This window comes from Schistocerca piceifrons, chromosome 2 (genome assembly GCF_021461385.2).
Source record: "Schistocerca piceifrons isolate TAMUIC-IGC-003096 chromosome 2, iqSchPice1.1, whole genome shotgun sequence".
Taxonomy (NCBI): domain Eukaryota; kingdom Metazoa; phylum Arthropoda; class Insecta; order Orthoptera; family Acrididae; genus Schistocerca; species Schistocerca piceifrons.
The window spans coordinates 576,352,675-576,496,853 of record NC_060139.1 but is presented as its reverse complement, the minus strand read 5'-3'; the positions used below and the strand labels follow the sequence as shown (position 1 = coordinate 576,496,853).

At 39.6% G+C, this 144,179-nt stretch overlaps 1 protein-coding gene across 4 annotated transcripts; it reads left to right on the top strand.

The window, feature by feature from the left end:
* The first annotated feature begins 48,975 nt into the window (after positions 1-48,975).
* On the top strand, positions 48,976-112,896 carry LOC124776569 (zinc finger protein 3-like). Of its 4 annotated transcripts, XM_047251613.1 has the most exons (6): positions 48,977-49,295; positions 76,158-76,379; positions 81,862-82,097; positions 85,576-86,221; positions 95,695-96,387; positions 111,878-112,896. In XM_047251613.1, the coding sequence occupies exons 4-6, from the start codon at positions 85,595-85,597 to the stop codon at positions 112,124-112,126; spliced, it is 1,569 nt and encodes a 522-aa protein (XP_047107569.1). In that variant the 5' UTR covers positions 48,977-49,295; positions 76,158-76,379; positions 81,862-82,097; positions 85,576-85,594; the 3' UTR covers positions 112,127-112,896. The 4 variants fall into 4 exon arrangements, with proteins under 4 accessions (XP_047107571.1, XP_047107570.1, XP_047107569.1 ...); XM_047251615.1 differs by lacking the exon at positions 81,862-82,097 and having other exon boundaries at positions 48,976-49,295; XM_047251612.1 differs by lacking the exon at positions 76,158-76,379.
* Positions 112,897-144,179: the final 31,283 nt, after the last annotated feature.

Genomic DNA, 144,179 nt, shown 5'->3' with positions numbered 1-144,179 from the left:
AAATAAATAGTCCGACACATAGTGGAAGAATACCCGGTTCGAGCCTACAAGGGAACCTTCAACGATTTCCTCGCTGCAACAGAGGAGGCAACTGATTATATTAAATGTCTTGATGTCAATCTGTAATTAACCTATGCATAAAATATGTAAGGATTGTGATGTATGACATACTATAAATAAAAATAAATGGTCCCGTTAGATTCAATAATAATTATTAAAAATTAACGCTATTTCACACATTATGACTTCATCATGGGCTATACTGTAATTTATTTAAAGGTTCTCTGTGCTTTTCTTTCGAGCATAAATTACGATGATTTATCTCAGACATGTATAATTCTCTTTTGCTGTACTTATTTATTTTCGTTGCCTTCAGTGTTGTTTTCGATGTAATTTACTACTAAGTAATTAATCACGTGAACATTGATTCTAATTTCATTGTATGCTACATTCGTTTGTTTACGAATCTGTTACTTTCAAAGACTGCCTCTACGTAGCGTCTCTGCCTTCAGTATGACGTCATTTCCCAAAGCCGACGAGTGGAATCGGACACAAGAATTGAACCAAAATATCAATGTAGCAGGGCACAGCTGCTTGTGACCACTAGGATATACGCAAGTGGTTGGTTAGTTATATTGCGCTATATACATGAATGTTATTATTGTTATTCTGCGTGGCAATTATTGAATTGTCAGTTTATTTATTACAACGGTGGATATTTCAAAATTAATTATCTTAGTCCATAAAAAGAGGTCAAGTGTACAAAGTATATTTTGAAAACGAGTACATATTTTCGTATTTTTCTTGCTTCTGGAATCAATAAAAAGTAATATAAGAGCATTACAGCACAAAGAAAACTTTTCCTTCCCCAGAAAACAAAATTTCAGTTCTGTAAGGGAATACTGATGATGATGATAATAATAATAATAGAACACCAACAGATATTTAAATATATTATATTCCATACATTCTGAACGAAATCTTAAAATAAAAAGAACTGAATAAAACGAATGGTCAAATGTTCAGTGAAATGACTGATCAATATGAAGGAAATAAAACAGATCAGAGAAACATTTGACGAGCATCATTTGCTGTAAATGATTTCGACCATTATACGAGGTGCGTCAAATCTTTCAATTGATCTGTTTTACTTCTTTTATAAAAATTTGACCGTATCTTTGCGAAACTTTTTTTTTTACATTGGAAAGACACGGAGGACTCATATTCGTGCTGCTCTTCTACGAATGCTGACCCCAAGTTAATAGCTTCGTTCTTAGAGAACAGAAATAACATTCTTAGCTTAGGTCGAAGTGTAGAGTCACGAACATCAAAGGAAGGGTTCTTCTGGGCTCTGTACTTGGGATTATCCTTTACAACATTTGCATGAATGACATCCCAAATGATGATAATACTCCGTTGGTACTTTCTCTGGATGATTCAGCTATTTGTTCTAGTCAGCCTAACGTTAATTATGTAGTGTGTCCTAAATCTTTACAGCAGGAGTCTCCAAACATTTTAGCCTAAAGTCCGCAGTGGCTTTTCCAATAAGTCCCAAGGGCCAAGACTTAGCTATAGTCTGTGTATGTTTTCTTGAGGCCTGCTACCCTAGAAATGCTCTGAACTCATCGCTACAAATCCGAAGTTTTCATGACGGCTACCACAATTGCCAGTCTTGACGAGCTGACACTGAATGGCACTGCAACAATAACCACCCAATGATCGCATTATTGTTTGACCTTGAGCTACGGCCTTAATTTCTTTTCATACACATTGCTGCAAGTAAATATCACTCGTGAAGGTCATTGTAGCGTGCTTTCACGAAACCTTGCTGTTTCGGTGCATCATTAGCATCACAGCAAGTGGTCGTAATATAGCGCGAGCTGCATGTGGTATAAGAGCTGCGGGATCTTCCCACCGCAACATTCCTCGCCTGCGGCGGCAACAGTGGTTACCTCTTCGTCCCTGCGGTCACAGCTGGCATGACGCAAGAAAAGTTGGATACGCCATAGCTCATCATACTAACATGCTGTAGTGTTCAATTAGGTGCAAATTTTCGTCTCAGGACTAGGCGGTGATTGAGATACCTATGGCGCAGGGTGCGTGGGTGGACTCCACTCCTCAATTTCTGTTGGTACTTACGAGCTAGTTTCCAGGTCATTTCATTGCCGCTGTGAAAAGCTTTACGTATTGGTACGACTACTTCCGACAATGATAAATGTATAGCAGTGACGTCTTCCAGAGAGTAGAGAAGATAAGTGACGTAGTACACAACAATTTTGTGGGAATTGGCAACATGTGCGATCTGACAAGCAAAATATAGTGGGAATACAGTGTTTGATGACTATAGTTTGTCAGTGAAGATACAGTGTGTTCAACAGTGAGTATTTAATTTAATTAAAAATGCCCTAAAGATAAACCCATTGCGATTCTTTACCCGCAACGCACATTTTTAATAATATTCATTGGCATCTCTTGATTTGCAGTTACATCCGTTTTTTGTGATTTTTTGTAAATATACAAAAGAAACTGATGGTAGATACTGAGTGTGGAAATTTTAAAGAGCAGTTATTCCAAATTTACAGGAAGCCAACGGTTAGAAACATATGCGTGTTTGAAACGAGGTCTGAAATCTCAGCAAATACTGTTTAAAAAGGTAAACTCTGAACGAGAAGCAGCAACTCGTGGCTCATTCAACGGCAAAACACGGAAAACCATTTACTGACTGCGAATTAATAAAGAATTGCATGATTGCGGCAATTGAAGGAACATGTCCAGGAAAAGCTAATTTATGTAAAAACATCAGTTTGTCAGCAAAGACTGTGGCTCGAAGAGCAGATGATACTCCTCAAAATGTAACTCAATCGTCTGAGAAAACTCGACACATAGAATAGTTCTCTTTGGCTCTGCATGAGTCAACAGATGTTTCAGATGTAGCATAGGCGTTAATTTTTAATCGAGGGATAAGCAAAAATGATGGAGTGCATGTAGAGCTTTTTGACGTTCTTAGCATTCACGACGCGGTCACAAGAAAAGAAATTTTTAAAGGAGTAGGAAATACTGCCCAGAAAAACAATCTTCAATGGAAAAACTATAATAATTGATGGTGGCAAAAACCTGTGTGGAAAAAATAAAGGTGTTGTTGCCCTCGTGTCAAGGCCGGTAGAAAATGATGGTGGATCAGAATAATTAATCGTACTTTGCGTCATTCATCACCAGTCATTGCTCGGAAAGTGTTTGGATCTGTCAGAAACTTTAAAGCAGTCATGCCAGCTGTTAATTACATAAAATCATATGCTCTCAATCATCGTCAGTTCCGTAAGTTTACTGGAGAGACTGAAGAAAACGGCATACTGTATTATACAGCAGTACGCTGGCTAAGATCCAGAAGAACTCTGACGCTATTTTTTGAGCTCCGAAGATAAATCGAAATTTTCTTGACTGAACGGATTCGCCGTCTGACAGGGTTACAAAACAATTGGTGGTTATAGAAGTTATCATTTTATACAGACTTAACTAAAGATGTAAACGACCTTAATTTAAAATAACAAGGAGAAAAACCAGTTACTGCCAGATTTGTACACCCATATTAAATCCTTTCGACAAGAAATTGCTTTGTTCCCAGAGCAAAAAATGTTTCAAGCATTTCACTACATGCAAAACATTCAGTCAGAGACTCCATTTCCGGCACATTTAGGTACTGAAACTTCGATTACTTTAAGAACAAATTTCAAGAAAAAACTCTCAATCGTACAAATTAGTCTTTATTGTTGATAAGTGGTGTCGACAGTTGTCTTATCTTCCGGTCTTTAAAAAAAAATTTTATAGAACATGTTCCATTGTGAGTTAGTACCTCATGCTATGTTGCTATTCTTTCTTCTTTTAGTGTTCAAATCTGAGGTTCGTTTGCAGCAGATCGCCACTCCTCTCTTCTGTCTGCCTTCCTCTTCATTTACACGTATGTGTGTATCCTACATCATTCTTGATCTGTTGCATGTATGATATCCTTGGTCGCCCCCGCCGATTCCTTCCCTCAATACCTCCTTCTGCTATTGTTTCAATAATGTTGTTGTGTCGTAGGATGTGCCCAACAAGTTTGTCTCTTCTTGTTTGGATGTGCCTCCACAGAGATCTGGTTTCTTGTACTCCTCTAAGCACCTCTTCATTTGTTACTTTGTCTCTCCAGCTGATCATCATCCTTCTATAGCACCACATCTCCAGGGCCTCTAGCCGTCTTCTCTCTTCTCTTCCAATTGTCCAAGTTTCACATCCGTATAGGGTCACACTCCAAACGAAACCTTTCATGTTACGTTTCCTTATTTTCAGACTGTTGATGTTGCTGGTGAGTGAGTTCCTACTCTGATTAAATGCAATTTTGGCCTTTTGTATTCTGGTCCAAGTTTCTTTCCGGCTTTACCATCTCTTGTGATTTTTCTTCCCAGGTAAGTAAATTCCTCTATCACTTCCAGCTTCTCTCTTCCAATTCTCATTCTCAGAGGTTCATATTCTGCTCCTGTACTGCATAACATCACTTTAGTTCTTTTCTTGTTTATTCTCAATCCATACTGATTGCATAGAGTTTTTTCCATTGTTCTGAGGACTTCCTCTAGGTCTTCTATTGTCTTCGTGACTATAGCAGTATCATCTGCATAATGTAGTATGTCTATCTTCTGCTCATTAATTTTGATCCCCACCTCAGTAGTTTGTTCCTATTATGATGTATAAAATACAGCACATGACATTCTTGTCGACAGTGAAACCATTTGCACTGTATTTGAACAGTATACGTCGTTGAAGTGAATCCACGATGTATGTAACTTGTCACTCAAACAGAAAGAGATTTACGAGGGTTGCATGAAAAGTAATGCCACCACTTTCGTTAATTGGGTTTGGATGGGAATATCTTAATAAATCAAACGTAGAAATAATCCTTAGAATGTGATCTTTAATTACCAATATTCTTTTTCCCACATCATCACCAGCCAATTGGATACATGCTGCCAACGATGAACAAGTTTTCTGAAGCCGTCACGGAAGAAGTCGACACTATTTTCCGCAACCACAGTCTCACGGGTCGTTTTTTCAGGAGTCAGCATCCGGGATATCCAATGTGCACAGATGATCCGATAGCCAAGCAAAACAATAATGTGACCCATACGTTTTTGTGAAATGCCGATTGTGCTTGCAATTTCTCTCTGAGTGACATGACGATGGTCCTGAATCAATCTGTCAACATTTTGCTTGTGAAACTCGGTGGTTGCTGTCACAGGACGTCCAACTCTTTGTCACGCAGGTCAGATGTTCCCGCCTAAACATCTTTAAACTTACTCGCCCAACAGCGCACTGCTTTCATTCTGTGATGAAACTCCAACAACACAACCGTTCAATGCTAAGACTTCCCGCCAACTGGAGCTGTAGAGAATAGGCTACGGAACAAGCCAGTACCTGCCACAGACCAATTCTGCGAACTGTTAAAGAGTTACGAAGGTGGAGACATTGCTTTTTAGTCGACCCTCGTACAAATGTGCAGTTTACTATGAAAGAGTAATTGTAAAGAGTAACAAGCGTCTTAAGTGCTACATGTGCGAACATGTCCATGTGCTGTGTAGGTACATGGCGAAAGACCCTCCGGATACGGTAAAGTAAAAATTTAGTTAGAAAAAATGAAACAGCTATCGACCATAAGCGTCAGCAAAGACATTAATTATAAATGCGCGGTAAGGCGCAGACAAATGAACAAAAAATATCATTCAATTTTCTTTGTACATGATTTTGTTTCTCTCTCTCGTATGTAAGGATGGTTAAGATGTATTGCTCGAACTATGACGTGCTACGAGTGTTATGTATTGTATGTGATTCCGAGTGAGAGAAGACTTAACAAGAGTATCAAGTACTTAATTTTTTGACACGCTCTGGTGTTCATCGAGTCGGCTGCCTGCATCTTCAATTGAAATGTAAGAGACGAAGTCCGAATAGCACAATTTCGTACACACCGAATATTTATAATAATACTAATAATTTAATAATAATACTTCACTCTAATACAACTGGTGACCTAAGTGCCAGGACTTCAGGGCACGGATTGTAAGTAGGGTTTGTTAACTATTGCTATACACACAGAAAAAAAAAATTGCGTCGCCTCGGTTCCGAGAGTTCCGGAACCTGTACCCTGTACAGAAAATTGGAATTGAGATCAACATAAACTTCATTTTCGCCCTTTTTATTGCTCATGAAAACCACACACTGCATGTTGTACCGCCATACAGCGGGACCTTCAGAGGTGGTGGTCCAGATTGCTGTACACGCTGGTACCTCTAATACCCAGTAGCACGTCCTCTTGCATTGATGGATGCCTGTATTCGTCGTGGCATACTATCCACAAGTTCATCAAGGCACTATTGGTCCAGATTGTCTCACTCCTCGACCGTGATAGGGTGTAGATCCCTCGGAGTTGTTGGTGGGTCACGTCGTCCACAAATAGCCCTTTTCAATCTATCCCAGGCATGTTCGATAGGGTTCATGACTGAAGAACATGTTGGATACTCGAGTCGAGCGATGTCGTTACCTTGAAGAAAGTCATTCACAAGGTGTGCACGATGTGGGCGCGAATTGTCGTCCAGGGAGACGAATGCCTTGCCAATATGCTGCCGATATGGTTGTACTATCGGTTGGAGGACGGCATTCACGTATCACACAGCCGTTAAGGCGCCTTCCATGACCACCATCGGCGTACGTAGGCCCCACATAATGTCACCCCAAAACAGCAGGGAACCTCCACCCTGCTGCACACGCTGGACAGTGTGTCTAAGGCTTTCAGCCTGATCGGGTTCCCTCTGAACACGTCTCCAATGATTGTCTGGTTGAAGGCATATGCGACACCCATCGGTGAAGAGAACGTGATGCCAAACCTGAGCGGCCCATTCGGCATGTTGTTGGGCCCATCTGTACCGCGCTGCATGGTGTAGTGGTTGCAGAGATGGACCTCGCCATGGACGTCGGGATGAAGTTGCGCATCAAACGGCCTAGTGCGCACAGTTTGAGACGTAACACGACGTCCTGTGGCTGCACAAAAAGCATTATTCAACATGGTGGCATTGCTGTCAGGATTCCTCCGAGCCATAATCCGTAGGTAGCGGTAATACACTGCAGTAGTAGCCATGGGCGGCCTGAGCGAGGCATATCATCGACAGTTCCCGTCTCTCTGTATCTCCTCCATATCCGAACAACATCGCTTTGGTTCACTCCGAGACGCCTGGACTCTTCCCTTGTTGAGAGCCCTTCCTGACAAAGTAACAATGCGGACGCGATCGAACGGTGGTATTAACCGTCTAGGCATGGTTGAACTACAGACAACACGAGCCGTGTACCTCCTTCCTGGTGGAATGACTGGATCCGTGTAATAGGCTCATGCATGGTTGTTTACATATTTGGGCGGGTTTAGTGACATCTCTGAACAGTCAAAGGGACTGTGTCTGTGATATAATATCCACAGTCAACGTCTATCTTCAGGAGTTCTGGGACCCGGGATGGAAAACTTTTTTGATGTGTTGTAGTAAGAAGTGACATGTTATTAGTCATAAAAACTATCTCTTTCCCGTTTGTGTGAATCACAATTGGGAGCAAGTACAGCAACAGGGCAAAAACCGAGAAGAAAATTTTAGAAAGAAATAATAACTGTACCCAGGTTGCGTAAAATTTTCCAGAGTAAGCTGTTTTGTTCGGCGCAGCAAAGGTGAAACGGCTACGCAAGTTGCTTGCATGGTTACGCTTGGTAGCGTCTCTTTTGATTTAGATAGAAACTTTTTCCTCATTATTCCCTTCCTTGAATTTTATGGTGGAAAATTTGCAAGAATTTTTCAGTGTGATACGCGGTCAGTAAAACATAAAGAATTGCGACACAATAGTTTGCGTGTCATAATAGACGTAAAACAGGCTTTGACATCGCGTAAATTACAATTAACAAGTGCAATAATAAGCATATGAAATTTTAACATTTTTTGAAATTTTTAATTTTTTGCATATGTATACAACATGGCAGAAAAATATATGCCCATTGTTGATAGTAATAGCGAAAACGCAATCAGCCAAGATAGCGCAGAACTGCGCGATGGAACTATTGAAGTTCAGGCGCCATACATGCCTACTGTAGAAAGTGTAAGTATGTCAGATATGAGTGTCGCAGTGTGAGACAAATGATAGCGACGCTCCACAGCAGAATAACCTTGACGGCACAATGTTTACAATTGACGAGACTCATGCATGACCCATAGTGATATACTACTCATGAATGAAACATTGGAGAGCGATACAAATACGAATCTTGACAACACGTTACAAACACCGCTTCTTCACAACACAAACATTAATATGGAAAGTTCAGCTGACAGCAACCACTGTAGTACAACTGACGCACTGCTATGGCACGAAATTAGTATCAACTCAAATTTTAGTGATATGAAACCAGATATGAATACCAAAATTGATAATTTGACACAAGATTTGAACAAAGTAAAACGGCAAAAAACCCTGTTACACAAGATCTAAACAGTATTATGAAATAAGAATAAAAACAAGTATTCAAGGATTTGCAAGACACCATCTCACGGAAATTCGATGACTTAGCCAAAAATGTTCACACTGAAATCGACGAAAAATTGAATGATATGGAAAAACAAGTAAAGCATGAAGTACTTCCTGAAGTTAACAGTACCATTCCGGAGTTAAAACAAAAGGTAGATTCTTTTAACGACCATCATGATCTAGTTGACCAACAGATAAAGAAAAGACTATGAAGGTGTACCTCTAGCTGTAAAGGAGCTTACTTTAAGGGTAGCAACATTAGAAGTTGACTCAGAGTGTGCTAAGAAGGAGAGAGAGAGAGGATCAACGAAACTCTAAGTGATATCATTAGTCAAGCTGAAGCTGGTACATTAGATAAGAGTAATACCATTGCAGAGTACTTAGTAACCGATTGTGTTATACACAGATGTAGTAGGAAAGGCTATTCAGAAAAAAATGTGAAATAGTAAACAAGGTAAACACTGATCTACAAGCTGCTTGAGATAGGGTCCGCAATCTTATAGAAGAAAGTTTTACCTGATCTCGAAATATGCATGTAAATAATACACAGGTTACAGTGAAAAAGACCACAACTTGCCGGTATTCATCCACAAATTGTTATGAGTCCTACAGCAAGTACCAGTGACAGTTGTAGAGTGCAAAATGTAATAACTCCAACACCTGAGCAATTGCCAACCGGAATTACAGGTAACTACAATAACAACATAAATGCGGCCGAAAATAACCACGTGTCTCAACTATTTTTGAAGACGAAGGTTTGCTGAAACTTCGACAATTTCTTACATTCACTACTGAAGAGAAAAGAATGAACTCAGTATTTATCAGTGCTTTTTGTCATGTATTTCACTGGACGGAAGCACAGAAAATCAGGTTTGTCGTGAGATATACGCAAGCTGACGTTCCTTTATTGGCAACTAAAGTGGCCAAACGCTGCAGCACTTATACACAATTTGAACGAACTTTCCTCGACAAATACTGTTCTGAGGCAGTACAAGAGAGACTCAGACGCGAGGTTTTTAACCATGCAGCATTCATTGGCAAATGCGGCAGTCTACGCGGATACTTTGGAAAATACCTGAACAAGAAACGCTACTGGACGAACCCAATACCACAGGTAGACGTGTTAAAAATTTTGAGAAGTCGTTTACCATCGTACATTAGAGAAAGATTAGTCACAACGCCAGAGCACGACACTGAATATTTTGTCAGTGCTTGATTCTGTCGACTTAATCGATGAGGAAAGACCTGTACCACTTAATCTATGAGGAAAGACCTGTACCGAATAGAGAAACAGAAAATCAGGCACAACAACAACATAGTTATGTAAATCAGTCAGTGAAACGTGATCTTAACACACAGCAAGGCTGGTACACACAACAGAAAAGTTACACACGGGAACGAGTACGCTAACGGGAACGGAAAAAACTAACGATTTAAAAGGAATCTTCAAAACAACAGGAGTAATTTCAATACACGATCGAATTACAATCCACCGTCACAAGGCCATATGCTGAATATAAACAGAAACAGTCAGCCGCAGCAGTGGGAAAACGCAACAATGCCGTGCCTTATGGTGTACCGCAGCCGACCTTCGGGCAGGAAAATAACGGCATAGCAGCCAACAACACAAACTGGCGAAGTGTGCAACTAACTGAAATTACTTGAGGTAATGAATTAAGTCACAATACGCTGTAGGAAAACACCAACCGGTCGTTGTTAACCCTCAGGCTATTGACCTAAATGCCAGAGGTATCGATAAGATATTAGTACCAGTAAGCACAAGACCAGACAACTTGGACGAACAGCTTTTAAAGCTGGGAGTGTGGGCAAAGCAAAAAAACAGACATGTTTCGTAAGATTTGACAAACAAGGTGACATCAAGCATGATCTGTATCAGCGTGAGATAGATACAACGAATAATATCCAGGAAGAACAAGTACAAGCAGTCATTAAGGGGAAAATAATTGACACACAGTTAATTTTAGATACAGATCGACTACCAACCTAATGTCAAATGTCAACTGCATTTTCCTGTGAATTGAAGATGAGAGTCAAATTTCCTCCCCAAAATTTGCAACAAGCAAACTGCTACTGGCAGAAAGACTAAATTGCAGAATGAGATTTTCACTCTGCAGCGGAGTGTGCGCTGATATGAATCTTCCTGGCAGATTTTTTTTTTTTTTTTTTTTTTTTTTTTACCAATACGTAGAACTTTATTCAATTCAAAGATATATAGTAGATATAAGTTAAGTTTTAGAATTCATTACATTTCGTTTTCAGTTTACATTTTCATAGCTATTGTTTTTATTGCGTTACTGTGTTGAGTTCGTTTATTTCATTTCTAGCCGGCCGCGGTGGTCTAGCGGTTCTAGGCGCGCAGTCCGGAACCGCGCGACTGCTACGGTCGCAGGTTCGAATCCTGCCTCGGGCATGGATGTGTGTGATGTCCTTAGGTTAGTTAGGTTTAAGTAGTTCTAAGTTCTAGGGGACTGATGACCACAGATGTTAAGTCCCATAGTGCTCAGAGCCATTTGAACCATTTTCTTTCATTTCTAAAATCTTTTCCGTTTGTATTGAAATTTTGTCGAATTTGTGTCTTTCTGTGTCATAATAATGGACTTGATCGTTTCTAATTATGAGTTTTTTGGCAGCGATAAATATGGACAATAATTTTCTAATGTATTAGAAAAACACGAGGACATAGAATTGACAATTGATTATTTGCTTATTATTGCTTTGGTGTAAGAAGGGTGATTTTGCCTTTGCTTTTGATTTCGCTTAAACTATTCCCAGCGAGGGCATTGGTGTAACACTGAACACAAAACAAACACTGCACTCGGCACCGAAAGAAAACTTCACAGAAGCACTTTGATTGTTTTTTTGGGATGGCTGTATAGCGTCCCCAGCGAAATAATAAGAAAAGACTTAAAAGACAGTATTTATAAAGAAGAGATGTTTAAAAATTGAATAATATGCATTTTTCTTATGTATCCGTATTATAATAATTTCTCTGTGTAAGTTTCGAGGGCAAAGAAATATAACAAAATGATCTAAAGAGACGACAAGATACGCTCTTCTGTTAATTTATAGTCGCCTTCACTTCTTCTCTTGTCTTGGTTGTGTGTAGACGGACATCTTGCGAGTGCTGGTAAATGTAAGCATATTTGTACTAATTAAGCAGATAATTTATTGATTTAATATTATTGTTCACTTTTCATCTGTAAGCGGTGATCCCGATTTCATGTCTGCCTTCCTTTAATTAACCTGCATTCGAGTAATTTACAGTGCAGCAATCGCAGCGGCCGATGCAGCCAACGACGCCATAACGTGGCGATATTAACTTATAAAAAATTAGCGGAAGCGAAAAACTCGCCCGCTATTAACATATACATTTTTCTTCACAGCCGCCCGACGTTGCAGAAAATACGTAGCTTTAAGATTCTTATTTTCAGTACCACGGCCAGGACTCCGACTACAATGCAATGGTTAACGGAGGTAAGTAGAAATACTCTCTCTCGTGTGTGTGGGAGGGGGGGGGGGGGCGCAATTGTAATTAACAGCTATAGATTTTTTGCTTTAAAGTGAAGTGACTAGCCGAGGAGCCGGCCGGTGTGGCCGTGCGGTTGTAAGCGCGTCAGTTTGGAACCGCGTGACCGCTACGGTCGCAGGTTCGAATCCTGCCTCGGGCATGGATGTGTGTGATGTCCTTAGGTTAGTTAGGTTTAAGTAGTTGTAAGTTCTAGGGGACTGATGACCGCAGTAGTTAAGTCCCATAGTGCTTAGAGCCATTTGAACCATTTTGAACTAGCCGAGGAAATTAATATGAAAAGTTTATTCCATTGTTCAACTTATATGCTCATGTTTTAAGATTCAGCGAGTCTAACGTTCATTAACGTAACAAATAATTTATACTGAAGATTAATATTGTTAAAAAAAAGAACTTCACAAAAGCATTTAACTGTCAGTCAAAATTAAATGAAATATCAGTTTCATTAAGGCCCACCACGTAAGTCGGCAACAATAAGCATTACCAATAAATAACATATTAAATTACGACGGCCGACGGACGCGAGAGCTGGTAGGCGTGGCGCGGGCTGCAGCAGCGGTGGCGTTGCCGTGGGCCGCTGCCCACCCTCAGATTTATTGTTTTCGTCCCATAGGTACGAGAGGTATTCCATGACATCTTCCTGGTTTTGTTCTATTATAGCATACACTGTTTGACCTAGGATCCAAGTGGTACTTTGTTTCTTTGGTCTGGGAAAAAGTTTTATGTCCGGGGCGGTTAATAGTTTGATTTTTATCCTTTCAGGTGTACTTCTGTTTATCAGTGCCAGCATCGCTTTGCATGTCTCCCATATTTGTTTCTTTTCTCCGCATTGGAAGCGATGTTCCAGGGTATCGTTTTCATTACAGGTCTGACATTTTCATGATGGTCTGAGGTGAATTGCTGTCCTTTGGCGGGTAGGACACTTGTGCTAGGAACCATACTTTGGACAGGAGTTGCTCGTTAATGAGCCTCGCCTTCTCGAATAGGTCCAGCTCTATTGCCATTCGTTCTGGCGAGTCTTATCGTGTGTAACACTTCCCTCCAATTTTGTGCCACCATTTTCATCGGGCACGAGTGTAGTTTCAGCCCCAGCCACTTTGTTCAAAAATGGTTCAAATGGCTCTGAGCACTATGGGACTTAACAGCTGTGGTCATCAGTCCCCTAGAACTTAGAACTACTTAAACCTAACTAACCTAAGGACATCACACACATCCATGCCCGAGGCAGGATTCTAACCTGCGACCGTAGCAGTCGCGCGGTTCCGGACTGCGCGCATAGAACCGCGAGACCACCGCGGCCGGCCCAGCCACTTTGTGTTTCGGCAGCCTTGTACCAGGTACTTTCGTCTTGCATCTTTTTTTGCCAATCGGTAGTAGGGCAGTTTTGTTATTGTTTATTTTGGCTCCTGCTGCTTGCGCGAAAGTCTGAAGGACTTGGCTTATTTTGTTGAGGTCTTCTCTGTCTCCCACGAAGAGACCAACATCGCCAGCTACGCTTTGCATTTCGGTGTGGTGCCAAGCGACGCGATTCCTGTTATGGTGTGTTCTATTTTTCTTAGCAGCGGGCGAACAAACCCATCGAGAGGGGTCATCATTGTCTTACTGATCTCTGTATTTGGATGACTTTCGTATTTCGGCAGTTTACCGACGCCTTTGATGTGGCACTCCTAAGGATGTTCTTAATGATTTTAATGAATGGTTAGCCGAGGCCGTATTTTTCCATCATTTTGAATAGGAATTTGTGGTCCACGCGGTCGAACGCTTTGTGGAAGTCTATCGATATTACCGCAGCTTCCGATTTATTTACTGTTGTAATGCCGATTCAGTCTCGAATATTGTCCTCCCTGGTACGGCACATGTCTGGTGGGGCTTATTATTTTTGCCATACCTTTTTAGTTTGTCCGCCACGCATTGCGCAGCTATTTTGTAATCTGCGTTTAGCAGCGTGATGGGGCAGTAATCTTCCAAAAAAATGGTTCAAATGGCTCTGAGCACTATGGGACTTAACATCTATGGTCATCAGTAACCTAGAAGTGAGAAACACTTAAACCTAACTAACCTAAGGAGAGCATACAACAACCAGTCATCACGAGGCAGAGAAAATCCCTGACCCCGCCGGGAATCGAACCCGGGAACCCGCGCGTGGGAAGCGAGAACGCTACCGCACGACCACGAGGTGCGGACAGTAATCTTCCACCTTCCGGGACCCATCTTTCTTCGGGATTAGTATTATGTTTCCCATTGTGAAGTCTTCTGGCAGTTTCTCTCCCTGTATTATATCGTTGACGACTTCGGTGATCGTGTCGCCGATTATGTCCCAGTACTGGATGTAGAATTCCGTCCATTCCTGGGGCTTTACCAACCGCACTGGATTTGACAATGTTGTGTACGTCGTCTTTTTCCATGTTTGCCACCAGCTCCGCCTTTTCTGTCTGTCAGGATGTCCGGCAAGTCGTGGAGTAGGGTGTCTGTTGCTGCTTCGCTCGCTTCTTCTCGCTTGAAGAGTTGGCTGAAATACTCGTGTTCAAGCTTCAGGATCTCTGTGGCGCTTCTTTGGTGGTTCCGTCTTCTTTTTGCAGGTGTTTGATCTGTTGTTGTTGTGTCCTTCGGATTATTTTGTGTATATGGTGAAATGTGACCGGTTCTTCTTCCACTGTCCATAACGGCTGGCTTCTTTTTATTGCTTCAGTTTGTTCTTTCTGCATATTTACTAGTTTTGTTTTTATGCGCCTTAATTTTGTCAGGAGGGTTGGACCGAGCGAGGTGGCGCAGTGGTTAGCACACTGGACTCGCATTCGGGAGGACGACGGTTCAATCCCGTCTCCGGCCATCCTGATTTAGGTTTCCCATGATTTCCCTAAATCGCTTCAGGCAATTGCCGGGATGGTTCCTTTGAAAGGGCACGGCCGATTTCCTTCCCCATCCTTCCCTCACCCGAGCTTGCGCTCCGTCTCTAATGACCTCGTTCTCGACGGGACGTTAAACACTAATATCCTCCTCCTCTTCAGGAGGGTTGGGTGATCGTTTGTCTGGGCGTTTATTACGTCTTTCATGCACTGTGTAGAAGTCAGCGGTCCATTTCTTCCATATTGCTTTTTCCGCACTGTACTTTATGATCGTTTTTCGTAGCGACGGTTTTGCATGTTTTACCCACCATTCTATGGGTGATTGTGTGTTTAATTTTTTCCTTAAACATTCTATCCACATGTCGATGATTTCTTTGCGTAATGTTGTGTCTTAAATCGTTGGTGGACATTTTCCAGAAGCTTTAGCGATGATCTATCTTCCGTTCTGGGAGAAGTATTTTTGTAATTTGGTAGTTATGGTCCGAAAACACTATGGGCTTAATTTCTACTGTTTCTATACCTTTTTCTAAATTTTTGGAAACGACTATCCTGTCGAGCCTACTCTTTCCCTTTCTGTAGAAAAAGATAAACTCAGTTGCGTCTGGATATTTCAGTCTCCACACGTCTCCGAGTTTCGTTTTTCTGATTATTTCGTCTAATTCTACGCACATATTGGCTGTTGGTATCTGATCTTCCTTCGCCACGACGCAATTGAAGTCACTTCCGAGTACTAGGTTGTCGAAGTTTTCGTTAATTAGCGTATAAACGTCTTATTTGAAAAATCTCGCTCTAGTTTTATTTTCCGATCCTGGAGGGGCGTATATGTTCGTGAACAGCGTGCCTTGTATTTTGATAGTTATGCCTCGACCGTTTGGTGTCTTACAAAACGGTGTGCTGGACCGAGACTCGAACCCGGGACCTTTGCCTTTCGCGGGCAAGTGCTCTACCAACTGAGCTACCCAAGCACGACTCCCGCCCCCCCCCCCCCCCCCTTTAGTCTTGAAACTTCCTGGCAGATTAAAACTGTGTGCCGGACTGAGACTCGAATTCGGGAACCTTTCGCGGGCAAGTGCTCTACCAACTGAGCTACGCAAGCGCGACTCACAGCCCGTCCTCACAGCTTCACTTCCGCCAGTACCGCGTCTCTTACCTTCCAAACTTTAAAGAAGTTCTCCTGCAAACCATGCAGGACTTGCACTCCTGAAAGGAAGGGTATTGCGGAGACATGGCTTAGCCACAGCGTAGGAGATGTTTCCAGAATGAGATTTTCACTCTGCAGCGGAGTGTGCGCTGATATGAAACTTCCTGGCAGATTAAAACTGTGTGCCGGACCCAGACTTGCAGGAGAGCTTCTGTAAAGTTTGAAAAGTAGGAGACGAGGAACTGGCGGAAGTAAAGCTGTGAGGACGGGCTGTGAGTCGCGCTTGCGTAGCTCAGTTGGTAGAGCACTTGCCCGCGAAAGGTTCCCGAATTCGAGTCTCAGTCCGGCACACAGTTTTAATCTGCCAGGAAGTTTCAAGACTAAATTGGTTAGGTACCAGGCATTTGTTCCATTACAAACTGAACATTTAACAGTGAATTGCAAGTTTCTTATAATTGACACTCATAGTTGATTATCTTATTGGCATGTACACGTTAAGCTGGCCACGGTGGCCGAGCGGTTCTAGGCGCTTCAGTCCGGAACCGCGCGACCACTACGGTCGCAGGTTCGAATCCTGCCTCGGGCATGGATGTGTGTGATGTCCTTAGGTTTAAGTAGTTCTAAGTCTAGGGGACTGATGACCACAGATGTTAAGTCCCATAGTGCTCAGAACCATTTGAATCATTTTTTTTGTACACGTTTAGAACATAAAATCAAACAGATTATACAGGTAATGGTAAATGCCACTTTCATGTAAAGGGTCAGATTTTTTCTATTGATTTTGTCAAAACACCTGATGAAAGTAACAGAAACGGACCAGAGTCAAAAGTAATAGTAAAATATTCCTTTCTAACTGTGTATTTCACAAACAAATTTGACCCTGAACAAGAAGCAAACACTGATGCCAGTCACGAAATGATAGAGCAGAAACTAAGTGAATCACAGGCACTAAATGATGTGCAAGCACAAGAACTTTCTAACTTGTTATTTAAGTTATTTAAGGAGTCATAAGTAATCAGAGACTATGAATATAAATCCGAAGTTTATCCACATGGGCAAAACGAGAGGCAGTAATGGAAGAGATCAATCATATGATTAAATGAGGAATTATAAAACTTTTCATTTTCACCCTACTGTAGCCATACATTACCAGTAAGTAAAACAGATGGGTCAGTAAGATTAGTTCTCGATTCTAGAGATACCAATAAGATATTAGTACCAGTACGCACAACACCAGACAACTTGGACGAACAGCTTTTAAAGTTTTCCAATACAAAATACTTCAGTATACTCGATCTTAAGTTGTCCTACTGACAAATGAAGCTCCATGAAGAAAGTCGAAAATATACAGCATTTGTTTGTGGTGGCAGAAGTTACAAATTCCGTGTTCTACCATTTGGACTGAACATTAGTGCAAGTGTGTTTATATCTACACTGGACAAGGTCTTGGGACCAGAATTGCTTAGCAAAGTCACTGTTTATGTAGACAATATGCTAATAGCCACACCCACATGGTTAGAACGTATAAGGCCCATTGAACAGGTGTTTCAACGATTTGCAGATTACGGAGAAACAGCCGATTTAAAAAAAGTCTAGTTTTGGGAAGGAGCAAGTCAAATTTTTATGAGATATGTCAGAACAAGGTATATTACCTGATCTGAAAAAACTTGATGCCATACGCTATTGTCCAGCTCCAAGGAATAAAAAATTAAAAGCTTTTTTAAGGCTAGCGTCCATTTTTCCTAAGTTCGTACCACAGCAACTGATGCACAGTGATGCATTACTCAACTTGTTACGAAAAAATAGGCCTTGGTTATGGGACGATAAGTGTCAAGAGCACTTTAATAACATTTTATAGCGTTTTATTGGTAAAATATTTAGAAGATTTAACAGATCTACTAAAGAGACTCTACACTACGCTTGCCCGTCCTTTTTTGGAGTAATGCTGCGTGGTCTGGGAGCCTTACCAGATAGGATTAACAGAGTACATCGAGAAAGTTCAAAGAAGAGCAGCACGTTTTGTATTATCGCGAAATAGGGGAGAGAGTGTCACTCAAATGATGTGGGCTTTGGGATGGACACCATTAAACCAAAGACACTTTTCGTTGCGACGGAATTTTCTCACGAAATTTCATTCACCAACTTTCTCCTACGAATGCAAAAATATTTTGTTGACGCCGACCTACATAGGGAGAAACGATCGTTATAATGAAATATGGAAAATCGGAGTTCGCATGGAAAGATACAGGTGCTCGTTTTTTCCGCGCGCTGTTTGAGAGTGGAGTAACAGAATTATTGTTAAGGTGGTTTGAGTAACTCTCTGCCATGCACTTAAGTGTGATTTGCAGAGTATCCATAAAGATGCAGATGTAGATCTATACATTTTGGTGACATTCCTTATATTCTTGTTGTGCAAGACGGAAGACCGGATGTAGATAGTGCCCGTTTGAGGTCAACGGTGCGTAGTAGCTTGAAATTCCGGACAAGTTAGTTTTGCGAACATTTTTTTAATTATTATTAATTTTTTTAAAAATAAGCTGTCGCAGCAAGTCGGTCAGTATATGTGTGCCACTCATTTGTATTTTTCAATGGCGTCGGTTTGAAACGGTCCCTCAGGTCGGCGTCTGGTAGCGCAGCTCCACTGGAGGAAGCAATGTATAGCAATGAGGACATTGTGAGCTATCCATGCAGTTGTTCATATTGCTAGTGCAGATAAGACTTGACAGTGCTGCTGACGACGTTCGATACCTCGTGATTGTTCGCTCACCTTCGGGATTGGTGCTCAATGATTCTGATAAATTCCCTTTTCATACTGATGAAGTAATCTGAATAGTCATCTCGTAATTTTTCCGCTCTAGAGAGGCCATTCCATGATTAGCCTTCAAACGATTTTATATTTCATGTTGTGAACTGTCTGCATTAACTACCGCCAGAGCAATGACAGAGCTAAACGAAGCAGTGTCATGTTTGCTCCGAGGCGCCATGCTCGTCTCGTGGTATAAGACGAGGGCAGTTGCTGGTTCAGATCGCGTGGGACTATCGAGTTATATCGCATCCGTATTTTTGTTCTTTCGCCGCAAATAACCAGAACGGAATTTAGCAACAAAATGATGAGAAAACCTTTGCATCGCACCAACTGAACGATCAGCCTATTTTAATTTTCAATCGTCAACCTTCTTCCGTAATGCAATAAACTGTATCCGTTATTAGTTTGTTATTTTTACTATTATTAGTGTTGCGTGTTCACCCCAAAGAGCTATCCTTACCCTATTTGGTAACGAAGCACATGAGTGAATCTATAAGAATAGGATGTGGCCTGTTTGCCTCGGCTTATTGTGTTCAGGGGAATAGGAAAAGCCAAATACGAAAAGACGAGAACGGGTGGCCGACGTCGCAGGCAGAATTCCGCAAGAATTGCTGTTGGTTTTACACTGTGCCGACAGATAAATTCGTGCGGCAGTGTTACTCAACAATCGAATATGTAATCACGATCATGTTTTACCATTGCCTCAGCTGCTGATTATATTACAACTGTAGATGGAAGACTGTTTGATAATTTTGTTTTGCTGCTGTTCGAATTAGTTATGCCACAGGATAATTGAGGTTCCTTCTTGTTTTTATTTACACTGCTACGTAAACTAACATGGAAGTTTTGGGTACTCAAGTGCGTGTTTCACTTGTGACATTCGATTTCGAATACAATTCGTGAGCCTTCTGGCAATCTCAATCGAATACCTCGTAGGAGTAGACACAATGGTTAGCTTCACGAATATCAAGCAAGTACACGCACGAAGACACTTGGAAGGATTCCAAGAACCATCAGTGACGGATTCAGATTGTTTCCATCGTTTACGGACCAAACAAGTGGGGAACATTACCAAAGCAATGAACAGGCAAGTTAGTACGCCTGATATGTACAGATCTCAAGGTGAAAACCGTATGATGCCGCAGAATTGCACATTACCCACATTTAGAATTTAGTTGAACTGTGTTAATGAACATAATTTTCAGTTTCTCGTCTTCTGAAACCTCGAATGAAGTGATTACTGTACTGTACTGTACGAAGACTTAGTTAACAGCCTCTATTCTTGCTTCCACCGAAAACAACGCACTTCCACATTCTCGTGGCAGTCAGGAAATTATATTTGTATCTGGCACAGGTCTGCACACAGACACAGTCGATTTCCAGGTGCAAAGTGTTTAATATCTTACTGTTTCGTTCGTGTGGGGCAGGATTGATTTCAATTACTTTTTATTCCATTTAAAAAAGCTTTTGTTGCAAACCATCGGAGTAAGTGTTTCATTCGTTAGTATTTTAGGAAAACTGTAATTGTGATGGAAGATTATACACATCAATATTTCTCATGCCATATGCTGCACGAGTGGAATCTAATATCACTAGCGTTGCTATCCCTGCTCTGAAATTATGCAGGGTGTATCATAATTAATGGCGTAAACGCATAAAGTTGAAAGTACACGAACTAGAAGCAAAAAAGTTTCAGTAAACCTAGAGTCGAAAATGCATACCTTGAAACGTCCCCTTAGAAAAATTTATGAATGACTGTGCTGATAAACCTCTTACATTATTTGCTTTTCAAACAGCTGAGCAGAACTGAACGTGCACGACATTTAGCTCTTTTCCTATTCTGATCAACACTAAACTGACGCAATATTTTTAGCGCAACGCAATCTAACTTTCAAAATGCCTAAAAAAGAATGGCCCTGACTAACAATAACCTATACCTTTCATGAATCACTTACCTCACAAAAATCTTCGTTACTCTAACTACTGCAATAGAGCGCCAATACTGCCAGCTAAATAAAAGATTTTAACTACTGAAGGCACTAGCTACTGATAGGCATAGTTAGCAAATGAGAGATTTTGATAGAGAACAAACAATGTATTTACCTTAATAGTGTTCAAAAGTTCATGACATCCAGTCTTACAAATTTACTGTCTCTGATGGACACACGTGCAGATCATCCGCTCTCAAAACTCCATCTCAAGCCCCACATCCACCACTGCTGACGGCTCACCTCCAACTTCGCAACGCTACGCGCTGTTACCAGCCAACTGCCCAACACTACAATAGCAAATTCCAACAATGCAAACCAGCCACAGACTGCACACAGCACAGTCAGTGATTTTCATACAGAGCGCTATATGACGTTACCAACATAAAAACTTAAACAGCCTACTTACAACCTTGAGAGCGAGCAATATTTCATCTTCGATACTGTGAAACAAATCTCTTCTACTGCAAGTACTTTGCTTTCCATATTTTGGGAACTGGTAGTATGGACCAAAATAAGAAAACAATGTCCAGCAATCATGTGCTCTAAAATGCATACCTTAAAAGTTAGGAGCACTTGATCATTAGATGAGTTGTGTTTCAAAGTAGCAAAGATGAGCAAGTTGTCATAGCTCTCAAGGAATGCATTTCAGAGCACATGTTTACAGGACTTTTTTTCTTGTTTTAGTCTACACTACCAGTTCCCAAAACAAATGATCGAATGGGCTGAAACTGGAGCTGAGCTCGTAGAGCTCTCCCGCTCCGTCTAGTGCGCGCTGTCGTCGGTGACTCGTAGTACCAACTTACGAACCTATGCCGTGGCATCGTTGCTATCGATACCACATTGTTCCCCCCTGAAACGACGCACTGTCGTTGAGTATGGCTTCTGACGGCGGGTGGAGGGACCCAGGGGCGGCGCAGCTGAGGGGGCGGACAGCGGAACTGCCAGGGCACGCTGTCCACCTGACCCCGAATTGCTCGCGAGGGGGCGAGGAAAACGCCCCGTGGAAAACCTGCCCAGGCCGCGCACCGCCACTGGGTATGCTCAGATGAGGAGGCGGAGCAACGACCTCCGTGGGCGGCGGCGGCGTGACGACAGCCTCAGCGTCCATCTGTTCCGGCTCCGCGGAGGAACACAGCGGCGGCGGCGGCGGCGGCGGCCGAAGGAGGGACCGCGGCGGCGGCGAGAGGCGTCCATCCGGTGCAGGTGACCGGACCGGCAGCAGCGACGACGGCAGGCGCGCACGGGGAGGCGCCGTCGGTGGAGTCGTGGGCTGAGGCAGCGGAAGCTGCGAAGCCTCCAATTCTGACGGAAAACAACCAGCGGCAGAAAGCCGAGGATGGCACAAACTAATCTGGTTCCGGTGTCGCTTGATAGTGCGGGAGGGATCAGAAATGAGAAATAAGTCACGGCTAAGCTGGCGAAGAATGCGCCCCTGCTCCCAGCGTTGCCTGCCAGAGAAAACACGATAGAACACCAAATCATGCGGCGCCAAACCAGAACGAGGCGATGCAGCGGGAGCGTGCAGCGGCGCGTGCAATAGCAGCAGGAGCGACAGCTGGGCGCGGGCGTGTAGCAGTTCCGCTGGGGAACGGGTGCCACGCGGCTGAGAGCGATAGGAAGCAAGGAAAGTCCAGAGTGCGTGCTCGCGAGAGTGCGTGGCGCGCAACTTCCTCATCTGCGACTTAAACGTACGCACGAAGCGTTCAGCGTCACGGTTCGACTGGGATTGGAACGGGGCTGAGGTCAGATGGCGAATGCCATTAGCAGCACAGAACGCTTCAAACTCTGGGGACACGAATTAGGGGACATTGTCGGAGACAACTTCAGGAAGGCCCTCAAAGCAAAAGATAGACATCAAAGCCAGAATAGTACTGACAGACGTAGTAGAAGACATAGGTACAACAAAAGTTGCTGTACGTATCAATAATTATCAACCAGCGGGTGTCCCAGAAAGAACCGCAAAATCAATATGAATGCGCTGCCAAGGTGCAGTAGGTGTCAGCCACGCAAAGAAGCGCTGGCTGGGAGCAGATTGATGCTCTGCACAACAGCCACAGTTAGCAAGCAAATTCTCAATTTGTTTATCAATGCCGACCCAAGTGCAGTGACGACGCGCTAATTGCTCCGTCCGCACTATACACCGTGACTAGGGTACCAGATGCAATTGTTTAAAAGGGAGGACAAAGGAAGAGAAAAGAGGACACATCAAACGGGTCAACTGCAGATGAGGATACCACCCGTCAGCTTTGGACAAGTCACGTGACTGCCGGTAATTACTGGTAAAACTAGTAGTTAGGTGGTGGTGGTTAAATGAGCAATATAAAAATAATTAAAAACATTTATTGTGGCGACAGTGTGGCGTCAATTGTTTTGTTATGTCAACAACACGGAATTGTTTACAAAGCGAAGAACGTAAGACCATTCACCTCCCTTCATTCGATGCACTGCTACCAACTTCTACAATTCAAGCAGCAGCTAACGACATGTAAACTGCACTTTAACCTTCTGAATACAAATAAATCGAATGACTATGAAACAATGAAATAAAACCATGACAGTTAATCTGTCGAGTTATTTCTTACGTTTATTGGCCACTGAGACGTACGTTCCAGATCCACATACCATACATTCCGCTTCAAATTCATTTCTCCCTTTCTTATAGCCGGATATTTGCAGGAAAGGACATCAGAAAATGTACACTTTCGTTTAGGCATAGCCAAATATTTTACGTAACTCACTCGGTTAAAAATTACTCACAAATCACACGTGCACTACAGGAAGTCAAGCCAATACAAAGCGAAGATAGGAAACGAAAATTTTAAATAATCGATATTTGCATTTGCTTATAGATAGATCAACGATAACATCGACAATCCTGGTGCCACCTACTAACACCGCCTTCGTGCGTGTTTATCACAAAGGCTGTGCCAGTAGTTAAACTATTTAAGAAAAGAGCAATAGAACGGGACGAATTGAAAATTTAACTGTATAACGCTCAACTTTGCGAAAAAGCCGGACACTGTAAATATCCGCCCGGACCCCGTACAAAGGGCTAAAATCGGAGGACGTGTCCGGATTAGTCCGGACGTCTGGTCACCCTACCAATGACCAGCGTGCAGCAATCTGAAGATTTCCGACTGCAACGAACGAGGTACAACCACATGAGACTGATCATTGTCAGTTCGTAACAAGATAACACCGTGGTGTACAGACAAGTTGTGACGTTGCGCAAAGTAAAGCCGAGCAAGTGGATCTCGAATCTGCGTAGCAGATGGAGACCGTTGAGTACAAATATACTGCAAAAGAATCCGCAAAGAAGCATCGGCGGCTGTCGCGGAAGCAATGCGACGAAAATCCACCGGGAAACCATCAGCTAATTCCTTATCTTGCGAATCAATAAACATGCAGGACAGGTCGGAAGAATCAAACACTTCGTCAGGACCGATAGCTAGATGAGACAAAGCGTCAGCATTGCCATGCTGGGCCGTAGGCCGTAACAAAATTTCGTAATTGTAGTTAGACAAAAACAAAGACCAACCTTGCAACTTTTGGGAAGTACAGGCCGGAACTGGCTTTGACGGGTGGAACAACGCCGTCAAAGGCTTATGGTGGGTAACCAAATAGAACTTGCGGCCATACAAAAAAAAAAAAAAAAAAAAAAAAAAAAAAAAAAAATCATGAAACTTAGTTAATCCATAGACAATAGCTAAAGCTTCTTTCTCGATTTGAGAATAGTTTTGCTGGGCAGAATTGAGCAACTTAGACGCAAAAGCGATCGGGCAATCGACAGAATTAATGCGGTCCGAGAGAACCGCTCCGATGCTGTGAGAAGATGCATCGACAGCCAAAACAACCACTTTGAAGGGATCGAAAGGAATCAAACAGCAATCACTCAACAAAGCAGATTTGAGCTTGTGGAAAGCAGCGTCACATTCCGAAGACTAAGCAAAAGGAAGGTTCTTACGCCGAACGCGATGCAAAGGCGCTGCAATCTGCGCTGCATTTTGTATAAACCGAATATAATATGAAATTTTGCCCAACACAGACTGAAGTTCTTTCAAGTTCCTGGGTGCTGGCAAGTCTCTAATGGCACTGAGATGTGACGGCGAGGGGTGGATACCCTGTCCGTTAATCATATGTCCTAAATACTGAATCTTAATTTGAAAAAAATTGCATTTGGCCCTGTTCCACTTTAGTCCTGCCTGCAAAAGTACAGTAAACAAGGCAAGCAAATTCTGCAAATGTTCGTCCAGATAATTTGAGCAACCAGGGACAGTGACAGCTGCTGCAAGACTGAAAAATAGCAGGAGCCGAAGCATAACTTAACGGAAGGCGGCAAAACTTGAACAAGCCAAGGTGGGTGTTGATCACAAAATAGCGCCGCGACTGTTCGTCGAGTGGAATCTGAAAGTATGCGTCCCGCAAGTCAATCATGGAAAAGAATTTTCCCGCACCAAGCTTATCAAAAATGTCTTCAGGACGCGGTAAGGGAAACGTAGGTAACACTGTCAGGGGATTTACTGTAGACTTAAAGTCAGCACAAATACGGAGACGACCGTTTGGTCTCTTCACACACACACACACACACACACACACACACACACACACACACACACACTATAGGCGAAGCCCATGGCGAAGCAGAAACAGGTTCAATGACACCAATGTCTTGCAAATGCTTAAGTTCAGAAGCTACGGCGTCGCGCAGTGCATGCGGTACCGGGCGTGCCCGCCGGAAAACAGGCATGGCATTGTCTTTAACTACAACATGCGCTGCAAAGTCTGTGGCACAACCAAGGCCATCAGAAAAGAGTTCAGTAAAATCATCGCATAGTGCTGCAACACTAGCGTTGATGCAAAGTACATTGTCCTGAATTGCGAGGCCAAAAAGTTCAAATGCGTCCATGCCAAAAATGTTCGTAGCATCACTAGAGCGGAGCACATGGAAAGACACTGTGCGGGACGTTGCACCATACGTGGCTTGCAAACTACACACGCCGAGCACTGAGATTTCCTGTCCAGTAAATGCAGTCAACGTGGAATGCGAACGACGAAGCGGGGGCGAACCAACCAAGTCATACGTTGATTTGTTCAGTAAAGAAACTGACGCACCAGTGTCCAGCTGCAAGCGAACAAAAAATGGTTCAAATGGCTCTGAGCACTATGGGACTTAACATCTATGGTCATCAGTCCCCTAGAACTTAGAACTACTTAAACCTAACTAACCTAAGGACAGCACACAACACCCAGCCATCACGAGGCAGAGAAAATCCCTGACCCCGCCGGGAATCGAACCCGGGAACCCGGGCGTGGGAAGCGAGAACGCTACCGCACGACCACGAGATGCGGGCGCAAGCGAACAGAACGACCACAAATGTGCAAAGTGACAAAAAGTTTCCTCACATCACGCTGATTGCGAGAGGAAGTGTCTGGCAAAACTAGATTCACACGACCGAGCCGTTGACGTACGTGACGCAGAAGGCTTTGAATAAATGGCATTAACGTCCATAGGCAGATGTGAATCATGACCATGGCGGTCGCCATTGCAGTGACGCCCACGCGAGTCACGCGAACGGAAGACAAGTTGTGAATTAGTTCCTCTTACTGCACACGGCTTGTACATGTCCCTTTTTATTACAAAAAGAACACTGTGTTTGACGGGATGGGCAACTGTCCCGTGGGTGGGCACGAGAACAGTTCGGACATGATTTCAGTTTCTTAGAGGGTGCCTGGTTTAAACCATGTTTACGTGCGCACGAGCGGCGCGACGTGGCTGGGCGGAAGGGCAAGTGTTGTGCCGCGCTAACAGTACACACGCCAGAGGTCACGTCGAACGCGGATATAGCAGTGTCTAGTGTCTCTTGTCTGTCTAGCAAGTCCACTACTTCCTGAAAATACGGGTTTTGAAATCTGAGGATTTGCTCGCGGATGCGGTGATCCGCCACATTCTGCGCAATAGCGTCTCGAACCATTATATCCGCATATGAGCGTCCACAAGAGCAATTAAAGTCACAATCAGAAGTTAGTCCCTGAAGGTCCGCTAACCAAGATTTATTGGACTGAGTAGGGCCACGCCGGAGACGAAAGAATTTGTAGCGTGCAGCTACCACATTTACACTGTCACGGAAGTGGGAGTTCAAAGCGACAATCACTTCGTCGTAAGTTTTAGTTTCTGGGCGGCTGGTGGGAAACAATTTCACGAGCACACGGTACAACACAACACCCGCGTTGGCAATGAAAAAGGCAAGCCGCTCTGTACTTGTTATGTTGTATGCTGCGAAGTGTGCCTCGAGCTGGGCGATGTATTCTGGCCAGCGTTCAACGCCAGGACTGAAGGCACGAAATGGCGGCGCCGTCGGAGGCGCCAAAGTAGCTGCACTTTATAGTGTGACCAGTCCATTTATGGCAGCAAGCAGCTGCGTCATTTGCTGAGACTGAAAACGTACAAGATCGGACAGCGAAGCCTGTTCCTGTGGCGAAGCCATGGTTTACACAATTGAAAGTCTTATACTGAGGCTAGCACGAAAAGAAAGCAGTACCGAGCAAAAAAGGAAATGAAAGGGAAACCTCGTCGCCAACTTTTGTATGCCGCCTGGGGAGGAGCAGGAACAGGAAAAATACGTCGGTACTGCAATTAAGTAAAATTGGTTTACTGGAGCCTGAATATGTATACAGAGGCATACATAACTTGTACAGATGAGCACAGTCTTAAGCTGAAGCTAAGTGTCCCGGCCGTCTGCTCTTGATCAAACGGGCTGAAACTGGAGCTAGAGTGCGCTGTTGTCGGTGACTCGTAGTGCCAACTTATGAACCTATGCCGTGGCATCGTTGCTATCGATACCACATCTTTAACGTTGCGTTATGGGGCTCAGCGACCAAGGCCATGAGAGAGAAGTTCTGTCAATAGGGTCTCGTTAGCTCAGTGGGGTCGCCCATGTATTTCGATGCAAGGGCAGTGTGAGATGTCATTTCTAATCGTGGTGTAGAACAGTGCCCTCCAGGTTTTCTTGTTTTCATTTTATTTAACGGTGCTGCACATTTCTAGGTGAAATTCTGTAACAAAATCTGATGAAAACCTTTACACATTAAGTCGTCTCGCAAGCCCGACCCAGTAAGCTGTGTTATTGGTCATAGATGTCTAATTTGCGAATCTCAAGCTGTTTCACTACACAAACGTCTCTGAAGAGGTTGGACTCTGCCCTCAACGATACTAATCCGAGTTTTGTTCGTCACGTAGAAACCATACGCCAGGGGAATAGTTACAAAGTGAACATACAGATTAATACAGATTCTTTTGAAATAAGTCTCTGTAACAGCAATTCGACACCCCTGTAGCCGTTCGCTGACACTGGTGTTAACAACTTTCTTCCACTCTGGGTAGCTTTAAAGCTGGGCAATTTTGTTGGTTTAAATTTAATTGAACACGTTAAAAATCACTTTCGATCAGCCTTAAGTTTTCCATGAATCCATATGTGCATACGTGCAGTGTGCCTGCATTGCTATAGAACATACACTGCAAAGTATTCACACAGTTTATTGCGTACATTTACCGTAAGAAATCAAACAACAGCCGCGCGGAATTAGCCGAGCGGTGTAAGGCGCTGCAGTCATGGACTGTGCGGCTGGTCCCGGCGGAGGTTCGAGTCCTCCCTCGGGCATGGGTGTGTGTCTATGTCCTTAGGGTGTAAGCTTAGGGACTGATGACTTTAGCAGTTAAGTCCCATAAGATTTCACACACATTTGAACAAATCAAACAACGAAAGTGAAACACATTTGATCGTAGTTACTCATTATAGCTTGGCTGAAACATATGGATTCCTTACCACAAAACTGCATGAATAATCGCTTCTAAAGAAAGAAACGAGATATAAAGCACTAATAAAATTAAGCAAAGTATTAAGGTATTTTGATTTGATCACAAAATATAAAATTAATTTCGAATTAATTTGAATATTAGTGTAATGCAGTATTCATCAGATTAGAAGTAGTGATCTGCCTTCCTTGCTATCGACAGTGAAATGCAAATCGTAGTCCTTTTCTGTGGAGCATCACTCAACATCATAAAGCATTTTATACTATCCAGAGCGATGATCGGTAGCTTACGCTTTCGACAAGGTGAGAGTTAGCGTAGCGTAGACGCGCGCAGTCGCTGCGTTTCCAGTAAATGGGTCCCAAAGAGCTCTGGTACATGTCGTGTTAAAAGGCACACAGTCTGCCCAGAAATCTGTCGCAAAAATATTCTTGGGTGGCACTGCTATTACCAATGTGACAGAAAGTCAAATACACACATCAAAAAAGGTTTTGCATCACCTCGGTTGCGAGAGTTCCGGAACCTGTAGAGAAAAACTGGAATAGAGATCAACATAAACATCATTTCCGACCTTTTTATTGCTCATGAAAACCACACATTGCATGTTGTACCACCATACAGCGAGACCTTCAGAGGTGATGGTCCATATTGCTGTGCACACTGGTACCTCTAATACCCATCAGCACGTCCCATGCATTGAAGCATGCCTGTATTCGCCGTGGCATACTATCCACAAGTTCGTCAAGGCATTGTTGGTCCAGATTGTCCCACTCCTCAACGGCAATACGGCGTAGATCCCTAAGAGAGGTTGGTGGGTCACGTCGTCCATAAACAGCCCTTTTCAATCTATTCCAGGCATGTTCGTTAGGGTTCATGACTGGAGAACATGCTGGACACTATAGTCGAGAAATGTCGTTATCCTGAAGGAAGTCATTCACAAGATGTGCACGATGGGGGCGTGAATTGTCGTCCATGAAGACGAATGCCTCTCCAATATGCTGCCAATATGGTTGCACCATTGGTCGGAGAATGGCATTCACGTATCGTACAGCTGCTACAGCGCCTTCCATGGCCAACAGCGGCGTACGTCGGCCCCACATAATGCCACTCCAAAACATCAGGGAACCTCCACCTTGCTGCACACGCTGGATAGTGTGTCTAAGGCGTTCAGCCTGACCGGGTTGCCTCCAAACACGTGTCCTACCATTATCTGATTGAAGGTATATGCAACACTCATCGGTGGAGAGAACGTGATGCCAATCCTGAGCGGTCCATTCGGCATGTTGTTGGGATCTGCACCGCGCTGCATGGTGTAGTGCTTGCAAAGATGGACCTCGCCATGGACGTCAGGAGTGAAGATGCGCATCATGCAGCCTATTCCGCACAGTTTGAGTCGTAACACGACGTCCTGTGGCTGCACGAAAGGCATTATTCAACAAGGTGGCGTTGCTGTCAGGGTTCCTCCGAGCCATAAACCGTAGGCAGCGGTCACCCACTGCAGTAGTAGCCCTGGGCGGCCTGAGCGAGGCATGTCATCGACTATTCCTGTCTCTCTGTATGTCCTCCATGTCCGAATACAATATCCACAGTCAACGTCTATCTTCAGGAGTTCTGGGAGCCAGGATTATGCAAAACTTTTTTTGATGTGTGTACATCGTAACTGTGCTACTATGACAAACAGGACTTAAGCATTCAGATGAAAGGTGCTATACAAAATTAGGCAGCGAGTGGTTTCAAGTACCAGACTTTGCTTTGAGACGACGCTCGGCTTACTGCTAGACTACCCTTGTTCGTAGATGTAGCATTAGAACTCGAACAGAAAAGAAAGCTTCTTCCAGGAACTGCCACCACGTACTCTGCTGCCAGTTTGTGCAGATAGTCAGACTTAAGTCGATTGTCAGCGTAGCCATGTTATTTGTCACATGTCGCAATCTGTGGGAACTTAGGAGCGGCCGGCTGTCAAAGAATGTACATATTTATGTACTTGATGTTCCTCACTTACTCTCACAGCCATATTCTGATGTACATATAGTGAGTACACCTGTCATAATACTATGGTCTACAATAGGTGGTCTGGCCGCGTGGGGTAGCCATGTGGTCTGGGCGTCTTGTCATGGTTCGTGCGGCTCCCCGCTCGGAGGTTCGAGTCCTTCCTCGGGCATGGGGGTATGTGTTAGCCGTAACACAAAATTAGTTTAAGTTATAATAAGTAGTGCATAAACCTAGGGACCAATAACCTCAGCAGTTTGGTCCCATAGTCCTTACAACAAATTTCCAAAAGGTGGTCTACAAGTCTGTCTGGGTAGAATTTTTGCTATACAGCCACTGCTCTTTTCTGTATTTTAAATGTTCTTTTTAAGTAGTGAGCTTGTACACTTCCCCATGTACACTGAACAGCCAACGAAACTGGTACATCTGACTAATATCGTGTAGAGCACTCAAAAGTGCCGCAGCACGACATGGCATGGGCTCAACTAGTGTCTGCAGTAGTGCTGGAGGGAACTGATACCATGAATCCTGCAGGACTGTCCATGAATCTATAAGAGTACGAGGGGGTGGAACGAGAGGGAGGTTTACATTTACATTTACATTTATACTCCGCAAGCCACCCAACGGTGTGTGGCGGAGGGCACTTTAGGTGCCACTGTCATTACCTCCCTTTCCTGTTCCAGTCGCGTATGGTTCGCGGGAAGAACGACTGTCTGAAAGCCTCCGTGCGCGCTCTAATCTCTCTAATTTTACATTCGTGATCTCCTCGGGAGGTATAAGTAGGGGGAAGCAATATATTCGATACCTCATCCAGAAACGCACCCTCTCGAAACCTGGCGAGCAAGCTACACCGCGATGCAGAGCGCCTCTCTTGCAGAGTCTGCCACTTGAGTTTATTAAACATCTCCGTAACGCAATCACGGTTACCAAATAACCCTGTGACGAAACGCGCCGCTCTTCTTTGGATCTTCTCTATCTCCTCCGTCAGACCGATCTGGTACGGATCCCACACTGATGAGCAATACTCAAGTATAGGTCGAACGAGTGTTTTGTAAGCCACCTCCTTTGTTGATGGACTACATTTTCTAAGCACTCTCCCAATGAATCTCAACCTGGTACCCGCCTTACCAACAATTAATTTTATATGATCACTCCACTTCAAATCGTTCCGCACGCATACTCCCAGATATTTTACAGAAGTAACTGCTACCAGTGTTTGTTCCGCTATCATATAATCATACAATAAAGGATCCTTCTTTTTATGTATTCGCAATACATTACATTTGTCTATGTTAACGGACAGTTGCCACTCCCTGCACCAAGTGCCTATCCGCTGCAGATCTTCCTGCATTTCGCTACAATTTTCTAATGCTGCAACTTCTCTGTATACTACAGCATCATCCGCGAAAAGCCGCATGGAACTTCCGACACTATCTACTAGGTTCTGAACAGCACGTTGCAAGGCATCCCAGATATAATGTCTAGGGAGTTTTATGACCAGCGGAATTGTTTAAAATCAGAAGAGTGTTCCTGGGGCCCTTCTGTAGAAATTCCTTTAGTGTGGGGGGTCGCATTGTCCTTCTAGAATTGCCCAAATCTGTCGGAATTCAGAATGGATATGAATGGATGCAGGTGATCAGATAGGATGCTTAGATACATGTCACACGTCAGAGTCGTATCTAGACGTATCAGAGATCTCATATCACTCCAACTGCACACGTCCCACACCATTCCAGAGCCTCCACCAGCTTGAATAGCCCCCTGCTGACATGCAGGGTCCATGGATTCTGAATAGTGTCAGAATAGGTGGGTGACTAAATATTTGAAACTGATAAATAATTGCTGCTTGAATAATTAAAAAGAAACTAAATGTAAAGAATAATTGAAAGAAGTTGGAAGGTAGTTTATAAATCCCTACACATATCCTGCGTTACCTTTAACTGGTACTAATATCAAGAGACCTTCAATGTCAATATATCGGATTATAACAATGCCGATGCAGGATAGTTCCTCCGCTGCTTGCGCAAATTCCTGTTGTCTGCTCCGAACCTCCTGATGCAGGATACTCGGTGCAGGTGAAATGGTGTTCAGACAGGTGTGATCGATGTGAATATATGAATGAAACTATACTTTCCTAATAACTTTTTATAGCATTTTTATGTATACTTGAAATACACATTTTAAACAATACTGGTATGACGGAGCTTTTCATACGTCCATCCACTACCACTTGTAGAAACAAAGAGGTGTAGAGGCAGAAATTAATCAACTGAAGGGCGTATCTCTTCTCTTTTTTTATCAAAACATTATCTCTGCCATAAGGCAAGTCATTATATATATATATATATATATATATATATATATATATATATATATATATATAATGACTTGCCTTATGGCAGAGATAATGTTTTGATAAAAAAAGAGAAGAGATACGCCCTTCAGTTGATTAATTTCTGCCTCTATATATATATATATATATAACTTACATGTATAAAAGGAAAAGAACGAAGAAAGAAAAAATAATATGATCCGTTGTAATTGCCCCCCACTGTGCACTGCCGTCATATGGAGGTGCCCAGTGTCCGAGCTTATTTTCCTTTCTGAGGGTTGATAACTCTCACCGATATGGGCGTAGCCTATATTTTCGATCATTGGAGCTATCCTGTATGATTACCAATTCATATGGGCATGTCAGCTCCTTTTAACACATACATAAATAAGTTTTCTCTCCTAACAAAGTGCTTGCTGTGACCGCATAGTCCCATTGTTGTTAGTCAGTGTCTTCACAGTGTTTAGCTTGCGAAGCATGCATGCGCAGCTCAACGTCTGTTATTGTCCCATTTTGCGCTCACATGTTCAATACGAGGCCAGTGTGTCCGTGTCATTCGTTTACAGCAACTTTCACTGTACAAATTTGTGAAGCTCGTGTTCAGTGGCGTGATCCTTGTGAAACCCTCGATATAGTGCAGCCCGAGGAATTTATTTCACCTCGTTGTTCTCACTTATTCAGTGGGGACACCAGCCGTACATCCGACATCTGCCAACAAGGTAGGTTTCTAGCCGCTTTTACGACGTTTATGGGCACAGAAAATTCATGTTACACGAACTATTGCCATCTTTAGTTTAACATGCGCACACCCACGTACATCACATGCACACTTAACACTTTGCAGCCAGGTTTCATGTTTTCGCACTTTATTTTTGAGTGTCTTTCATACAGTTACATTACATAAGGTTTCTGTAGTGTCCTTTCCACATACTATACACATAACAAAAAATGCAAATACAATTGCATTATTCATTTGCTGACATGCCATTATGATCGCTTATATACATTATAGTCTGTAACACATTCTCCTCCCCCTTCTATATATATTTTCATTGCTCATCGTTTTGTTTTAGTACATTTGGTTAAATTACAATTTCCTTACATTATTCGATTCCAATTATATGAGTACACATATTACACTCATTTGGTTATACATGCTTCGTATGACATTCATTCTGTTTTCCTTTATGGCCTAAATTGACATACTTTTCATTTCAATTTACAATGACTTCTTGTCAGAGCATATATACCAATTCCAAAGAATTAAAGAAGTAAACAACAGGTACTACGCGCCACTCAGATAACTATGCATTGCCTCGCCTCTCTAGCATTCACCAGATAGGTTCTACACACTAGAGGAAATTTCACGGAAAGGTATTTATGTGCTCAGTCCCACCTCTTTAACAGACTTTACTGTGTTCCCAAGAACAAAATAGGTTGTTGTTCATAAACACAACTCAAACCTGACGATATAAATCATATAAAATACTTATTCAGTGTTTAAAAGTGCAGCTCCGTATTTACTTGTTATTTTCATTGTATGAAGGATTACAATTTCATATGCTAAGGTATACAGAGTTGTATCATCAGTATGAATGTTACATACAATGAGTGTAAAACAGTGTTTACATATGTAACAAACGTACATAAAAATTTCAATGTAAACCAGGTGTTCGACGCTTTCATGAGCAGTTAGATTTCGACCCCTTGATTATTTGGTAGCGCTCAACCTTACTTCAGCATTGTGATACGTGACGTACTACAACTGTTTTCTTCTTCAAATACTTTCACACTATCACATACATACATATCTATAACTTATAAGTAGATTTATTTTGCGGTGTGGTCTTGTCTTATGTTTATATGGTATCTAACACTCTAAAAGCATTTATCTTTCTTCACTTTAGGACGTGTCGATGCATCGTTCCTTGGAAGAGAAAATCTTAATACTAAATTAAAACTAAATCTTCATAGATAAGTGTATAGTGGCTCGATGGCTACAAATACCTTTTTCATATGTTCAAGCATATATTCACTTCAGTCGTGCTATCACAAAACTTATTTAATGTCATGTGTGCATCACTCGCTTGTTTACCTGCTGCAAGGCCTTTCTGGTCCATCAAGTATAATCAGTGCATGCACTTCCAATATTTAAATTTATATATGCTGTACATATATAGATATAATGTATATAGTAGCATAGCTTAAGTAAATATTTTGTAGTCCAGCGACCCTTTCCTATGTATGTAATCCGTTAACTTATCTTGTTATGTATGTACAGTGTAGGTAGTTGTAGTATAGACTCTCTCTCTTAATTCTCTATGTTCCTGTTTATGCAATAGGCTTTACTAATGCTAGTGCAGGCTGTATCTCGTCGGGTTTGTTTGTTCTTGGCGCTCCAACACTCCCAGCTGTGCCTCTCTGGGGCGCACACACTTGTTTGTTGACTAGCTTGCTCCCCAATTCGCATGTGCTGTGTCGCTCTTATACCACTTGGAATGTAGATGTAGAGTTGTGTATTGAATTGTATGCTACTGTGTGTTTCACAAGTTCGTTTATTTGTTTACAACTGGGCTACGCACAAGATGAAGCATTGTATTTAGAGTATCGTCCATAGACACATAAAAGTAAAATTATTCCGTGTTACAACCAATCATCCAAACGCTTGCACATTTGATATGTAAAAAAAAAAAAACACAAACAAAAATCTTCCTTATCGACTAACAACATAAATTGTGAAATGTGACTTTCCAGCATCCTAAATCTATTATTATTACACATATATACAACTTAGAGGATATACAGCCTTGTAATGTACCTGCAGCACGTACGTAACGTGCCTACAACAGATGTGGCCTATGTTCGTTTGCGAAAATGGACTCAATAAGAAATCTGAGCTATCAGTAATCGGAACCTAACGTGCATAACACCTTGTGAGTGTTGTATGAGTGTCAATTTCACTGTCATTTCAGCGCTCAACATCGTTACATGAAAAACTTAAAATTAACGTTTAAATAAGCTATCTGACTGCGTATTTGAATATGAAAAACTACAGGAACAGATGAATCTGCAGCAATGAATAGCTAAGCTATCTGACTGCGTTTTTGAATGAGAATTTTCATGTGATACAGAATCTGGCTTGTACTACGGAATTTACTGGATTAGACTACATGACATGTGGCGTGTCAGTGTCTCTGTTTTGGTCCTAAGGTTTGCACTCACCTCTTTAGACGACTGCCCCTTTCCAAGTGGTTTACAGCCATTCGCAGCAGCAGCGACTGAAGATTATTGTTGCTAAGAATGAATTTAATAATATGGAGTTTGCTTGGGTCCTGTTAACCACTAAATAACTTGTGCGAAGGGATTTCATAAATTAAGTCTGTTTAAAAACTTCATAAATCATCATGACAAGTATTAATAATGGCGAAGGCCTTACAATGAGTTTTATAATTATCAATAGTGGCTGAGTACCAGATTAAAAAATTATTTCAATTTCGAAGTTACCTTAACATTTAATAACCACAGCATATTTATTTGGAGGATAAGGAGGCTTCTTTAATTGGCAAGCAAAACATGGCATTATTGCAAACTCGGACTAACAATCACGAGCTCCCATGTTTCGCCATCATATCGTTACTATCGATATATGAGTGCTTCCAGAATGAGATTTTCACTCTGCAGCGGAGTGTGCGCTGATATGAAACTTACTGGAAGATTAAAACTGTGTGCCGGACCGAGACTCGAACTCGGGACCTTTGCCTTTCGCGGGCAAGTGCTCTATCAACTGAGCTACCCAAGCAAGACTCATGCCCCGTCCTCACAGCTCCACTTCTGCCAGTACCTCGTCTCCTACCTTCCAAACTTTACAGAAGCTCTCCTGCGAACCATGGAGAACTAGCACTCCTGAAAGAAAGGATATCGCGGAGACATAGCTTAGCCACAGCCTGGGGGATGTTTCCAGAATGAGATTTTCACTCTGCAGCGGAGTGTGCGCTGATATGAAACTTCCTGGCAGATTAAAACTGTGTGCCGGACCGAGACTCGAACTCGGTCCGGCACACAGTTTTAATCTGCCAGGAAGTTTCAACTGAGTGCTTATTTATTTCCAATCTTGCACAACGCGACGAATAGCCTTAAGTTGGCTATATCGTTTTCGATACTCATTGTAGTATTTAATCAATGTAATGGACTGTTATAACACACTCCTTACACGCTTCCTCAATATATAAACGTTCTCAGGTCTTTGTGTGGGTAAAAGCGCTTGTCTTTACCCATGTTCATGAGTGCAATCTGTATGCCTCTGGGTAGGTGATTTTTGTAATTATGTATGATCCGGTGTATAATAATTGCGACTTACGGTTCAGTTTTCTAACTTTTGTGGATTTGGGATGTGTTCCAAGTAACACCTTTTTGTCCTATATAAAAATGTGTTGTCGTTTCAGATTTCTGTCATAAATTCCTTTCCTAGATTTAGCCCAGATTTCAAGGCTTGTCGCATTTTATCATTCAGTGGTAATTCTGGTATGGGTATCTTGGGCAAAAGTTTTTCCCACTCGTCTACTTGCTTACAATTGAACATCAGCTCACTTGCTGTAAATCGAGTTGATGTATTGGGAAGGCTATTAATAACTTGTAAGAAGGGAGTGACATATTCGATCCACTTGGAATGTTTACAAGGTATGTATGTCCTTACAAACATGTTGAATTCCTTAAACACCCTTTCTATGGGAGATGCTTTGGGATGAAATTATGAAGCTAAAATGTGTTTGATTTGGTTGGAATCTACAAACTCTTTCCATTTACATCCAACAAAATATGAGGCATTATCTGTTAACATGACTTCTGGTTCTCCTAATCTTGCAAAATAATCCTCTCTGATCAGTCTTATAACTGAACTGGCTGTAATGTTCTGTACCACATACAGTTTTATGTATTTGGTGAAAGTGTCATACAGGCCTACTATATATTTTACTCCCTCCTTACCTCTGGGATAGGGTTCAGCCACGTCTAACGATACATTTTCTAGATGTCTTTTAGCCACAATAGGATGTAGTTCTATCTGTTTGGAGATGATAGAATGTTTTGCTTTCTGGCAAATAACACACTTTCTTACCACCTGCAGTACTCTTCATCTAAGGTTGGGGAAATAACAATATTTACCCATTTTGTCAGCTCATTTTGCAGTGCCATAATGGCCGCTAGTATTGTGTTTGTATGAGATAAAATCATCTACATATTCCTCTGGCAAGCACATGCGCCATTGTTCTTGTTCGGGATGGTTCCTATGGAACAGAACAACTTTGTGAATAGTGATAAACCTTTTTAACTTTTCATCACCATTTCGCGTACGTTTCCCTCTTACCTAACTCCAGCGTTTGTCTTCCTGCTGTACTTGCTCCATGTGTTTACACATGTGGATATAGCATAGTGTGTAGTGTTTTGTCCTCCATCAACATAGCTCTTATTTCATCTTCCTGCTCTAAAGGATCGTTGAATTCCTCTATGCCTTGTGGTAGTCGTGAAAGAGCATCAGATATTATCTTTTGATTTCCTTCTGTGTATACTATTTCAAAATCGAATTCTTGAAGACACGTACACCACATGGGTATCCATCGGTGTAGGAATTTACAAGTTAACAAAAACAATATGGCCGGCCGCGGTGGCCGAGCGTTTCTAGGCGCTTCAGTCCGGAACCGCGCGACCACTACGGTCGCAGGTTCGAATCGTGCCTCGGGTGTGGATGTGTGTGATGTCCTTAGATTTAAGTAGTTCTAAGTCTAGGGGACTGATGACCATAGATGTTAAAGGGACTGTTGCTTACAGTATACTTTTGTGTGTTTACCCCAAAGGAAATATTCATACTTATTAAAGGACCAAATTAGAGCAAACCTTCATCTACATCTACATTTATACTCCGCAAGCCACCCAACGGTGTGTGGCGGAGGGCACTTTACATGCCACTGTCATTACCTCCCTTTCCTGTTCCAGTCGCGTATGGTACGCGGGAAGAACGACTGTCTGAAAGCCTCTGTGCGCGCTCTAATCTCTCTAATTTTACATTCGTGATCTCCTCGGGAGGTATAAGTAGGGGGAAGCAATATATTCGATACCTCATCCAGAAACGCACCCTCTCGAAACCTGGCGAGCAAGCTACACCGCGATGCAGAGCGCCTCTCTTGCAGAGTCTGCCACTTGAGTTTATTAAACATCTCCGTAATGCTATCACGGTTACCAAATAAACCTGTGACGAAACGCGCCGCTCGTCTTTGGATCTTCTCTATCTCCTCTGTCAAACCGATCTGGTACGGATCCCACACTGATGAGCAATACTCAAGTATAGGTCGAACGAGTGTTTTGTAAGCCACCTCCTTTGTTGATGGACTACATTTTCTAAGGACTCTCCCAATGAATCTCAACCTGGTACCCGCCTTACCAACAATTAATTTTATATGATCATTCCACTTCAAATTGTTCCGCACGCATACTCTCAGATATTTTACAGAAGTAACTGCTACCAGTGTTTGTTCCGCTATCGTATAATCATACAATAAAGGATCCTTCTTTCTATGTAATCGCAATACATTACATTTGTCTATGTTAAGGGTCAGTTGCCACTCCCTGCACCAAGTGCCTATCCGCTGCAGATCTTCCTGCATTTCGCTACAATTTTCTAATGCTGCAACTTCTCTGTATACTACAGCATCATCCGCGAAAAGCCGCATGGAACTTCCGACACTATCTACTGGGTCATTTATATATATTGTGAAAAGCAATGGTCCCATAACACTCCCCTGTGGCACGCCAGAGGTTACTTTAACGTCTGTAGACGTCTCTCCATTGATAACAACATGCTGTGTTCTGTTTGCTAAAAACTCTTCAATCCAGCCACACAGCTGGTCTGATATTCCGTAGGCTCTTACTTTGTTTATCAGGCGACAGTGCGGAACTGTATCGAACGCCTTCCGGAAGTCAAGAAAAATAGCATCTACTTGGGAGCCTGTATCTAATATTTTCTGGGTCTCATGAACAAATAAAGCGAGTTTGGTCTCACACGATCGCTGTTTCCGGAATCCATGTTGATTCCTACATAGTAGATTCTGGGTTTCCAAAAACGACATGATACTCGAGCAAACACCATAACTAAATATGACCATTTAGCTTCGCATAACATGCAGCTGGCGAAGCTAATTACTTTCAGGACGAGATTTCCCTCTTCTTTTACCATTTGAAAAAGGCATGCACCCAGACCCTGAAAAGATGCATCGGTGCATAAACAAAAATTCTTATTCAAGTCTGGTTGATATAAAATATTAGCATTTAATAAGGCTTGCTTGATGTTCTCAAAATCCGTTTCACATTGCTCATCCCATAACCAAGGTCTGTTTTTCCGGGTAAGATGGAGTAAAGCATCACTGTTCATAAGTTGATTAGGGATGAATTTCCTGAAAAATAAGACTAGGCCTAAGTATGCTTTTAATTGTCTCTTGTTTTGAGGAATAGGACAATTCCTAATGGCATCAAGTTTTTTAGGATGTGGCAGTATGCCTTCCGAAGAGATTTTGTGTGTGCTAAACATTTTATCTTTTCTTATCTGAAATTGGATTTCTTGAGATTTGCTGTCACTCCATACTCGGAAAAACGGCTCAATACTTGATCAATTAATCTGAAATGTTCTACCCAAGCAAGTGTAACGACTGCAAGGTCATCCATGTATACTGTTACCTTACTCAAAATCGAATCCTAGCACTCTGTCAAGTGCAGAGATAAATATACCTCCATTTACGTTAAATACAAACGGTAATACTTGAAATTCGAAGCTCCTGCCTCCATGTACGAAGGTGGTATACTTCCCACTTTCTTCATGTAGTATTATTTGCCAATATGAAGACCGGAGGTCGATTATAGTAAGAAATTTAACATTATGGAATTTCGTAAGCTGTTCCTCTAAATTGTTTGGACGTGTTCGGACTGGCATAATAATCTTATTAATGTTATGTTATGTGTGTCGAGTACCAAGTGCACCTTGCCATCGGGCTTACTTACAGCTATGAAAGGACTACAATAAGGGGAAAGTGATGGTTGAAGTATGTCCCATTCATTCATGTCCCATTCAAATATCTTTTCTTACTACTTCCCTCTTTGTCCATGGTACAGTGTATGAGGTAGAACAAAAAGTTTTGTGAGGATACACTTTCATTTGTACACGAAATCCTTAGTAGGACCTGGTCTTTTTTTCAGATATGTGTATACAGGGTGTTACAAAAAGGTACGGCCAAACTTTCAGGAAACATTCCTCACACACAAAGAAAGAAAATATGTTATGTGGACATGTGTCCGGAAACGCTTACTTTCCATGTTAGAGCTCATTTTATTACTTCTCTTGAAATCACATTAATCATGGAATGGAAACACACAGCAACAGAACGTACCAGCGTCACTTCAAACACTTTGTTACAGGAAATGTTCAAAATGTCCTCCGTTAGCGAGGATACATGCATCCACCCTCCATTGCATGGAATCCCTGATGCGCTGATGTAGCCCTGGAGAATGGCGTATTGTATCACAGCCGTCCACAATACGAGCACGAAGAGTCTCTACATTTGGTATCGGGGTTGCGTAGACAAGAGCTTTCAAATGCCCCCATAAATGAAAGTCAAGAGGGTTGAGGTCAGGAGAGCGTGGAGGTCATGGAATTGGTCCGCCTCTACCAATCCATCGGTCACCGAATCTGTTGTTGAGAAGCATACGAACACTTCGACTGAAATATGCGGGAGCTTGATGCTAGTACTGTAGAGCAATGAGTCGCATGTCAACACAAGCACCGAAGTCAATATTACCTTCCTTCAATTGGGCCAACTGGCGGTGAATCGAGGAAGTACAGTACATACTGACGAAACTAAAATGAACTCTAACATAGAAATTAAACGTTTCCGGACACATGTCCACGTAACATTTTTTCTTTATTTGTGTGTGAGGAATGTTTCCTGAAAGTTTGGCCGTACCTTTTTGTAACACCCTGTATAAGCAAGTATTAGTTCCTAAAGTTCCGCTTGCTGTTCTTTAGACAAGCACTTAGATTCACTTACCTTTGTGCTTATTGTGTCGGCGATTATTTCTTCTGCTGACGACTGTTCCTTATTGTATGTGTTGACAAACGTAACTATGGGATTTATCAATTAGACTTCAAGGTCGTGGGTAACTTCAGTTTTACATCTATTAGTACTTCCCCTGATTAGGTCTGTTACAAATAATTGGTTATTTACCGTGAAATATCAATTTGTACTTGATATGTCCTAAATGTATCCATACTCATTAAACAATCAACTATTAATTTCTCTACTATCAAAAAATTACAACGTACATAAAACTGTCCTAATTGTACAGGAATTAAGGTTTGTATCTTGACTCCTTTCGATTTCTGACCAGTGGTAGAATGTACCTTGCAATTTTGCACTGGCAGTGTGGGTGTACATCCATGTTTCTTCAATTCTTGAAAGAATCCCTGTGACATCAAATTAGTTGTAGCACCTGTGTCAACCACAATTGGTACATCAAGGTCAAATATTTTGGCTTTAATAGTAGTTTGTACTTTGCTCTCTGTCAAGTTTTTCTGCGTACCCTCATTATCTTGATACAGATCATCTCTCACATCATTATCATGATCGTATCTGATAAAGCAAGTCTCAATCAAGCTCATGCCCCCGCTCCACTCCAAGGCCACATAACGGGGGCCTACCATGATCAGTTCAAGTTTTCCAGCGTCGTGGTGGTATCGATTCTAGGTTAGGTGTAACTTCCACTATGTTGACTCCTGAGAGTCTCTCGACTGAAATTCTCTTTGCCTCTGTGTGTTATTCGGTATATGTGTGTTACTTTGTTGGCCGAATTCCGCTGTCTGTGGGTTATTCGGTTGTCTGTTATTGTTTTGCGTTTGCCAAGTGATCGGCTGGTTATTGCTGGTAACTTGTGTCTGCACATATTGAACAGGCTGGCCATACGCTACTCGCCCATTGTAATTGTTTTTGCTAAATTTTTGCCCATTTCTTTCATATCCACCTTTGTATTTACAGCTTTCTCCATTGCCATTGGGATTACCGTTACCATTGCCATACGTCTGTATGGGGTAAGGTTGCCATCCATTTTGTACTACGAATCTGTTGTTTACTTGTTGGTCTGTAAATCTCTGTGTCGCTATCGGCGTATTAACAGGTTTCGTTTGCACTGGTCTCTCTTCTTATAATAAATATATTGAGTCCAGTACAGATAGGAAGTATTCGGTGTCGTGTTCCAGGATGGTGATGAGTTTTTCCCTAATGTGGGCAGGAAGACAGCTCTTTAAAATTTTCAGCACGTCTACTTGAGATACCAGGTTCGTCCAGTACCTGGTTTTAGCCATGTAGGATTTAGCCATGAAATTTTTTACATGAAATTTTTTTGTATTGCTACTTTTCAATTAAAGCAGATTTGTATGCATATTCATTAATGAACCTGATATTCTCTGACACAGTCTTTCAGAATTTGAATGAATTATATTGTACTCTAATGTTGACTTTACACAAGTTTTCGTCTTCCCTGTAGAAATGCATTTTCCGTTAAAGATATTAATTGGAAGAAAAAGAGATTACCTACCGTGAGAGAGATGGCGCCAAGTGTGGGCATATAAGCATACAGCATAGCAACTTCCTACCTTAACCGCTGAAATCCACGTTCCCAGCGTATCTCGTTTGTAGGCAGAATTTAATTTTAATTTGCTCCTTCAAGTTTTTAATAGTTCCGATCTCACGGACATGTAACAAATGCAACAAAGGCCTCGTTCGTTTCTTGTAACGATAAAATGGATCATTTGTCTCAAAACATTTTTATCTCAACAATTGAGAGGTCTGTTCATATTCTGCCTGGCGCCGTCCTGTCGCGGTCGCCATTGAATAGTGGTGGGGGGGAATAAAATGAATATATAATGGGAACTGATTAATAATTCCTGTTTGAATAATTAAAAAAAGAAATTTTGAAAGAATAATTGAAAGAAATTGGAAGGTACACATATCCTGAGGGAACTTTAACTGGCATTAATGTCAACAGACCCTCAATATGTAAGAAATATATTCAGCATTTAAATTTAAGTTCTTCTTTTTCTTGTTACTGCCATTGTACATAGAGCTTGGTATGACAATACTGGTTCCAGATCACCCCTCTTCTGCTCAGAAAAGACAAAACACAAATAATAGTAATACTAATAATATGTTACATTACAAAAGTCTTCTAATATTGGTACATGGTAGCAGTCTATTGTAGTCCAAGTGTTAAGGTGCCAATAATCGCCACACAATCGCCATTATCCTTTTTGAGGATGGGCTTGATAGCATAAGCCCAGGGACTGATGGATGGCTGAACAGTACTAGCACACAAGAGTTTGTCCAAGATGGCTTTTGCCACTTGAGTTTGTGTGGAGGCAGGCAGAGGGAACAGTGCAATGGCAAACCGATGGGTCAGGAGTGGTGTTGATGCGATAAATTGTCCCACATCCCAGATGGTACAAACCCCTTGCAGCCAGATGGGCTGGCATGGAGACCAAGGGAATAGCGAGAGTCGTTATTGTAACACCATCGTCAATGAACAACTCTGTTGCAGAGGCACTGTCAATAACACTGGGTGCGGTCAGGTGGGCACAGTTAGGAAATGGCACTTGACTGACCTCTTTTGAAGTTGTCAGGCAGTGGGTGTAGCTGTTGCAAAGTGGTGAGCTGCTGTTGAGCAATGCGAAGCTTGTTAGATATCTCAGCCATGTGTGAGCCAAGGTCATTGGTTGCTTGCATATCCAAGCTGGAACACTACAGTTTGGAGTGTTATCATATGTCATGCAGAGCTCATCTGGAATCGTCTACATTTTAAGATAAGATCAAGAGGCGTCTCTGGCTGCAAAGTAGGCATGACGGTATATCACTGGCAGGAAGGGAATCACAGATCTTGCTCCTGATAAGCTTTGGACCATTGTGGTGCAGGAGCAGAGCGCAGTTCAGGTCTGGCAGTAAATGATTGAGCCTGAGGAAGTCAGCTCCCAAGACAGGTTCCACCATTTCAGCTACCAAAAACGTCCTGGACATAGGTGTGTGGTTGCCAAGATCGAGAGTGATGAGGTTTGTGCGAACGACTGGTATCACAGAGTCATTAACTGTTTGCAGTTGCATGGATGAAGGTGAATGTGTAGTGAGAGCGAGAGACAGTGGAATTGTGCTAACATTGGCACTAGTGTCAACAAGAAGGTAAGAATTCAGTTGTGCATCGTAAATGAAGAGGCGAGAGCCATCCAGTCGTAAGTTAGACTTGCAGATGCTATCTTGAAGTGGCGATTTGCCGCAACTTGCAGAGCATGAGCCACCTTGTGCACCAGTATCAGGCCACGAGATAAGTTTGGGTATGACCAAGGCAGCCTGCAACGTAGCATGTCAGAGTCAAAGCAAATGGGGAACCAGCAGAAGCGGTGCACGTGGATGGATGTAGTGCCCAGCTGATTCACAGTGTTTTGACTGGCAAGCACAGGTTGGTGAACGGGCAGAGGTGCATTAGTGCCAGTGTGCACTGAAGGTGTTTGTTTATGTTTGTCACCTGGGAGACCACACAGAGCAGTAGCGGGTAATGGCTCCACAAGGTTCAGTGAATCCCGGTAGAAATCAGATAGCTGGCATCTGCATGATAGAAGGTAAACAGAAGTGGCTGGGAACGTAGGTGGGGCATTGGCTAGGTTCAGCTGGAGTTGTGTGTTGTCAGCAATGTAGGTGGACATGCTGTCAGCTGTAGTGCAGTCACGATGAGAGTCAAACAACAAGCTGTGCTGTGAGTGACGTAGCCTTCGGTCACCAGACATAGTTTGAGATCTAGTGGAGTGTCTTCATATGCGAGCGTCACTGTTTAAATGCTCTCCAGCAGTTTTGATAGTCATGAAGTCTACAGGGCATGATCGAGGAGAAGGCTCATGCCAATTTGCAGGCGAGGCTTGCACCACATTGCAAAAGGCTTACTGTGACTGAGAAGGTTTCTCTTATCACTACATAAAGCTGTTCCTCTGGCAAGCAGGATAGAGGTTGAAGCAGAAGTGCCTTGACAGTCTCATACTCGTTAGTTTGCATGTGCACATCAAGCAGAAAATCGCTAATCACTGAGGTGATCGAAAAGTACCAGTAATTTGTCATTGTTCTCTGTGATGCCTGCAGATAGCATTATGCACTCACTAACTGCGAACTACAGCGTATGCATATCCACAATTAACGGAGGGAGTTTAGGTTGAGGACATGCGGAATTGTAAGGGCCATGGTTATGTGAGGCTGCCACGATCAAGAAGTGGGCATTGCTCGGAGTGGTAGAAGAAGCAGAAACGGAGACGTTGTGGAGTGGCATTTATGTAAAACAGCGAAGGGCTGCGCCTTATGGTAGGCATTCAGGTGTGGGAGTTTCGGGATGGAGTGTGCTCTGATCAGACAAAGGTATGTGCAGTGCATTAGACGTGGGCCAAGTATGAAGGTGGGCATGACCGGCTGGTCCATGGGAGCTGTCAGATGCTGTGATTACATGGTATGCTCATGATGTAATGAATCTTGTAAGGCAGTTGTGCTGAATCCCAGTGCTACACATCCATGGAGGAGTTGCAGTGTGTGCACACCGAGCATAGCAGTGGCGGTTACAAGTGAATGCGGGGCAGATGGTGGAGATGTGAAATAACTTAGGTGATGTGGCAGTGGTCGCAACATGATGACAGGGGCGAATGCAGCATGATGACATAGTTTGTGTTGGGTAGTTCACTTTTATGTCATGTTCTTTTGTATGGGAGGGGGTAAATAGTCGGAAACTGTTTGAGGATATTTAGCAGGGGCTATTGTTGGCCAACTATCATGGCACTCTTGGTGGGCGGAGATAGTTTTGCAGAACGCTGGGAATGTTAATGCATGTAGATTCACTGTCACTAAAGGAGTGTCCAAAGAAGTAAGTGTCATTATTTCCTGTGTGGAAGCTTGGAGCATTATATGTATGATGACTGGGGCAGCAGGAAGCCAGTGTTTGCCTGGAATCATATTTGTTGTCACATCAGAATTGCTAGGCAAATAGTCACTCGCCATCATTACAGTGCTGTCAGCGGTAGAATTCAACACGTCATTGGCCGGTTTGGTGTGAAGCGATGCGACTCTGGTGTCGTAGATGCAGATGTAATCATTGTCGTTGGTTAACTACACACTGAGTTTGCAGCTCATGGTCTGGTGGCTAGTATTACTACCTCTAGATCACAGGGTCCTGGATTCGATTCCCGGCCGGGTTGGGGATTTCCTCTGCCTGGGAGATGGGTGACTGTGTTGCCCCCATCATTTCGTCATCCTCATTCGTGATAGTGGACTGCGTAAAAAATTGGAGTGTAAAAAAAATTGGGACTTTGAATGGGTGCTAATGACCGTGCAGTTGAGTGACCCACAAACCAAATATCATCACCAACTACACACTGCTGGATTGGACACTCCGTCCAGGTTTTGGCGAAATTGTACCAAACTGAGGCCTGGAAAGATCGTGGAATTCACAGACATTGACGAAGAGGTGAGGCTGCCATCCCTCCGAGCAGGAAATGGTTGACTTGGAGGTAGCTGTGGCATTGTAGGGCATTGGACCAGTGTGGGAAATTTTACCTTTCAAATGCGGCGCGGCTGAAATTTCCAGGTCACCACTGTAGGAAGTACGGTACTTGGGATAGTAGTTACATATAACAACAACTAACAGTTTATAGGATTCCATTCAAATATATTTATGCCCTACAAGGTAAAAAAAACATGTTGTCACAAACATTGATTAGAGCGAACTAACTGTAGGTCCAGAGAGGTTAGTTGAGCTACCTCAGGGCAGCAATATTGTTCCTGGAGAGTCTATGCAGCTACATCCCCACACTTTTTTTTTACCCTTCTGCTTTTTATAGACAAGTTTCTACAACATTTTTTGCCATCACATCAGAAAAGTAAAACCATACACTAAGCACAAAAACTAAAAAATACAAGATCAATGCTGGAATTTTGGAGTAATAAAAGAAGTTGACAACCAAAGATACTTTTTGTAGGTTTTCTATTGCACTGATTCATATTGTTGAATCTGTTCTAATTAATTAAGTTACAATGACGCTGTATAAAAATATGTCTCATGCAGAAATACTTAGATACATGTGTGAGTTTGAGAACCTGCATAAAGTGAAGGAAATTAATGACACTTGTCTCCATATGAACATAGTACAGCCTACCGATGTGTATACACTGACTGACAATTTACTTAAACACACTTGGAAATTTATCTAGCACTTGTCTCAAAAACACACTGTCACAAAATTGCAGAAATTATCTTTACATTAAAAGGCTATATAATACCATATCTCTATATTTTTCGACATATAGGCCTAAAGTGGCTCATATCGATATGACATTTACAATTATACATTTGTTGTATGTACCTATGAAAAGTTACTGGTCCTCCTTTCACGTACTTCTCTTTACATCCGTAGCGATGACAATACTGCAACATAGCTGTTACTAAAACTCAAATATGAAGAAACAGTATAAAAAACAGGGCGAGTAGTATAATATTCAAGTTTCGCTATTACCACAAGTTGCAGACACAAGCAGCGTCGTCCCAAAATCTCGAGATGAACCCGCTTTGATATTGAGAAGATGCGCATAGATTTTGCTTACTCCATAGCTTTACATACTCTATGGACGTCACAGGCATAGATGTCTGTGATGTACGTGGCTCGTTTATGGCATGAGCACAGACGTGAAGTACATACACCACAGATAACAGAGCATTTCCAACTTACAGACATGTATGTCTATGGTCAATTATGTCTTTTATGGAGCCCTCTATGACATTATTAATATTAGCCAATCAGCAACCGCGATGCCTGCCTGCCCCGAAATCCATCTAATGAGATCACTGGATTTTTTACATCGTTGGCTCGTCACAAAAAAATTGTTTCTGATCAATAATCTCGTCGTAAACAGTTAAGAAACACAAGTCGTGTATGTGTTGTTATAGATGTTTAAAGAATTGTGTGTGACGAAAATAAAACATACGTCCAATGAAACGTTAATTTTCGTGTAGTAATTGAAGTAGTAAATATTAAACAACTCGCATCCATAAAATGTATTATTAGACCAACATGTGGAATATGTTGGCCAACACTCGAAATTAAAGTAGCGGAGACAGTGTGCAGCACGATGTAGTTCTTTTCTAGCAGAAAGGTACCAAAATATTGATCACTAACGCATTATTTTGTATTGTCTAGGCCCGAGACTTCCCCAAAGCGAGGGGACTGCAAGTAATTCTGCTGATGCTAAGCTGTTTGCGGGGAAATTCTAGTGTCCGATTCCAGTTTGTATATATTTGTTACGCAAATATTTTTTTTTATAAAATATTATCCTTCGTATAATGACCAAATGAATGCGGTTTGGGAACTAGCTATAGTGTGGTTTTGTAAATACACAACTATCAGTAACGTAGCATTTCAGCGCAAACCATTACCAATGTTGCGACGTTGAAGTTACTTATGAAAACATATTTTAGCCTATGTTTCCCTTGTGATATTCAAATGCAAGATGCAGCTTTTGAACGTGATACAAGAAAACGCTGTTTGAGAAAACAGCACAGACCATAACTTTGGCTGGGATACAAAACCCCTGACTGTGTTTTCTCATCACTAACATTTTCAGGTGCAGCACATGGCAGAATACCTACTTTACCCAAATTCATAAATTTATTATATAGATTTTATTTTTCGTATATAATCCCAGCAATTTTTTGTGAATCTGTGGTACCTGGCGGCACAGTTTATATGTATGCTTCTTTTTACATATTTATTAATCTATTCCTTGTTGCCAATCATGTATTTCGTAGCGTGGAAGAAAATATCCATGACTAAACTGTGTAATATTTTAGGTGACAGACCATGCTATTAAATTCTCTGAACATGGTTTTCCATACTCTGCACTTTGTGTGGCCCATTGCTTCATGCAAGTCTTCCAAGTGAATGCCATTCCAGTTCTTTTCATACCAAGTATGTTTGGTGTGCAACTGGTGATGGTAGAGAAGAGAGAAGGTTGTATCCAGTACTGGTATTTAGCCCCTCTCCAGTCAAACACCATCTGGTGGGCTACAAATGTCTATTTCATGGCCAAGCTCTCAGATGGATGGGCAATGACAGTGAGTGTCACATGCCTGCTCTCTTATAATATACAACATAAAGAGATGTTATTGAATCCAGGACATTGTTGTGATGTTTCATGATCATGAATTTTATGCAGCTACTTCTTGTTTCCTTGCCACGTAAATACTGGTAATTCCAATTCCTTCCTTCACTAAGAACCAAACCTCTGAGTTGAACAGCACTGTTGATTTGTACACCAGTTAGCTATACAATGGAGGTTTGTCATTATGTCAACTACTACAATTACTGATATTCTTTTTATGTGATATCAGTCAACGGTGTTCATTTTACTCAGTTTATGCTTCAAATCTGTGGAAATGAAAGTGTCTGCATAATTAATTGTATGCTTCGGTACTTAGTCTAACAAAAACAGGTTTTTATGTCTCAAGGAATAGACTTTTGTGTGGTATTAGCACTACCTTTTAGGATGTGCTCCTTTAATTTGGTTGCTGAATATCCTTACATACTTTTTTGAACTGTCCCAACCTCTTGGGGCAGTCTGACCAAATAAGAATCCTAAAATGAGGTACTGTAATGCTACTGGGGGATAAGTCACTTTAGGATTTTGTAAGCTTTCTCCTTTTTATAAATGCATGCTAGATCCTAGTGGAATCCATCACTGAATTGCCACTACTAAGTAGTTTCACTTGTGAAACTCAGTTTTGGTGTACACTGACACCATATTGGGGAGTTGCACCTACCTGCCTGCATTCCTTTTCATTTGACTGTTACATTTAAAGAGAGCTGCCAATTTAAATGATAGTCATTGTCTGCAAATTATTGTACATGGCCAATGAATGTGACAAGAAGTAAGTGGCAGCCTTGCCACCAGATAAGAAGCTGCTGCATCCAGCAATGCCATTTTATATGGTAGTGGCAATTACTAGTAACATCCACTTCGTTATTTTCACGCCAGAAGTGTAACTTGGTTGAGGACACCAAGATGTCAATTTTGTTATTGTTCCAACCAGATTTTGGGAAGTATGTACACTATATTGCTCAACAGACATTGTTCGAATATACGCAGGAAGAAACTACTACCGTTTGATAAACACTGGTCACATGTGGTATAAATCCACGTTAATTATTATTTTTCATCTTTAATGATAAATTGTCACAAAAAATATACATCCACATTACCAGCATATGTAAACCGGCAGTTATTGTTAACGGTAGCTACAGACATTTCAGAAAGTCATTATGACATGAGAGATGTTGTAGTGGGGTATATTTTCAATTGTTAGTATGCATGCCCATCAGAGTAAGGAGTCTGCTGGCAGTGTGCACATAATTTTCATGCATGAATATAGAATTGTAATGATGTAACTGCACTCACTCTTCTGTGTATCGAAACCAAGTCATGATTATATTCAGAAATCTTTGTAGGAATTCCAAAGTTCTTTGAAGGGCTATTGGCATAATATTCAATAGGTGCTTGGTATTTTCAGAGTGCAGAACTGTAGAGCTAGTTTTAGCCAAGTCATCTTGATAGGCTAGTATGAAATTATCAAGAATATGTTAACATTTTTCTTTTTAATTTGTCATTCATGTATTTACAAACAGGTAATTAGCAATTGCCACTTAATTCATTTAGTTGTTCAGCAGGGTGTTGCTGTGCATTCTTTTCAGTTTCAAGCAGCATGGAACTTTGTAAATGTTCTGTTTACTAATGACTTGCAAACTTTTTTAAATTTGCCCCAATGTACCATACTAGTTTTTGTAATGCAAAGGATAAGTAAAATTGAATATGTACAGACTCATATTTCCATAGTAGTAGTTGGGTCATTCCAGTGTAATGGAATGGGACATTTGCATTACATTTCAACAAGTTGCATATTTCAAAATTAAATTTCTGTTGAAAGAAATGTCTCTCTCTCTCTCTCTCTCTCTCTCTCTCTCTCTCTCTCTCTCTGTGGCCATAAAGTTGCATCGACCTTAATTGCTGTCTCTGACAGAATTACAATGTCACTGGCAAAACTCAAGGTTTTTATCCTACTCCGAGTTTTTCCTTTGTTTCCTTTGCTGTGTGCTCAAAATATAGATTGAATGACATCAGGGATAGGCTACAACTCTGTCTCACTCGCTTCTCAACCACTGCTTCTGTTTCATACCCCTCGGCTCGCGTAACTGTCATCTGGTTTCTTTACAAATTGTAAATAGCCTTTTGCTCTCTGTATTTTACCCCTGCCACCTTCAGAATTTGATAGAGGATATTCCAGACAACACTGTCAAGAGCTTTCTCTAAATCTACGAAAGGTATAAATATAGGTTTGCATTTCCTTAACTTATCTTCTAAGATAAGTCATGGGGTCAGTACTGCATTGCATGCGCCTACATTTCTACGGAATCCAAATTGATCTCCTCCGAGGTCAGCTTCTGCCAGTTTTTTGTGTTAGTATTTTGCATCGATGACTTATGACAGTGACAGTTAAGTAATTTTTACACCTTTTAAAATCTGCTTTCTTTGGAATACAAATTATTATATTCTCCTTGAAGTATGAGGGTATTTTGCCTGTTTCATACATCTTGCTCACCATATGGAAGAGTCTTGTTATGGCTGGCTCTCCCAATGCTATCAGTAGTTGTAATGGAATGTTGTCTACTCCCGGGACCCTGTTTTGACTTGTCAAATTTTACACATGGTATCATATCTCCCATCTCATCTTCATCTGTATCCTCTTCCATTTCCATAATAGTGCCCTCAGTTACATTGCCCTGCTTTCCCTTCTTTGCTTAGGACTGGTTTTCCATCTGAGCTCCTGAGAATCATACAGGTGCTTCTCTTTTCTCCAAAAGTCTCTTTAATTTTCCTGTAGGCAGCATCAATCTTACCCCTAGTGATATATGCTTCTATTTGTCCTCTAGCCATTCCTGCATAGCCACTTTACATTTCCTGTTGATCTCATTTTTGAGATGTCTGTATTCCTTTTCGCCTCCTTCATTTACTGCATTTTTATATTTTCTCCTATTCGTCAGTTAAATTCAATATCTCTTGTGTTACCAAAGGGTTTCTACTAGCCCTCGGCTTTATCCTCTGCTGCCTTCACTATTTCATCTCTCCAAGTTACCCATTCTTCTTCTACTGTATTCCTTTCCCATGTTCTTGTCAATCGTTTCCTAATGCTGCCTCCAAACATCTCTACAACCTGTGGTTTTTCAATTTATCCAGGTCCCATCTCCTTAAATACCTACCTTTTTGTAGTTTCTTCAGTTTTAATCTACAGTTCATAACCAGTAGATCGTAATCAGCGTCCACATCTGCACCTGGAAATGTCTTAAAATTTAAAATTTGGTTCCAAAATTTCTGTCTGACCGTTATATAATCTGAAACCTTCTGATTTCTCTAGGCATTTTCCACATATATAGCCTTCTTTCATGATTCTTAAACCAAGTGTTAGCTGTGATCAAGTTATGCTCTGTGCAGAATTTTACCAGGTGGCTTCCTCTTTCATTCCTTACTCCCAGGCCATATTCACCTGCTACTTTTCCTTCTCTTACTTTTCCTATTGTCAAATTCTAGTCCCTAATGACTAAAGATTTTCATCTCCCTTAACTGTCTGAATAATTTCTTTTACCACATCATACATTTCTTCGATCTCTTCATCATCTGCGGAGCTAATTGGCAAATAAACTTGTACTACTGTGGTAGACATGGGCTTTGTGTCTGTCGTGGCTACAATAATGCATTCACTATTCTGATTTTAGCAGCTTATCTCCATTCCTAATTTTTTTTATTCATTATAAAACCTACTCCTGCATTACCCATATTAGATTTCGTATTTATAACCCTGTATTCACCTGACCAGAACCCTTGTGCCTCCTACCATCATGCTTCACTAATTACCACTATATCTAACTTTAACCTATCCATTTCCCTTTTTGAATTTTATGGCCTACCTGCCCAAGGGATCTTACATTCCACACTCTGATCCATAGAATGCCAGTTTTGTTTCTCATGATAACGATATCCTCCCGAGTAGTCCTCACCCAGAGATCCAAATGGGGGACTATTTTACCTGTGGAATATTTTACTCAAGAGGATGCCATACCATTTAATAATACAGTAAAGCTGCATGCCCTCGGGAAAAATTACACCTCTGGTTTCCCCTTGCTTTCAGCCATTGGCAATATCAGCACAGCATTGCTGTTTTGGTTGATGTTGCAAGGCCAGTTCAATCAATCATTCACATTGTTGCCCCTACAACTACTGAAAAGACTGCTGCCCCTCTTCAGGAACCACTCATTTGTGTGGCCTCTCAAATAGATACCCCTCTGTTGTGGTTGCACCTGCAGTATGGCTAATTGTATCACTGAGGCACGCAAGCCTCACCACCAGCGGCAAGGTACATCATTCATGGTGTGGGGGGGGGGGGGGGGGGGGGGTTGGGCGGCGATTACTGGCATACAGTATGACTTTGATTAGTATTTGGTATTTGTTGCTTATAAAACATAATTGCATTGAAAATAACATTACTGTTTGGTAAATAATATGAACTTCTAGATTTCACTGTGATGGAATATGACAGTTAAGCATACAATTTTTCTCTGCGTTAAATGGTATGTTTCGATTACAGCACAAGTAAATTTTATGAATTACTAATAGAAATGCTACAGAATTTATAAAAACACAAATACAGAAAATTAATCATACTATACCTACGAAAACTTGCCTTCTGAAATTATTTCTTTCTTATTAGCGGAAATCTAGGTTTGCAGTCACTGTTAGACAGGTACGTGCCGAGTAAAACTGTGAGGGACGGGGAAAACCCACCGTGGTACAACAACAAAGTTAGGAAACTACTGCGAAAGCAAAGAGAGCTCCACTCCAAGTTTAAACGCAGCCAAAACCTCTCAGACAAACAGAAGCTAAACAATGTCAAAGTTAGCGTAAGGAGGGCTATGCGTGAAGCGTTCATTGAATTCGAAAGTGAAATTCTATGTACCGACTTGACAGAGAATCCTAGGAAGTTCTGGTCTTACGTTAAATCAGTAAGTGGCTCGAAACAGCATATCCAGACACTACGGGATGATGATGGCATTGAAACAGAGGATGACACGCGTAAAGCTGAAATACTAAACACCTTTTTCCAAAGCTATTTCACAGAGGAAGACCGCACTGCAGTACCTTCTCTAAATTCTCGCACAAACGAAAAAATGGCTGACATCGAAATAAGTGTCCAAGGAATAGAAAAGCAACTGGAATCACTCAATAGAGGAAAGTCCACTGGACCTGACGGGATACCAATTCGATTCTACACAGAGTACGCGAAAGAACTTGCCCCCCTTCTAACAGCCGTGTACCGCAAGTCTCTAGAGGAACGGAGGGTTCCAAATGATTGGAAAAGAGCACAGATAGTCCCAGTCTTCAAGAAGGGTCGTCGAGCAGATGCGCAAAACTATAGACCTATATCTCTTACGTCGATCTCTTGTAGAATTTTAGAACATGTTTTTTGCTCGCGTATCATGTCATTTCTGGAAACCCAGAATCTACTTTGTAGGAATCAACATGGATTCCGGAAACAGCGATCGTGTGAGACCAAACTCGCTTTATTTGTTCATGAGACCCAGAAAATATTAGATACAGGCTCCCAAGTAGATGCTATTTTTCTTGACTTCTGGAAGGCGTTCGATACAGTTCCGCACTGTCGCCTGATAAACAAAGTAAGAGCCTACGGAATATCAGACCAGCTGTGTGGCTGGATTGAAGAGTTTTTAGCAAACAGAACACAGCATGTTGTCATCAATGGAGAGACGTCTACAGACGTTAAAGTAACGTCTGGCGTGCCACAGGGGAGTGTTATGGGACCATTGCTTTTCACAATATATATAAATGACTTAGTAGATAGTGTCGGAAGTTCCATGCGGCTTTTCGCGGATGATGCTGTAGTATACAGAGAAGTTGCAGCATTAGAAAATTGTAGCGAAATGCAGGAAGATCTGCAGCGGATAGGCACTTGGTGCAGGGAGTGGCAACTGACCCTTAACATAGACAAATGTAATGTATTGCGATTACATAGAAAGAAGGATCCTTTATTGTATGATTATATGATAGCGGAACATACACTGGTAGCAGTTACTTCTGTAAAATATCTGGGAGTATGCGTGCGGAACAATTTGAAGTGGAATGATCATATAAAATTAATTGTTGGTAAGGCGGGTACCAGGTTGAGATTCATTGGGAGAGTGCTTAGAAAATGTAGTCCATCAACAAAGGAGGTGGCTTACAGAACACTCGTTCGACCTATACTTGAGTATTGCTCATCAGTGTGGGATCCGTACCAGATCGGTCTGACGGAGGAGATAGAGAAGATCCAAAGAAGAGCGGCGCGTTTCGTCACAGGGTTATTTGGTAACCGTGATTGCGTTACGGAGATGTTTAATAAACTCAAGTGGCAGACTCTGCAAGAGAGGCGCTCTGCATCGCGGTGTAGCTTGCTCGCCAGGTTTCGAGAGGGTGCGTTTCTGGATGAGGTATCGAATATATTGCTTCCCCCTACTTATACCTCCCGAGGAGATCACGAATGTAAAATTAGAGAGATTAGAGCGCGCACGGAGGCTTTCAGACAGTCGTTCTTCCCGCGAACCATACGCGACTGGAACAGGAAAGGGAGGTAATGACAGTGGCACGTAAAGTGCCCTCCTCCACACACCGTTGGGTGGCTTGCGGAGTATCAATGTAGATGTAGATGTATAGTTTTTATAGTATAGGCAACCATGAACTCTGCTGCAACATATTTACATACAATAATCAAGTAATTAAAAAAATACTTTTTATGTGGTTAGTTTCACTTTTCATTGGCTGGTACTGTTTCATGAATTATTTGTTTTGAATACTAAATTGAAACACCAATGGCAGAAGTAACCCTTTTCTTTTGAAGTTCATTGTCTACATGTGTACTCTGTAAACCACTATGAAGTAGAAGACAGAAGGTACTTTCCATTGTACTGGTACCAGTTATTAGGACTGCTGTCATGTATGGAGTGTGGGAGGAATGATTACTTAAATGCTTGTGTGTTTGCTGTAATTAGTCTAATCATATTTTCATGATCCCTGTGGAAGCAATATGTAGGGGAATGTAGTATATTCCTAGATTCCTTAGTTGTTGTAGCTAGCTGTTAGGATAGTTTACTACTGTATTCAGTGCTCTGATAGTTGAGGAGTGCACATTGTTTGGCATTTCCATGACCATGATGTTCTGCCATGGATCAAATATACCTGTTACTTTTTAAATGACTTTATGTCTGCCATTGACTATACTATTTATTACAATATCCACATTGAATTTTTGACCTTACATCATTTTCAAGTGGTGGAGCTTAAAACACAATAGTAGTAATTATTAGTAAAAAGACTACAGCTGTCTTTTCAGTACCTATAACCACTTAAAAATGATTTAATGTTAAAATTGGAATAGAGGATATTACAATAAATAGTACAGTCGAAGGCTAATATGGAGTCATTTAAAAAATTATGCGAGACAGAGAAAATACAGTCATGTAAACGTGTGACTATTAATGTAGCCCGTGTGTGTGTGTGTGTGTGTGTGTGTGTGTGTCTGTAGCTTCATTGCATTTACCCTGTATCCTATTAGTACTATTTTATATCCCTACATATTTTTTGCACTCTGTAATAAGCAGTAAAGGTAACAGCTCACTGAATATTAGAGGCATTGGGTTGTTGAAAACCTCATAAATAAGACTGAAAAATTTGCTGGCTGTTTGGTGTGTAAGGCTATGGTTCATTATATAATAGTAGCTCTGCTCTACAGCTCGAGCAGTAGAACTTATGTGTGAAGCTAGGGTTTACTGTTTTACACATTCAAAGTGTTCTCAATCTGTACCAAGGCCTTTCTATCGTATTGACCATATTATGAGACACACTAGATATGTACGTTTAATTTATTTTTCACTTCTGATCAACTTATTATCATTATTTTGAAGCTTCTGTTTCTACCTTTTATTCAGAAAAGGAAACACAGTGATGAGAAGCAGTATATTGCCCATTGATTGAATTGAAATTCTCTGTTATATATCTCTGCAGCTTCACTACAGTTTATTTGCCCTCTCTCAAAGTAATCCACTTTTTTCGCCCTCATTGAAAGAGAGAGACTTTTTTCCTCTTTCCCACTACACCACAGTTTTTCTCATTTGAAGTCTGATGTGCACTGCAACAGTTTAAATGTTTGCTTTGTCTGTGTATATCGACCTAATAATGCCATATAGTTTCTGTAGCAACAGGTATTTAATATATTACTTGATGATGGTAAGTGGATCACTCACAAAAAGGTAATGCCTTTTCATATTACAGTACACTAAAACAGGTTTTACCAAAACAACTGTACGAGGGATTAGGTGTCAGAGTTGCATGCTGTACCTAACTAGTTAACTAGCCAGTAAGAATTCTGATGTAGAGGAATGTGATTATAGTTTACCGGCCAGTTCACTTGGAAGGTATAGGTTTGATTTCTGTATTTTCTGTAATGTTCTAGGACTTAATAGTTTTACATTTATAGAAACATCCACACACAGTTTTTGGTCAGACTTGAGTTGCTTTAATGACGTAACTTCAAGAACTGGTTTCAGTTGTGCTGGGCTTAATTGTGTTTGAATCAGAAATTGAAAAGGTATGATATACTTTGCGTTCACCCTCTCTTTCTGAAAGAAGTTTCCCTGGCCCTAGTGATTTTACCAGTACTTACATCCCGTTTTAGTCGACGTTCTTATTGTAAACCTTATTGGATGTTATCCATTAATAAGGAAAATAATATGGAAAACAGCTAAAATTATTTTTGAATTTTTCAGCTAGTTTGACAGAGTTGTTTCCCAGAGGACTAAGTGGGTCTATGAAAGGGCTGCATACAATATGCTTGATGTATAGATCACTGCTGCCTTGTGGGCAGCTTTGCATGTCTCCACACGCATCTACCACTATACTCTGCAAACCATTGTGAAATGCATGGCAGAGGAAATGTCCCATTGTACCAGTTGTAATGTATAATTTTATATATATAAATTTTCGGTGCCTGCATGTCACGTCTTTCAGTGTCACACAAATTTTTATTTTTAAAGGCGATCACTTAAGACTATTTCCATGGGTTCGCCCCTCAGATTTCTCCCTCATATCACAAAATTGTCGTCTGATGTAGTACAAACTGAAAAAATAAATTCCTTTTAAAGCACAGTTTCGTATATAATTTATATTCAAAACCTTACGTCTGTGTCACAGAACAAATCCTACATCGAGAATACTTTACACAAGTTTAAGGGAAGAAATGCTTCCGATAATTATTACAGTATTTAAAGAACATCAAAATATGAACAGGCTGAAATGAACAAACAGTACATGAGACTATGTTAATCAATTCAACTGTAAGAAGCTAAGGAGCATATTATTAGCAAAATGAGAAATATGCAAAAGTGAAATGCCAAAATGAGCACTTCTCAGTAAATCAAAACAATCAGAATGGCTGAAAGAGATCACAGTAACATGAGCCATAAACGAATAAGAGGTAAGCAACTAAGCAAATGAGAGAATAGGCAAAAATGAGATGCCAACAAAATGAGAGCTGGCCAAACTTCGTCGGCACTTATATACGGTTGCGCTCGTGGCGGCACCTTGCGCCTCGTACACAACACACGCGCCTGCGATCGCAATGCACTCTTAGCGCTTGCGGCGGCGTCTAGCGGCCCATATGCAAGTTGTGCGATTGCTGTCCCAGGTCGACCCTTAATCTATGATGTTACACAGTTATTAGGTCTTTTTCCCATTCCACTCATTTACGGAGCACGGGAAGAATGATTGTGTAAATGTTTCTGTGTGCTCTGTTTTAAGTTTGTTTGAAACACTTTCAAAGTTTGTTTTCAAGGGATACTTTGCATCTTATCTTCCAAGTGTCCTACACTTCATGTCTTTCAGTGTCTTCTTGGTTCTCTCTGATGGATCAAACAAACCTGTGACCAGTTGTGCTGCACATCTCTGTATACATACAATATCCCCTGTTCTGTTTTGTGTGGGACCTACACACTTGAGCATTTAAAAGGCAGACATCTCATTAAACAGTGGTGGATACTGGGTTTGATGAATCAAGAGCTGCTAAGTGAACAAAGATCATGACTTGATGTCATGAATCAGAAGGATTTGGTGGAAAAGCTATGAGAGAAACTCCAACCCTGTGATGTGGTGCACTCTTAGAGGATGCGGGAGCGTAAAGACAAAACAATCATTACTGAGAAGCCCTGAGTCACCTGCCTCACTTGAGTTTAATTAGGCTTTTTCTGTGTGAATTTCAGTGGGGCTATATATGCCATTCACTGATTTACATCTACATGACTAATCTGCAGTTTACACTATTTACCTGGCAGTTTGTTCACCAAACCACATTCAGACTGTTACTGTACTGTTCCACTCTCGAACATTGCATGGGAAAAATGAACACTTTAATCGTTCTGTACAAGTTCCGATTTATTTTGTTATTATCATTTCTCCCTCTGTATGTTGGTATCAATTAAATATTTTTGCAGAGGAGAAAGTTAGTGATTGAAATTTCATGAAAATATTTCGCTAGAACAAAGAATGCCTTTGTTTTAATGATTGTCATCCCAACTCGCTTATCATATCCATGACACTCTCTCCCTTATTTTGTGATAACACAAAGTGAGCTGCCCTTCTTTGCACTTTTTCGATGATGTCTGTCATTCCTTTCAGGTAAGCATCCCGTATTACACAACAACACACGATCATAGGGCAGACAAGTGTAGTGTAGGGAGTCTCTTCATTACTCCTTTGCATCTTCTAAGTGGTCTATCAATAAAACACAGTCTTTGGTTTGCCTATCCCACAACATTAAGTATGTGATCGTACCAATTTTAGTTGTTTGCAGTTGTAATTCCAGCCTTTAGATTTGTGTCATTTATTGTGTAACTGAAATTTAATGGGTTCCTTGTAGTACTCGTGTGAGTGGCCTCACACTTTCGCTTATTTAGAGTCAATTGCCATTTTTTACACCATGCAGACGTGCCTTTACTAAGTGCCTGTCATTTTACAGTTGGCTCTGATCTTCTAATGACTTTACTAGATGCTAATGACAGCTTGTCTGCAAACAATCTAATAGGGTTGCTCAGATTGTCTCCTAATTTGTTTATATAGTTTAGGAGCAATGAAGTGGCTATAGCACTTCCTTGGGGAACACCAGATGACTCTTCTGTTTTACTTGATGACTTTTCATTTATTACTGTGAACTGTGTCTTTTCTGACGCTAAGTTGTGAATCCAGTTGCACAACTGAGACTATCCTCTGTAGGCTTGCAATTTGATTAGAAGTCTCTTGTGAGGAATGGTGTCATAAGCCTTCTGGAAATCTAGAAATATGGAATCAGTTCGAAATCTTCTGTTGAGAGCACACATTACTTCGTGTGAATAAAGAATTAGTTGTTTTCAACAAGAATGATATTTTCTGAATATGTGCTGACTGTATCATTAGACCATTTTCTTCGACTTAATTCATTATGTTGGAACACGGTATATGTTCCAAAATTCTGCTGCATGTAATGTCTGTGATATGTGTCTGCAATTCATTGGATTACTCCTATTTCCTTTCTTGAGAATTGGCGTGACCTGTGCAACTTTACAGTTTTTTATGTATAAATCTTATATGTGATTTGTATATGATTGGTCAGTATGGAATGATTGCATCCGCATACTCTGAAAGAGACTTAATTGGAATGCAATGTGGACTAGAAGACTTGCTTTATTAAGTGATTTAAGCTGCTTTACTACACCAAAGGTATCTACTTAAAAGTTACTCATTTCATCATACAGATTCTAGTGATTGTGTTTAACTGCCACGGAACAGCTGCATTAAAACAGTAATAAAAGCTGAGTATTATATCATCATGGTTAAAATTGATTGACACTAAGAGAAAGTAATAATAATATAATACACATTGTTACTTAGAACATAGTTATCATTACCATGAGAGAGAAGTGTGTGTTACACATCTGCTCTGGTACTCCGTAAACCTCTGTATGGCGTGTGGCAGGAAGTACACATGTACCAGTATCCTTTTTCCCATTTCCTATACCTGTTATGGAATATGTGGTAGCAGAGTGTTTCTTAGTGAGATATATGCCTGCATGGAAGTATAGTAATATGTTCATTGACAGTGGGAATGTTAAGAGTAAATCTTTCTGTAATGCAAATCGTCTTTCTACTTTTTGTAATCACCTTCCTTTTGAAATTCAAAACTATTTCAGCAAACATCAGGCACCTCACACTCCACTAAATTGTTATGCAGTAGTAATCTCAGAAGAGTGTGTTTAAAAGTAAATGTCTAATTTATGTGACAAAACGGCCTTGCTGTGCTGGTGCTGCAAACGGCTGAAAGCAAGGGGAAACTACAGCCGTAATGTTTCCCGAGGGCATGCAGCTTTACTGTATGATTAAATGATGATGGCATCCTCTTGGGTAAAATATTCCGAGGGTAAAATAGTCCCCCATTCGGATCTCCGGGCGGGGACTACTCAAGAGGACTTCGTTATCAGGAGAAAGAAAACTGGCATTCTGCGGATTGGAGCAGTTAGGTTAGAAAATTTAACAAGGGAAATGGATAGGTTAAAGGTAGATATAGTGGGAATTAGTGAAGTTCGGTGGCAGGAGGAACAAGACTTTTGGTCAGGTGAATACAGGGTTATAAATACAAAATCAAATAGGGGTAATGCAGGAGTAGGTTTAATGATGAATAAAAAAATTGGAGTGCGGGTAAGCTACTACAAACAGCATAGTGAACACATTATTGTGGCCAAGATAGACACGAAGCCCACGCCTACTACAGTAGTACGAGGTTATATGCCAACTAGCTCTGCAGATGATGAAGAAATTGATGAAATGTATGATGAGATAAAAGAAATTATTCAGGTAGTGTGAAGGGAGACAAAAATTTAATAGTCATGGGTGACTGGAATTCAAGAGTAGGAAAAGGGAGAGAAGGAAACATAGTAGGTGAATATGGACTGGGGGTAAGAAATGAAAGAGGAAGCCGTCTGGTAGAATTTTGCACAGATCATAACCCAATCATAGCTAACACTTGGTTCAAGAATCATAAAAGAAGGTTGTATACATGGAAGAAGCCTGGAGATACTGGAAGGTATCAGATAGATTATATAATGGTAAGACAAAGATTCAGGAAACAGGTATTAAACTGTAAGACATTTCCAGGGGCAGATGTGGACTCTGACCACAATCTATTGGTTATGAACTGTAGATTAAAACTGAAGAAAGTGCAAAAAGGTGGGAATTTAAGGAGATGAGACCTGGATAAACTGAAAGAACCAGAGGTTGTACAGAGTTTCAGGGAGAGCATAAGGGAACAATTGATAGGAATGGGGGAAAGAAATACAGTAGAAGAAGAATGGGTAGCTTTGAGGAATTAAATAGTGAAGGCAGCAGAGGGTCAAGTAGGTAAAAAGGCGAGGGCTAGTAGAAATCCTTGGGTAACAGAAAAGATACTGAATTCAATTGATGAAAGGAGAAAATAAAAAAATGCAGTAAGTGAAGCAGGCAAAAAGGAATACAAACGTCTCAAAAATGTGATTGACAGGAAGTGCAAAATGGCTAAGCAGGGATGGCTAGAGGACAAATGTAAGGATGTAGAGGCTTATCTCACTAGGGGTAAGATAGATACTGCCTACAGGAAAATTAGAGAGACCTTTGGAGAAAAGAGAACCACTTGCTTGAATGTCAAGAGCTCAGATGGAAACCCAGTTCTAAGCAAAGAAGGGATAGCAGAAAGGTGGAAGGAGTATATAGAGGGTCTACACAGGGGCAATGTTCTTGAGGACAATATTATGGAAATGGAAGAGGAGGTAGATGAAGATGAAATAGGAGATATGATACTGCGTGAAGAGTTTGACAGAGCAGTGAAAGACCTAAGTTGAAACAAGGCACCAGGAGTAGACAACATTCCATTAGAACTACTGACGGCCTTGGGAGAGCCAGTCCTGACAAAACTATACCATCTGGTGAGCAAGATGTATGAGACAGGCGAAATTCCCTCAGGCTTCAAGAAAAATATAATAATTCCAATCCCAAAGAAAGCAGGTGTTGACAGATGTGAAAATTACCGAACAATCAGTTTAATAAGTCACAGCTGCAAAATACTAACGTGAATTCTTTACGGACGAATGGAAAAACTAGTAGAAGCCGACCTCGGGAAAGATCAGTTTGGATTTCGTAGAAATGTTGGAACACGTGAGGCAATACTGACCCTACGACTTATCTTAGAAGAAAGATTAAGGAAAGGCAAACCTACGTTTCAGGCATTTGTAGACTTAGAGAAAGTTTTGACAATGTTGACTGGAATACTCTCTTTCAAATTCTGAAGGTGGCAGGGGTAAAATACAGAGAGTGAAAGGCTATTTACAATTTGTACAGAAAGCAGATGGCAGTTATAAGAGTCGAGGGACATGAAAGGGAAGCAGTGGTTGGGAAGGGAGTGAGACAGCGTTGAAGCCTCTCCCCGATACTATTCAATTTGTGTATTGAGCAAGCAGTAAAGGAAACAAAAGAAAAGTTCGGAGTAGGTATTAAAATCCGTGGAGAAGAAATAAAAACTTTAAGGTTCGCCAATGACATTGTAATTCTGTCAGAGACAGCAAAGGACTTGGATGAGCAGTTGAATGGAATGGACATGGTCTTAAAAGGAGAGTATATGATGAACATCAACAAAAGCAAAACAAGGATAATGGAATGCAGTCGAATTAAGTCGGATGATGCTGAGGGAATTAGATTAGGAAATGAGACACTTAAAGTAGTAAAGGAGTTTTGCTATTTGAGGAGCAAAATGCCTGATGATGGTCGAAGTAGAGAGGATATAAAATGTAGACTGGCAATGGCAAGGAAAGCGTTTCTTAAGAAGAGAAATTTGTTAACACTGAGTATAGATTTAAGTGTCAGGAAGTCATTTCTGAAAGTATTTGTATGGAGTGTAGCCATGTATGGAAGTGAAACATGGACGATAAATAGTTTAGACAAGAAGAGAATAGAAGCTTTCGAAATGTGGTGCTACAGAAGAATGCTGAAGATTAGATGGGTAGATCACCTAAGTAATGAGGAGGTATGAATAGAATTGGGGAGAAGAGGAATTTGTGGCACAACTTGACCAGAAGAATGGATCGGTTGGTAGGACATGTCCTGAGGCACCAAGAGATCACCAATTTAGTACTGGAGGGCAGTGTGGAGGATAAAAACCGTAGAGGGAGACCAGGAGATGAATACACTAAGCAGATTCAGAAGGATGTAGGCTGCAGTAGGTACTGGGAGATGAAGAAGCTTGCACTGGATAGAGTAGCATGGAGAGCTGCATCAAACCAGTCTCAGGACTGAAGACCACACCAGCAACAACATGTGACATGTTGTTGATTGACATTAATGATCTCATAGGGCAATAGAAAATAAAGAAGTGATGGAAGAACCATGTTGAGAAAAGTGATAGTGGAACTGTAAAGTACAGCATTGTTCATATGCACAATTAATTCCCAATGCTACCAGAATACATCAAGAAGTGATGGAAAAACAGTGTTGAGAAAAGTGATTGTGGAACAATGATGTACAGAATCATTCAGGCACACAATTAGTTCCCAGTGCTACCAGAATACATCACGTAAGGATTTCTTAATCTTAAAGTACAATCCTGCATTCCTAACTTCTTGTACAACTAGAAATACAAGTGTTTTTGCCATGTCACTTGGGTATGTAAAAGTATCTCAATTTGCTGCAAGTATGGTGAATCGTAAAATGAAGATGGAATGGAATACATATAACCTCTGCCTTTTGTTGACTGCTTAGATAAATGTATAGTGTGTAGAAGAGACTTATAATTCCATGCTGTAGAACGTAAAATATAAGAACTAAGAATTTCAAATTGACTGCAATATATAATGGTGGAGAAGCACCAACAGTTGCTAATTTTCTCGTCTGTTGCTTCTGTTATCACGAAGTCAGCGCGCAAAATTGATCAGTACAGACAGATTCTTCCAAAATCATTTCTCGCCATGCTGACGCTGCTCAGTGAAAAGCTGGTGAAGAGCTAAGCAGCCATGTGGCATTGAGGTTCTGTTATTAGAAAGAGCAGTCACCTGATGGAAGCCACAAAAATTAAATGGTAGCAGGACTAGTTGGATACTATGCAATCAACAACTCAAGCTTGAACTTATAGATAATGTAGGGCTTGGTAGGTCATGTGAAGTGATGCTAATGTATTCACATTAAAATCTCTTAGCTAGCTTACAAGATTATCAGTATTGTTGCAGCGAAAGTTATTGCTCTATCATGAGGGATAGGAGGTTACAATGTTCAAGTGAAGACAAGTCAGAGAGAACATCCCATCATCAGAATTTACAATTCAAATAATTAAAGAAAGATAGTGGCAGGAATTTATCTGTGTGAGGAGCTCACTAATACCAATTTTTTGGGATATGGGAGCCCCATATTGACAACACTGACATTATACGGGCTGAAACAATATATTACATTGGTCTTATCAACAGAACTAAATTGCACAAAATGTTTTGTACCTACCTCACGTTTTACACAGTTTTTTTGTGTGTACTTTTTCAGTACCATTTTTGACCACTTCCGGTCACTATGTACAGACTCCTGTGTGCTGAAGGTAAAAGAAAACCCTTCATTGTCAACGTAATTCAGTAAAACATACTGTACCTCCAATTATGAATGGGACAATTTGGCTTGCATATACTGCTCATTCTGACAACTTGTCTCATTGGCTTAGTTCAACGTACTGTGTGTATGTTGTCACTTCATGGTAAGAAGAACTTATTGATATGTGAAGCTGTTTACTGATTTAGTATATGTCACAGCAACATAGTTTGAACATTCAGCTGCATTATCAGATGCAAAACATTGAAAATATGCCTTGTAGTGGTTGCCCACTGTCTAAGCCACCAGCCAATAATTGCTACCTACAGATTATGGCTGAAAGGTGCCTCAAGTAGCATACAAAAGAACTGTGTGTTCCAGTTCTGGGAGCCAATGGGAGGGCTCTGTAGATGCATATAGTATGCAAGTCTTAAAACGATCAGTCTGTCCTTAGGCATCCACTATGAATAGCGGTACAAGCCCTCCAGCAGTGTGGTGCATGAAAAAAGGATGAACAAGGGAACATTTGGAATGGATCCCGTATAGTGGCATCAGGTTGTATTCGTTGACAAGTGTAGAATTTGTGTGACACTTGATTATTGTAGAAGAATGTGTGGATGGCTAGTGCAAGGGTTCATTTATATTTTAAGTTACTTTATTGTGATCTTCAGCTCAGATTAGTCTGCAAACCCTTGATTCGTTGAATATTCTTATTATCTGTAGAACAACTTAATTTTTTCTAAAAACCAGAACTTGGCAATTATGATCTTTTGAGGCTTTAAATACAACGCATATAAGATGATGAGTATCTTGTTGTAGGAGACCTTTTGGATAACAAATAAGAAGTGGTTTTTCAAAAAAAAAAAAAAAAAAAAAACCACACACACACACACACACACACACAGAGACTGGTGCAGAAGACTCTTTGCTGACCTTGATTGCTTTGCCTGTCAGGGCTCCAATCCAAAAACACCTTCAACTCTCTTGGAACAGCATGGAGACCATGCAAAATAATACCTCATGCAAATAATAAAATACACAAAATAGTACTTATCGCCTAATAAGTTTTCTTACATAAAATTAAAACTTTATATTCTGAATGATTATTCTGCATAACAAAAATACATAAATTCTACTGATAAAGCTTGTTCATTTATATTCAAAGTTAATATGAGATTTCATTTCCACTCAATGAAATTATTTATTTCTGAACTTTGGCTACAAAATATCTATCAGGAAAATCTTGTATGCTTACACCAGGTACCTGCAGCCTCATACGTTCAGGAGAAATATGGAATTTGGTATTTTTGGCCTGTCTCATATACAGTTGTGGAGAGTGTCTCATCGCTGTTGAGGGTAATTTGTGGGCAGTACAGTATAGAGACAGACAGGGCTGGTGGTCTGGTGACAAAGTGTGTGCATGGAAACTGAAGCTTGTGAGGTCAGATCATGTTCAGACTGTGGAAAATTTCAGTCCACCTTTAACCTAGCCTTCATATGTCAGTAATTTGCCAGAAATGACACATGGTTTGAATTTCACATTAAACTGTGGGTGCTGTTTATCCATAGGAATACTGGGGTAAATTAGGCAAGTATCAGGTGGCATTTAATTTAAAGACTTACAGCAAGCAATTGAGCCACTGTGATTATCATCATCATCATCATCATTTTCTTCTTCTTCATGATCAAAGCATCTTCCATCCAATTGTCTAGCCCTACAGTTAATGCTTTGATGTTGAGTTCATCTTTCAAGATGGCAATGGATGAGCACACTGTGCCCTTCCCCCGGGAGGGAGCAATCAACTTAATGAAAGCACCTGCATACGCAGTTGACATGAAGCTACAAGGGTAATCCCAAAAGTAAGGTCTCCAATTTTTTTATAATTACTTAGACCTGTTTATTTCTACAATGGTTTACATCAGTTTACAGCTTGAACATTTAGCTATTTTTCGACAAAATCACCATTTCTGTCGATGCATTTTTGTAGATGCTGTTGCAGTTTTTATATGCCCGTGTCATACCAGCTCGCCACCATGCTGTTCAGAAAGTTATGAACCTCTTCTTTCACCTCTTCATTGGAGCTGAATCGCTGGGACCACAATTAACGCTGACAGGTACTATGAGACTCTGAAAAAACTCAAACGGGCAATTCAGAACCGGAGAAGAGGAATGTTGAGCAAGGCCGTACATATTCTCCATGACAACGCTTGCCCACACATGGCTCGGAAAACCATTGCTCTCCTGGAACGGTTTCAGTGGAACATAACCACCCACCCACCCTATAGTCCTGACTTAGCACCCAGTAACTATCACCTGTTCCCTAGATTAAAAGAACATTTGGCCGGAAAGCGATTCAGCCCCGACAACTAGGAGAAAGAAGAGGTTCATAACTTTCTGAACAGCATGGCGGCGAGCTGGTATAACATGGGCATACAAAAACAGCCACAGCGTCTAAAAAAGTGCATCGACAGAAATGGTGATTATGTTGCAAAATAGCTAGATGTTCAAGCAGCAAACTGATGTAAACCATTGTAGAAATAAACATGTCTAAGTAATTATAAAAAAATAGGATACCTTACTTTTGGGATTACCTTCGTAGTTTCATGTCAACTGCGTATGCAGGTGCTTTCACTAAGTTGATAGCTCCTTCCTGGGGGAAGGTGTTCATGAGGTGGGCACAGTGTGCTCATCCATTGCCATCTTGAAAGATAAACTCAACATCAAAACATTAACTGTAAGGCTAGACAATTCCATGCAAGATGTTTTGATCATGAAGAAGAAGAAAATGATGATGATGATGATGATAACCACAGTGGCTCAATTGCTTGCTGTAAGTCTTTAAATTAAATGCCACCTGATACTTGCCTAACTAACCCCAGTATTCCTACGGGTAAACAGCACCTACAGTTTAATGTGAAATTCAAACCATGTGTCATTTCTGGCAAATCACTGACATGAAGTCTAGGTTAAAGGTGGACTGAAATTTTCCACACTCTGAACATGATTCGACCTCACAAGCTTCAGTTTTCCGTGCACACACTTTGCCACCAGACCACCAGCCCTGTCTGTCTCTATTCTGTACTGCCCACAAATTAACCTCAACAGTGATGATACACTCTCTACAACTGTATATGAGACTGGCCAAAAATACCAAATTCCATATTTCTCCTGAACCTATGAGACAGCAGGTGCGTGGTGTGAGCATACAAGAAAGTTATGAACCTCTTCTTTCACCTCGTCATTGGAGCTGAATCACTGGGACCACGATTAACGCTGACAGGTACTGTGAGACTCTGAAAAAACTCAAACGGGCAATTCAGAACTGAAGAAGAGGAATGTTGAGCAAGGGCGTACACATTCTCCATGACAACGCTCACCCACACATGGCTCGGAAAACCATTGCTCTCCTGGAACGGTTTCAGCGGAACATAATCACCCACCCACCCTATAGTCCTGACTTAGTACCCAGTGACTATATTACTGTTCCCTAGATTAAAAGAACGTTTGGCCGGAAAGCGATTCAGCCTCGACAGCTAGGAGAAAGAAGAGGTTCATAACTTTCTGAACAACATGGCGGCGAGCTGGTATGACATGGGCATACAAAAACAGCCACAGCATCTAAAAAAATGCATCGACAGAAATGGTGATTATGTCGCAAAATAGCTAGATGTTCAAGCTGTAAACATTTGTAAACCATTGTAGAAATAAACAGGTCTATGTACTTATAAAAAAATAGGAGACTTTACTTTTGGGATTACCCTCTTAATTGAGCATGTTTGGGACCATCTGAAACGTGCAGTGTGCTGTTACATGTACCCTCCTCATCGACAGAATGACCTCAGTAGTGCAGCATCGAAGAAGGGGCCATGTTTCAACAACAATGCGTTGATAATATTGTGAGCAGCATGTTACATGCATGTGATGGAGCAACATGATACTGAATACTAACCAACAGCACAGTTGTGCATTTTTGTAGATACTGCATTAAGTTTGGTTATTGTTTTATTTTTATTTCACAGTAAAGTTATTTTTTTGGTTTCTTAGGTAGGCTTATTCTTTCATTCGTTGCTGTCCTTGAAGGTTTGCAAGTACGCAGAGGCTACTTTTTTTAGCTCCTTAGTTAGGATTCAGCCTCCCATTGCAGCAAAGGGACAATGAAACAAAGTTAGGATTTCATTTCCAACAGTGAAGAGGGGAATAACGGATATTTCTTCATGGCAGAGCTGGTGTCCACTCTGTCTGGCACTGTAAACAAAGTACTTTGTAATAAGCAAATTCATTACACCGTATGAGACAAGGGTAACCTGTCATGTTCTTTTAATATTTCATGGATTAAAAAAAAATGGCTTCTCAAACCAGGTAAGAACCATAAATCACTAGCTAACTATTACAGTATTACTATTAGTTGCTGCCCAGAGGAGAACTAATGAATAATGTGCTTTCCAAAATTGAAAGGTCTCTTAGTTTCTTCCATCATGGTTTCTGGAGAAATGTGAATCCTGATAACTGGCCCTACTGGAGGCAGTTATATAACAGGATTTGCTATGCAGATAGTACCTTTTAATTGTTTTATTCAGCATAAAGTTTATGGTATTACAAAGAAGCATAGAATCTTCAAACATCTCGAAAAATATGTTCCCAGATGACCCTCTTCATACAGCTCTTTCTGTCTAAGCGTTTTTTTCCACTTTTACAGTGGCATGTGCTGCCCAGCCAGTTAGAGTACCTCTACACACACACACACACACACACACACACACACACACACACACACACACACACACACACAGAATGGAGCAGTGCCATATCTGTAGCAATCAGTAAGCCATACATGCGTCCTGGGTAATTCCAAATTCTGAGTTCTGTAGGTAGCTAAGTCTTGTTGGCTGATTTTGTATTTGGCAATCCCAGGTTTTTTGAGCAGAACACTGGTACGTGCTACTCATCAGCTGTAAACCATTAACTCTTTTGTGTGGTTGAATATTCACCATGGGTCATGGTGGTGGAACATTGTGTGTCACAATCAATGGGAGCATGATTTAACCATCAAATTATGTTGGCCTACCTCCTTTTTTTTTTTTTTTTTTTCTTCGAGTTGTATTACATGCTGATGGTAGTAGAATGCTGTTGTGGTACAGTTGTTAGCTGGCAGCCTTTGGGGTACCTGCTGCAGACCAGGTATAGAAGGCATATTCAAGTTCTGTCTAGTTTGATTATTACTATACATCCCTAGTTAATCGTGGGATTGCCATGTCATGTAATTCTAGATATAATTAAAAAAAATCCAACAGGATCGGATCAAGGAGCAATAAACCCACTCAACAAAAAGGGCTTCCAATTACTCAAGGCAAACTTCACCTCAGAAAAGAATGCTGATGAGTAGCTGGACGCATAACATGACTCAACTGTATTCTTAATTGTTAAGAAAAAGGAAGGTGGTTATGAAAAAGTGTCACCTTGCTATAGCAAGGGCTGCAGTGTTCAAGTACATTAAAATATGTCAAGCTCTTGAGAAATGGCACACTGCTAGTAGAAACAGCCATTTCTAGCTGAACATATAGAGAAAAGAAAAGTGTTTTGTGAGTACATGATTGTGACCAAATTGTACTACACCTTCAATTCTAGCAAGGGTGTCTTGTCATGGGAAGATTTAATGCATATATATTTTAAGGGAAATGTTGACATGAATAGAAATAAAGCACATTGTGAAGTTAGTAAATGAATTGTGAGCTTGAAAAGATAACAATGTTTGTTCTGATGATGTTTCTCCAGGCAAGGTTCATTTGCCCAAAAGTGAGACCAGTTTTTCCTAATGGAATGCACTGGTCTCAAGTGTTGGTATTATGGACACAGTTTGCCATGGATGTGCAATGTAGTAAAATGTGACCAAGCTGCTCATGAAGATAGTAATCTTTGTTCTGTTCCTCTATTCTGTGTGAAGTGCAAAGGTACCTGTACTTTTTCAACCCTTATGTGGGTGAAAACAAAATTCTGGAAATGAAAGTAACGAGGAGAATATCGTTTCCATAAACTACATAAAAAGTTTGACTCATGAACCATCAACCTTTGTAATGCCATTTGCTTCAGTGGCCAAAACGACAGTTTAGGAAAGGGCTTTTTCAACACATCTACTACTAACTGAAGCTGCCACAAGCATCTTCACATGCAAGTACACTTGCAATGATGAAGTTGCCATGGATACAGATGATTGTGATGATGATGATGATGATGATTTGTGGCTGAGGGCACTAAAGAGCAAGGTCATCAGTGCCCTGCCATGGATACAGTTATTTTCCTCACATGACCAGCAAAGCTCACAGAAAAAGCTGCAAAATCCTCTATTGAGACAGAACTATCAAAATTGAGCAGTTTGTCCACAGTGATAGAAGTTATCTCCAGTGATTGAGAAAGGCATAGTGAAGAGGTTGAGAACAGAAAGACATAACTCAAAGCCGTCTGTCTATCCATCCATGCTGTTTGTGTAGTGAAGAACCTGATGAAGAGGAAACTACAAACAATATAGAAATTCAGAGCTGCTGAAGAGAACTAACAAGTCTCACCATAAGACACCAAACATTTGCACCCCTTCAAGATAGGGGGAAAGATTGAGTGAGACGATGTTGTGGATAACACACTTAACTCGCATTTGGAAGCATGGTTATTGTAATAGCCAGTCTGTACACTCCTATAAAATTTTCTTTGCTTTAGAAAACTCAGGCAAATGCAACGATAGTTCCTTCAAGAACACCAATTTTATTCTGTGCCCTTCTCCCAAGTGAAGCTGGTGCTCTGTGGTGTTAATACCTAGGCAAAGGAAATAAAAACCTCACTGATAAGATGTCTGCTATGTTAAAGTGGAATTTAAAATGGTTCAGGATACATGTGGAAGAAGTTAGCCTGATGGGATAGGTCAGATCTTTGTGCTTGCATTTACAAGCAACAAATTTTACATTATTTGTAGCCCTGTGCTAAGGGGTTGTATCCACCATAGGAAGGACAGCCACACTGGAGAGAGAGCTGAAGGAGAGAGAACTGAAAGAGGAGGAGCCATCTTTGTATGTAATGTATACAGCTTGTCAACTATAACCTACAAGTAGTTACTATTACAGCATTTGTGCGTGCAGCATAGAGTAATTGTATGTTTCCTCTACCTGCCTCAGTATATCATATGACCAAGAGTCTCTCCAATATTATTACAGAACTCTGCAGCCATTCCTCATTTCTCCACACGACATGCTCTGTGGCTTTTCCACTATCTGCATCTGGGGTTGAGTTGTTGAGCATCACTTGGCTGGAGAAGAACTGTGTCATCTGAATATGGGACGGAACACGCAGTTCAGCTCCGCAGGGTTCCAGTGATTGATCTTTTGTTATGGTTTCCATGTTTTGTACAATTTGCTCTGCGGGAAGTGGTCAGTTATCTACTCTCCAGCTACCATTTACTATTGGGACACCTCTGCTGGACAGAGCAGTTCTTGAAAGACTGTCACCAGTGTGGCTGCTCAGCAACACAAACTGGGTGTAGAGCCAGCTGGTGTATTTCAATGTAGAGATCATTCAGAAATGTGATATTGTCACCAGTATGGCAAAGTTTTCAAGACAACTATGAAGACATCCTGTACCCTGCTGGAGTGAAAAGTGCTGCTCCACAATCAGGGACAGGCACTTGGCATTGTGGAGAATCTCACAGTCTTCCTGGAAGTGAGAGCAAAATGCCTTCATGTTATAAAATGAAACAAGAGGAGAATGTGCAGGAATTCCTGAATTCCATATCATATTCTAATAAGCCAACAATTGTCTCAGAGACCATCAATTTCTGTTTATCTTTTATCAATTTCTGTTTATCTTATTGATATTGCTTAAGTTCTTTACGTATTCTATAGTTACATTGATAACTGTCTCTTCTTTTAATTGGTTTGTGTATCACTCTCCATGTCTCATACCTCCTGATGTAGCCTTGTCTAGTACTAATTTTATTTTACTTTATTAGTTTTGTTATTAATAGAAACTGTTATGTAGGCATGCTATTCCTATTTTGTGTTAGAGGTTTTCCTGTCTACTCCATTGTTATTTATGTACTGTTCAAGTTTTACTTTTTCATTGCATTACCACGACTCTGTCAAAGATGTTACTGTATGTTTCTACTTCAGTCTAGACGTGTTACTTCTCGTCCAATGTTGTTTGCAAACATTGTAACTTCTTTGGTGATAATACTCAGTAAATGTCTGAAGATGGCCTTGTAAGCCGAAAAACGGTTAACAATAAAAGTAATATTGTAGAACAAAAGCAAACTGGTGCTTTTCATTTATTATAATGTTGTTCTACCAAGAACCAACAGAAGATTCTGTTAACCATCCAGAAGATTTCAGACGAAGGTACCTGGTGGAGAAACTAAAAGTTTCTTACTTTTAAATGTTAACTGGCAGTACTTGGAGTTGATTCTCCTGTAAATGAATTGTAGTCAGATAATTTTTATTTTGATACAAAGAATTCAGTATGAAACAACGGAAAGTCCAGAATGGAATAACAACAATACGGAAGGATAGATTGATAATCACCACATAGGGGAAGCATTGAGTTGCAGACTGGCACAATGAAGAAGATTGCCAAACACATAAGATTTCGAACAAAAAAGACCTTATTCCAAAATAGAAAAAGAACACACACACAAGCACAACTTGCGCACGTGTGGCCATGTCTCCAGTTGTGTGGCCCAGACAAATTTTTCATTGTGCTTGTCTGCGACGCAGTGTCTCCTCCATGTGGTAAGTAGCAATCTATCTTTTTCATATTATTGTTAAGAAACTTCAGTATGATTTTTTTTCTTGTCTGATCCATTCCATGCCTTATCTTAATTTAGTTTTATGATATTCTGAAGAAGATGAGCAGTCACCAGAAATGGTAACAGTTTTATTTTTTGTTTCATTCTCTGTCAAAATTCACACTTAACAATACAAAATTAAAAAAACCACTGAGCCATGGAAACAAGAATTTTATGATGGGTGGATGCTAAAGAATTTACTTATTTAATGATACAGCTACTCATTTAATTTGTTTTCATGAGTATAGTAATGTTTTTATATTCTGTTCTTGATTTTCCAGACAGGTAAGCTTGTCGAAATGTTGCAACTTTTTGATGAGCTTACCTGAATCGAAACTCAAGAAGTCAATATCAGACATGTATTTCTTTAGCTGAAAATAAGTATCACTTGATAAAATGAAAGGACATTGGACAATATACTTTGCAGTCACATGGGCTGAGCTAAGTGGTGAGGAACGGAAAATAGATGCAGTGCTTCAATAGCCATGTTAGAATGCTATGAAATCAGAGTGAGACCTTCATGGCGTATTTGAATGAAGCCAAAGACCTGCTGATATACAACACTGGAAGTGTAAACAGAGCAGGAGGAGGAGCATTCAGTGAATTCAAGAGTAAAAATCTTATCTACTGCTCTGATAAAAATTCCAAGGTATATTTAGTTTTACATAATTAGTAAATTGACAAAAATCATTTTTCCAATTGGTGTGAAAACAGAGGACAACAAAGAATGTAGAAGTACTTAAATATGTCATCCCCATTTTTTTCGCTAAGAATGATCATACTATGGTTCCTCCTTCTGATTATTAAATATATACCAAAATCGAAATAACAGGTATTGAGATCCATATTCTCAGCAGAGGTGCCGAGTCACAGATAGGAACAACAAAAAGATTTTCACACTTAAAGCTTTTGGCCAATGGCCTTTGTCAACACACACACACACACACACACACACACACACACACACACACACACACACACACACACACAAAATAAAAAATATTGTTTTACTCTACTTCCCCCCCCCCCCCCCCCCCCCTCCCCAACTCTCCTCTGCCTGTCGCCCAACCTACAGCACTTCACTGTCTGCCATCCCTGCCATACTATCCCTCCCCCTCCCCACCCCAGCCTCCTCCTTTCCTCCACCCAATCGCCACTCCCATCATGCACTGGTGCTGCTGCTCGCAGTGTGGTTTCAGTTGCCTGAGACTGCAGTCACATGTGTAAGTTGCATTTGCGTAAGAGTGTGTGTATGTGTGTACGTGTGTGTGCCTATTGTTGACAAAGGCCATTGGCCGAAAGCTTTAAGTGTGAAAATCTTTTTGTTGTGCCTATCTGCAACTCAGCATCTCTGCTACATGGGGAGTAGCAACTTTCTTTCTCAGAATATTGTTACATTCCATCCTGGATTTACCATTGTTCGTTAGGTATTGAGTTCAGTGATTATGAAATTACCCAAGAGAGGAAAAGCCACTGTATCTAATAGGATACCTGTTTGGTTCAACGTAGATTATTTGCAATAACTGGCTCTTTTTCTGGTATGTGTTTATCATAGGTTACTGGAGGCACTCAAAGTTGTTAAAAGAAGTCACTGGCCATTTTCAACAAGAATTGTCAGACAAATGTGTGTAACTATAACTCTATATTGCTGACTCTGTTATAGGATTCTGGAACACATTTCATTCTAGCTTATTATGCCTTTTTGATGACCAAACATCTCCTCTGCAGTAAGCACCATGGTTTCCAGAAACACCTGTGTGGTAAAATTTATATTGCTTTGTTCATACATGACACTGGAGAGGCAAAAATGTACCTAGCTCGGGTTGATGGCCTGTTACTTGGCGTGCGAAAGTGTGTAGTACTGTTCCACACTCGTGAGTAATAAACAAAATATTATCTTGTGGAATATTTTCTGAGATTTTTGTCTGGATTAAAAACCTCTTAGCAAATATAAATCAATGGATATGAAAGGAAGTTCATCAGTACTTGTGATGGTGGTGGTGGTGGTGGTGGTGGTGGTGGTGATGGTGGAGGTGGTGGGGGGAGGGAGGCTGTTACTGGATAATTTCTGAATATACATTAAAATGGTGATGTGGATAGCATCAAAAGCTCATAAAGGCTGCTTATGGATGATGCTGTTGTATATAGGATAGCCACGACACCAATAATTTGAAGGGAAATGCAGGAAGACCTGCTAGAGTATTTTGGCTGGTGTGGGGTCGGAAAGTTGAATCTCAACATCAACATCTGTAATTTATTGTTTGATTGTATGGATATGTAATTCAACCACAAAGAAGGCTTGTTATATCATTCTCATTCAACCAATTTGGCAACTGCTTTCCGTTCTGGAACCCTAACCAGGTAATTCAGCAATATACTTCATCAAGGAGTAATTTAGTAACAGCAAAAATGTTAAATATTTCTGGCAGATTAAAACTGTGGTTGGACTGAAACTCAAACTCTGGACCTTTGTATTTTGTGGGCAAGTGCTGTACTGACAGCTACCCGAGTGCGACTCATGACTGGTCGTCACTGCTTTAGTTCCACCAGTACCTCATCTCCTGCTTTCCAGACTTCACAGAAGTTCTCTTGTTAATCTTGCTATACTGGCACTCCTGGAACACAGGATACTGAGGAGATGTGGCTTAGCCAGAGTCTGGGAATGTTTCCACTATGATATATCAGTGCACATAATGCTGCAGAATGAAAATCACATTCTGCAAACATGTCCAGCCTGTGACTAAGCTATGTCTCTGCAATATCCTGTGTTCCAGAAGTGCCAGCCTTTCAAGTTTTCCAGGAGAGCTTCTGTGAAGTATGGAAGGTAGGAGATGAGATACTGATGTAAGTAAAGGTGTGAGGATGGATCATGAGTTGTGTATGGCTATCTCAGTCAGTGAAGCACTTACCCGTGAAAGACAAAGGTCGAAAGTTTGAGTCTCAGTCTGGCACACAGTGCCAGGAAATTTCACATCAGCGCACGTTCTGCTGCAGAGTGGAAATATCATTCTGCGAAAGTTTTGTAGATAGCCTCATCCAACTGCAGTGGTAAAAGCTATAGGAGAGGCATTATGTAATAGGGAGGGACATGCCATTATAATTCAGAGAGCGTATGTCCCAAGAAGACAAGAAGAGACAGACAGGTAATTCCTTTCTTCCACATATATCTCTTGAAATGATGCTAAAATCAGAGGTCACATGGAGGCATAGAGGTCATATGGAGGTATAGACAGTTGTTCCTCTCAGGCATGATTATCTAATGGAATGGGAAACAGACAGATATATATCGAACAAGGTGACACAGTGGTTAGCGCACTGGACTCGCATTCGGGAGGATGACGGTTCAATCCCACATCCGGCCATCCTGATTTTGGTTTTCCATGATTTCCCTAAGTCGCCCCAGGCAAATGCTGGGATGGTTCCTTTGAAAGGGCATGGCCGACTTTCTTCCCCGTCCTTCCCTAATCTGATGAGACCAGTGACCTCGCAGTTTGGTTTCTTCCCCCAAATAACCCAACCCCCCCAGACAGGTATGCAGAAAGTTATGGAAACTGCTATAAAGCTTAATTACATTCAGTGCTATCTGTTTAATTTTATGGAAGTTTCTTCTATACCAAATAATTTACTGTTTGTACAACTGTGTGGGGATTACTAAGTGTGAACCCACTGAAATAAAAATGAACATTCCAAGAGACAGGGTGTTGTTAAGTCGGAGCTAAAAATGTTGCATGACATTACAGAGGTCTTCAGATAGAGATGTGTACTGTAATTACTGAAATTAAACAATAATATTAGAAGAATTTTGTTTGGAAGAGTATAAGGGGTAGTCATATTTTTTAATCATCAACTAAAAAAGTAATTAAGTTTTTGTTTATTGGCAAGTATATGTCTGCAGCCCTGGTACACACTGAAATCTCTGTCCCACAGTATCATAACATGATATGCTGCCAGAACGAGAGATGCAGCGTGCTGATAAAGTGAAGATGGGCTGTCTCATTTTATTATGGCTCCTCTAGTGTTGTGCTGTGGTTCAGGGATTTTAGTGTGTACCAGGACTGCTGATATATACCTACACACAGACGTGAAATTAATTACATAAATATTATTTTTTGTAGTGGTAATTAATCCTTTATGACTAGTCTTCTTATGAGTGTGTCACTCATCGATGAAAGGTATGTGTCAGCTAGGAATGATGGTCAGCAGAAAGATAGTGCAAAAAGTATCAAATTTTCTCCATTTTCAGGGCGAGAGTGAATCTGTATCTGTGGGGTGATAATGATTGATCAAAAATACAGTTCCATTATTTGATAATATAGGTTTTGATATTTCAGCAGACCACTGTTAAGTGACAGGAGTTGAAGACAGTAAGTTGGAGCTGATCAGATATATGATGGATATGGCAATAACCTTCTACAAGTTTGCAGTTAGAAATGACCTACAGCTATGGGATGATAGACATACTCGGAGTATAATGTGAACAATAGATTAATGTAATTGTTCATATTAAAACTGAAAATACATAAATGGTAACACCATTTCTAACCTGTACATAAGCCAAAGACAGATACTGAAATAGAGTGTGTACAAGGGCATGTTGAAAAGTAATGATTAGAAATTTTTTATTCTGTTCTCAATATCAGTTGAGGTATTACATGTCATGTATATTAATTGATTGACTTTCCCACTATGCTGACACAAGTTGCAATCCTCTGCTGTTAGAGGACTCCAAAGTGTAGGGTGTAACATGGTGATGTGTAACATAACTGTATCAGTGTATGAGAAACAGTTGGCTGTGATCGAGTTTCTGAAAGCACGAAATCGAAGAGTTCATCCACACATGGAGCACCCTCTCTTTTAGCATGACACTGCTAGACCATCCACGAGTACTGTGATTTCTGCAACAGTCTGACATCTTGGGTTCACTGTCATCAGTCATTGTCCGTACAGTACCAACTTACCCCATTCAATTTTCATCTGTTTGTAAAACTGAAAGGATGCCTTTGAGGACTTCACTTTGATACTGATGAATTGGTGCAATCAGAGGTAAGATTGTGGCTCCATCAATAAAGTCAAATGTTCTACCATAATGGTATCAACAAGCTGTTCTCTTGTTGGGAGAAATGTGTTCGTTGCCAAGGTGACTATGTTGAAAAATAAACATGTATACATGAAGAATAAAGATGTAGAATGTCAAGAAAGTTTGTTTTATTTAAAAAAGCTTTAAGAGTTTTCACATAAAAAATTCGGAGGCATTGCTTTTCAGCACACCCTTGTATTTAAAGCAACTGAGCTTTAATCAGTTTCATAAACGGTGATTAAAAACGAATGTGAGTGGGGCCGGAATAGGACAATAAGTACTGAAATGTACTGCACTTAAAGTGAGAAACTAATCTCAGGCTTAATAGAATTTTCATATTTTAGAATAAGTAAATACCCCAAAGTTTTTTTCATAACATCTTCATTGGGTGCTTTTAACCAGGCCGGAGCAAACAGCTATTCTAAAGAAAAAAAGCACTTTGCAACAGATTCATTAAATACAGCTGATGAAGAAGAGTTTCAAATTGCAAGCTGCATTGTTCACTCCTTGTGGGCTTTAAATTATTTTGAATCTCTAAAACTTCATTCAATAGACAAAAAACTGCTTTTACATTCACAGATATTTTTATGCTTATGTACAAGAGGTTACATCAGTTTCCTTGCCATTTGTCAACCATACTTTACGGCTTTTTTCAACAACACATATCACCCATCATCATTTACAGGTGAGTGAATGAATAGCTTCAGAATATATTTTGAGACCTCAAAAAACATGTAACCATCACACATAGAGGCATATATTACCTAGTTGTTGTGTGTCATCAAAAATTTATATTCTTATTTATTTATTTATGTATCATCTGATGACAACAACAAATATTAAGAAATACTTGTAGTTTGCAGTTATACATTTATGAATTTAGGATCAAAGCTAATATGTTTAAATTGTGAAAATTAATAATTCAATAATACTAAAAAAGTAGGACTGTTAATTAAAACAGTCAATCAGAGTTCAACATCTATTGAATGAATCCAATTGATAGCAGTGGGAGCAGCATTAATAAAGACACTTAACGGTCTGGGTTCTTTTTCAGAGAGCAGCCTGTGACAGTATGCCAGATGGTTTGTTGTTGGGTCCCACAATCGCAGGCTGGAGATTTTGGGGTCTCCACTTGCATTTCACAGCATTGCACCTGGTGTGACCGGTTCTTATCCTGTTCAGTGTTGTCACTTCTCTTCTGATCAAACCCAGTAGACTGGCAGATGGATCTTGAACACCTTGATGTTGTTATGTTGCCGCATTTCATCTCTTGTACCACTCTTCTTTAAGGTAAAACTTCCTGTTGTTTCTTTCATAATGCCACAGTTTAGTGTGTGATATCAAGCAGTCTGGAGGAGGGTCATTTAAGACTGTATGAATCTGAAAGGTCTTGGGGGTAGTCAGGGTGATGCAGCTTCTTCCATTCTTCATTGGTTGCTTCTTGGTGTCACAATTCAGGTGGCAGAATGTTACTGATGGTCTGCAGCCAAGGGATTGGTGTGGATTTTAATATACCCATAATAATTTTCATTGATTCATTCACATGGATGTCTAATTTCCTTGCATGAGCATTGTGTTGCTGTATTCAGCTACTGGGTATACTAGTGACAAAGCTGCAGTCAAGAGATTGGATGCTTTAGCACCACAGGTTGTATGCCAGCTAGTTTCTTTATGATGTTATTTTGTGTCTTACAAGGGGACCCTCTATACTGTAAATCATGGATTTTGATGCACTTCAAATATGTTGTATGGGCACTGAGTACCTGGCTATCTGGTGTTTCAGCGACGGGTCTTGGTTTTTGAGGAAGTCGATTTTGAAGTTCATTGCGTGCATTGTAAACCCGTAACATTACATATATTTCGAGCAAGTCAGCATAGCGCAGCAGTAAGGGTTCGTGGCCACCACCGTGGAGGTACCATGTTCGAATCCTGCTCTTGTACTTTTTTTTTTTTTTTCAAAATTGACTGAAATTTTTCAATTTTATTTCAGAGAATATCAACAAACAGTGGAAGGTGTGCAAAATTATAAAGATATATTCAGTTGTCAATTTTTTCCAATATTCATTCCGTTTGTGGTTTGCAGTTGGAGTTCCAAATGTTCTTACAACGGTCACTTCTTGTATTACCTGAAATCGATCTCCGCCCATTATCGTCCCTCTCCCATGAATACCGTTATCCATAATGGGAACCTCATCTCCTAAAGTAATGAGGATGCGAGTTGCATTCCTTTAGGTTTGCCGGCATCGGCTGCTCGCAAAGCGTACCTAGTGCCGTGTGTTAGAAAAAGTTTGTGAAATGGAAGAACCAAGTGTCCCTGCAGTAGTGCAGCTAGCAGAAGATCCGCAAGTAGAGGAGTTGAACGAAGAATCAAAAGGCAAAATCACGAATGCATTAAATACATCGAAAATCTACTCCGTGATTTGAATCTCGTAACAAATACACCGCCTAGCGTGATCTCTGCCAATTCCGTTGCAATTGGCAGTGAGATATGTATCACAATACAGGATCTCTTGGCCGAAAGACAGATCATTATTGATTATGAATTGATGGATTTCAATGAAGAAGATGAATTGGGAGAATATGAAGTGAACCACAAACAGAATGAATATTTGAAAAAAATTAATAACTGAATATATCTTTATAATTTCACAAACCTTACACTGTTTGCTTATATTTTTTGAAATGAAATTGAAAAATTCGGTCGATTTTTTTTTTTTTTTTTTTTTTTTTTTTTTTTTTTTTTTTTTTTTTTTTTTTTTTTTTTGGGGGGGGGGGGGGGGAGATACACGAGTAGGCTTCGAACTCTGTACCTCCACAGCGGTAGCAACGAACCATTACCACTGTGCTACACTGACTTACTCGAAATATACAACACGTGCAATGAACTTCAAAATCGATTTTCTCAAAAACCAAGGCCCATCGCTTATAAACCGGATAGCCAGGGTAAGTGCCTCTGTAACATATCTGAAGCGCATCAAAATCCGTGGTTTACAGTATGGAGGGTCCCCTTGTTAGCTTCATCTTAAAAACAATAGTTCAATCTATTTATATAGTGATTCTTCCTTTGATAAGTGGATGATTTGTGTAATTCATCTTCTGCCTGTTGATTAATTGCACATTATTTCCCATGCCATGTAATATTTTAGAAATGAGGAAATCAGTTCATATGTCACAATTGCAGTATAGAAACTTTTATTGTTCAAAGATGATTGGTTTCAACAGTCTTATGCTGCCATCATCTGATATTATAGAACTTGTTTCAAAAGTTCCGTGTTACATTACATGAAGTCAAAGCACAAAAGGCACTCCGCAAATATACATATATTGATTAAAAAGAAAGACACAGTTGGCAAAATGCACATAGTTGATATCATCTGCTGTGTCATCTGAACAAGGCACAGCCAGGGCAAAAGATGAAGCTGGCACTAATGCCATAGAAACTCGCCACTTGCACGAGTTCCGCTAGCGCCATGTGCGACACTGTGGATGAAGATATCAACTTTGCCTTGGCCAATTGCCGGCCGCATACAATCCACCAATGACAACAACAACGGACAGAAGCCTACTTGGAAGATAGAAGAGCAGCTCTTGTCCACTTGGCTGTAGATCATCGTCCAGAGCTGACCTAGACAGGGAATGTCGTTTAGTGAACTCTTAGAAGTGAACAGACAGTTGTAAATTGCATTTGCTGTGTACTGTGAAGTTTTGCTATGATTATTTGCACTTAGCCATTGAGGGCCTTTTGTGTTATATTACACACAGTGTTGTAGATTTCATTATTTGACAAGTCACAAAAACAAGTGAACCTTTTTTAACTCATTTGTGTGACTTTGTTAGTAATTTGTTGGAGTGTTGTAGAACATCCATTCTCCTATCCTGTTACCTGACCCTGGGGCATAGCTGTGTAATAGTGGGAGGGAGAAACTGCCTCAGCGGTTGTACTGTACAAGAAGCCGTTTCATGATTTCACAAACTCGGCCTGCCATAACAACAGTGGCAACTCGGTCTCCACAGCAGTAGTGATGAGACTTTACAAAACTGGCGACGATGGTTTACAAAAACATGCTCATACCATTCATGCATATTGGTATTGGACATGACTCTCCTAAGCTTTCCACACAGCACTTTACTAAAATCATCCAACAGTGAGATAGGTAACTTTGTAGTGGATCTGCCACGTCTGTGTTAACACTCCACTTGTGCGGTAAGCTTGAGAGAGTCATGTCCAACATGAATATACATGGATGGTATGAGAATGTTATCAACTATGTGTATTTTATCAAGTGTGTGTTTTTTATCAAGATATGTGTACATGTGGAGCACCTTTTGTGCTTCCATAAGGTCAGATGATGACACTATAAGAAACTGGTCATCTTGGAACAGTAAGAGTTTCTATACTGCAGTCAAAGCATACGAAGTGTGCCCTTCATTTACAGCAGTACAGATTGCCCCACAGCGCAACATGAGGACTTTACATAATATTTTAGAAGTTACAGTCTGGCAACAAAAATTCTTGTTACAGTTTCCTTTTTAGTTCTTATTGTTGCAGTTTGATGGTGATAGGTAAGATTTAAGACTTCATTGAAGTTGCTTAGAACACAATGAAGCATAGCAAAAACTTCCGGTTTTGATGGAAATAAGTTTAATCTAGGATTATCTACTTATACTTTTTATATGTGAGTGTCTTAAAATAAAAAAAATGCGATGTTTGTCACTTACATGCTTTTGGATTTCAGTGTAAATATAAAGCAGTTTCATTGTGTTACAGGTTTTGTTTCATCTAAAGCATGGGCAGCAGTCACTTGCATGTAGTTTGGGACAATCATATCTCCAATTTGCAAACAGTTCTCTACGAATTCTACAATCGTCATAGCTTAGCTGACGTCACAATATCATGCAAGGATGGTACTTTAAAAGCACACAAAATAATTTTATCTGCCTGCAGCCCGTACTTTGAGACTGTTTTTCAGGAAAATCCATGTGAACATCCTGTTGTTATACTAAAAGAAATATCATGTTATGAGATGCAAATATTACTTCAGCTTATGTACCGTGGGTCCACTGATGTTCCAGAAGAAGATATTTCTGATATCATACAAACAGCAAATGAACTTAAGGTAAAGGGATTTGTTCAAGCTGCAGTGAAGAATGTTACAGAAGACACAGACAGACTAGAAAACGATTCTGAAATGGATCAGCATAATTCATCTACCATGTTGCCCACTAATGATGATCATGAGTATCAGGATGAATCTGACTTACATGTTCTGAAAGACACAAGACAGAATGGAGAAAATTATGGTTTAGAGGATGATGTGGAAGGCAGCAATAGGCTTGTGGACACAAATGACCAGGTTGACAACTCTACAAGTGAGCTGGATCAGGAAATAATGGTATCTTCACCATATTCAGTGGTAAGCTATTCTTATTTCTATTCTAGCTGAAAACATTTTGCTATATATGGTTTTTAATGCATACAGAAATGTCACCTGCAGAAAGTACACAGATGATTTGCAGAATTATTTTATTTGGACAACAGTTTACTCAATAATTAACATCCAAGCTTTCTGTTTATAGGGACGAGAGAGAGAGAGAGAGAGAGAGAGAGAGAGAGAGAGAGAGAGAGAGAGTGAGTGAGTGAGTGAGTGAGTGAGTGGGGGGGGGGGGAGGGGGGGGGGGAGAGGGAGCAGGGGGTTAACTCTGGAATACCATCAACAATTTTGTGTGTAGTTAAATATCAGGAAAAAATTCATTTATAGCCTTCTTAGTGAAAAGGGTGAGGGGAAGTGGGATTAAGATAATAGAAAACAATGTGTTAGTGCTGAGTCCACATTTTTGCAATTCCTAGGCTGATTGGTGACAGTCCCAATGATATTTCTTCTCGAAGAATTTGGGTTATAATGGGAAGAGAATGACATATAAAAAAGAGGCATTTTTAAAAAATACTGTAGATTGAATTAGAGATCAACATGTTCTGCTACAGTTAACTTATGTTTCTTGCTAAAGGGTTAATTCATCCAAGAATTTATTTATTCTTGCTACTGGATGGAAACTAAAAATGATCTTCACAACAAAGTTTTGTGCTGTGTTAATCTACATCTACAATGCTAAACTACAAGTCACCGAACGGTTCATGGCGGAGGGTACCCTGTACCACCACTAGTTATTTCCTTTCCTATTCCACTTGCAAACAGTGTGAGGGAAAAACGATTGTCTATATGCCTCTGTATGGGCCCTCATTTCTTGTATCTTATCTTTGTGGTCCTTACGCACAATGTATGTTGGCGGTAATAGAATCATTTGGTAGTCAATTTCAAATGCAAGTTCTATAAATTTTTTCCACAGTTTTTCTTGGAAAGAACATTGGCTTCCCTCCAGGGATTCCCATTTGAGTTCCTGAAGCATCTCCGTAACACTTATGTGTTGTTCAAACCTTTCGGCAACAAATCTAGCTGCCCGCTTTTGAATTGCTTCAATGTCTTCCTTCAAATTGACTTGGTATGGATCCGAAACACTTGAGCAGTGCTCAAGAATACGTTGCACTAGTGTCTCATATGTAGTCTACCTTACAGGTGAACCACTCTTTCCTAAAACTCTCCCAATAAACCGAAATTGACCATTCGCCTTCCCTACCACAGTTCTCACATGCTCATCCCATCTTATATTGATTTGCAATGTTATGCCCAGATATTTAAATGACTTTACTGTGTCAAGCAGGACACTAGTAATACTGTATCCAAACATGACATGTTTGTTCTCCCTACTCATCTGTGTTAACTTACACCACATTTAGGGCTAGCTGCCATTAATCACACCAACTGGATATTTTGTCTAAGACATCTTGTATATTCCTACAGTCACTTAACTTCGACATCTTACCATACATATACAGCATCATTAGCAAAAAGACAGCAGATTGCTGCCCACCCTTTCCACCAAATCATTTATGTATATAGAGAACAACAATGATCCTATCACACTTCTCTTGGGCACTCCTGATGATACCCTTGTCTTTGATGAATACTTGCCATCAAGGGCAACATACTGGGTTCTATTACTTAAGAAGTCTCCGAGCTTCTCACATGTCTGTGAACCTATTCCATATGCTCATACCTCTGTTAATAGCCTAATGGGGCACTGTGTCAAATGCTTCGTGGAAATATAGAAATATGGAATCTGCCTGTTGCCCTTCATCCATAGTTCTCGATATATCATGTGAGAAAAGGGCAAGCTGAGTTTTGCGTGAATGATGCCTTCTAAAACCATGCTGATTTGTGTACATGAGCTTCTCTGTCTCTAGAAAGTTTATTATATTCAAACTGAGAATATGCTCAAGGATTCTGCAGCAAACAGAAGTCAGGGATATTCTGGTGAGTTGTAAGGGATTCTTATCCCAACAATGTTGTTTCCAGATATGAAGTCATATGTGTAATAAATTTGTTTGAAATTGCTGCACTCATTCCAGTGTCGCTAAGGAGTAAACATTCATTCAAATTTACATATACTATTTGGTTTCTTGGCACTACCTTGTTACTTATTCATCACAGTCTTCAGTTAAATAGGAAAAGCAGTAAAACCTCTCTACAACACAAAGTCAAACTAACTTTATTTACATGTTTCTAAAAACCACAAGACCAATACACAAATTATAGATTTAAATCTTACACAAATGAACTACATTGCATATTGTTTGTCAGAATGGTGCTGCTATCTGTCAAGAAGTGGTCAGACTATAAGTCTAATATGCACTGACATTGTTGCCTGTGAATTTGGCAAAGGAAGCTTGTTCAGTTACTTTTTAGTGAAAATTTTTCTGATATTCAATTGTCAGATGTAAGATAAGTTGTTTATATTACTCTTGTTACCTCACTCATACATAAATTATACTTTACTATCATATCAATGTTTAAACAATATGTTTTGGCCTGCAAATGTAGATCCTTGTTTCTTTTGGTTTGATAGTTTAGTCTATGAGCCACTTATGCTGATATGGTGTCTGACAGGGAAAAGTGACAAGGTGATTCCACAATAATAATTAGTTACTTCCATGTATCACACATAATACGACAAGTCAGATTGACTTCTAAACCCTTTTATATCAAAACTACCAACAGTCATTCTGTCCCTTTGTGATAATTTTGAATTGATTAATTGATATTATTTAAAACCATCTCTGTTGTTATATTTGTTCTAATATAGAAACTGACTGAAACCAGTGTGCTTCAGCCTTTGGTGGCACACCTAGAAAATATAAAAAAATCAGAACAACAAATGGGGTATACTATTGTGATGCCATTGGCCACATTACTGCTCTAGGTAGGGAAAAGTGAGCACTATGTAAGCATTCAGAAAAAAATGCCTCATTTTACGTCTTTTGTCACTCGTGCCTGAATTATGTCGTATTTTTCACTCTTTATTTACACCTTTATCAATTTTACGAGCTTTCCATGAATGTGAAATTGTTTTGATAGCATCTTCAATTCCAGTATTCTTGTCCATTACATTAATGCCCAGCAATCCTGATTGCTGTGATTCTGATTCGATTTTGATAGTACATATTGTTTTTTTTCCACTCTGATCTTATTATTATATAACTCAACATTTCTGCATCATTAACTATAATTATCATCATAGATCCAAAAATATGGTTATACAAACATCAGTAACTGCATAATTAACAATGTTATCCTCCCAAAAGGCAAAAAACAGTTCTATGCCAAAGTGCACATACTTTTCACAACGGTTTGTTCTTTCTGTGTTAACTGCACTGGCTTCTATTTAGTCTACTAATTCTGTGGCATGATGATTTTTCTAATATGCTTATGTGAGCTGTAACCTTTCAGTACTAATAATCCTATTTGATATTGTATCTCATATTACAGCATGTAGGCTCAATCACATAGTTTCTAACACACATTCTGACTTGTTATTACTAATACAATACAATCCAAATTGTCATATACTATAACTGATACCTAGCACAGCCTCCATCCCAGAGCTTTTGTTAAAATTTTGCCTCTCTTCCTTTGCATTTTCTCACCATAAAGTAAGTTCATGGCATGTTGCACTTACAGTAGTTTTACTACTTATTTCTTTATTCAAAGGAAACCATGGCAGAGACATCTTTCTTCTCTCTTCCTCCTCCCCCTTGTTTTCTATTTTGAATAATGGAAATGTACTCACATAGTCATACTACTAGGAAAGAAGCCTTATCTGTTATGGGCCATACCAGGTTGAAAATTAATGACTAATTGCTCCAAAACTGTGGAGCTGTTCCACAGTACCATTAGGAGTGCAATGCTAGGCGAAAATCTGGTTCATGGCAGGCAATGTTGAAAGTGCTTTAAAGACGTGTGACTCAAACTGTTTTCTCTGTGTCTTAGGGCTACACTGAAACAGACAATCCATTTGTGAAAGTGCATCATGGGCACAGATGCTGCTGTTGCACCTTCCATTGGATAGGCCTCAGGTCAATGAGAGAAATGTCCAATCTATGTCAGGCAGTAAAATATCTTTCAATGCTTGTAGAGATCTATTGATGTCAATATGAACATGCTCAAGTCACTGACTAGATGGAGTGAAAATACTGAGTGGAGATGGTAACATGCTGAGTTATTTTGTTGTCCTGATAAACTGCTAGAACCAAGAGGCTCTGTCTACCCTGTCCAAATCTTTAGCTACTAAGGAGGCTGCCACGTATAGGCAAAAGTGTCAGAACTTCCTGGCTACCACGTCTAGCCCATTGTATCAAATCCTGCCTCTCATAAGTGGCATGATTTTTGGAGTTGATGTCATGCTTAATCCTGGTAAAAACTAGTACTATATCTCTGTCTCAACATACGTACAGGGGCCAATATTACAGGCAAGCAGAAGCTGTAACCTTGCCAGTATGTTCATGGACAGATTTGAGGAGAAGTCATTAGAGATGGCTAGATACAAACCATATGCTTTTTCAGGAATGTGGATGATATCTTTGTGATCTGGCCTCATGGTAGGGATAGGCTCACTGATTTTCTGGAACGTCTAAACTCACGTCACTCAAATATGGAACTGGAAAAGGATGGCCAGTTGCCATTTCTGGACGTATTTGTCAAGTGTGGCACAAATGCTTCATTTGGACACAGTGTGTATTACAAATCTACACACACTGATTTATACCTGCAAGCCAGCAGCTGTCACCACCCAGCACTGAAGAGTGGAGTTCTGAAGACATTGGTCCACTGGGCACACACCTTGTCAGACCCAGATAGTTTGCGAGTAAAAGTAGAACACGTACAGTCAGTGTTCTGCAAGAATGGATGCACAGGCAAACAGATTCAGAAGACTCTTCAACCAGCCATGCTGCCACATGATCTAGAAGAAGAACAAGATGAGGCAAAGACACTGGCATACCTGCCCTATGTGGGATCTATTTATGCCAAAATCAGCGGGATTCTCAGGAAGCATAACATCAAGTGTGTGTTCTGTCTTCTTGCCAAAATAAGAGGACTACTGAGAAAGTGAAAGATGATCTGGGACTATGAAAACCAGGATTTTATAATACCTTGCCAGTGTAACATGCCTTACATTGGCCAAACAATAGGAAAGTGGACATCAGATGCACACCTGATTAAGACAGGCACCTAAATCAGTCATTCCTGAGCACTGGCTGAAACTCAGTCATTCCATGAACTATGATGAAACAAGGGTTCTGACATAGACCATCAGATACTGGGATAGTGTTATAAAAGCATCTATAGAGATAAAGGTGATGAAGAAGACACTAGATACTCAATAGAGGTTTGGATCCTGCTCTGGAGTTGCTGAAAACCCAAAGGGGACAGCAACAGAACTCCACAAACAGAAGAACTGATGGCATGTACAGGAGGAATGAACCCCAGACAGAGCACCAAGTGCAGTGCACAGAAGATGGAATGTCACAGGACACTTGTAGTGGGAGAGGGCCACAAAGAGAACACTTAAAGCTGCACTGGGCTATAGATGAAACACCAGCACACAGATGGGGACACTGGACCAAAGACATAACAGCAGCACTCGGCCTGGTGCACCGGACCAAAGAGGAAATGCCGAAGAACATTTCTAGTGGGAGCAGGTTGCAGAGAGAATGCTTGGAACCACAATGGAACAAAAACAGAATGCCAATGTGCAGAGAGGTGTATCGGACTGAAGAGTAGCAGTAGCAGATGGCAAACAGAAAAAATATATATATATATATATATATATATATATATATATATATATATATATATATATATATATATATATATATATATATATATATATATATATATATATATATATATATATATATATATATTGAATATGTCTGCTTGTGTTTGTATATGTGTGGATGGATGTGTGTGTGTGTGTGCGAGTGTATACCCGTCCTTTTTTCCCCCTAAGGTGAGTCTTTCCGCACCCGGGATTGGAATGACTCCTTACCCTCTCCCTTAAAACCCACATCCTTTCGTCTTTCCCTCTCCTTCCCTCTTTCCTGACGAAGCAACTGTTGGTTGTGAAAGCTAGAATTTTGACAGGTCGATAGACATACAAACAAACACAAACATACACACAAAATTCAAGCTTTCGCAACCAACGGTTGCTTCGTCAGGAAAGAGGGAAGGAGAGGGAAAGATGAAAGGATGTGGGTTTTAAGGGAGAGGGTAAGGAGTCATTCCAATCCCGGGAGCGGAAAGACTCACCTTAGGGGGAAAAAAGGACGGGTATACACTCGCGCGCACACACACACACACACACACACACACACACACACACACACACACATCCATTCACACATATACAGACACAAGCAGACATATTCGAAGGCAAAGAGTTTGGGCAGAGATGTCAGTCGAGGCGGAAGTGCAGAGGCAAAGATGTTTTTGAATGACAGGTGAGGTATGAGTGGCGGCAACTTGAAATTAGCGGAGATTGAGACCTGGTAGATAACGGGAAGAGAGGATATATTGAAGGGCAAGTTCCCATAGGTTGGTGTTAGTGGGAAGTATCCAGATAACCCGGACGGTGTAACACTGTGCCAAGATGTGCTGGCCGTGCACCAAGGCATGTTTAGCCACAGGGTGACCCTCATTACCAACAAACACTGTCTGCCTGTGTCCATTCATGCAAATGGACAGTTTGTTGCTGGTCATTCCCACATAGAATGCGTCACAGTGTAGGCAGGTCAGTTGGTAAATTACATGGGTGCTTTCTCAGGTGGCTCTGCCTTTGATCATGTACACCTTCCGGGTTACAGGACTGGAGTAGGTGGTGGTGGGAGGGTGCATGGGACAGGTTTTACAACGGGGGTGGTTACAAGGGTAGGAGCCAGAAGGTAGGGAAGGTGGTTTGGGGATTTCATGGGGATGAACTAAGAGGTTACGAAGGTTAGGTGGACGGCGGAAAGACACTCTTGGTGGAGTGGGGAGGTCTAAATGAAAATTATTTTATGTATTGTATCATGATTGTGTAAAACACAGTTCATCTGCAATTGATGGTTAGTATCAACAACAAATAGCACTAAAGGGGAAATGTGCTAGGAAATGGCCGGCCGAAGTGGCCGAGCGGTTAAAGGCGCTACAGTCTGGAACCGCACGACCGCTACGGTCGCAGGTTCGAATCCTGCCTTGGGCATGGATGTGTGTGATGTCCTTAGGTTAGTTAGGTTTAAGTAGTTCTAAGTTCTAGGGGACTTATGACCACAGCAGTTGAGTCCCATAGTGCTCAGAGCCATTTGAACCATTTTGCTAGGAAATGAGTTAAAATGTATTCTAACTACTCGTTTTTGCAGAATAAATACTAATTTACTTTTGCTCCATTGTGTTAGAAAATAGTTCCATAAGACAACAGAAAGTGATAGTTTGTAGAATGACCTAATGTTAATGTCTCCACAATAACACAATGGGAGATACTGTGTTGTAAATTTGTTAGTGGCAATACGCATTGCTGATCCCTTACTCACTGACACCAGTCTGACATATGATGTAATGGTCCTTAGAGGTACATGTAGAAAACACTTCACACACACACACACACACACACACACACCTGGACAGTGAAATATGAGTAGGAAAGGTTGCTAACATCTGAAAACCTAATGATAGCTAGAAAATAATGAAGGGAAGAAATGAAATGAATTATCGTCAGATAGACAGAGTGAATACCAATTAAAATTTATTCAAATGTTTGCAGGCAGACACAAACACCTGGCAATTTTATTTTCAGCAAATTTTTGTCCTATTAGAGCTAAGTAGGCCAGCTGTTCATTTCAATTAACAGTTCCAGATTTTCTATCTTCATTTCTAATTTTTGTCAGATTTGCTATAATCTACTGACTGAAAATGCCAACTATCTTCCTTTTTAGTATGAAAAGCTGTCATGACACTGAATCTTAATAATATACCATTGAAAGTAGGGATTTATACTGTATGTTGTTCTGTATTATTCTGGTCAGACATTCTCATCTTAATTTTACCTGTGCACCATTAAATCAAGACTTAAATTGATAATTTTTCCAATTTCTGTATAGCTTGTAAAGCTATCTAGATTTGGTTAAACTTCTATTGTGTAATATCATTTATTCACAGAAGCAATGTTTCATTTATGCCTCATCTTTATACACAAGGCTAGGTTGTAAGCGGCCATTGTAATAACATGCATTCTTTCTTTCTACACTGTGCCACATTACTTATTACACTTAAGTCCCCAGAAATCTGCAATGCATATTGAAATTTTTATGCTGCCCTACATTTTTCCTCTCAGTTACTTCCTCCTTTATTATAATAATTACCCAGAAATCTGCAATGCATATTCAAATTTTTATGCTGCCCTACAGTTTTCTTCTCAGTTAATTCCTCCTTTATTATAATAATTAGTCCTGGATTCCATAAGAGAAATTTTTCTCATCTATCATTTTCTCTCTATTATTTTCCAGATATTTCTTTCTTCACATATTGTATCTAAAACATTTTCATTTGAAATTTAATATGCTTATCTAATTATTAACATCTTCCTGTACACCCTATTTCACATGCTTCCAGTTTTCTCTTTACTACCTTTCTGTCCACCCACTGTTGATTCATATCTATGGTTTCAGAAAGTCTTCAATTGGACTAGTTCTACAGGAAGAAACCAACTCTTAAGTGATGAAGAATGTAAAATACTCATCTGCTGTCTGGACCTTTTTATTTTATATGTTCAAAAATAGAATCGGCTTAATTCTGTATTTATAGACCAACAAAGACCAAGTGATAGGTAGTTGCACATGTTTGTGCTTTCAGAAATAATTCATATGACTCAAGTTCATTTTAGCAAATTTCCAAACCTTCATTGAAGGAATCTTGTCCCTAGAAAGAGCAACATCAAGTCATCCAAAACACCATGTTTTGCACAAATATAGTTAATACATGGAGGTTTGTATACAAAAATGGGAACATACATCTTGAAATTGTAATGTTGCAGCACACAGGTTAAAAGTACTGGCAGTATGGCTTCTAGTGTTGATTGTTTAATTTCATTCAGCAATACTTCTACATTTAGTACAGAGTACCTGGAATATTCAGTGGCTCTGCTTCATTATCAAGTTTGTAGAAAAAGATTTGTGAATAAAGAAGTGTCATGGTTGAGTAAACTGCTGAAAATAGGAAATTTGTATACATCAATGTAAAGTTAACCTAATTTCACCCAACAGGCTAACTGGTACAGCCACAGAAACTTTTCATTAGTATCATATCTGAATTATCAGATACTCTCTCCTTCATATATGTGCTCCTATTGAAGAGTATTTATTTCCTTTCAGGTTTAGTTATACTGTTTGGAAATCTGCTGTTAGTTTTGCTTATTGTAACACTTTAGTATCATTAATGGATGTGCATTTCATTCTTGACAGGCAGAACTGAAATGTAAATCCATGAAGCGCCATCAGAGGAAAAATGGTTTGAAAACTCGCAGAAAGGCTGTAGAGTTTCAGGATTCTCTGTCATGGAGTTCAGAAGATGAAAAGATGCTTTGTGATAGACAAAGATCGAGACTGCCAAGCAAAAATGATGAATCTACTTTAAATGCTTTAAATGATGTTGATACTTCATTGCAACCACAGTCAAATTTTACGGATAAATCAGCTATGAAAGAATTGCGCTGTAAATCTGTTGATGACAAATGTATTCATACAATCCCTGAGATCCAAATAAAAGAAGAACAGCTAGGCGCAGTGGATTATAGAGTGATGTCAATACACAGTGATACAAGGAATTATAAGGATACCTATAAGGTGAAACAGAGTGTTTGTGACAATCCTGTCAGTACCTATCTCTCATGCAGTGATATTTCTGATGTTACAACATTAATAAGGAGAAGTGAGATTGCAGCAAAGCCACATGAATGTGAATACTGTGGTTTATCATTCAGTCGTGCATCTCACCTTGCCAGACATCGCCGTGTCCATACTGGAGAAAGACCATTTATTTGTGTTTTGTGCCAACGAAAGTTTACTCGTCAAGATAAACTTAGGCTGCATGTGATGAAATACCATGCTTTGGATATAAAAGATAGGAAATATCAGAGTTACATATTAACACAAAAGGTACTGAGCTCTATTTGTACAATTTTTGGACAAAACTATTTTGTGTACCCAAACATGTGCATGTTTCTGAAGTTGTAAAATTAGAAATATTTAGGTATTTATGAAATTAATCATGTAATCTTTTAATTGTCATTTGTTGCTTTATTCAGGTTTATTTTGATACAGCAAATACTGTTACTTGTTACATTCATCTGAACACACAACTGTGACCACTCATATTCTAGGCCAAATACAAGATAAAATTTCTAATACGCTGAACCAAACACATGCACATAATGTACTAAATGTAATATCCCATCTTGATAAGCAGCAGTATGATCTGCTGAACAATTTGTTTGTTTTCTTTTAGTGATCCAGAGACACAGGTTGATGATGCAGAGTACTTGTCATACCTCCTAAACACTATTGTGAATACCAATTTTAAAAGTCTGAGTCAGTACTAAATATTACAAGTAATTTTGTGCTACAAGTTTTGATGTGGAAATAAAAAGTGAAGCTTTATTTTTATTTGGATGTCATTGAAGGCACATTTCTGTCATCCTCCTGCTGGTTGAACCTTAATGATCCAGAATCATATGTTCAACTTTTTATAGGAGATTGCTGTGGTAGGTGTGCTTTATGATAACAGCTTTTAGCTGGTGTTATTTGGTCTTTGCCTCTTGAAATATCCTACTTTAAATGATTAATGTACATAATGCAAACTGAAATACAGCAAAGAGAAAGAAAAGAAAATTCAAGCTTTGTGTCCTGTCAACTATGGCGGCATTAGGGATGTAGCACAAGCTTTTGCTGGGAAGGAAATTTGCTGTGTCCTTTTCAAAGGAACCATCATTGCATATGGCTAGGTGATTTAAGGAAACCACAGAAACCCAAATGTTGATGGCCAAACAGATATTTGACCCTCCTTTCTCCCATATGTGAATCTACTGCCATACCATTGCATCACTTAACTCAGTGAAACATAGTAGTCTTCTTTGTGTTGTTTATGAACCAAATTAGCATTAAGTGACTGAAAAATCCACATAAAAAAATTCTGATGCAGTGTTTGTAACAAGATAACCTTTGTGAAAAAGAATTGCAACACCAAGGAGCAATTGAGCAACATAAAAAAGAGTTAGTAAGTGTGTTTCTACATCCGAAAAATGATTTCTATTCCAATTTTGTGCCAGTCACATAAGAGTGGTTCTAGCAGCACCGCAAACAGAATGCCATTCAGGTTTGCTTTAAATACATGCTGTAATGGTCATAATCTTTGAGATTGTATGTGGCAAGCTGATGTTGGTCAACAGTGCCTTTAAGGTGACAAAGACACCATTATCAACACCTCACAGAGTTTGAGTGAGGTTGTGTAGTAGGGCTACGAGAAGCTGGATGTTCCTTCTGCGATATTGCTGGAAGAGTTGTCAGGAATGTAGCCACTGTACATGATTGATAGCAGTGGTGATGATTAGAATGTACAGTTGCAAGAAGACCATGCTCCAGACGGCCATCTGGTACTACCATGAGGGAATACCATTGTGTTTGGCATATGGCTCCAGAACATCATACTGCATCTGCAGCAGCAATTTGAACAGCAGTTGAAGCCACAGTGGTACAACGATTACTTCAAGGACAACTCATAGCCAGATGCCCTGCAGTGTGCATTCCACTGATCCAAAACTATCGCCATTTGCGACTTCAATAGTGTCAAGCAAGAGCTCAATGGAGAGCACAGTGAAGGTCTGTTGCGTTTTCTGATGAAAGCTGATTCTGCCTTGGTGCCAGTGATGGCTGTGTGTTGGTTAAAAGGAGGCCAGCTGAGGGCCTGCAACCAACCTATCTGCATGCTAGACACACTGGACCTACACCTGGAATTATAGTCTGGGGTACGATTTCATATGACAACAGGAATGCGTTTGATTATCACATGCATCCTGACTGGGTATTTGTATATCAATATGGTGATTCAGCCTGATATTCCATGGAGAATTTTTCAACAGGATAACACTCATCCACATGTTGCTTTTGTAACCCAACATCCACTACAGAGTATCGACATGTTGAATGGGCCTGCTCAATCACCAGATCTATCTTCAGTTGACCACATACGGGGCATCATCAGACAACAGCTCCAGCATCATCCACAAAACAAAATTAACTATCCTTGTATTGACTGGCCAAGTACAACAGATATGGAGCTCCATGCCACAGACTAACATCCAGCACCTGTACAACACAATGCATGCACATCTTCATGCTTGAATTCAACATTCTGGCAGTTACACTGGTTATTAATTACATTTGCAATGGCTTATCTTGTGCACACATTAACCTGTGTTCTTGCAATTTTAGTCACTTAAATATGATACCTAGACAAACGTATTCCCAAAATTTCATTACTCTACATTAATTATTTTCTGGTGTTGTGATTTTTTTCCATCTGTGTATTTCAGATTGATGTAAATAATATAAATAATAAGAGTAGTGAGTGACAATATTTGTTGTACACCTTCAGATCAAAGGAAACCTTAATTCTGAGTTTTTATAACTCTATTGCAACTAGTTTTCTTTTCCTTGAATCCTGCATTATCAATCCAAGGATTATCTCAGAACCAGTGCAGAGTGTTTCTGTGCCAATATCAAAGTTGATGGTCTTGCACCAGCAGTCTTGGTCCCTCAATTCTGACTGCCGTTCTAGTTAAGGTAATGTTACCACTATTGACAGAGTTAGTTAACTCTTCCTACAGCTGGTTATTTTCCTATGTGTTATCAGTACAGATTACACATAGGTACAATTATATGCTTAGTCACACCCATTACAGAAAAGCTGAACTTGTGGACTCATATTGGTGTAGTGACGTTGGCTGAGTCAAGAAGGGCTGAAATCCACATATGCCATCTAGTGGCAAAATGATGAGTCACTAGCTCATCCCAACCTAGTCAAAATATCTGTATACATTGGGGAAAAATACACAGATCAGCCAGAACATTATGACCAGCTACCTAATAGCTGGTATGTCCACCTGTGTCACAGATAACAGTGGCAACACATTGTGACATGGAAGCAATGATGCTTGGTAGGTCGCTGGAGGGAGTTGGCACCACATCTGCACACACAAGTCACCTAATTTGCTTAAATTCCAGGGTGGGGAATGATGAGCTCTGATGTCGTGTTCAGTCACAACCCAGATGTGTTCAGTCAGGTTCAGATATGGGTAGTTGGGGGGGGTGGGGGGGGGGCACCTCATTAATTGGAAATTGCCACTTTGTTCCTCAAACCACTCCATCACACTCCTGGCCTCAAGACATAGCACATTATCTTATTGAAGAATTCCACTGCGCCATCGGGAAAGGTGCTCGTCATGAAGGGGTGTATGTGGTCTGTAACGAGTGTGCAATACTCCTTTGCCATTCTGGTGCCTCACACGAGCTCCACTGGATCTATGGGTGCCAATGTGAATGTTTCCCAGAGCATAATGCAGCCGCCGCTAGCTCGTCTGCAATCCACAGAATGGATGTCAAGGAGCTGTTCTGATAAGTAAAGTTAAAGTTGTGCATTTTGACTAGACGGACAATTGAGCCTGACTAGCTGCTGTGTTAGTCTCTGCCAGTGGTATCATTGGATGCAGTGTGGTGGGGTATATGGTCAGCACAACACTCTCACAGGTGTTGTCAGGTTTCTTGACCTTGGAACTGCTAGTACGTGCACGAGTAGCTCCTCAGTTGGGCTCATGAGGTTGAGTGGAACCTGTTGTGGCCCTACAACGAAGGAAAAATTCTTGGCAGTATCAGAAATCAAACCTGGATCCCCCCATGGCAGTCAGCCATACTTAGCACTCACCCACAGAGGCAGCTTCCTCAGTTCTAACTGTGGCTACTTAATACCAAAGGAATCTTATAAGGTCTCTGTCACCAAGACAAAAATGCTTTTAATAAAACTTGTGTGATATGTAGGATATTCTCAGAGTGTCACAAACAGAATTTCAGAAGTACTACAGTTATGAGTGCAACCTGTTACTGTCCTACAACCAAAGAAAAATTCTTGCCAGTATCAAAAATCGAACCTGGACCCCCCCGTGGCAGTCAGCCGCACCTCGCACTCTTATACAGAGGCAGATTCCTCAGTTCTAACTGTAGCAACTTAATACCAAAGGAATCTCATAAGATCTCTGTTACCAAGACAAAAATGCTTTTAATAATGCTTGTGTGATATCTAGGATATTCTCAAAGTATCAAAAACATAATTTTAGAAGGTAACTGCAGTTACTTCAGAGAGAGATTAGTTCCAGTTTGTGAGACAGCACTATGTGATGGGGCATCTTCTCTGTGCAAAAACTGTTGAGTATGACCCGCCATTTGGTGTTTCCTTGTTTCTCCTTCTCAAATGCTTAGTGGAGTAGATAAAAGATGCCTGTGGACATCTTAGTGGCAGCTACCTCAATGAGTTCCCCAAGCTAAGATGTGAGAATCGTTTCCATAAAGACTTACCCTTGTAATGTGCCTCTTTAATGCTGCATATTGAATGACTTATCCTTAGACCAGATGTTAGTCATCCAATCTGCATCGAAGGACACATCCACGCATAAAAATACGAAGTTGCACTTAGCTGATTACCTTAACGTTGGCTTTGTTGTCTTCTTTGAAGGTATGATAATTTCTGCAGGTTTATTTCCAGAAAGAAAATTATCCAATGAAATGATTGTGAAAATCAGGCAATTCTCAAAATACTAAATGAAATGAAGTGTCTGAACATTTAGACGTTTCTATTCTGCAACATGTCATGTTTTATAAAGGCACAGTTTGAAGAAACGAAACAAAAAATACAGCCACTGTCTGCAGCCTCAAAAAACAACTCACTTTTATAAACGTAGGCTTCTATGGCTATTGTCACATTCAATAAAATTTTTCTGGGTTTGTGACTGCATTGTCAACATATATAAAACTACTGACATTTTGGTCACACCCTGAAGAAGGTTGCTTGCAACAGGGACCGAAATGTTGGTAGTTTTATATATATTGACAATGCGGTCATGAACCCAGAAAAAATTTTATTGAACTCAATTTTATTTTACAACCACTTCCCACCAAATTTGTACAGAAACAAGAAGAATGGAAACACTATGCAAAACGAAGAGTTTAGATCTTTGTCGGAGACAATGGCTGGTACATACTTAGCAGAATTAATATGCTTGAATTTAAAAAAAGTTATGCTATAACTTCAACATTATTTCAAATACATGGAATGTAAATATTTTGGCATTAAATAATTGATTTTTAAGGACACACTTTCTTAGATGAATTTTTCTGTATGTATACATAGATACCGTGCTGGTATCATAGGTTTTTAATGTATCATTAGCTCGAATCCATTACACAGTGTTGTGCTCCCAGCTTGCTCCTGATCTGCATTGACTTCTACAGCTTCAAAATCCCAGAATTTTCAGTTGGCATCATCATATTTTGGCTATAAAGAAGCCAAATCGATGAGAATAACATAAGAGTCTTATTCTTTTTCTTGCCCCTTTGTCCAACATTGGTGCAGTGTCGGTGTGGTTATGAATGGATTTGGCATGGTTAGTTTAAGAGATGGCTTAATGTCCTTCCTGACATCACTCCACCCCCCTGCCCCTCCCCCCACCCCTCCCCCCTCCTCTGGGATGGAATAAGTGCAATCCAACTGTCTGCATGCAATGTTATCCTTTTGAAAGTGAACAAATGTTTTCTAAATGTTTGCAAATCATGTAACTGAAGTGAGGCATGGTTACCAACCCAGTATTCACCTAGTACGATGTGAGGAACTGCCTAAAAATCACATCCAGGCTGGCCAGAACACTGATCCTCATTGTTAACTCACCAGGCAGATTCAATCTGAGGTTGGTGGACCTCCCTGTCCCATAAACAGAGCTGCAACATGTACAGCTATGCAAGCGGTTTGATTAATGTAAGAGTGATTTGCTAAAAGCCCTAGGTGACTTTCTACTGAGTCTCAAGAAGGATAATGAATGAGCTATTGATTAGTAGAGGTATCATTAACTATTTTTCAATAACATGGTCAGCTCTTATAAGTAGCTCTTTGGAGAGGTCATTGTTTTATGTTGAGTCTGTGACTTGCTGCCATGATGCAGCATTTTGATGTTTTTGGGGATAGTTGGATGTGTGAAAAAGCAATGTATGCACTCAAAGGCAGTGACAGTTCAGTGACTGTTATTACATGCACTTCTTAGCAACAGCCATTGGACCAACAGAAGCCAAGAGTTGATCAGCTGTAATTTTAGACTGACAGTCAAGGCTTTGCTTATGTAAGTGAACCAAATCTTGGTATCTAGAATACAGCACGTTTGAAATCATAAAATAGTATCCCACCAGAAAACATTTCAGACGTAGAAATACATGATATTGCTTCTCTGGCACAAGCATTTCTTTCTGTCACCCTCTTAAACACTTGGGGAACTGTTCAAGAACATTCATCTACACAAATCAATGCTTTCTTGCTGCCCCAGGCCCAAACACCATGAACTATCGACAGTGTTTACTTTGTTACATACAAGCCATAACATGCACAGTCCAATTACTTTGTAATATGTTTATTTATTTATTTGCTAAGCATCCATTCATCAAATATATGATGTGGGATATAGCTTACTTTGTACGTTAGTACACAATTTTAAATACTGTTACATAACAGTAAGATTGATTCAATGACATAAATAATTTAAGCACATGATACAGTACAGTAAATAAATGAAATACAATGCATTAATAGACTAGTACAACCTAATATGTAGTATGAATAAGATAGAGGGAAACATTGCATGTGGGAAAAATATATCTAAAAACAAAGATGATGTAACTTACCAAACGAAAGTGTTGGTATGTTGATAGAGACACTAACAAACACAAACACACACACAAAATTCAAGCTTTCGCTATACAGACACAAGCAGACATATATGTCTGCTTGTGTCTGTATATGTGCGGATGGATATGTGTGTATGTGCGAGTGTATACCTGTCCCTTTTCCCCCCCTAAGGTACGTCTTTCCGCTCCCAGGATTGGAATGACTCCTTACCCTCTCCCTTAAAACCCACATCCTTTCATGTTTCCCTCTCCTTCCCTCTTTCCTGATAAAGCAACTGTTGGTTGTGAAAGCTTGAATTTTGTGTGTGTGTTTATGTTTGTTAGTGTCTCTATCAACATACCAACGCTTTCGTTTGGTAAGTACTATAATGTAGTACAATAGATAACAAAAGCAGTTTGATATATGTAATATGAGAAAGGAAGCAACTTAAATTTATGTCAACAGATATTCATTTACCAAAGGAAATTGTTTAAATTTATGTTAACAGGTATTCATTTATCATATAATAGCACCTGTCTTGTAAATATGTTTTCAAGACCACTTTGAATTTTTGTGTTCTTTTATTTTCTTGATGTTGTGAGGAAGTTTATTGTAAAGTTTTTTGCCAGTTTGCAGTGCTCCATTTTGCCTGAGAGTTGTGCTTGCATGTTTGCTGTGGAAGTCTGATTTTTGCCTGCTGCTGTGTGTGTGGAATGCTTGATTTGTACATGCTAAGTGGTTTTTAGTTTCTGAAATTTTCTTTATGTATGAAATTATCTCATGAACATACAGGTATAGTAGTGTTAGTATCTGGAGTGCTTTAAAAAGGGATTTGCAAAAATTTATGGATGTGGCATTTTCAATTGTCCTTATGATCCTCTTCTGTGCTATGAAACAGCTTTTGCTTATTGGCGGATTTCCCCCAAAAATCATCCCATATTGCAGTAGTGATACTGCCAGGGCATAATACACATTTTGTAGTGTTTCTTTTGTTTACACCTAGCTAGTATTTTTTATGCTATGGGATATTGTGCTAAACTTCTTGCTGATGTATTTGATGTATGTGTCCCACTTCATATTGTTCTGAGTCCAGAATTCCAGAATTTTTTTGAGTTTACAGTTTCTAAGTTTTTATGAAATAGATTTATGGTGGGGCTTAATGGATTTTTATTGTGTGTGGTGTGAAGGTGGAGTGCAACAATTTTCTCTGTGTTGTTAATAAGATTATTTGTAATGGACCATCTTGTAACGTGTGTGGTGCAATATTGTAGTTCTGCAGCAGTTTTGCCTTTTACCAATACATGTGTGTCATCTGCAAATTTTATATATTTTCTGGAATGGCTAGAGGATTCTGTGCCATTGATAAATATTAAGAACAGCACTAGACCCAAGATAGAACCTGGGGAACACCATACTTCATTTCTTTTCTTTTAGATTGTTGGCTGTACATAATGTTTTCATCCTGATACATGATTTCAACTATCTGCTCTCTGCTTTTCAGGTATGATGTCACCCACTCATGTGTCAGGCCTCTCATTCCTACATACTCCAATTTTTCAAGTAGTAAGCTGTGGTTTATCACATTAAAAGCTATTGTGAGGTCCACAAATATTGCTGATTTGTGTTCTTTCTGTTCTATTGCACCAAGGCTTCGTTAACAAAGTGAAAAATGGCAGTTTCTGTTGATTTGAGTTTTTTTGAACCCATGTTGGGTATTTGATACAAAATTATTTTTTTCTATGAATGAAATCAGTCTTTTGTAAAAAAACTTCTTCCAGTATTTTAGAAAAACCGGACAGCCAGAATATTGGTGTGTAGTTTTTTTTTCATTTGTCTTGTCTCCCTTCTTTAAAGAGGTCTTACCTTGGCCATTTTTAGTTTTTCTGGGAAAATAACACTACACAATAAAGAGTTGCAGAGATGAGTTATGGGCTTAGTCAGCTATGTTGCACATTCTTTTATATTTAAAAGAATATTTAAAAGAATGTGCAATGTAATCGGGAACATGGTCTGTACCTGAAGAAAATTTTGATTTTAATTCCGTTTTAATATTCATTATTTCCTTTTCATCTGTTGGATACAAAAAGATTGCTTTTTAATTTAACTTTTTACCCATCTCTGTTTCCAGAAGCTGTTTTCTGCTGTTGTTCCATCAACGTGTTTGCTGTTTCTGTGAAATATACATTAAATGCATCAGCTACTCTGTGTGGGTCAGAAATTTTGTCTCCATTTTCAAGGAGATTTGTATTACTGTGTCTTTCCTGTGTTTTTCGTTTCTGTCCTAACAGTGGCCCAAATTCTTGCATTTTATTTGTAGCTTTTTCCATGCAGACATAATTTGTTAGCTTTTTTGACTTTCTGGTAACTTTATTTAGGATCTATTTGTCTCTTTTAAAATATGCATCAAATTTTGGAGTTGTTTTGATTTGCATGGCTATAGCAGCGAAATCTTTTTCCTTTTAGTGAAACTTTTTTGCCTGAAGTTATACAATTACTTTTTGCATGTTTTCCTAGATTTTCTTTTTTCTGTTTGGGAAGCACAGTTCAAAGTAATGCTGGAAGGTGCTTAGGAATTTATCAAATTTTTCATTAGTATTGCTACAGCTGTATACTTCCTCCATCTCTTTAGTTAAGCAGTTAATAAATGTATTTATGTTTTGTACACTGAAATTCCTAGCAGTGGTTACTAATGGTTGGTTGATTGATTGGGGGGAGGGGACCAAACAGTGAGGTCATTGGTCCCATCAGAAGGATGGGGAAGGAAATCTACCATGCCCTCTCAATGGAACCATCCAGGCATTTGCTTGAAGCGATTAAGGGAAATCATGGAAAACCTAAATCGGGATGGCTGGATGTGGGTTTGAACCACCATCCTCCCAAATGTGAGTCCAGTGTGCTAACCACTGCACCACTTCGCTCGGTGGTTACTAATGTTTTGTTAGGATGTACAGGGTGATCTATTTTCACTTATATTATCTGTGCAATATGATCTCCAAAACCTGTGGTGAAACATTTTGCATTACATTTTGTAAGAATACCAGTAAATATTTGGTCTATTGTTGTGGCTGAAGTGTTTGTTATGCATGTTGCTATTTCCATTGTAGATTTCAAATTAAATGTTAATAGGTGGTTCAATATGTCAGTTTGAGTTTTGATTCTACAGAAAAATCAATATTAAAATCACCACTAATAATGAGACCTCTGTTCTTTTTTGATAATTTATGAAAGAGGTATTCTAAATTTTGTAGTAAAGTGTTCATGTCACTATCGGAGCCCCTGTACAAACAGATTATGGCCATATTTTCATTTAACAGTTCAATACCTGATATTTCCATATCTCTTTCTCTGGGAATATCTTCCAGGAACTGAATGGACACAAATTTGATATCATTTATAATGTAGATACAGTTGCCACCACAACCTTTTGCTTTCCTGCAGAAACAACTACCTCGTGTGATGTCTGGAAGATATGCTATTTTCAGTGTGTCTTTCTGCAGCCACTGTTCAGTTATACACAGGATTGAAACATCTTTAAGTTCATTTTCTCGCAGTACTTGAAATTCATCAAGTTTATTTGTTAGGGACTGCACATTTTGGTGAAACACTACAGGGTCCTGAAATTTGGGACCTACTTGCTTCTACTGCTCCATTTTATGAATCCTGGATGAATGTGATGCTGAGTTGGCATCCTCCTTATTCTGATGTGCAGTAAAGTTCTCATACTTCATACAGGCTGTCTTCAATCTTCCTCTGGGTTGCCAAGCAATGGGAGGTTCTTCTGTACAAATGATGGTGTCTCTTTCTTCTTTTCTGGGAGTGAATGTCTGGAGGATTGTGGTTTCTTCTTCCTTGAGTCTGATCTTTTTAGCTGAGTGTTTTTCCATAAAAAACACACACATTTTGTTTAGGTGTCCCTGTGTCTTCCTCCAATAGTTGATGCTGACATTGGGGATATTTTCATTTCTTCTTCAGCAGCTAATACTAATGTTAGTGCTGGTTTCATATCTTGTTTGGGTTTTATGTATGCATATTTCATTTGATTTATTGCACTTGGTTGTTGGAGTTTATCTTCTTCTGTGACTGGTTTTATCTGTGGTGGCTGGCTATAGTTAGACTTTGTTTCCGGTTGTATATGTCAACACAGCTTTTCTTTTCCCTTCATCACCACACACAAACCATGTTTTACATAATCACTTCATCTCAGGAATGTGTTCACATTTACAGTGTTGGCATGACTGTGCTTTAGAGTCACATTTAGCAAACAGTTGTTGATTTGATATAGTTTGTTGTTACAGTGTAACTCATCAAATTTCTAAGGAATTGTACAGAGTATGACTTTAATATGTTTTGTTTTTTGTAATAGACCAGCAACACTCTCTGTGAAGTCCTGAATCGTGTTTTTTATATCATTTGCTCCACCCATGATGATCAAATAGTCATCTTTTGTGATATTTGTGATCTTGCCTTCCACATTGTTCATGACTTCTCTAAATGGTGCATTTGGTTTTTTCAATGAAAACGTATGAGAGTTGGGCTGTATTTTTTTTTAAAAGAGTCTCTCACAATGCCACCTATGACTGTCTGCTAACAGGAGAATTTTCTGTTTCATACCTCCATTTGTCTTTTCCAATTTGTTTTTTGTACTTTTACCGCCATCTCCAGCTGAGCTTTGTTGACTTTTCGAATTTTTATCAAATAGGCAACTTCTACAAACTGTAGATTTTCACTGGAGTGTTTACAGTGTTTGATAGCTATTTCATTCTTCATTTTGTGTGTAACTTTGCACTGTTCATTGTATTCATTTTTGTGGATAACAAGTTCAAGTACACTAACTTTAGATTCCAGCATTTTGAGTTTCTTCAAAAGGCCACAGTTTTCTTTTTTAGGCACCCCTATAATTTCGTTTTTTCTTGAAATCTCATGCTGTAATTCCACAATGTTGTGTGATACACTTTTATTACTGATACAACCCTGCTTTGTTTCCAATCTTGTAGCAATTGGACTTATGTTTTTTAGTTTAAGTACGCATGCATTGCAAGCACTTACACCTTTTTGACACAACTTTTTGCGCTTTACACACAAGATACTCGCATTTACACAGTTGTTTTGAACACAATTTACTGACCATATTTTACTCGTCATTGTTTGCCATATCAGCATACTAGAAGCTGTATATAACAGGTTATAATAAGAGACTATTTAGATGATGTATTTTAATACCCATTGACTATATATGGTCTAGCTGAGTAAATAAAAGAAAATAAATACATGCAGCTCAGGTTGACATTAAAATGTTAAAAATAACCTTTACAACATACACGTAAAAGCTGCACTGGACCCGAGCTTCAAAGTTCTTCATCATTCATATATAGTTAGCAATTGATGAAATGATATAAGTTTTTAAATGAATATCCACATTTAGTGTATTGTGTGTTGTACACAGGTTTGAGAAATTTGTTGACACTGGCAACACAACTGAACTTTGAGTTTATGTCAACAAAGTAAATTAAGATGAAAGTCTCAGACAAGAATGTGGAACTTAGTGTTATAATACTGAGCCAAAGTGTAATTATGATAATGACCACTATGTCAAAAAAGGCGTTAGTTATGCTCAAGTTTTAGTGACTTTTGAGGTATCTGTACCTCATAAAATCTGGCCCAAAATCAATTGATAAGTTTAGAATGTTATGTTAAACTAAAATTTATCATTTCAAACCACAATGAATATGAAGGGAAACAAGATGCCTGAACAGACAAGTGCCAAAGTTCATGACTATACTGAGAGGTTGATGAGATTGGCTTCTCCCTAGGGTAGAGGCACAGAGAGGGTACAAAACTGACTGAAAAAAAAGGTTTAAAAGTTAGACTGGTATGATTTGCTGTTGACTCTGATATATTACTTATGAAAATGAAATAATTAAATTTCTAAAGTAATGCAATACTACCTTAAAAGAAATAGCATTGTGTCATCTGTAAGATTAGAGAAGTTATCATGGAAACATATCCAATCTGGCATTCTGTCCTTGATCTGTACTCTTTTCTCTCTGTGTATAAATGAAATTTTGTTTGTGTTGTAAATAATTTAGGAGTAAAGGTAACAACTCACTGAATAGTAGAGGCATTGAGTCTTTGACAGGCATGCAAGGCATCAGAGAAGACTGAGAGCTTCACTAACTTTTGGATGGTTTCTTTTTTGAGCTAGAGTACCATATGCACACATACACACGAGCATGTGTGTGTGCATACACCCATCCATCCATCCATCCATCCATGCACATCCACCCACCCACACCCACACCCACACCCACACCCACATTCCCAATCACACACACACCCATTCTCCCACCCAATCACACTCACCCATCCACACATCTAGCCCCCCTCCTGCCTCCCCCCCCCCCCCTTTACACACACACACACACACACACACACACACACACACACACACACACACAGAGAGAGAGAGAGAGAGAGAGAGAGAGAGAGAGAGAGAGAGAGAGAGAGAGATTACGTCAGCCAAATACACAATGCTAGGATGGCAGTTTGGTAGGTAACCAAGTGTAAGGAGTGAAGAGAGGTATGAAATTGGATGGAAGGTCAGGGAAGTTGAGGAAGGTTGGCCGACAGTTTGGATGGAGGCAGCAGATGTATGTGATAGGAATGCAGGAGGGAGAGCCAGCAATTGCCCGAAATAGAAGTGTGACACAAGGGCACTTTAACCACTAAAAACATGTAGTGAATGATGATGATGATGATGATGCTGTCAGCGAGTGGGTTGGGGTGAGATGAAAGAACAGAGGAAGGGGACACTGAGAAGTGGGTGGCTCGACCCATACTTCTGCCCATGTCAAGTCCACTAACGATCATTACTATGGGCACTTTGACAGCTGTCATCTGTTTCATACCAAAAAATCACCCCCATAAAGTCTTGTCACACCCATAGGCAACACATCTGTGATGATGAGAATTGCCTTGCTCAATATGTTGTAGGTCTCACTAAGTCCTTCAGAGACAGGTACTATCCCTCAAATCTAGCCTATAAACTGATTTCTCACACCACATCTTCAAGCTTCCATAATCCTCCCTCCCCTTGGCAGAACCAGGTGCAAAGAAACACCCCTCATCACCCAATACCATCCCAGGATGTAACAGGCAAACCATATACTTTGCTAATTTTTATCTAGCAATGTGCATGGAAATGAGAGACAGCCTACTCACAATCATTCCCACCCTTTCTAAAGATAGAGAGTGACTGAAGACATTGCTGAAGATGAGGAAGTTGTTGGAGCAGTTGTTGGAACTAGAGTGTTTCATAACAGTATTAACTATGCAAAAGATTATATTGAAGACACATTGCCTGTTCAGTGTTCTCTTGGGATAGTGTCTTATCCCAGAGATATCTCAACATAAATGTTCCCAGCTGGTAGATATCACTGACTCAGAGCCATATGTTTCAGATCCTTCCATGTTATGACTTTGATGAGTTAGTACTTAATTTTCCTTGTTTATTTAGTTATTTCTCAAAAGTGAAAGATAGGCCATGTTTTGAATGGTTTCTACCTCACTTCAACAACTGATAGTGATTCAGACATTCCTGTTCAGTTACTGTTTGGTGTCTGTCAGGAGGCAGTTTGTTTTCTGAATCAATCATGAAAGGAAGTATAATCAGGTTATAGTTCCCACCCAGAATACGCTACAAAGACAGGAGAATTGTTTTTAGCGTCTTTCATATGCTAGTTATTATAGTGAAGAAACAGGCTTTCATTTCAGGGAAGCATGTTGTTCCAACTGTTCCTTGAACTCTTCAACAAACCATTCCTATCATGTAAACAGGTCTTTTATAATCACAACAACATACTTTTGAACTGCATCACAAGTACACACCTTTTGTACTTCTTCATTTTTAACAGAACTCACTACTCACTACATGTTATGGAAATTATATTTAGATCACCCAAGTTTCAGTAATACTTAGCCATGAGCAATAGAATTAGCAGTGATAAATTTGAATTTTCACCCTGATTTATAGACTGATGCATTACCTCTATTTCTGACAAACTCTGGTTGCCCTATTTCCTAAACATCAGGAATTCTTCATGTCTTCACAGAAACTTAGGAAGTTACTCCAAGTAATGGAACACGAAAAAGACCCCAATAACTGGTACACTGGGATGTACTGCATGCCATGTACTTCACAGTGGTTTGCTGAGTATAGATGTAGATGTAGATGAAGTAATCAAGTGACTGTGTGATACTGTGTTGAATATCTTGGAGGAATCTAGGCAGATTAAATGGGAGCTAGATTTGAGACACATTATGAGTGTAGAAAGGCGGTGATGTAACACACAATTGATCTTCTTAGCACTTTCTGTGGTTTTTGGGAACAGAATCTTTTCTTTTTGAAAGAAATCATTATACTTGTATTTGAGTCCCTATTTACATCTTTTCCCTGTTCTGCCACTTGTTATAGGATTTGTTTCCATATTTTCATCATTTCATATTAATTTTTCCATCAGATTTTGTGACTTAGTGTACTTTTGGTATTACCATTTATCTATGATTCATTGTTTCTTCTTTTGCTTATTTGTTACCTTTATTTGTGTTTAGATTATGAAAATGACTGTAGTAACATGAGTCACTTTCTGTGAAGACTGACACTGACTTATTTTTCAGGTTTCCAGTGGTGCAAATAATGCAGTAACAGAAGATGAACTGCGAGAAGTAGGAAGGGGAGAGTCATCACTTCCATTTGGAGATACCAGCTATTTATCATCACTTTCATTTGGACAGCAGAAACATACTGACTCAACAGTCAGTGCAGCAGAAACTTTGGACTCAAATACAGATGAACTGTTATATTCTGTAAGACAACTTGGGGAGTGTACTATCCAGGCAGTGACTAAACAGGAAGTTAATTCTTAATGCATACTGTACTCTGAACTTTTCATATATTAAATGTGAATGTGACAGTTAATACCAAAGATGATAGTGATAGTGAAAGATGTGATTTTCTTTTCTTTTGGTCATGGTTTATTTATTTTTTTAATTTTATTTGGCCTTTGGCAGTGTAACACTATTTAGGCATGTGGTTATGGTTTGTCTTTATTTTCTTTTTACTGCTTCATTATTAGTTTTGTGTGTGTGTGTGTGTGTGTGTGTGTGTGTGTGTGTGTGTGTGTGTGTGTCCCGAGACTGTCCATTTATCAGTATCTCATCATCTTCAACCTGTTATACCTTAGCCTTCTTTCCTTCTGCTTGTGTCTGCTCTGTAATGCCTTTTCCATGAAGTATTGTGACAAGAGGAGGTATCAAAAACTAAAGGAAGTTAATGAAGGTTTCGCAGAATATGTGTAATCAATACATACAGGAATGTAAACAATTTGGCAGTGTATGAAATATGGTGGTGGCTTTAAAAATGAAAAGTGATTTAGATAAGGAAAACATGGACACTCACAGGTGCCATCAGCTCTAGTTGCATTGATGGACTTTTAGAGAGAAAATCTGCAGACCATTAGAAAGTTAGCAATTTAAGCAGTAGCCTCAGTGCTGTGACTGGTGAAACAGATGCCATTATTAGTAGTTTATTTTTATTGTGTATTTTATAAATCTTGGGTTATGATATGTTTTCTCATACTAAGCATTGTTCCCATGCAGATTCAGTGATCATAACTCATACAAGGGTTACCCCCCCCCCCCCCCCCCCATCTAAAAAATGAAAAAAATAGGAACTAGTTTTTACAAGTTATATATTTTCAAATTGCTTACAAAACAACCTTCTCCCCTTCAAAATACTCCTCTCCATTACAACTAATACATTTGTCCTACCGATCCTTCCTCTATCCGAAACATTTTTTGTAGTAATCTTTAGAAATGGCTGGCAGCTCCTCTCTGGTTTTTTCTTGACTTCTTCAGTGTTAACAAATTGGTGTCCTCCCATCCCCTTTTAATGTGTGGAAATAAGAAAAAGTCGCACAGGGCCAGGTAAGGCCAGTAACGTGCATATGGGGTCTTTTTTGATGAACCATAACACCATGACTCATTACCAGTAATGACCTTTGACAGAAAATCTGAATCAGTTTCAAGCTGTTGTTTCCAAGCATGACATGTTTCAACTCGACATTTGTTTTGATTGCCAGTCAGAATCTAAGGAATGAACTTGGCAGCAACCTTTTTCATTCCCAAATCTTCCATTAAAATGGGCTGAACCGACCTCCGAAATAGCCCACTAATCTCTGACAGTTGGTCAATTGTCTGTCGATGGTCTGTGAGCACAAGCTCTTGAACTTCTTTAATGTTTCTGGTGATTTGGGCAGTTGACAGACGTCCAGAATGAGGTTTGTCATCAATCAACATGTTGCCATTTATAAATTGAGCAACCACTTTTACACTTGAGTTTTCAGTAGCCTCATTTTGGTAAGCTGTTTCCTACAATAAAACAGTTTCAGCAGCATTTTTACTGAGTAGAAAAAAAATTTCACAGCTGTGTGTTGTTCACTTAAACTTGCCATTATAAAAAATGAAACAAGAATGAAACAGTGTTAGCAAAAACAATCACTGCAGGTGAACAGAACAAGCCAGGTTGACAACACGGGGGCACTGAACTTGCAATGAGTTGCGCTATACACACCTAGTGGCAGAAATACATTCTACACAAGCTCCACTAGTCTGTTTTTTGGGTACCCCCAAGTATATCAAGAAACCCTTCTGGCCAGCACAGTCAGTTAATATTTTTCTATTACCAACCAGCATGGCCTTGTCACTTCCTTCTTATACGGGTAGCCTAACAGGCACGAGTGTAGCAGGCAGTCTGTGTGTTGGATAATACAACTGTAAAACAGTGTGTCTGAACCACCTGCTGGGAAATTGTACCTCTACAAATTGGTTTTATATCACTTGCATATTTGCATTTACATTCTTTTAGCAGATGATGCTCTCTCAAAATTGTCATCTGTCAGCAGTTTTCAAGTAGGAGTAAAATTTTAGTTCTCCAGTTCATTATTTCATTTTGTCAAGAACCATTCTTCCTTTATTCCCTTCATTGATTTCATGTTACTCAGGGTATAAGAATAGTCTCATGTATTCAGACTGAAAAGTGTCCATGAAATTTCACAGTAACTGTACAAAACGGTCTGCATTGCGTTTCTGATATAATCTTTGCTTCATCCAAGTACTGTGCCTCTGCATCATAACATTAAAGTAAGACATTTGCTATGACACAAAACTATTGTGCCTTGGAAAGCTTAGGTATTATGTCTGCTAAGGTGTACTCTTTTCTTTCTTACTTGTAAGGAAACTATAATTTGTTAATATGCCATAGTTAAACATAACATAAACTGCAAATTGATATGTTGTAACTTTTGAGAAAAATACTACTAATTTAGTATTGTCTTTATAAAAGATACTCATTTCTTTAAGGCATATAAAGGTTTGTCTTGCTGTGTTTTAATGTTGAATTTTGTAAATTGTGGATTCCTTTCCTTGGATTCTAGATGAATGTTTTACACTAATAAATTAACTGCGAAAGTATTTACAGTCTGATTTTAATAGCCTATCAATACTTTCCTTGAGAGACATTGGTTTTGATTGGTACTCAGATTTATAATTTTTAATTACCATCATGTACATGCACATGTAAAATTTTGCACTTCATAGATGAAAAGACATAGCACCCTTTGACTATAATATCAGTGAGTCATTGTTGGAATCAGCCAACTCATACAAGTACTTGAGTGTATCACTTTGTAGGGATATGAAATGGAATGATCACATGGGTTCAGTCGAGGGTAAAGCAGGTGCTAGACTTCAGTTTATTGGTAGAATACTGGGGAAGTGCAATCAGTCTACAAAGGAGATTCCCTACAATTCACTTGTGTGTCTGGTTGTGGAATATTGTTCAAGTGTGTGGGATTCATACCAGATAGGACTAACAGGGGACACTAAACATATACAGAGAAGGGCAGCACAAATAGTCACAGGTTTGTTAAATCCATGGGAGAGTGTCACAGAGCTACTGTTAAAGGAACTGAACTGGAAGACTTTTGAAGATAGATGTAAACTATCCTGAGAGAATCTATTAACAAAGTTTCAGGAACCGGCTTTAAATGTTACTCCATGAATATACTACAACCCCCTACGTATTGCTCAGCTAGGGATTGTGAGGATAAAATTAGAATAATTACTGCATGCACAGAGGCATTCAGATAATCATTCATCTTGTGCTCCTTATGTGAATGGAACAGAAAGAAACCCTAATATCTGGTACAATGGGGCATACCCTCTGCCATGCGTGTCACGGTGGTTTGCAGAGTACAGATGTTAGTTAGTTAGTTACGTATTCCATTGATCAATGTCATGATAACCATTATGGTGTGGAACTGTGGAACATGTCAAGTGCATAAAAAATGCATGCATGAATCAAATTTTTTGTTTAAAAAAAAGCTTAAAATTTTTATTACCTACCCCAGTCCCTTAAATGCCAGATTTATTTATTCCTATTCAAGAATTTATCTATGGTATAGAAGGAGTTGTCAAGGAGATATGATTTCAATTTGTTTTTGAAACTATTACTGCTGTCTGTCAGACATTTTATTTCATCTGATAATTTATCGAAAAGTCTTACAACAGCTTATTTTACCTCTTTCTGTGCCAAAGATAGGTTAAGTAGAGGATAGTGTAAGTCTTTCTTTCTTCTGGTATTATAATCAGGAACGTCACTGTTGTCTTTAAAGTGGTCCATGTTGTTTTGTCTTTAAGCTCGTCCATGTTGTCGAGAGAACAAATTTCATTACTGAGTAAATGTATTGTGAGGCTGTTATAAGAATTCCTAACCTTTTGAACAGCTGCCTACAAGATGTGTGACTATGAGCCCCACACATTATTCTAACCACTTTCTTTTGAGCAGTGAATACTTTTTGCCTAAGTGTTGAGTTACCCCAAAATATTATTCTGTATGACATCAGAGAGTGAAAGTATGCAAAGAGTGTTAGCTTGCTAATTTCTGTAGTCTCAAAATCAGCAATTATTCTGATTGCAAAAGTTGCTGAACCTAGTCGCTTTAGAAGATTCAAAATATGAATTTTCCAATTAAGATTCTCGTGTATGCACACCGAAAAACTTAGTATGCTCTACTCTGGCTACTGACTTCTGTTGATGTGTTATATTTATTGAAGGAACTGTACTCCTACCAGTAGAAAACTGGATGTACTGTGTATCTTCAAAGTTCAGAACAAGCCTATTCACAGAAAACCAATCAATAACTTTTCCAAAGACATTATTTGTATCATTTTCTGTTGGAGTTTCTTTTAGTGGATTGATAATGATGCTTGTATCATCAGGAAACAGTGTCAGTTAGCTTCTTGTGTCAGATAAAAAAGGAGGTCATTCACATGCATCAAGAACAGAAGGGGACCCATGATCAAACCCTGTGGAACACCAAATGTAATTTCATCCCAGTTAGATGAAGTTGGAAACTTCCTTAAATCACTTAATCCATATAGAGAAACTTTTTGCTTCACAGAAAATTCTTGTTGGTGACATTTTGCTGTTTAAAGACTCTATTATGTGGGCAGTGAAATTGTATATTGCTGTTTCAGTAGAACAGCATTTTTGAAATACAAACTGTGATTTACTGAGTATCCTATTACTGTTGAGATGGCTAACCACTCTTGAGTAGATTACTTTCTCAACAGTTTTTGAAAATGCAGCAAGCAAGGACACTGGCTGGTAGTTATTGACATCTGTGGTGTCCCCTTTTTTGTTGAGAGGCTTGACAGTGACATATTTTAACCTGTCTGGGAAAATATCTTGAACTAGTGATGCATTACAGATGTGACTCAGGACATCAGTATACTCCACATTGTTTTAATACATTGTTAGAGATGTCATCTACTCCAACAAACATTTATTTTTCAAAGATTTAATGATTTTTCTTATTTCACCAGAGGTTCTTAGATGAAAATTAATCTGACAAGGATTTCTCAAAACTGACCCTTACATGTACTGGTTGGCTTTTTCTTTTGAACTATCTTTACCAATTTTTTCACCTACAGTTAAGAAATGGTTGTTAAATACATTAGCTACTTGTGTACCTTGCTTAAGATGGTCTCATTCTCTTTAATATTTATGGTGCCTACCCCAGCAGTTACTTTTCCTGTCTTAGCCCACTGGACTCGCATTCGGGAGGACAACGGTTCAATCCCGTCTCCGGCCATCCTGATTTAGGTTTTCCGTGATTTCCCTAAATCGTTTCAGGCAAATGCCGGGATGGTTCCTTTGAAAGGGCACGGCTGATTTCCTTCCCAATCCTTCCCTAACCCGAGCATGCGCTCCGTCTCTAATGACCTCGTTGTCGACAGGATGTTAAACACTAACCACCACCACCACTTTTCCTGTCTCTCTTCTAACAACATTCCATATAGATTTGATTATATTGCCTGAGTTGTTAATTTCGTCTCTGATATACATATTTTTTGGTTTTGTTTTGTGTAAATGGCAACTCCTCCTTTATCAACACTAGATCTGCAAGTGTAAGATGCTAAATTATAACCATATATACTGACACTTTCCATCCCCACAGTTATATGGTGTTCAGACAGACAAAGTATGTCAATCTCATTCTTATTTTTGACAATGGAAAATCCAGGATGGAATGTAACAGTATTATGAAAAAGAAAGTTACTACTCACCATACAGCGGAAAAGGTGAGTCGCAGATAGGCACAACAAAAAGACTGTCACAAATAAAACTTTTGGCCATTGAGGCCTTCATCAACAGTAGGCACACACACACAAAAAACTGCAGTCTCAGGTAACTGAAACATGCTGTGAGCAGCAGCAACAGTGCGTGGTGGGAGTAGCGACTGGGTGGGGGTAAGGAGGAGGCTGGGTTGGAGAGTGGAGAGGGGGATGGGTAGTATAGTTGAGGGTGGTGGACAGTGAAGTGCTGCATGTTACACAGAGGGCGGTGGAGAGGTGGGGAGGGGGGGGGGGGGAGTATCAGAAAAGGAGGGAAGTAAAAAGACTGAGTGTGATGGTGGAATGACAACTGTATAGTGAAAGAGAAGGGGCTGGATTGATGATGACAGTGACTAATGAAGGTTGAAGCCAGGAGGGTTATGGGAACATAGGATGTATTGCAGAGAAAGTTCCCACCTGCGCAATTCAGAGAATCTGGCGTTGGTGGGAAGGATCCATATGGCACAGGCTGTGAAGCAGTCATTGAAAAGAAGGCTGTCATGTTTGGCAGCGTCTTCAGCAACAGGATGGTCCTCTTGTTTCTTGGCCACAGTTTGTCAGAGGCCATTCATATGGACAGACAGCTTGTTGGTTGTCATGCCCATGTAGAATGTAGCACAGTGGTCCTATAGATTAGATCACATGACTGGTTTCACAGGTAGCCCTGCCTTTGATGGGATAGATGATGTTCATGACCAGTGGAGTAGGTGGTGGTTGGGTGATGTATGGGACAGGTTTTGCGTCTAGGTCTATTACAGGGGTATAAGCCATGTGGAAAGTAGTTGGGAGCAGGGGTTGTGTAAGGATGGATGAGTATATGGTGTTGATTCGGTGGATGCCAGAATACCACAGTGGGAGGGGTGGGAAGGATAGTTGGTAGGACATTTCTCATTTGAGGACATGGCAAAAGCTAGGTGAAACCCTGGCAGAGAATGTAATCTGTTGCTCCAGCCCTGGGTGGTACTGAGTTGTGAGAGGAATGCTTCTCTGCGCCAGACTGTGGGACTTTGGGAGGTGTTGGGAGACTGGAAAGATAAGGCATAAGAGATTTGTTTTTGTACAAGGTTGGGAGGATAATTACGGTCTGTGAAGGCTTCAGTGAGACCTTCGGTATATTTCAAGAGGGACCGCTCATCATTGCAGATGCGATGACCATAGGTGGCTAGGCTGTACAGAAGGGACTTCTTGGTTTGGACGGTTGGTAGCTGTCGAAGTGAGGGTATTGATGGTGGTTAGTAGGTTTGATATAGAAGGAGGTACTGATGTAGCCATCTTTTAGGTGTAGGTTAACATCTAGGAAGGTGGCTTGTTGGGTTGAGAAGGATCAGGTGAAGCAAATGGTGGAATGTGGATGGAGTGTCCTCATCTTTGATCCAGATTGCAAAGATGTCATCAACGAATCTGAACCAGGTGAGGGGTTTAGGATTCTGGGTTTTTAGGAAGGATTCCTGTAGATGGCCCATGAATAAGTTGGCATAGGATGGTGCCATGGGGGTGCGCAAAGCCGTACTCTGGATTTGTTTGTAGGTAATGCCTTCAAACGAGAAGTAATTGTGGGTGAGGATATAGTTGGTATGGTGACTAGGAATGAGGTTGTTGGTTTCGAATCTGTTGGGTGATGGGAAAGATAGTGCTCAGTAACAATAAGTCCATGGGCATTAGGAATGTTAGCGTACAAGGAGGTGGCATCTTTGGTAATGAGCAGGGCACCATGTGATGAAGGGACAGGAACTGTAGAGACTCATTGGAGGAAATGGTTGGTATCTATTATGTAGAAGGGTTGGTTCCGGGTAACCGGTTGAAGGTGGTGTTCTACGAGAGCAGAGATTCTCTCAGTGGGGGCACAGTAACTGGCCTTAATGGAGTGTCCTGCGTGGTTGGGTTTATGGACTTTAAGAAGTATGTAGAAGGTAGGGGTGCGGGGAGTGGTAGGAGTGGGTAGAGAGATGGACTCTGGGAGAGGTTCTGGGGTGGTCCTAAAGATTTCTGTCCAGAAATCCAGCAGGATATCCGGTCACTACTCAAAACCTTCAGGAATTACACCCTATCTTCCTTGATGTTTGACAAGATTATGACAACATTGAATGTTCCATGTTATGAAAAATGTTAAAAGGAATTTGTCATCCCATCAAAATACATCCAAGTAATTATAGCTTGCTAATCTCTATCAACTTGGCAAGTTTGGTTCAGCATGGGCATTAGGAATGTTAGCGTACAGGGAGGTGGCATCTATAGCGATAGTTACTATCGCTACCACTGAATATTCGAAATGGTTTAAGCAAGGAGATCCATTGGTGCCAATAATATTCAACTTTATCTTTTAAAAAGTAAGCCATGACACTGAGTGAATCATAGAAATTGAGCTAGTGAAAGCAAATGCAATCCTGGCATTTGCTGGCAATCTTGTGATTGTAGGTGCCAGCCTTAAGTATGTGCTGTTACTTCCCAATTTCTCCACAATGCGAAGAAAACTGAAATGGTTGTGAATGATGATAAAACTAAATATCTCATTGTATCACACTGTTCAGGTTCTCATTCCTTCCACTGTTGTTGATGGGCATACCTTTGAACAAGTTTAAAAATTCAAGTGCCTGGGATCCATACTGACAATAAAAGTGAAGTCACTAAATAAGTGCATCAACAAATATTGCTAACTGCAAATTCTTTAGCCTGAACAGTTTATTCAAGTCATGACTGATGTCACAGAAGAATAAGATCCAGCTGTACATGACACTAGTACGGCTGGTACTTTTATAAGTTTGTGAAATGTGGCCAATATCAATAACAACTGAAGAAGCAATCTGTGCCATTGAGAGGAAGGTATTTTGAAAGATCTATATAGCCTTGTACGAATACATAGAAGGTAATTTGTGAATGAAGAATGAATGAAGACCTGTCCCAGCAGTTACGAAAGCCACACTAGGGCACAAGAGACTACAGTGGTTTGGCACATCCTTTGAGCTGATAGATCACTCCCATACTGAGTCTTCCATTCTTAACATGCTGGAAAATGCCTGAGGGGATGTCCAAGGACATGATGGAGGGATTGAGTATTAACAATCCATAAATAAGTGGAACTGGCAGCAGTGGAAGATGAAGCTAGAGTTCGGCAATGATGGATTACCACCTGCAGTAGGTATCTCCTTTGTTATGACTGACCACCCTTTTTTATTGTGCATTTTGTGATGTGTCCTTTCTTAATCATGTATAGTTCACTGTTTTTTTCTTTTGTCCTGTATTTTTTGTTTGTTTGTTTTTCTATGTAGGCCTAAGTGCAATAATTGATGATGATGATGATGATGATTGTGATTGTGATGATACCAGTGTATTCATAATAAAATTATCAATGCAGGAGAAATACATTGTAGGACTACAGTTGGCACAGAAGATATCATAGGGTCTTAACGCATTGACAAAATTAAACTTATAGTATATTAGCATTTTATTTTGACAAACCTCCATAACCTTGACTGAGTGTGCCATAACTTGTACCTACATCAAGACACAGTAGTACGTACAAAGACAGCTAAGTGGTGGTCCTCTCAAGCAATTGCAAAGTTTTGCTAAAACAACAGCATATCTAGAAGAATCACTGTATCTGAGTGACAATACTTGTGGTTATAAAATTATAGCTTGTTATCTGCCCTATGTAGAGGTCTCTCTGGAAAAATATTCAGCACTTTAATCCCACATGTTATGTGTTCCTAGCCCCCTACTTTTGTTTAGTTTTACCCATACTTATTTCAGACAGTAGTTTTAACTGTGAGTACACAAGATATGTGTCTTTCCAGTAATAACTCCTATCAGGTATTAGCCACTTTTAAAAATGACCCAAGTTTCAGTAATTAGAAGTATGATATGTTGTAATATGTCCATACAGAAGACAGCTCACATGGAAATTTTGCAATTTATTAGACATGAGTGACAAGTATGTACTATAGAAAAACAATTTGAAAGCATGTACTGATGTATTTTGAAATGAAAACGACAGAATAAACTAAAAAATAACACTAAATAAATTAACTAATTAAAATAGAAACAAAAATATTTTTGAAAGCTTGTTCTTTATGAGTGGAGTGCTTATTTGTAATTACAATAATCTATAAAAGTGCTATGCCCGAACTTATTGTTTTTACTCATCTGATGCTTGATGTATTACATATGCATGATGATTATTTTTTGTCTCACACATGGAGTATATATGCAAAACAAACCGTGTATAGCACTGTAGGTATATTAAATAGAAATTGTGTCCATTTTCTTTTGGTACATGGAGTTTTTCAATTGATAGGAGGACAACTCAGACCTGAAGGACTTGCAATAGGAATGTAATTTCACTTACCTGTTTCTAAGAAATTTCTATTTATAAATCAGTAGAAAGCAGAAAACTTTAGTTTTTCTGAGAAAACAAATATTGAGGCAGTGATAAAATGAGATAAGATAACATTTCAGCAGTATTTCTGATAACTGTTATCTGCATATGTTTGTATATTTTGACAGATTATTTTATGCCAACAGTTTCTTAAAGGAGCTGCAGCAGTACTGTGGGATAATCTTATGGTAAGGAGCTCATTCCCCTCTACACTAAAATAAGTGCTACATGTATATCCTTTGCCCAGCTACTGTTTCATTGTTTGCAGTTTTTGTGAAGTGGTCTCTTTCCAATTTATTTAAGCAAGTTAACTGTGAATTAAAACCAATATTATTCTTATTTTGCTGTAATTTAACCACCAAAACTTATATTACTCTGCAAAAGATGCGAAATTGACAACTGTGGCAGTTTATTTTGCCTGCAAATATTTCTTTAAGAATAATATCTCTATCTGCTTCAAATTTCGGTATAACACAGTATTTAAATATATTCCCATTCCTCTTCAACTGTGTGTTTGCATTATGTGTTAATTAACTAATTATTTTAACTACACATCTAATTATTTAACTTATATTTGAAAATTAGTGTGGATGTTTACAGCATGTTTACCTGAACACATTTCACTTCTTCTCCAAATATTTATTTTTCATATTTCCTCTTTTTGAGTAACAACTGATGCAATCATCAGGAGATAGTATGGAACTGGCTTAGTTGCCCTGATCCAAAGCACTCTCTGTGCACGAGAAGCACAACTATAGGTGGTTCTTTTTGTATATGATTTTTGCTGTAAGTAGTAAACTTACATAAGTGTCAAGAAGAGACACATACGAAAAACATTGCAAAGGAAAAATAAATGCTGGCTTTCAAGTGCAGATTTTTTTTGTTTTCCAGTAAGTGTAAGGAAAGACATAACAGGAACAAAACTGTTTCAACTTAAGAGACGAAACTTCTTGAGACCCAGAGCAAGGCCAGGCAGGCCAGGATGGGAATGGAGTAAAAATTTAATTGTTTATTACTAGGTACAAAATCCTTATTCACTTGTTGCAAGGAATTATTTGAGTTTACAGTTCAGGATGTGATACCCTTTTATGTTTTTTTATTTATTTTTTATTTTGTAATATACAGATGCACTACCAATAGATAAATGTTTGTTTTAACTACAAGTCGAATGAAAAGAATAGCCATACTGCATGAAACCATGGAAAATACAGGATGGAGTAATGACAATATTGTGAAAAGGATAGGCTGGTACTCACCTTATAGAGTAGATGGTGAGTTGCAGATAGGCACAGAAAAAGACTGCTTTCAGCTGAAAAGCCTTCTTCTAAAGTAGAAAATACACACATTCACACAAACAGAACTCTCACACATATGACTACTGTCATTGGCTGCTGAAGCTAGATTGCACTGTGCCAGAGGCCAGAGACAGTGGTCATGTGTGTGTGTGTTATGCTTCTGTAAATATGCGTGTGTCTTTTACTTTAGGCCTTTTGATTGAAAGCTTAAATGTATAGCAGTCCTTTTGTTGTGCCTGTCTGTGACTCAACATCTTCATTATATGATGACAGAATCTATCCTTTTTATAATATTAGGGAATAATCTATATTTTTTCCAAAATTGTTGATATTCCATTCTGGAGTCCCCATTGTTTGATTGCTTCTTTTTGTAATATTGTACTACAAGAAAATAATATAAAACTTGCAGTCTGAAATGTTTTAGGACAATAAAATTATGTCAGCTCTGGACAAACCTCCAGTGCACCGATCTATTGTTTCCATTCTGGCCAGTAGTTTTGTATATGGAGAAATAAAAAAAATTATGAAGCAAATGTTTGGGGCAATGTTCTGAAAACTTTGAGATTAATAGAACCTTGAATGACAGTGGCACTATGCAGGCTTTCTTCTGTTCCATTTATCCTTCCTCCTGCCATGGTTATTTTGGATTTCTGATACAATCAATTCTTAGTTTATAGTTGTATCGAAAAAACAATTATATTATGTTTTGTGCAGGTTACATCAGTTTAACCCTAGCTATTCCATTAGTAATTGGTGCACTAAGAAAAACTGTTGGATTACCTCGATAGAAACTGAAACTTCTTTAATTTTACTGCTGTGATCATTATGTGAGAAAGACATATTTGGGATCAAGTAATATGCATCATAAAATTTTAAGAATAAGCCTTCCTACTATGCACTGTGCTTTTCTTGTCAGATATGTTTCTGCACACTGTCAGACGATTGTATTTATTAAACAGCAAGAAGGCAGATGCTCACAGATAGTGACAAAATAACTCATTTTTGGAACCAGATATTCTTCCATTCAGCAATACAGACAAAAAGGTAAGGAGATGTGAGAATAATGAAAAATTTAGTATAAAAGTCATTCAAGGCTATAAATAATGGGAGGAAAACCAGTCTATGGTGGGATGAAATTTTAGTTCTCTCATTCTCTGCGTATTTTTAACTTATACGTTTTCACTCTCATCAAATGTCTACCATTCTATTTAGTTCTTCCCTCTTCCACTCTCTTAAAAATTTTGCAAATTGTCATACTGTTTTTTTTTCTTAACTGTGCATTCTCTATCATTTGCTTCTAGTTCTGATTGCCTTGCATCTGTTCATTGTCATTCCATAGTCGATCGTCTTCATGACATATAATCTTCTCCCTTTTTAATTTTAACTTATTTTTCCAAATGTCATATATTAATTTTTATCACCCTTCTTCCTGTCAAACTGGGGCTACGTTGTCCAAAAATTGTGGACAAATTACATCTACGTCTGCATCTACTTCTATACTCTACAAACCACCATGAGGTGCATTGTACCAGCTATTAGGGTTTCTTCCTATTAGATTAATGTATGGAGTGTGGGAAGAATGATTGTTTGGATGCCCCTGTGCATGCAGTAGTTATTCTAATCTTATCCTCACAATCCGTATGCGAGCAATGCGTAGGGGTTGTAGTATGTTCTAGTGTAATCATTTAAAGCTGACTCTTGAAACTTTGGTAATAGATTTTCTCAGGATAGTTTATGTCTGTCTTCAAGAGTCTTCCAGCACAGTTCCTTCAATACCTGTATGACGCTCTCCCACGGATTAAACAAACCTGTGACAATTCATGCTGCCCTTCTCTGTATATGTTCAATACCCCATGTTAGTCCTATCTGTTTTGAGTCCCACACACTTGAGAAACATTCTACAGCCAGTTGCAAAAGTGATTTGTAAGCAATCTCCTTTGTAGACTGATCACAGTTCCCCAGTATTCTACTAATAAACCAATCAACCACGACTGAACCTATATGATCATTCCATTTCATATCCCCACATAAAGTGCTACACCCAGGTATTTGTATGAGTTGGCTGGTTACCACAGTGACTCATTGATATTATATCATAGGATACTACATTTTTCATTTTGTGAAGTGCAAAATTTTTAATTTCTGAACATTTAAAGCAAATTGCCAATCCCTGTACCACTTTAAAATCTTATTAAGATCTGATTGAATATTTATGCACCTTTTCAGACAGTACTTCATTATAGATAACTGCATCATCTCAAAAAAGCCTAATTTTACTATTGATATTGCCTGAAAGGTTATTGAATAAAACGTGAACATCAAGGGTCCCAACACTCTTCCCTGGGGTACACCCAAAGTTATTTCTACATCTGATGATGACTCTCCATCCATGATAACATGTTGCATCTTCCTTACCAAAAAGTCCTCAATCCGGTCACAAATTTCACTTGATGCCCCATATGATCATACTTTTGACAATAAGCATAGGTGTGGTACTGAGTCAAATGTTTTTCGGAAATCAAGAAATGCAGAATCTATGTGATTGCCTTGATCCAAAGCTTTCAGTATGTCATTTGAGAAAAGTGCAAGTTAAGATTCACATGATCAATGTTTTCAAAATCTGTGCTGGTTGACATAGAGGAGGTCATTCTGTTCAAGATACCTCATTATGTTTGAGCTTAAAATATGTTCTAAGATTCTACAACAAATCGATGCCAAGGATATTGGACAGTAGTTTTGTGGAACACTTCTACTACCCTTCTTGTAAACGAGTGCAATCTGTGCCTTCTTCCAGAAAATGGGCACAGTTTTTTGCTGTAGTTAGAAGAGAGGCTAACTCAGCCACAAATTCAGTGTAGTATCTGACAGGGATTCCATCTGGCTTTGTTCAATTTTAACGATTTCAGTTGTTTCTCAACACCACTGATACTAATACTTATTTCATTCATCTTTACAGTTGTACGAGGGTTAAATTGAGGCAATTTTCCAGTGCTTTTCTTTGTAAAGGAGCATTTAAAATGGAGTTAAAGATTTCAGCTTTTGCTTTGCTTCCTCAATTTCAGTTCTTGTCTCACTCACTAGGGACCGTACACTAACTTTGGTACCACTAACAGCCTTTATGTACAACCAGAATTTCTTTGGGTTATGTAAAAGATCACTTGACAATATTCTATTAAAGTAGTCATTGTAGGTATCATGCATTGCTCTCTTGACAGCCAAATGTGTATCTATCACCCTATGCTATGTTTTACACCTATTATGCCATAATCTCTGTTTCTTTAGAAGTTTCTCTACAGTAACTGCTTACTATGGAGGTTCCTTCCCAATGTGAACTGTTCTACTGGGTACATAGGTATCCAGTGTGTGGTCAACTATTCTTTTAAACTTGAGCCAGAGTTCCTCTACATGCTCCTGCCATGTGCTGAAAGTTTCAAGTTCCTCATTGAGAGATGCCACTAGCGATTTTTTAATCTAGTTTACTGAACATACATATCTTCCTGCTAGTTTTAGCTGTCCTTTGTACTTTGGTAATCATTGTTGCCACAACCCTATCATGGCCACTGATACTGGTTTCAATGTGGACATCCTCAAAGAGGTCAGGTCTATTAGTTGCCATTAGATCCAATATATTTCCATCATGAGTGGGGTTCCAAACTATCTGTTGTAGGTAGTTTTCAGAGAAGGCTTTTAGTAAAGTTTCACAGAATGTTGTACGCCCACCACTAAAAAAACTGTAGTTTTCCCAGCTAATTGTTGGATGATTAAAGTCTCCACCAACGATTATTGTAAGATTAGGGAACTCACATATGAATGACCTGAGGATTTCTCTAAAGTTTTTGGTTACATCAGGAGATGAGTCCAGTGGGCAATAAAAGAGTCAAATAATCATTTTATGCCCACCCCTCATACTGAGTAGTGCCCAAACAATCTCACATGCAGCTTCAGTTACTGTCTTGGTGGATTGGATTCTCTTGTATACTGCGAAAAATATCCCACTTTCATTTCCCATTTGCCTGTCCTTTAGATATACAATTAAATTTTCCCCAAAACTCTCACTGCTAACAGTTTCAGGTTTCAACCAGCTTTCTGTATGTAGTATTATGTGAGCTTCAGTGCTTTTCATGAGTTTTTCAAAGTGTTAGTTGCGTTTTACGTGTCCAAAGTTTTTGAAGTTCCTGCTTGTTCAGAAGGAAGAAGTATTTCTGCTTGAAGCACTTTGTCATGTTAGAGCTCAGAATATGTTCAGTGATTCTAAAAAGAAATGGATGTCAGCGATATTGCATGGTAGCTTAGTATACAACTTCTACCACCCTTCTTGTAGGTGAGTGTGAGCTGTTCTTTCTTTCAAACAACTGGCCCCAGCTTTTTGTTTGAGGGCTCTGTGGTATATTATAGTTATGACAGGGGCTAACTCAGCTGCAAATTGTGAATGGAATCCGACAGGGATCTTGTCAGGCCCTGGGGCCAGCTAGTAAGTTAGTTATTCGATCCCTCTTGCCCTCCCTGAAAAGTCTGCATGTGCACACTCGCACACATGTGAAAACAACACACACATACACAAACACTCTCTCTCTCTCTCTTCCTACTACACATTCAGAAATACTGTATTCTGTTTTTTGATTGTTGACAACAAACTTGTGTAATAAGAATGGTTTTAGCGATTTCTCAATGCCATTGTTTTGCCATCTTCAATGTTAGTTCATTTGTCATTCATGGGTGTTTGGGCACTAAATTTGATTCCCCTGACAGACCTCGTATATGACCAGAGTTTGTTCTGGTTTTGTGAGAGAAATTTTGTATGTTGATAAGAGTCTAATACGGTAGTCAATGAAGGATTCACACACTGTCATTTTGAAAAACACATTTATTTAACATATCTTTGTCTATAACTCTATGCTTTGTTTTACAATTATTGTACAGTAGTCCCTGCGTTGTACAGAGACTGCGTTCTTCCCATCACAAAGTGTTCTACAAGGTAATCTTATATATATCTTCAGTGCTTGGTCAGCTACTGTTCTGAACTTGAGCTAGAGTTCCTTTACATTCTCCTGTCTAGAGCTAAATTTTTCAAGCTCCTTCTTGAGATATGACTCTACTGCCTCTTTATCTTGTTTACTCACATATAAATCTTCCTACTTGTTTTAGTTGACCATAGAACTTTCAGAGTAATTATTGCTGCAAGTCCTTCATGGATACTGATACCAGTTTCCTCTTGGACAACATCAAAGAGGTCATTATGCTTGTTAACATTAGATCCATTATATTTCCATCATCAATGGGACTTCAAAATATCTACTCTAAGCCATTTTCAGAGAATGCTCTTAGAAATGTCTCACAGGGGGTCTGTTGTGTCCACCACTTATAAAACTGTAGTTATATTATTAAATTATTCGATGACTGAAGTCTCATCTAATGACTGGGGAAGGTGTATGTTAGTTTGGATAAAGCTTTATCTAAATTTCTCGTTTATATTTGGGGGTGAATGTGTGGTCAAAAGAAGGCTCCAGTTATAATAATTATAATTTTATTCTGACACTTGGTACTAAATCGTACCCAAATAATCTCATATGCACTTGCAGTTTCCATGTCAGTAGATTTGAGTTTCTTGTCTGGTGTCAACCTCTATTTTTCCAGCCAAGCTGTTTCTTTGTCCCCACATATCTCAACAGTGACAGAACATTTCATTCTTTTTCCACACTTTGTGCTGCTCGCTACACACCAATTTCCTTAAGGCAAATATTAATGTAGTGGCAGCCAGCTACATTTTAGCTCTTGGAGAACCAAATGTGAAAGATACATATGAAATGGTGTTCAAATTTCAGTGGGTGTGATTGCTTGAAGTAAAAATGTAGAGTTCCAAGGCATGTATGTCACTCTAAAACAGATTAATAACACTTGCAACTTCCATCTCTGCATCCATACTCTGCGAATCACTGAGAAGCAAATGGCAGAGGATGATTTCAATAGTATCTGCTTTACTGGCAGCTGAGCCTGTGTGATCATTCCACATCAGATCCCTGCAAAATGTTGCACCCAAGTATTTGTGCAGGATGACTGTGTGATGATGATGCAAACTTTCAGTGTGATGTAGTTATCTATAATGAAGTCCTATCTGAAAAGTGATACACTAATATGCAGTTGATCTTGAAAAGATTTTTAACTGGTGTAAAGGTCAGCAACTGATTTCAGAAATGTAAAAATATTCCGTCCACAAAACACAAAAATATATTACTGGTGTCCTATGACTACAATATCAGTGAGTCACAATTTAAATTAGTCAACACATGTAGGGTGATTTCATGATGATAGAGAAGGGTAAATGTATCAGTTTAAGGCAAGGGACAGTGGTCTAGTTGAAACTTATAACCAAAGATCGTTCTCATTCCTCTGAAAGCGGAATACATGTACCATTACTGTTGTTGCTAAGACTGTAGGGTAGGCAACTTTCAGAGGTGGTAGTAAAAACATTTAGTAAACATGGGCTCTAAAATGCCTACCTTAAGCAGTTGTTGATCTTTGTTACCGTGAAACACATCTCTTCTACCGACAAAAGTGCTATAGCTCTTAAGGTATGCATTGTAGAGCCAATATTTACGAATTTTTGATTTTATTTTGTGGTCCATATTACATCCACCAAAAATATGGAAACCAAAGAGCTCACAGCAGAAGAGATATGTTTCGCAGTACTGAAGATGAATGAGTGCTCATAGTTGTTAAGATATGCATTTTAGAGCATGCATTCACTAGACATTTTTGTCTTGTTTTGGTCCATACCACCAACTCTGAAAGTTGCTTACCCTACAGACGTAGAAACAACAGTAGCAGCACACATATTATACTGTCAGAGGTATTAGAAAGATTTTCGCTTATACCTTTCAACTCTGTCATTTCAGACCATGGTTCCTTGCCTCAAACTGATACATTTACCCTTCTCCTTCCTTATGAAATCACCCTATATGTATTGACTAATTTAAATTGTGACTCACTGATATCATACTTGAAGAATACCAGTACTACTCTACTGGCCATTAAAATTGCTACACCAAGAACAAATGCAGATGATGAACGGGTATTCATTGGACAAATATATTATACTAGAACTGACATGTGATTACATTTTCATGCAATTTGGGTGCATAGATCCTGAGAAATCAGTACCCAGAACAACCACCTCTGGCCATAATAACGGCCTTGATATGCCTGGGCATTGAGTCAAACAGAGCTTGGATGGCGTGTACAGGTACAGCTGCCCATGCAGCTTCAACACGATACCACAGTTCATCAAGAGTAGTGATTGGCGTATTGCGATGAGCCAGTTGCTCAGCCACCATTGACGAGACATTTTCAATTGGTGAGAGATCTGGAGAATGTGCTGGCCAGGGCAGCAGTTGAACATTTTCTGTATCCAGGAAGGCCAGTACAGGACCTGCACCATGTGGTGGTGCATTATCCTTCTGAAATGTAGGGTTTTGCAGGGATCGAATGTAGAGGGTAGAGCCATGGGTCATAACACATCTGAAATGTAACGTCCACTGTTCAAAGTGCTGTCAATGCGAACAAGAGGTGACCGAGACGTGTAACCAATGACACCCCACACCATCACGCCGGGTGATACGCCAGTATGGCGATGATGAATACATGCTTCCAATGTGCATTCACTGCGATGTCGCCAAACACGCATGTGACCAGCATGATGCTGTGAACAGAACCTGGATTCATCTGAAAAAATGATGTTTTGCCATTCGTGCACCCAGGTTCGTCATTGAGTACACCATCGCAGGCGCTCCTGTCTGTGATGCAGTGTCAAGGGTAACCGCAGCCATGGTGTCTGAGCTGATAGTCCATACTGCTGCAAACGTCATCGAACTGTTCGTGAAGATGGTTGTTGTCTTGCGAATGTCCCCATCTGTTGACTCAGGGATCGAGACGTGGCTGCACAATCTGTTACAGCCATGCGGATAAGATGTCTGTCATCTCGACTGCTAGTGATACGGCATTCTGTATTACCCTCCTGAACCCACCAATTCCATATTCTGCTAACTGTCATTGGATCTCGACCAATGCGAGCAGCAATGTCACGATACGATAAACCGCAACCGTGATATGCTACAATACGACCTTTATCAAAGTCGGAAACGTGATGGTACGCATTTCTGCTCCTTACACGGGGCATTACAACAATGTTTCACCAGACAATGCCTGTCAACTGCTGTTTGTGTATGAGAAATCGGTTGGAAACTTTCCTAATGTCAGCATGTTTAGGTGTTGCCACCAGCGCCAGCGTTGTGTGAATGCTCTGAAAAGCTAATCATTTGCATATCACAGCATCTTCTTCCTGTCGGTTAAATTTTGTGCCTTTAGCACGTCATATTCATGGTGTAGCAATTTAATGGCCAGTATTTTGTGAATTGCACAATTTTACATTTATGAACATTTAAAACCAGTTGCCAATCTGTACACCACTTCAAAATCTTTTCACAATCATCTGAAAGTTAGTGCATCTTTTTTCAAATAGTACTTCATTAGAGATAACTACATCACCTGTCATACACACACTTCCCTGGGGGATGCCTGAAGTTAATTCCACAACTGTCCATGACCTACTGTGTAAGGTAACATACTGTATCTGCACTACCAAGAGGTTCTTAGTCCATACACTAATTCCATTTTATATGCCACATGATCATACTTTCATTAATAAGTGTTGATGTACTACTGAGGCAAATGCTTTTTGGAAGTTTAGAAAAAAATGTATCCATGTTGTTTCCCTGGGCCATAGCTTTTAAAAAGCCATCTAATAAAAGTAAAAGTAGGGTTGTAGTTAACTGATGTTTCCCAATTCAGTCTCTCTGTTTAAGATACCTCATTATGCTTGAGCAAGGAATATGTTTTAAGATTGAACATCAGATAGTTGTCATTTTTACTCAAATGATAGTTTTGTGGATTGATTCTGATACCCTTCTTGTAGACAGTTGTGAGCTGTGCTTTCTTCCAACTGCTGGGCTAAGTTTTCTGTTTTGGGTTTTTATGGTATATTATGGTTAAAAGAGGGGGCTGACTTGCCACAAATTCTGTATAGAAACTGACAGGGATTCCACAGGGTTTGGCGCTTCATTAACTTTTCTCAAATCGGCGTGGCCCTGGCCCTCACATAAAATGAATAACAATCAAAGTTCTCCGTTAAAGCTTCTGGGCTGAGTGGCTGTGGTTGATTTATATAAAATCGTTTCCTGATGTTTCATTTCTGACTGCATTTGACTTCTTCAGAGGTAAAGCAGCAAAAAATTATTTTACATCATGTTATGACAGGATGAGATGTAGAATCTTTTAAACACTTATATGACACAGATAGCACATTGTCATATTTTGGTAAGAGGTATGCGTCCACGGCAATCAGAAACAAAACATTAGGAAATAGTTTTATGTCTGTCAGCCCAGAAATTTTAACTGAAATAAACACCAGCTGTGAAAACATACTTTGCATGAATAATCACAGTTATTGTGTACATTATTTTCATCAATACATTTGTAAATTTACATTAGCAAATTAAATGTTCAGGTAATTCTTGGCACCCACTGACATGTTTTACATTATTTTCTAGGGTTCTACAATGCAAATTTTAGCTAAATATTTGTACTAAATAATTGAACTGACATTAAAATGAATAAATATACTGAAATGAAATGTGTTTACTCAAAGATTTGATTTTTACATTTTTGTGACTTACTATATGAAATGTTGCAGAGTTGTTAAACTGCTTTAAATGATCTTAAACAAAGATTAGTGTGTGGGCCTCTTAGAAACATAATTGCAAGTGTTGCTCAACAAAATAAAAATATAGTGTATCAAATACTCAAGGAATCTCAAGTAACGCATAGTTAAACTGAAAAATATATTGCCTACTCCTACTTGAATCCATTAATGGGTATTTTGTTATGTAACTCTCCTATTTTGGCTGTCACATCTCGATGCCCCTTCCTGCCTTATAATCTTATGCATATGAAAAATAAGAGAGACTATGCCAGCATCAAGATGTAACAGTTATGAAAGTTAAATGAATTGATCCTCTCATGTCAAAACTGAAAACCTGTGTTTGCGTGCATTATAACATTTTGTCTTTAAAGAAGTGAAAATATTTTTTTGTATCAAAATAATAATTTTCTTGAAAATATATATGTGATTTATAGACTAAATGTAATGACATTGAGAAAGTGAGATTCTTTATCTGAAATTTTACAACTTTTGAATCACATACATCTATGCAAATATATTTTTTGTAACTGTTTTTTAACTAATATATAAGTACAAAATTAATGGTCTTCACTAAATCTTTGCAATACATGTATAAATATACAGTTTCAGCTTCTCTGAAATTTGTGCCTTCCTAGTTTCAGCATAACATTCTATTGTTGATTAGTCATCATATCTAGTTATGATAGTCTCTCTAGTATAATATGTTCATTACATTTGTCTTTTGTTCGAGTTATCAGCAGTTCCTATCAAAGTAACAGCCCTGATTAGCTCTGATACTCAGTTTTAGTACACAATCATCACACATCAGAGGTAAAAATAAATGTTCAGTTGGGCATCAGGCATCTTAGGTAAAATAAATGTTCAACTGGGCTATATAAGGTTCGAAACAGCTTCTGTCTTTTCTTTCCGTATTATATGAAAGAAACTTATGTATATATCATATAACAAATTATGTATGTATACCAATTTCATCACACTCAAAATTCAGAATCAAACAGTGCCTGTAAAGTATAATACATTTAGAACTTGCAACCTCTCTTAATAATTGTGTTTTTTGTCCTTGTAAATCTTCATGGAATTTGTAATCATAGTCTAATAAACACCCATATATACTCACCATAGAGATGTCACACTGAGTTGTAGACAGGTGCAACGAAAAGACTGTTACACAGTGAGCTTCCAGCCAGAGTCATGTTCAGAAAAGAAAAGAAAACACACACATTCACACAGGTAAGTACACTTCGCACACACTTGGCTGCTCTCTCTGCAGCAGCCAGAGAGAGCTGTCATGTGTTCATGAGGCGTTCTTGCCTGTGAGAATGTGTGTGTGTGTGTGTGTGTGTGTGTGTGTGTGTGTGTGTGTGTGTGTGTGTTTTCTTTTCTTTTCTTTTCTGAAGAAGGCATTGGCTGAAAGCTCTTTTCATAATATTGTTGATATTCCAACCTGGACTTTCCATAGTCTAATGAAGTAGCATAATAAATGTGTGGAAGTGTCATGTACCCTAGACATATCTGAGAAAGCATTACGAAATTTTATCTTGAACTTAAAACATATGTGTCTCAGTATGATCAGTATCATTAGGATAGAAAATATTTTTGAATCAAATTAGGGAAAAATGATTATCAGTAATCAGACATGATTAGTTCAAGAAAACATAAAATTAATAATCTTGAAAGTATGCTATTACAAAACTAGATACATGATCTTAGAATTTCCACTTGTGTTTTCAGACTAAAATTATACTACAACCTAAAGTCAAAATCATGTTGTAAATTAATGTTAACTAACAAAAATTTGATCACATTATCCACATTATTCCATGACAGTAAAAATTTTTCATTGGTACTGATGCCAAAATCCCTTAATTCACATTGCAGATAATATTTTTTACTATGTCAGTCCTTGTTATGCCAACAGATTTATCATTAACACATTGCATTTCATGTTGTCAATGAACAGACTTACAATTACATAAATTACTAATACACGACTTAGTGGACAGAATCCACTATGTTTCATGACTATTAATCCCTAACTTCATCATTATATTCCTTATATACTTTAATCTTTTCAAAGTCTTTGACTTTATAACATACTCATAATCCACATAGAACCCTAACATTTCATCACAATAATCCACTAAGAGTTCCAGAATTTCATAACAATCCTATCACCTCACAATAATCATCATTACTTCAATTCTCAATTGCCTAAGGACGTTCTGAATCCTCCTAATCATGGCTTCTTCTGCAGGCAAAGTATTCTCAACATCATCATGAACACATTTTTCAAAATTTGCTTTATACAGTTCATGACAAAAGACATTCACTTTCCCAAAGATTTTCATTACATTACATTACATTGCCTATTTTCACAACACCAGCCTGTGGGCTACGGAGAATCTCCACGATAATGTGGCAACAACTATCAGCACCTCTTCAGCCTCAATATTTGGGTGGGGATGGTTCGTGACTGCCTCATGAGACCAGTCATTTGCACACAGTGCCTTACAGGTGGGGCGTACCTAATCTTCCTGTGCCTGGCCCTGCCTTCCCTGCTGGAAGACGTGTCTTCAGTGACATGTGGTTATTATGTGATGGTGCTCCAGCTCACTGGCCTCTGTAGTGTGGAGCTAAAACACTAGTACAGGCATAACATTCCCACTTGCTTGGTGTGTTCTCATGTATGCTTTCAGTCATTGAAACCTGCACTGTCAAAGACCTTTATATCCACCTTCAAGTGGGTGTACCACCCTTGGAACATTTTTCATTTTTGTGACCATATTCCCATATGACTTTCCTTGGTCCTTACCCTCTCAGTGATCATTTCATGCTGTTTGTCCTCATTTAGTGAAATCAACTTGTATTGGTTACACAGAGCTATAACTTTACATGTGCCCCCCCCCCCCCCCCCCCCCCAATTTTAATACGTGTTGAACAAAAAAAGTGATAAAATGTTTACACCTAGCCAATAATCTCATCAAAATCTTACATCTAAGCATAGAAAATAATTAACATGAAAGAAGAAAAATTAGAGAAAGTCAGATTGTACAGGTCTTCTGTGTCCTAATTATTCAGGTTGCTTTCAGTTGGGTTCATTCTCTAGATGTCTTTTTAAAGTTCTCATGTCCTCTGTATTATATAAATGGCACTCGTCGTGTCTCCACAGTGCAGTTCTCACTTCATCAGCTACTTTCTAAAATCTACCATTCTGTAGACAATTTTGAATTGATACTTGCCAGGTGTAGATGTATGAAACCAGAATTTGGTTGCAATAATTACACATCTGATGTTTGAAACTGATAAGCTGTATTTTATTCAAAATAATCTCCATTGCTGTTTATACATTTCTCCCATCTTTCTGGCAGATTGTGAATGACATGCCAAAAAAGATAGTTCCTCTTTTGAAGCAAACCAGTCAGAAAGCCATTTTAGTACATTTTCATATGAATTGAAGTGTTGTTAAGGGAAAGCATGTCCCAGTGATGCAAATAGATGATAATTGGACAGAACCAAGTCTGGAGAATAAGCCGCATGCCCTAGTATTTTCCAAATGAACACCTCAATATTTCCCTCACTCATTTTACTGTGTTTGATGGGGCATTATCATGGAGCAATATGACTTTGTATTGCCTTTTTCTGTAACCTGGTTGTTTTTCATGTAATGCTCAATTTAAATTGATGATTTGCTGTTGGTAGTGATCTGTATTAATGGTTTCATCAGGTTTTAGTAGCTCAAAAATAGATGACACCCTTCTGATCCCACCAAGTACAGAGCATTGTGTTCTTTTCAAAGCGATTTGGTCTTGCAGTGGATGTTGATGGTTTGCCTGGTTTCAGCCACGATTTATGACAATTCAGTTCATGCAGAACCCTTTTCCCATTTTCTGCACCTTGCCCATGGCTTTCAGCTCAAGAGAAACGGCTTTCTGCATCACATTCAATTGTTCCGCAAGTTCTTGTTGAGTCTGAGTATTATCTTCATCCAATAAGGCCTGCAATTTGTCGTCTTCAAACTTTTTCAGTGGTTTCCTGCACTCATAGTTTCTGATGTCAAAATCACTACTTTTGAATTTTTTGAACCACATGAAATACTGTGTTTTCCCAAAAGCTTTGACAAGCAATCAGTGTGATTCTGCAGCAGTTTCCCACAATTGATAATGGAAAACCAATGCTGTCCACAAAACACAGTTCATAGGCACAAAACTCAACATTTTTATGGCTTTGAAACAGATACTGATGTACAGAACTTGGGTTACTGTGTGTTGACATTGGTCGTCAGCCATTACAGGAATCAGATGGCGCTGCAGATGCAGTGTCATGGGCCCTACACTGATGGGTAGCTCCAGCTATACAGAAATTCTGGTTCCATACTTCTACACCTGGTATATCTGTTTGACTATCTCTAAATCAGATAGAGATACATAAGCAAAAAGATGTATTGTATTTATTTCTATTTTTTTTTGTCACTCTTTGTAATTCAGTGCATCAGTTTTATGGCTCTCTGATATACTAATACTGACATTTGATATTATTAATTACTAATGACAAATACATGACATCTGTTGAACACATTGTAGTATTACTGACCTGTTTTGTGTAGTCTCTCTTCGGTAGCACCACTCTTGATCACTGCAAAGCTGAAAGTCTAAATGTGAGTGGGATGGTGTCGGCTCAAAGATTTTCATGACACCATAATTTAGATTACACTAATGCAAACATTGAGCCTCACAAAGTTTGAATATTAATAATGGCGACCAGTTTGTCAACTAAGAAGACTTCTTAGCTCACAGAACAAGACAAGGACGTACAGTTACCTATAAACAAACAGTTCATTGGCAAAGTTAAGTGTTTAACTGTGCCACAAAACATAGGTCACATTTACACAAAAAGTTACCATTCGCAGTTAGCACAATCCTGTGTGATTTATTATAGAGGATTGTGCTTCAGTAGTTCATTTAATTCAGTACAAAATGAGAATCTTTGTGTCCAACCATCATTTGTTTTGATGACAATGATTTTTCACATCTCTTGTTAATCAAAACACATTTCAATAAAATGTTCCTTAATTTATGTTACAGAAGTCTTTAAACATTAAATTTCTTGAGTTTTGTGGATGTCAGAGCATGCATTTCCATGTACAGAACATGCATGACTGGTGTGAGCCAACACTGAGAGTGCATCTGACATAGGTCTTACTCTTTGGTTTCCTAACAGCAAACTGCCAATTTTGGGTGATGTCTGACTTCTTGAAGATGGGTGTAAGAATAAACTGTTATTTTGTAAATTAGATTGTGCTTAGAGAATTGGCTGGGGTGAGTTTTACTGTTTTTGATGAACTACAATATCCAGTGTGATTTTGACATGTAGAAAATGTTGTTGGTTAGAAATTTAGAAAAATGCATAGACAGTATTATTCATTGCGATGTCAATCCCCTCATTTGCATATATGATTGTCATATTGCAAATTAGTGTAAATTACATGACATTATTAAGCAGTGAGTTAATTATTTAGTTCTGCATGTCACATTGTACAGAAAAATTAAGGTAATGAAAGTATGTAGCCAAAAATCACATTCTAACAGTTGGTAGAGCAAAACAAGTAATGAAAATTTGTAGTGGTCAGAAATTTAAGTTTAATTATTTTGGAAGATAACTGTTCCGAGGTAATTTAAGATAGGTTACTGGAAATTTGGAATGCTTAGCTTTTGAAAGATGTTGGTCATCCCTTTGTATCCTGCCAATTATCTCAGTGGGCTTTGTATATTGCACTGTAGTATTAATATCACTCAATTTCATTTTCAAATTATGAGTGCCCTAATGAAAATTAATTATCTTAATGTAAACAAAACAACCAGAATGACAATCTGAAGAGTAAATTCAAGTAAAATTAAGTCTAAATAAGATCTTGAGATTTTCATCTAAGTGTTCCCTGTCAGTAGATAAATGTATTGAGAATAAGATAAAAATTATCAAAAAATGGGTTATTAGTGAGAGTATAAAAAACATAACAGATGGGGAGAATTCACCATGCTATGTCACGCAACCCTCACATTGGGCCATGTATACAGATACCACCCAATAGCTGAGTATATAATCCACTGTCCAGACAGTTAGCTAAAAACCTTCCAATATAAATCCCAAATTAAAAAATGTAAACTTTTTGTAAACTACAAATTTACAGTATTGCATACACAAATGAAATATATGTTAAAACTGGTCACTGACATCAGTTATAGAAGATATACATTTTACGCATACTTTAATGTTATCATATATCTAAAAACAAAGATGCTGTGACTTACCAAACGAAGCGCTGGCAGGTCGATAGACACACAAACTAACACAAACGAACACACAAAATTAAAGCTTTCACAACAAACTGTTGCCTCATCAGGAAAGGGGGAAGGAGAGGGAAAGACGAAAGGATGTGGGTTTTAAGGGAGAGGGTAAGGAGTCATTCCAATCCCGGGAGCGGAAAGACTTACCTTAGGGGGAAAAAAGGACAGGTATACACTCGCACACACACACATATCCATCCACACATATACAGACACAAGCAGACATATTTAAAGACAAAGAGTTTGGGCAGAGATGTCAGTCGAGGCGGAAGTGCAGAGGCAAAGATGATGTTGAATGACAGGTGAGGTATGAGTGGCGGCAACTTCAAATTAGCGGAGATTGAGGCCTGGTGGGTAACAGGAAGAGAGGGTATATTGAAGAGCAAGTTCCCATCTCCGGAGTTCGGATAGGTTGGTGTTAGTGGGAAGTATCCAGATAACCCATACGGTGTAACACTGTGCCAAGATGTGCTGGCCGTGCACCAAGGCATGTTTAGCCACAGGGTGATCCTCATTACCAACAAACACTGTCTGCCTGTGTCCATTCATGCGAATGGACAGTTTGTTGCTGGTCATTCCCACATAGAATGCGTCACAGTGTAGGCAGGTCAGTTGGTAAATCACGTGGGTGCTTTCACACGTGGCTCTGCCTTTGATTGTGTACACCTTCCGGGTTACAGGACTAGAGTAGGTGGTGGTGGGAGGGTGCATGGGACAAGTTTTACACCGGGGGCGGTTACAAGGGTAGGAGCCAGAGGGTAGGGAAGGTGGTTTGGGGATTTCATAGGGATGAACTAACAGGTTACGAAGGTTAGGTGGATGGCGGAAAGACACTCTTGGTGAAGTGGGGAGGATTTCATGAAGGATGGATCTCATTTCAGGGCAGGATTTGAGGAAGTCGTATCCCTGCTGGAGAGCCATATTCAGAGTCTGGTCCAGTCCCAGAAAGTATCCTGTCACAAGTGGGGCACTTTTGTGGTTCTTCTGTGGGAGGTTCTGGATTTGAGGGGATGAGGTAGTGGCTCCGGTTATTTGCTTCTGTACCAGGTCGGGAGGGTAGTTGCGGGATGCGAAAGCTGTTGTCAGGTTGTTGGTGTAATGGTTCAGGGATTCCGGACTGGAGCAGATTCGTTTACCACGAAGACCTAGGCTGTAGGGAAGGGACCGTTTGATGTGCAATGGGTGGCAGCTGTCATAATGGAGGTACTGTTGCTTGTTGGTGGGTTTGATGTGGACGGACGTGCGAAGGTGGCCATTGGACAGATGGAGGTCAACGTCAAGGAATGTGGCGTGGGATTTGGAGTAGGACCACGTGAATCTGATGGAACCAAAGGAGTTTAGGTTGGAGAGGAAATTCTGGAGTTCTTCTTCACTGTTCACTCTTCACTCGTACTCTCTGCTGGAAATATCACTTTGCCACGAAGAAAAATGATCCTAATCCTACTCCTAATGGTCCAACTCCCCAAGACACTATCCAAATTGAACCCTGCCTGGAACAGTTCCGTCCTCCGTCACAGCGGGACCCACTTCCTCTTCCTCAAAATCACCCTCTCCAAACTTTCCAGGAATTTCTGACTTCCAGCCTTGCCTCTCAATCCTTCTTAAAAAACCTTAATCCTACTCCCAACATCACCACTGCTGAAGCCCAGCATCAAATGTAACTCTACATATACATTGAAACGATCCTAGTTTTTTGCTCAGTTCCATTTCTACATTATTACATTTATCATCAATGTCAAATTCTAATTTTTTAGATAAATCTTGAAGTTGCTCGTCCTGTCTCCATTTAAATTCAGTAAATAGTTGATTAATGTAAGTATTCAAAGAACTAGTGAGTTCATTCTTTAAATCTAACTTCAGATTTTCTACCTTATTATTTAAAGAGTCAAATTCAGTCTTTAATAAAAATATATTTGCTACTTGGCTGTTCAGGGTTTCACTTTGATTACTTAAAATTTCACTCTGAGCATCTAATTTTTCACTTAGCATTACACTTTGTGCTTCTAGTTTTTCACTTAAATTCACACTCGGTTCATCTCTCAAGGAAGCATTTTTAGCATTTAACTCTGTTGTCTGGTCATCTAACTTAGCATCTAATCTAGAATGTACTGAGCCTATCTTCTTTCTTAAAGCAGCAATTTGAGCGTTTACAGCTGCTGAATCTGCTCGCTGAGCTTTAATTAAATTCACTAATTCAGACCAGTCTGTCATTTCCTTAGTCACTTTAATAGCTGTGACTGGTTCTGCTAGTAGCTGTTCTTGATCCATATTTGTTTTACTCTTAGCTCTGGTGATCATTAAAAAAATTCACCTCTGAGTATAATTACTATACTAACAATTTATCATTCAACAGTTCCCTCAACTTTACCAAATAATTATTGTTTTTCACTCACCGAGCATAGAGTTTTAGCTGCGTTGGTGAGCGAATGTGTAATCAGTGCCAGTGGACAGCACTGGCGCCGGCGGCGGCGCCGGCGGCGGCGCCGGCGAATGTTGGTTTCAGTGTCATCGTTGGTGAGCGGACGTAGAGTCAGCACTGGTGAGCAGCAGCTGGTTAAGTCGGCATCAGTGGCTGGTTACTGCGTGGGTGTCGGCGCGACGTACATGTGTGAAGACTGCTTACTCTCCACATCCAATCTTCTTAGTCGAAGGGTTGAGGTCTTCTCTCAAGTTTTTTGCCTCTATTACTTTCTCTTATCTCTTACTGTGTTGCACTCACAACTTTCTTCCATTGGTTTATTGGACTCAATACAATTACTGCAAGCAGTTCTCGTATCACGTTAGGCATGGTTGCTATGGAAACTCATAATATCTTCTTCCTGTTTCTGTCTTAAAATTCCCGTTTTCTCAGGTCCTGTCACTTGGGTCTCCATGTTCTAACTTTTTTTGGACGACAAGAGACAGTGTGGTATTGGGTTGCAAGGCACACACGTCTCTCAATTCAGTTAACTTGCACGTTGTGTGTAGCCGATCCTTACCTCTGGGTAATCAGCTATGTCAATCTCCCAAAAGCTTCTTCTCTGAAGGCTGTAGTTGGTTAAAGGAATTTGTTAAAATACTTTTCTATCCTTGAAATAATTGTGGTACTCATAAAATACATTTCAGTTCAATCACTATATATTTTCAACTTTCACAGACAATAACTTCCACAAGCTAAGTTATTCCTTAAACGTTAGACTCATTTACACATGTTCAAATAGCATACATGTGTCTTGCTTTGTTCATAGCCAAGACTTGAAATAATTCAAGTGTTGTTCAGAGAAGCGGTAGGAACCACTGGACAGGTAGCATTAACCGCCATGGCAGAAGGAGCTTGTAACTTTCTTCTCTGTTTGTGTTGTGTGTGTTCTGCACAAACTTGATAGCTTCTCTTGTTTTCTGTTGCTGCATTGATGGCAAGCACAATGACCTCTGATCTATAATTTCATTCGCAACTTGTGAATGGCCCATTGTGTTATATGTAATTATAAAGCTTGATTTTTCCTTTGTCTAACTAAAACTAATATTTTTGTAAGTGGCTGTAGATAATTTTAGTAAATAACTTATTCATCAGAGAGAGGAGATTGGTGATTCACTGAATGGAAGACTATATTGATCTTTATTTCTTATGGGTTCCTCACAGTCAACATGATATTATGTTATAGCTTATTTGTTATTTATTTATTTATTTATTTTACATACAGTGGTTTATAATTAACCATGTCCAATAACCTCTCTCTCTTGCCCTCCCCCCCATCCCTCCTTCCCAAAACACACACACACACACACACACACACACACACACACACACACACACTTGTACTAACTAGACATTCAGAAATTGTTATATGAAGTATAAGGAGCTCATCAAACAGGTGCTTCTGTTTGAAGTAAATTTTATTCTGTATTAAATTCTTTACATCAGTGGGAAAGTGGTCGATGATTTTTTTTGACTGAGCACCTCACTCCTTTCTGTGCCACACCAAAGGTTGAGTGAAGAACAATTTAAATACTTTTTTCCCTTTTAGTATCAAACAATGGAAAATCCAGGATGGAATAATAACAATATAATGAAAATGATAGATTGCTACTCACTGTATAGTGGAGACGTTGAGTCACAGACAGGCACATCCACCACCTCCAAAATTCCCACCATCTAGCCACAAAGGAGTATTTCCCTTGTGACTCAGTACCACCCAGGATAGAAGCAACTGAATCACTTTCTACACCAGAGTTTTGGTTACCTCTTGTTGTGACCTGAAATGAGGAATATCCTACCCAGTGTCTTTCCCACCCGTCCTGCAGTGATATTCTGGCACCCACCAAACCTACACAATATCATGTCCACGCATACTCTAACCCTGCTCCCAACCTCTTGCCTCATGGCTCACATCCCTGTAACAGACTTATGAGGTGCTATCCAGAGTTTTTGGGACTGGTGCTGCCATCTGTTGAAAACCTTACTTTTGAACTAATGGTCAGCGTCACCCTCGAAGTAGTTC

Coding starts and splice junctions, on each gene's coding strand:
- LOC124776569 (XM_047251614.1), top strand. CDS start 85,595: ATGGGCAGCAGTCACTTGCATGTAGTTTGGGACAATCATATCTCCAAT. Junction 86,222..95,694: donor TATCTTCACCATATTCAGTG/GTAAGCTATTCT, acceptor CATTCTTGACAG/GCAGAACTGAAATGTAAATC. Junction 96,388..111,877: donor GTTACATATTAACACAAAAG/GTACTGAGCTCT, acceptor CTTATTTTTCAG/GTTTCCAGTGGTGCAAATAA.